At 46.3% G+C, this 144,179-nt stretch overlaps 1 protein-coding gene across 1 annotated transcript; it reads left to right on the forward strand.

The window, feature by feature from the left end:
• The first annotated feature begins 18,952 nt into the window (after positions 1 to 18,952).
• LOC144691449 (complement C3-like) lies at positions 18,953 to 107,961 on the forward strand. The gene is made up of 16 exons (XM_078559548.1): positions 18,953 to 19,048; positions 24,358 to 24,550; positions 40,642 to 40,819; positions 56,451 to 56,521; positions 68,186 to 68,274; positions 75,062 to 75,144; positions 79,304 to 79,404; positions 80,811 to 80,981; positions 81,635 to 81,826; positions 85,193 to 85,387; positions 86,003 to 86,149; positions 94,491 to 94,617; positions 96,034 to 96,084; positions 102,765 to 102,861; positions 105,036 to 105,103; positions 107,597 to 107,961. Exons 1-16 carry the CDS (start codon positions 18,984 to 18,986, stop codon positions 107,644 to 107,646), a joined length of 1,878 nt encoding a protein of 625 aa, XP_078415674.1. The 5' UTR covers positions 18,953 to 18,983; the 3' UTR covers positions 107,647 to 107,961.
• Positions 107,962 to 144,179: the final 36,218 nt, after the last annotated feature.

Genomic DNA, 144,179 nt, shown 5'->3' on the forward strand with positions numbered 1-144,179 from the left:
TTGGTGGGCTGCACTTTGCTCGGGACTTCAGGGTTTGTTTACCTACCCTGCTTCGGTCAGCACTCGCAATCATCAGCGCCAGGCTTCACAGACAGAAAGAACTACATCACTTTTAGGGGGCTCATGGTCAGGTCTCTACCTAGCAATACATGGTGATTTTCAATAGCTGCAGGGCTAGGGCTTGCTTGCGGGAGGGGGAGAAGTGGCCTCAGGAAAGGGAAGAGGCTGGGGCCTGTACTGGGGAAGGAGGGTTTCCCAGGACGTGTGTGGAGCACATGTTGCTGCCCCTCCTGTGGCTAGAGCAGGGGTACAGGACATCACAGTGGGCCTTCACGGCGTCCAAAAGGCGCCTATCGGGGCCATGTCTTCTTTGTTGCAGTCCTGGGCCGGAAGCACTGAATGCAGCTGTACTTTAAATGTGGTGCCTGGTGTGATGAAGCAGCGAGGTGATCTTGTGGCAGGCGAATCGGAGCCTGCCCGCCACCAAAATGGCGTGTACCCCAGGAATGCATAATTAAAGCACCGGGTTTGGGATGATATGGAGTGAAAAGCCGCCATTGCAGCCGTTAGGAAAAATTACATTTTTCCCGCCCACTACTGCACTTAGGGAAAATATGGGACAATTCCGCCAAATCCTGAAATCTACTACTATCCTCCTCACTGTTAGCTACGTTTCCAACTTTTGTGCTATCTGCAAACTTTGAAATATGTCCCCTATATGGATACAGATCATCAATACATATCAATAACAGCAGTGGTCCTAATACTTCTCTGAGTATATATTCCTTTATTTACTTCTAATTTATAAGAACCACAAATATAAGACAAATAAACATTCCCTTTACCACAATTAGAACTCTTTTTTCAATTTCAACAAGATACAAATTGGACAAACTGGACTCAGGGATAATGCTTCCTCTGGCTGGGGGGCTTAGACAAGGGATCACAATCTCAGGATACAGGGTAGACCTCTTAGGGCTGAGCTGAAGAGAAACCTCTTCACTCAGAGGGTGGTGAACCTGTGGAATTCTCTACCACAGAAGGCCAAGTCACTGAATATGTTTAAGAAGGAAATAGATAGATTTCTAGACTCTAAAGGCATCAAGGGGTATGGGGAGAGTGTTGGAGAATGGCGTTAAGGCCAGAGGATCAGCCATGCTAATATTGAATGGCAGAGCAGGCTTGAAGGGCTGAATGACCTGCTCCCGCTCCTATTTTCCTAATAACCTACTTCTAATCTTTATCTTGGCACTGACAAAATCAAAATCATACTTTGCTTCCATTTGGATAACGAGGTAACCTGAGTCCACATTTCCACCTCATTTACCCACTCCTCATATGATTCAGACTCTGAAAAAAAGGTGAATAATCAAAACTTGAGAATTTGCACCGAGCCTCAGCCATGTTGTACCAGAGGTTGCTGGGAGCAGCACTTTTGTCAGAAGATAGAGACAAAGTTCCTTATTCAGCTTCTAACCACTCGATGTTCATTTCTGCTCCCATGTTATAATTTGCTGCTCATTCACAGAGTAAAGGAGGAATCTGGAGCCAGTCTTTCCATTACATAGGTTTAGTCACAAAACTCAGAGAACACAGGCACTGACTCACATTTCCTTTCCCACCCCCGCCCCAGCCCCAGCCCCAGCCCCAGCCACCACCTCCCCCCCACAACAGGTGGAAACCGATTCTTAAATACACTTAAGAATAATACCCTGACCTTTCCCCAATTAGTAACTGTTGTTCCCACTAGAGCATGCACTGCGTTGTGACAGGATTGCAACATTAACACTTTCCAGTGTATACTTTATGTAATATGCACTCTATAATACTATAATAGTGAGTACTTTAAAATATATTGGGTGAACTTTATAATATCTATGTAGTGTGCATTTTCCTGTACCAAGCATTAAAGTACTAATGAGTTGTAGTATTAACCCCTGTCACACCTCCATCATACTCTACATTCATACCAAAAGACAGCATGAAATATTTATTTTTATTTTTAAAACAACAAGGGCTTTTAGGGTTTAAGTTAGGAGGACAAGTTGCATAAACTTGCTTTGTATTTCCTTGAGTTTAGAAGATAGAGGGATGATCTAATTGGGGTGTTTAAAATGACAAAAGGAATTGTTGGGAGAGAGAGAAACTATTCCTCTGGTTGAGGGTGGAGGGAGTCCAGGACAAGCGGGCACAATAAAATAACAGCTGGATTGTTGAGGGGAAAGCACTTCTTTGATGGGTAATGGGAATCTGGAACTCTCTCTCCCCTAAAAAAGGTCTAAATGTCGGGGGAGTCAATTGAAAATTCTAAGTCTGAGACTGATTGGTGCGGTAAGAGTATCTAGGGCGATGGCACAAAGGTGGAGTAAATGGAGTTAAGATACAGAGCAATTATCTAATTGAATGGTGTAACTGGTTCAAGGGGCTGATTGGTCTACATTGTAAGTTGTGACCAACTCAGGCCTAGTCTGGTGCAGCAATGTACTGGTTATGCAAAGAACTTCATTCGATTTAGATACTTGGATTTAACAGCACTGGGTTCAATGTCCACCCTCTCCACCAACTGACCGCGGCTGCAGTATGTGCAGAATGCACTCAGGAAGCCCAGTATGGTTACTTGAACAGCACCTCTCTCCCTATGACCCCCAACACCGGCAAGGTTAAAGGTAGCAGGTGTGTGGGAACACCACTACCTTCCAAGTGACACCCTTTCCTGAGTTGGACGTATATCACCGTTCCTTCATTGCCTCAGTAAAAATCCTGGAAATCCCTCCCTAACAGCACTGAAGGTGTACCTACACCACAGACCGCAGCGATTTTAAGAGAAAACAGCTCACCACCACATTCTCAAAGAAACTAGGAATGGGAACTGAAATGACAGACTTTGCCAATGAAGCCCACATCCTGAGAATGAAGATTAAACAAATCAATAAACTATCATTTAAAGCAACATGTTTTACAACACACTTCAACCCTTAACTAAATAAAATGATAAATGCAATAGAGAAAGAGATATTCATTTTTTATTCAAACTTAGAGGTTTCTTGCAAGATGAAATCTTATATCAAATACATTTTAAATAGGAAAATAATCCAAACTGTGTAACATATAAAATTCCTTAGATATTTGTGATCCTTAGATATACTTTTAAAATAATACTGAATAAATATTGAACATAGATGCATGTACACAGGGCAGCTGATAAACTGACTAACCCAACACCAGAAGCCGCAGTAAGCTGATTATGATATAATGGGGTTTGTTGTTTTGCTTAATAATAAAATCTCAGTGACACACTTGGCGTTCTCATCACAAAACTTTGGCCATTTTACAAGAATTGACTGAGACGGCTAAAAGTGAGATTCCACACCGTCAGACTCGCCAGCTTGATTGCTTTCCGCCCATTATAACCTATTTAAATATCCTGAATTTACCAAGCATCAGAGATCTCTGCTGCCTAGTTGACCTCTTGCTCAGTGCTTGAAGCAGCCACTTCCACTGAAACACTTGCCTTATTTGGGGGAATTAATCTCAACGTATTAGCATCAATTTTCTGAGAGCACAGAGACCATGAGAAACGTCAGCACCTGCCAGAGGCTCCCACATCAGCGCTGACAGAGATTTTATAAGATTACTTCCATCATCTGCCCATTTATCCTGAACAGTAAAAAGACCATCGTGAAAACTGGCTGATTACTTTGAAACATAATAGTTATTTGGGGAAACAAAGTGTGTGCTTACTGAGTGGGCAAAAACCCAACATCACACAATCCAGATAACTGCGGATGCTGGAAATCCAAAACAAAAACAGAATTACCTGGAAAAACTCAGCAGGTCTAGCAGCATTGGCGGAGAAGAAAAGAGTTGACGTTTCGAGTCTTGACTTGAAACGTCAACTCTTTTCTCCGCCGATGCTGCCAGACCTGCTGAGTTTTTCCAGGTAATTCTGTTTTTGTTTTATCACACAATCCAGCGCTGACAGAGATCCTCAATAGTTTTAGGCACTGCCATTTCTCCCATGGGCCTCTGTAACTTTGGCAGGAACCCTGTTTACTCAGGGGGCCTGGTGTCCAATCGGGGACCCCAGAGGAAATCCGCGTCACAAAAGCAGATTATTAATTGAAATATATGTGTGATCTTATTATATATAATGTAGACCAGCTAACCATTTAATACTGTATCAAAAATAGACATTTAACATTTGCATTTTTAGATAAGTTGAGAGTTTGTATGACTATCAAAGGGGAGTCAGAGGCTCCAAGAAACAAGTTTGCATTTTGCAGGAGTTTCATAGGTAAATAGTAGTGGGGACATTATATTTTATTGACCTGAGAGCAAAGACCAGATAGAGACATGAAAGATTTTAAATTTGGAAGGATTTGAGTTTCAAAGAGGTATGAGAACAATTGAACAGGAGATGAATGGGAAAAAAGGCATTTTAGAGTTACTGTGGAGAGCTTAGGATAGAGAGATAGTTGGAGGTGTTTGAGCTGTTGAGCTGTAGCTGGAGCTCTGGGCTGGGAGAGGATGTCATCTGAACCAGCCATCCAAAAAAGCCAGAAAAGACTTGGGCTGAAACAAGCAGTTTTATTTTGAAGTGGATTCCACCACAGAGTGGAAAAGAGTAGAGGTCATGTGGTATGCCTTTACTGAAGCTACAGCAGTTTGCCTTGTGTAATTTTATTGGATTTCATAGTTAGACATCTATAAGGGACTAAAAGCAAAATACTGCAGATGCTGGAAATCTGAAACAAAAACAAAAATTGCTGAAAAAGCTCAGCAGGTCTGACAGCATCTGTGGAGAGAAAGACAGAGTTAACATTTCGAGTCCGTATAGAGTAATACGGACTCAAAATGTTAACTCTGGTTTTCTCTCCACAGATGCTGTCAGACCTGCTGAGTTTTTTCCAACATTTTTTGTTTTGTATCTATTAGGGACTGTTGCCTAGAAGGTGTTTAACTGTGGGTTTGAACAAGTAGAGAGTTTTTAAAGGAATTTTTTCTAAGACTAACTTTAATTGTGTAGCTGTAATCTTGTGTGCTTTTGTTTTCTTTTATTCTTGTTAATAAAACTTCTACTTATCATTTTAAAAAATCTCAAAAGTGTTACTGGACCTCTTACTGCTGAGATCGGTATGTTCTCTTCTCGTTTTCAGAATACAAAAGAAAAGGGCATGGTCCATAAGCCAAGTTTCCCTCTGGGATTTGGTTTGCACAGCAATTAACACCGGCGGTTGTCATACACAGGTGACTTGTTCACACCAGATCAACTATAGGCTGAAATTTGCTCCAATTATCTAAAATAATCTGCTACTTTAATAATTTAAAATGTATGGTTGTCACAACCTTCAAGATAACATAGATAAAGCCATGACAGTGGTTTGTAGAAAGAGTCTCATTTCATACACACATATATATAAAACTTTGCATTCACAATGAGGTTACAATGATATGAAGTCACTTAAACCATGAACTGAGTATAACCTTCAGCTCCTGTCACAATGACATCCATCCAGATTCTCATGGTCTCAGGTGACCGTGCAACCATGTAGAAGATTTGGTCCCGTGTCTTTATGCTGAAGGTAATTAAGGGGTTAGGACTCTGAAAAAAACACAGCACAAATCTCAAAGCACGATGACTAACAGGACTATCATCCTGCACTGTTTCCACATTACACAGATCTATATTGAGCTAAAATCCCAAAGGAATTTCACTCTCTTCTTCCTCGACATGGCAGCCTGTTGCTTTGATCTTCATCCTGCAATTCAACACATTCCTAAACCCTGTAGCTAAGTGACCCTGCTCTTGCTGTCATCTGGCTGTTTTGTTTTCTGACAGTGATTTAAATTAAGAACTTTGAACAAATGTTTTTAAAGAGATGCTGGCTTAAAAGTGTGGGAGTTTGTACTCCAACCGGATAGACAAGAGCTCAGGGTCCTTTGCCTGAACCTGGCGGAAACACCGCCCGAAACCAGCGGAAACACCACCCGAAACAGGCGGAAACAACACCCAAATCCAGTGGGAACACCGTCCAAACCCAATGGGAACATCGCTCAAATCCAGTGGAAACACCGCCCAAATCCAGTGGGAACACCGCCCAAATCCAGTGGGAACACCGCCCGAACCCGGTGGAAACACCATCCGAACCCAATGGGAACACCGCCCAAAACCAGTGGGAATACCGCCCAAATCCAGTGGGAACACCGCCCGAACCCGGTGGAAACACCGTCCTAACCCAATGGGAACACCACCCAAATCCAGTGGGAACACCGCCCGAACCCGGTGGAAACACCGTCCTAACCCAATGGGAACACCGTCCAAATCCAGTGGGAACACTGCCCAAATCCAGTGGGAACACTGCCTAAATCCAGTGGGAACACCGCCCGAACCCGGTGAGAACACTGCCTGAGCCTGGTAGGAACACCGCCCGAACATGGTGGGAACGCCGTCCAAATGCATTGGGAACAGATCCATTTTCTGTGTGTTTACAATAACAACTACTTGTATTTATATAGTCTGTACAAAGCCAATGGAAATCTTATACTTACAGAAACAATCGAATTGATGTCCATTAATAGTAGCATTATCAAACATTACTTACTTGAGGAGATACCATATCACAGAGTCATAATGAAACAGGAGGAGGGCCTTCAGCCCATTGAGTCCATGCCAGAAGTGTTTGTCATTGGTGGCATTCAAGTGAAGAAGGCAGAGGGATTTCATTACCTCACATGAGGACATGTGAGGAAAAACCTTGCTCAAAGAGATAGGTTTATGGACCACTGCAAAGGAGGAGAGGGAGATCAAGATAGTCTGCAGAGGTTTAGGGAGGGAATTCCAGCATTTAGGGCCGGGGCAGCTGAATGCACGGTCACCATTAGTGAAGCGAAGGAAGTGGGAAGGCCAAGAGGCCAGAGTCGCAAGAGCTCAGATATCTCGGAGGGTTGTGGGGCTGGATGTGAATACAGAGGTGGGTGAGGCCATGGTGGGATTTGAAAACAAAAGGATGAGAATTTTAAATTGGAAGCATTGCCAGACTGAGAGCCAATGTAGGTCATTGAACACACAGGGATGGTGAGTGAGCAGGGCTTTGTGCGAGTTTGGAAATGAGCAGAGTATTGGATGAGCTCACATTTACCACAGGCAAAACGCTCCATTTTTACACAGGAGATTACAATGAAATGAATTTCATGATCCTAGAAACTTTCTCCCTGAGTTTTTAACCATGTGTAGGAAGAACAGACAGTCAGTGCTGGAAAGGGGCAGGCGCATTGGAGATGCGCTCTCACTGGGGAGTTATCTGCAGCAACCCAATGTAACAGCCTAGAACTCACTTTGCTTTCAATTAGCCATGCCTTTTCAGCCTGAGCTTCCTTTAACAACCGTTCCATCTCTTCAAGTTTGGCAATGTTAAACGTACTGGCACTGCACAAAAACACAAAAAGCAAAACAAGTGAATGGTGTTTCTTTTAAATAAAAAAGGCTGAAACATGTTGTCTGACTTTGCACTGAGTTAAATAAAGTTGTTTTGCAAAGTTACACAAACTCAGTGAGAGAATCTAACAGCGGTGGCTGTTTGGTGCAATGGTTATTGTTGATTACTCATGGAATGCACAGTACCGCAGCTTTTCTGAGTGAAATGAGGGGCTTCCAAGGAGCTTCTCTCAATGAAAATCCCACTTAGTCCACAGCTCACCCACAATCCACAGAACAAGACTTACTGCTGCTGTCAGTTGTCAGGCCTGGGAAGCAACCACACAGGTTGATATAAGAAAAGGCCTACAATGTTTTTTAAAATTTATTCTTTCATGGGATATGGGTGTCACTGGCAAGGCCAGCATTTGTTGCCCATCCCTAACTGCTTGAACTGAGTGGCTTGCTAGGTCATTTCAGAGGCAGTTAAGAGTCAGCCACGTTGTGTGGGTCTGGAGTGACATGTAGGCCAGATTGGGTCAGGATGGCAGATTTCCACTAATGGGACAATAGTGAACCAGTTGGGTTATTACAACAACCGATGATAGTTTCATGGTCACTATTACTGAGACTCTCTTTCAATTCCAGAATTTTTATTAAGTAAAATTAAATTCCACCAGATGCCTGTTATGACACGACAGATGATGTGTGCCAGGCGGATCAAATCCACGAGGGAAACTTGATCCCGCTATCATAACAGTTTTGCAATTTGTATTTATTTCGAGATGCGTGCACTGAATTCTGAAGTAATAAGACCGCCAAGACTATTAGAGATTTTTTTAAAACTAAATTAAAATATTTATTAACAAAAGAGATTTCAAGCATATACATAGGACTACAAATTACTACTGTAATAACTTCTAAAATTCCTTTTAACCTGACACCCAGTTAACACCCACTTTAAAGCAATGGTCCAAAAATAGTTTTAGGTTTAAAACAGATCCAGCAAATTAACACAATACCCTGGACAGTGGAATTCAAAGTGACTCTTCTCCAGCTCCAGTTTCTGTAGACAGCAGGCTTATGCACAAATGCTGGAGGCTTCATTAAGGCTACTTCACACATATCTGTTAGATCTCACAATGTCTTTGTCTGACACATAGCCTCATTCGCATTTATATATGTTTCTCTCTTTTTAATATGTAAATTCCATCGTTTCCACATGTCTTTGGAACTCTAAATTTCTCATAATATAAATCTTTTATGATGCCAATATTCTCATTAACCTCTTTGAAATTCAAAACTCCCTTCATCTATCTCAAAGTGAAAATTCCCTTCACACCTTATATGCTAAGCCCACAACATGTTTATCTAATTAGCATTTTAGAGACACTTCTACACCTTGCTTCTTTTGATAACTTCAACTTGCGGTCTGCATGACTACAAAGTGTAATTAAATCACACAGAGACAGAAAGACACAACCCCTATAAACTTACTTTACATTAAACCAGAAAAATATTATGAAAATTATTGTACTTTGGTAACAGCGCCAGGGTGGGATTTGAATCAAGAAAATTAGTGTGGGCCTCTGGGTTACAGGTCCAGTGGCATTACCGCTGTGCCATTGTCTTTCCCAAAATGTGTAAATGGACTTGACGAAAATATCTGATATAATTCAACAAGATAACTAAATGCAGAAGGACACAAAGTAAAGTGGATCAAACAATTGGTCCAAAGATAAATAAAAAACTTTAGATGGAAAGCTATCAATTAAGGAATACATTATTTTCTGTAGACATACTGAGGGCAGTATCCCTGGGACCAATGCTGGGCGAGGTACTGTGCGCAGTCTCCCAGGGATCGGTGCTGGGAGATGTGCTGAGTGCAGTGTCCCAGGGACCAATGCTGGGCGAGGTACTGTGCGCAGTGTCCCAGGGAGCAGTGCTGGGAGATGTGCTGAGTGAAGTGTCCCAGGGATCGATGCTATGAGATGTGCTGAGTGCACTGTAGCAGAGACCAGTGCTGGGAGATGTACTGAGCGCAGTGTCCCGGGGATCAGTGCGGGAAGATGTACTGAGTGCAGTGTCCGAGGGATCGGTGCTGGAAAATGTACTGAGTGCAGTGTCCCAGGGATTGGTGCTGGGAGATTTATTGAGTGCAGTGTCACAGGGATTGGTGCTGGGAGATGTACTGAGTGCAGTGTCCCAAGGATCGATGCTGGGAGATGTACTGAGGGCAGTGTCCCAGGGATCGGTGCTGGGAGATGTACTGAGTGCAGTGTCCCAGGGATCGGTGCTGGGAGATGAACTGAGTGCAGTGTCCCAGGGATCGGTGCTGGGAGATGTACTGAGTGCAGTGTCCCAGAGATCGGTGCTGGGAGATGTACTGAGTGCAGTGTCCCAGGGATCGGTGCTGGGAGATGTACTGAGTGCAGTGTCCCAGGGATCGGTGCTGGGAGATGTACTGAGTGCAGTGTTCCAGGGATCGGTGCTGGGAAATGTACTGAGTGCAGTGTCTCTGCCATCTGTACTCTGCAATGTGCTGTGTGCAGTGTCCCCGAGACCAGCGTGGGGAGATGTACCAATTGCAGTGTCCCAGGGATCAGTTCTGATACTTGTACTGAGAGCAAAATCCCAGGGGTCAATGCTGGAGATGTACTGCGTGCAATGTTGCAATGTCCCAGGGATCGGAGCTGGGAGATGTGCTGAGTGCAGTGTCTCTGCAAACTGTACACTGCAATGCGCTGTGTGCAGTGGCCCAGAGACCAGCTTGGGAGATGTACCAATTGCAGTGTCCCAAGGATCAGTTCTGATACATGTACTGAGAGCAATATCCCAGGGGTCAATGTTGGAGATGAACTGAGTGCAGTGTCCCAGCGATCGGTGCTGGGAGAAGTATTGAGTGCAGTGTCCCTCGGATCGATGTTGGGAGATGTACTGAGGGCAGTGTTCCTAGAATCGTTGCAGGGAGATGTATTGAGTGCAGTGTCCCGGGGATCGGTGCTGGGAGATGTATTGAGTGCAGTGTCCCAGGGATCGATGCTGGGAGATGTATTGAGTGCAGTGTCCCGGGGATCGGTGCTGGGAGATGTACTGAGTGCAGTTTTCCTTGAATCGGTGCTGGGGGATGTATTGAGTGCAGTGTTCCTAGAATCGGTGCTGGGAGATGTACTGAGTGCATTGTTCCAGGGATCAGTGCTGGGAGATGTACTGAGTGCAGTGTCTCTGCAATCTGTACTCTGCCACGCGCTGTGGGCAGTGTCCCAGAGACCAGCGTGGGGAGATGTACCAATTGCAGTGTCCCAGGGATCAGTTCTGATACATGTACTGAGAGCAATATCCCAGGTGTCAATGCTGGAGACATACTGAGTGCTGTGTCCCAGGGATCGATGCTGGGAGATGTACTGAGTGCAGTGTCCCAGGGATCGATGCTGGGAGATGTATTGAGTACAGTGTCCCAGGGATCGGTGCTGGGAGATGTACTGAGTGCAGTGTTCCTAGAATCGGAGCTGGGAGATGTACTGAGTTCAGTGTCCCAGGGATCGATCCTGGGAGATGTATTGAGTACAGTGTTCCAAGGATCAGTGCTGGGAGATGTACTGAGTACAGTGTCCCAGGGATCGGTGCTGGGAGATGTACTGAGTGCAGTGTCCCAGGGCTCGATACTGGGAGATGTACTGAGTGCAGTGTTCCTAGAATCGGTGCTGGGAGATGTACTGAGTGCAGTGTTCCTAGAATCGGTGCTGGGAGATGTACTGAGTGCAGTATTCCAGGGATCGATGCTGAGAGATGTACTGAGTGCAGTGTTCCTAGAATCGGAGCTGGGAGATGTACTGAGTGCAGTGTCTCTGCAATCTGCATTCTGCAATGCGCTGTGTGCAGTGTCCCAGAGACCAGCGTGGGGAGATGTACCAATTGCAGTGTCCCAGGGATCAGTTCTGATACATGTACTGAGAGCAATATCACAGGGGTCAATGCTGGAGATGAACTGAGTGCAGTGTCCTAGGGATCGATACTGGGAGATGTATTGAGTGCAGTGTTCCTAGAATCGGTGCTGGGAGATGTACTGAGTGCATTGTTCCAGGGATCAGTGCTGGGAGATGTACTGAGTGCAGTGTCTCTGCAACCTGTACTCTGTAATGCACTGTGTGCAGTGTCCCAGAGACCAGCGTGGGGAGATGTACCAATTGCAGTGTCCCAGGGATCAGTTCAGATACATGTACTGAGAGCAATATCCCAGGGGTCAATGCTGGAGATGTACTGAGTGCAGTGTCCTAGGGATCGATGCTGGGAGATGTATTGAGTGCCGTGTCCCAGGGATCGATGCTGGGAGATGTATTGAGTACAGTGTCCCAGGGATCGGTGCTGGGAGATGTACTGAGTGCAATGTCCCAGGGATCGATGCTGGGGGACGTACTCATTGCAGTCTCCCAGGGATCGGTGCTGGGAGATGCACTGAGTGCAGTGTCCCAGGGATTGGTGCTGGGAGTTGAACTGAGTTCAGTGTCCCAGAGATCACTGCTGGGAGATGTATTGAGTGCAGTGTCCCAGGGATCGGTGCTGGGAGAAGTACTGAGTGCAGTGTTCCAGGGATCAGTGCTGGGAAATGTACTGAGTGCAGTGTCTCTGCCATCTGTACTCTGCAATGCGCTGTGCGCAGTGTTCCAGAGACCAGCGTGGGGAGATGTACCAATTGCAGTGTCCCATGGATCAGTTCTGATACATGTACTGAGAGCAATATCCTAGGGGTAAATGCTGGAGACGTACTGAGTGCAGTGTTCCAGGGATCGGTGCTGGGGGATGTACTGAATGCTGTGTCCCTGGGATCGGTGCTGGGTGTTGCACTGAGTGCAGTGTCCCAGGGATCGTTGCTGGGAGATGTTCTGAGTGCAATGTCCCAGGGATCGGTGCTGGGAGATGTACTGAGTGCAGTGTCCCACGGATTGGTGCTGGGAGATGTATTGAGTGCAGTGTCCCAGGGATCGGTGCTGGGAGATGTATTGAGTACAGTGTCCCAGGGATTGGTGCTGGGAGATGTACTGAGTGCAGTGTTCCTAAAATCGGAGCTGGGAGATGTACTGAGTGCAGTGTCTCTGCAATCTGCATTCTGCAATGCGCTGTGTGCAGTGTCCTGGAGACCAGCGTGGGGAGATGTACCAATTGCAGTGTCCCAGGGATCAGTTCTGATACACGTACTGAGAGCAATATCACAGGGGTCAATGCTGGAGACGTACTGAGTACAATGTCCCAGGGATCGGTGCTGGGGGATGTACTGAGTGCAGTGTCCCAGGGATCAGTGCTGGGAGATGTATTGAGTGCAGTGTCCCGGGGATCGATGCTGGGAGATGTATTGAGTGCAGTGCCCCAGGGATCGATGCTGGGAGATGTATTGAGTGCAGTGTTCCAGGGATCATTGCTGAAAGATGTACTGGGTGCAGTGTCCCAGGGATCGGAGCTGGGAGATGTGTTGAGTGCAATGTCCCAGGGATCGGTGCTGGGAGATGTATTGAGTGCAGTTTTCCTTGAATCGGTGCTGGGGGATGTATTGAGTGCAGTGTTCCTAGAATCGGTGCTGGGAGATGTACTGAGTGCATTGTTCCAGGGATCAGTGCTGGGAGTTGAACTGAGTTCAGTATTCCAGGGATCGGTGCTGGGAGATGTATTGAGTGCAGTGTCCCAGGGATCGGTGCTGGGAGAAGTACTGAGTGCAGTGTTCCAGGGATCAGTGCTGGGAAATGTACTGAGTGCAGTGTCTCTGCCATCTGTACTCTGCAATGCGCTGTGCGCAGTGTTCCAGAGACCAGCGTGGGGAGATGTACCAATTGCAGTGTCCCAGGGATCAGTTCAGATACATGTACTGAGAGCAATATCCCAGGGGTCAATGCTGGAGATGTACTGAGTGCAGTGTCCCAGGGATCGTTGCTGGGAGATGTTCTGAGTGCAATGTCCCAGGGATCGGTGCTGGGAGATGTACTGAGTGCAGTGTCCCACGGATTGGTGCTGGGAGATGTATTGAGTGCAGTGTCCCAGGGATCGGTGCTGGGAGATGTATTGAGTACAGTGACCCAGGGATCGGTGCTGGGAGATGTACTGAGTGCAGTGTTCCTAAAATCGGAGCTGGGAGATGTACTGAGTGCAGTGTCTCTGCCATCTGTACTCTGCAATGCGCTGTGCGCAGTGTTCCAGAGACCAGCGTGGGGAGATGTACCAATTGCAGTGTCCCAGGGATCAGTTCAGATACATGTACTGAGAGCAATATCCCAGGGGTCAATGCTGGAGATGTACTGAGTGCAGTGTCCTAGGGATCGATGCTGGGAGATGTACTGAGTGCAGTGTCCCAGGGATCGGTGCTGGGAGATGTATTGAGTGCAGTGTCCCAGGGATCGATGCTGGGAGATGTATTGAGTGCAGTGTCCCAGGGATCGGTGCTGGGAGATGTATTGAGTGCAGTGTCCCAGGGATCGATGCTGGGAGATGTATTGAGTGCAGTGTTCCAGGGATCATTGCTGAAAGATGTACTGGGTGCAGTGTCCCAGGGATCGGAGCTGGGAGATGTATTGAGTGCCATGTCCCAGGGATCGGTGCTGGGAGATTTACTGAGTGAAGTGTCTCTGCAATCTGCATTCTGCAATGTGCTGTGTGCAGTGTCCCAGAGACCAGCGTGGGGAGATGTACCAATTGCAGTGTCCCAGGGATCAGTTCTGATACATGTACTGAGAGCAATATCCCAGGGGTCAATGCTGGAGATGTACTGAGTGCAGTGTCCCAGGGATCGATGCTGGGATATGTATTGAGTGCCGTCTCCCAGGGATCGATGTTGGGAGATGTATTGAGTGCAGTGTCCCAGGGATCGGTGCTGGCAGATGTACTGAGTGCAGTTTCCCAGGGATCAATGCTGGGAGATGTATTGAGTACAGTGCCCCAGGGATCGTTGCTGGGAGATGTACTGAGTGCAGTGTCCCAGGGATCGATGCTGGGAGATGTACTGAATGCAGTGTTCCTAGAATCGGTACTGGGAGATGTAGTGAGTGCAGTGTCTCTGCAATTTGCATTCTGCAATGCACTGTGTGCAGTGTCCCAGAGACCAGCGTGGGGAGATGTACCAATTGCAGTGTCCCAGGGATCAGTTCTGATACATGTACTGAGAGCAATACACAGGGGTCAATGCTGGAGACGTACTGAGTACAATGTCCCAGGGATCGGTGCTGGGGGATGTACTGAGTGCAGTTTCCCAGGCATCGATGCTGGGACATGTATTGAGTGCAGTATCCCAGGGATCGGTGCTGAGATGTACTGAGTCCAGTGTTCCTAGAATCAGTGCTGTGAGATGTACTGAGTGCAGTGTTCCTAGAATCGGTGCTGAAAGATGTACTGAGTGCTGTGTCCCAGGGATCGGTGCTGGGAGATGTATTGTGTGCAGTGTCCCAGAGATCGGTGCTGGGAGATGTATTGAGTGCGGTGTCCCAGGGATCGGTGCTGGGGGATGTACTGAGTGCAGTGTCTCTGCAATCTGTACTCTGCAATGCGCTGTTTGCAGTGTACTGAGTGCAGTTTCCCAGGGATCGGTGCAGGGAGGTGTACTGAGTGCAGTTTCCCAGGGATCGGTGCAGGGAGATGTACTGAGTGCAGTGTCCCAGGGATCGGTGCTGGGAGATGTACTGAGTGCAGTGTCCCAGGGATCGGTGCTGGGAGATGTCCTGAGTGCAGTGTCCAGGGATCGATGCTGGGAGATGTATTGAGTGCAGTGTCCCAGGGATCGGAGCTGGGAGGTATACTGAGTGGAATGTCCCAGGGATCGGTGCTGGGAGATGTATTGAGTGCAGTGTCCCAGGGATCGGTGCTGGGAGATGTACTGAGTGCAGTGTCCCAGGGATCGGTGCTGGGAGATGTATTGAGTGCAGTGTCCCAGGGATCGGTGCTGGGAGATGTACTGAGTGCAGTGTCCCAGGGATCGGTGCTGGGAGATGTCCTGAGTGCAGTGTCCCGGGGATCGATGCTGGGAGATGTATTGAGTGCAGTGTCCCAGGGATCGGAGCTGGGAGATATACTGAGTGGAATGTCCCAGGGATCGGTGCTGGGAGATGTATTGAGTGCAGTGTCCCGGGGATCGATGCTGGGAGATGTATTGAGTGCAGTGTCCCAGGGATCGGAGCTGGGAGATGTATTGAGTGCAATGTCCTAGGGATCGGTGCTGGGAGATGTATTGAGTGCAGTGTCCCAGAGATCGGTGCTGGGAGATGTACTGAGTGCAGTTTCCCAGGGATCGGTGCAGGGAGATGTACTGAGTGCAGTTTCCCAGGGATCGGTGCAGGGAGATGTACTGAGTGCAGTGTCCCAGGGATCGGAGCTGGGAGATGTATTGAGTGCAATGTCCTAGGGATCGGTGCTGGGAGATGTATTGAGTGCAGTGTCCCGGGGATCGGTGCTGGGAGATGTACTGAGTGCAGTGTCCCAGGGATCGATGCTGGGAGATGTATTGAGTGCAGTGCCCCAGGGATCGGTGCTGGGAGATGTACTGAGTGCAGTGCCCCAGGGATCGGTGCTGGGAGATGTACTGAGTGCAGTGTCCCAGGGATCGGTGCTGGGAGATGTATTGAGTGCAGTGTCCCTGGGATCGGTGCTGGGAGATGTACTGAGTGCAGTGTCCCAGGGATCGGTGCTGGGAGATGTACTGAGTGCAATGTCACAGGGATCGGTGCTGGGAGATGTACTGAGTGCAGTGTCCCAGGGATCGGTGCTGGGAGATATACTGAGTGCAATGTCACTGGGATCGGTGCTGGGAGATATGTTGACTGCACTGTCCCAGGTTTCACTCAATACGATGATTAAAAATTGCGATTTACTTTGAACAATGCAGCTATAAATGAAACATATGCTTGGATAAGGTCCAGGGGTAGTTGGAATTTGAACTGAATGTTTTGACCTCCCTGTGGAGCAAGTGCTGTGATGTCCTAGGGCTGACCAACATCTCTGCTTCAAGGTCTTAAGTCCTTTACAACAGCAATAGCAACACTAATGCTCAGTATAGGTTCTGCCAGGGCCACTCAGCTCCTGACCTCATTACCACTTTGGTCCAAACACGGACAAAAGAGCTGAACTCAAGAGGGAAGGTTGAGAGAAATGAAGGAAGCATTTGTCTGCATGTGACATCTAGGAGCCCTAGAAAAATTGAAGTCGTTGGGAATCAGGGGAAAACTCTCCACTGGTTAGAGTCATACCTCGTACAAAGGAAGATAGTTTTTGTTGTTGGACATCAATCATCTAAGGACATTGCTACAGGAGTCCCTCAGGGTAGTGTCCTTGGCCCAACCATCTTCAGCTGCTTCATCAATGACCTTCCTTCCATCATAAGGTCAGAAGTGGGGATGTTCGCTGATGATTGCACAATGTTCAGCACCATTCGTGACTCCTCAGATATTGAAACAGTTTGTGCCCAAATGCAGCAAGACCTGGACAACATTCAGGCTTGGGCTGATAAGTGGCAAGTTAAATTCGCTCCACACAAGTGCCAGGCAACGACCATCTCCAACACGAGGAAATCTAACCATCTCCCCTTTGATATTGAATGGCATTACCATCGCTGCATCCCCTACTCCCCTTCTATCAACATCCTGGGGGTTACCATTGACCAGAAATTGGACTAGCCATGTAAATACTGTGGCTACAAGAGCAGGTCAGAGACTAGGAATTCTGAAGTGAGTAACTCACCTCCTAACTCCCCAAATCCTGTTCACAGTCTACAAGGCACAAGTCACAAATGTGATGGAATACTTTCCACTTGCCTGGATGAGTGCAGCTCCAAGAACATTCAAGAAGCTTGACACCATCCAGCACAAAGCAGCCCGCTTGATTGTCACCCCTTCCACAAACATTCACTCCCTCCACCACCAACACACACTGGCAGCAGTGTGTACCATCTACAAGATGCACTGCAACAACTCACCAAGGCTCCTTCAACAGCATCTTCCAAACCTGCAAAATCTACCATCTAGAAGGACAAGGGCAGCAGACACATGGGAACATCATCAGCTGCAAGCTCCCCTCCAAGCCACTTACCATCCTGACTTGGAACTATATCGCCGTTCCTTCACTGTTGCTGGGTCGAAATCCTGGAACTCCTTTCCTAACAGCACTGTAGGTGTACCTACACCACAGGTACTGCAGTGGTTCAAGAAGGCAGCTCACCACCACCTTCTCAAGGGCAATTATGGATGAGAAATAAATACCAGCAATGCCCATGGAAGAAAAAACGACCTCTTTACTTTTCTTTTAATTGGTTTCTAACTGATCCTTGTGATAATGGTTGGCTATCAGTTTTGTGCCAACACCTTCTGTTAGGTGGATGTAGCACTTTAATGTAGTGAAACATCCCAAGGTGCTTGAGAGAAGTGTTATCAAACACTTAGCCACCTAGAGATATAAGCATAGCTTTTATGGACTCTGCTTGTTGATTTGAAATTTAACAAACTGATCTCATATCAGATTTGAAAAAGGAAAAATACTTCCTGGTGGTGTATGGTGGGCCAGGGAAAAGAGCTGAATGGTCTGAAAATGTTGCTGAGTGCAGTTGGACTGGATATCAGGTGCTGCTTCCATTCTGCCCCTTTTTTTATCACCACCTTGTCCAAGACAAACTTCTGTTCCCGGACCAGTCAGTGAATGGATGCCTGCCAAGAAATTTCTGAGCTGCTTAACAGATGAGAGGAAGCTACCCCAGTGAGTGGGCAAAGTGTTAGGGGAATGGTGGTGGTGGTGTATCATAGTTCATTCAGGGAGTGCAGGTTGTCATGGCAACATGCCTTTTGGCCTGCAATTCTGCATAGTGATTTAGAGGCTCCAAAGTTCTCCCATCACATATTTGACCAGGAATCTCTCCCAGTCTTACTGCCTGCCATCAGTCGGAAGGGTTTATAGATTTGCTGTATTACGAACATACTTTCTGTGGCCAACAAGTCCTGGGGATGGGACTTGAACCCAGAGCTCCTAGATCAGAGGCAGGGACACAACCCACTGCACCACAAGACCTCCTCTCTCAGGGGCATACCTGCAAAGAAATAAAACCCTCAGCACAGCACATAGGGTAAAAATACAGTTCGGGATGTGGAAGCAGATGGGCCATAAAATGGGCGAATCCGCCTGAAATCCAGTCTCAGTACAGTCCGTCATCCTGAATATTGGATGTGATAAAGACTGTATGATTCAGCCCCCAAGGTGAATTTCTGTCAGAAACACTCACTTGCTCAGCAAGTGAATGGAGATACTTGTTCCACTAATGCTGCAGTCTAAAGCTCTTGAAATAAATATACAAAAACTTTGAAACGCTGTTATTGGACCAAATCCAGACCTTTTTTTGTATGCATCAGAATCTGATATTGAGATCATTGTGTATCATTGCCTCTGAAGACTTCAGGATACACAGGAATGAAATAGTTAAAAACACTGTTTAATTGTGGAACAGGTTCAACATTTATCCGTAATTAGTAATCTAGTGTCAATATTGACCTCGAAGCTCTGTAAGGTTTTCCATTTGTCCAGTCAGTCAGTTTTGTCTGCCATTTTGTTGTCTGTTATGGAGCTGCGGATGATATTGCTTTGTGCCTCTTGGTGCATCTCAGTTACTGAACAAGCACCTTCGTAAGTAACAATTTTATTTAACACTTTATTACCAATGCTGAACACCTTCTGAAGCTTTAGGCATTGGCCTAGGTGAATTTCTTGGAGATACACGGAGCAAAATTACTCGTACCGGTGCCTGGGGGCAGCCAAAGAGGCAGATCAATTGATAGACGGGGTATATTCGAACAGCTCCCTTGTGAATCTCCCGTCCACTACAGCCGGATTTCTCCTATTCACTGCACCCAAACAAGGCAATAGCTGCAGGGCATTGAGTAGAGAAATCTGCCCCAATCTATTTAACCCCAAACAAACTCCATCCAGGGTTCAAATTTATCTGAATCATATTATTATACCATCAAGTTCTGTTACATTTCTTTTGAAAAGGGGCAGGGGGATGGGGGGGTGGAGCTACCTGCCAGAAAGACATTTTACTGACATGTTCTTTCCTATAAACGTTTGTCCTTACACAATAGCAAAGCTTCTACAACCCATAGTTAACACAAACAGGAGTATTAAGGGGAAATGAGATCGAATGTTTTGGCTGGCGATTTATGCACAACTTTTTGACCAGACTTTATTTACACTTTACTGACTCGAAGGATGAATTATTTTATTTTAAAGCAAAGCACCATTGGCAGGATTTTCCGCTTCAGGCCGGGACCCCAACATCGGGTTCAAACGCGAGTCCTGGACCTGCATCGCCTCAGGAACAGTAACCTGACCGATTTTAACTGACTCAACCAATTAGTGGCCAGAGAGCGAACTCGCTGTCCAATAAAGGAGGGTGGGCGGACTCTCAGAGTTGGAGGGCCATTAGGAGGCTCTCCAACAAGGAGGCTGATATTAAAGCAAATAGGTCGGGCTCCACTTCATCGACTGTACTCCCAACATTTTCTACACATCCAAAAGAGTTTTTTAAAAAAAGAAAATACAGCCACAGCAACAGCCAATAAAAAAGCCTGGATATAGACAGACATTTCTATAGCATAAACATTTGGGAGGCGATGGTGTAGTGGTATTGTCGCTGGGCTAATAATTCGGAGACCCAGGGTAATTCTTTGGGGGACCTGGGTTCGAATCCCGGCACGGCAGATGGTGGAATTTGAATTCAATTTAAAAAAACCTGGAAATAAAAGCCTAATGATAACTATGAGTAAAAACCCATCTGGTTTACTGATGCCCTTTAGGGAAGGAGATCTGCTGTCCTTACCTGACCTGGTCTGGTCTATATGTGACAGCAATGTGGTTAACTCTGAAATGGCCTCAGCGGTATCAAACAGCTACAAAGTCACAAAAAAAAGGAATGAAACCGGATGGACCACCCGACATCGATCTAGGCACCGGAAGTGACAAAGGCGCAATCTCAGCCCTGTCGACCCTGCAAAGTCCTCCTTACTAACATGTGGGGGCGAATGCCAAAATGGGGGGAGAGCTGTCTCACAGACTAGTCAAGCAACAGCCTGACAGTCATCCTCACGGAATCGTATCTTACAGATAATGTCCCAGACGCCACCATCGCCATCCCTAGGTATGTCCTGTCCCACTGGCAGGACAGACCCAGCAGAGGTGGCGGTACAGTGGTATACAGTCGGGATGGAGTTGCCCTGTGAGTCCGCAACGTTGACTCCAGACCACGGCATTCGAGAGTGACTCGGTAGCACCACTACTAGTCGAGTCCTAAAGGACATAGCTGCTAGGCTGGGTCTGTGGCAGGTGGTGAGGGAACCATACAAGAGGGGAAAAATATACTTGACCTAATCCTCACCAACCTGCCTGCCGCAGGTGCATCTGCCCATCACAGTATTGTTAGGAGTGACCACCCAACAGTGTTGTGGAGACGAAGTCCCACCTTCACATTGAGGATACCCTCCATCATGCTGTGTGGCACTACCACCGTGCTAAATAGGATAGATTTCGAGCAGATTTAGCAACTCAAGTCTGGGCATCAATGAGGCGCTGTGGGCCATCAGCAACAGCAGAATTGTACTCGAACACAATCTGTAACCTCATGGCCCGGCATATCCTCCACTCTACCATTAATATCAAGCCAGGGGATCAACCCTGATTCAATGAAGAGTGCAGGAGGGCATGCCAGGAGCAGCACCAGGCATACCTAAAAACAAGGTGTCAATCTGGTGAAGCTATAACACAGGACTACTTGTGTGCCAAACAACATAAGCAGCAAGTGGTAGACAGAGCTAAACGATCCCACGACCAGCAGATCAAATCTAAGCTTTGCAGTCCTGCCAAGCTGTTCCAGTGCAGCTACAACACTGGCATCTACCCAGCAATGTGGAAAATTGCCCAGGTGTGTTCTGTACACAAAAAGGACAAATCCCACCCTGCCAATTACCGCCCCATCAGTCTACTCTCGATCATCAGTAAAGTAATGGAAGGGAGGGAACAGTGCTACCAAGCGGCACTTGCTTAGCAATAACCTGGTGGTGGACAATTAAGCAACTCACTGGAGGAGGAGGAGGCTCCACAAATATCCCCATCCACATAATGGAGGAGCCCAGCACATCAGTGCAAAAGATAAGGCTGAAGCATTTGCTACAATCTTCAGCCAGAAGTGCCGAGTGGATGATCCATTTTGGCCTCCTCTGGAGGTCCACAGCATCACAGAGGTCAATCTCCAGCCAATTCGATTCACTCCACATGATATCAAGAAATGACTGAAGGCACTGGATACTGCAAAGGCTATGGGCCCTGACAGTATTCCGGCAATAGTACTGAAGACTTGTGCTCCAGAACTTGCCACGCCCCTAGTCAAGCTGTTCCAGTACAGCTACAACACTGGCATCTACTCAGCTATGTGGAAAATTGCCCAGGTATGTACACAAAAAGCAGGACAAATCCAACTTGGCCAATTATCGCATCATCACTCTACTCTCCATCATCAGTAAAGTGATGGAAGGGGTCATCAACAGTGCTATCAAGCGGCACTTGCTTAGCAATAACCTGCTCACTGATGCCCAGTTTGGGTTCTGCCAGGGCCACTCAGCTCCTGACCTCATTACAGCTTTGGTTCAAACATGGACAAAAGAGCTGAACTCCCGAGGTGAGGTGAGAGTGACTGCCCGTGACATCAAGGCAGCATTTGACAGAGTGTGACATCAAGGAGCCCTAGCAAAACTGGAGTCAACGGGAATCAGGGGGAAGCTCTCTGCTGGTTAGAGTCATGCCTAGCACTAAGGAAGATGGTTGTGGTTGTTGGAGGTCAGTCATCTCAGGTCCAGGACATCACTGCAGGATTTCCTCAGGGTATTGTCCTCGGCCCAACCATCTTCAGCTGCTTCATCAATGACCTTCCTTCAATCATAAGATCAGAAGTGGGGATGTTCGCTGATGATTGGACAATGTTCAAGACCATTTGCGACTCCTCAGATGCTGAAGCAGCCCATGTCCAAAAGCAGCAAGACCTGGACAATATCCAGGCTTCCCCTCATAATATTTTTTCTTCCTCTGCCCCAGATCTCCCTCTTTTAAACTTTACCCACAAAATAATTTATTGGACAAACTAAAGAGAAAGAAAGCCATCGGAAAACGTGGAAGAGACAGAAGCTCTGATTTGAAGAGTTGGAGAGACAGAAATTGTAATTGGAGGAGCCGGAGAGACAGAAGCTGTGATTGGAGGAGCCGGAGAGACAGAAGCTGTGATTGGAGGAGCCGGAGAGTCAGAAGCTGTGATTGGAGGAACCAGAGAGTCAGAAGCTGTGATTGGAGGAGCCGGAGAGACAGAAGCTGTGATTGGAGGAGCCGGAGAGACAGAAGCTGTGATTGGAGGAGCCGGAGAGACAGAAGCTGTGATTGGAGGAGCCGGAGAGACAGAAGCTGTGATTGGAGGAGCCGGAGAGACAGAAGCTGTGATTGGAGGAGCCGGAGAGTCAGAAGCTGTGATTGGAGGAGCCGGAGAGACAGAAGCTGTGATTGGAGGAGCCGGAGAGTCAGAAGCTGTGATTGGAGGAGCCGGAGAGACAGAAGCTGTGATTGGAGGAGCCGGAGAGACAGAAGCTGTGATTGGAGGAGCCGGAGAGACAGAAGCTGTGATTGGAGGAGCCGGAGAGTCAGAAGCTGTGATTGGAGGAGCCGGAGAGACAGAAGCTGTGATTGGAGGAGCCGGAGAGTCAGAAGCTGTGATTGGAGGAGCCGGAGAGTCAGAAGCTGTGATTGGAGGAGCCGGAGAGTCAGAAGCTGTGATTGGAGGAGCCGGAGAGACAGAAGCTGTGATTGGAGGAGCCGGAGAGACAGAAGCTGTGATTGGAGGAGCAGCTGCTCACAGATTCCGTCACTTGCTGCTTATCCAATCAAACCCTGGCTTGTTTTCCCGCTCTCAGGGGTGCCTGCACTGGCGTTCAGCTCTGGAACATGAAAGAGCCAAAATGCACAGTAATATTTTACATGGGCAGCTTTTCCTGAATTTTTCATTCCCATCTTTACTTTTTTATTTTTTTGTGGGTTACTTGTGAGGGCGAATTCAATTCTGCTGTGAAACAAAAACCAAAGGGAGAGATGTGATAATTGTGAAATGTGAAGCAAATGGATAGTAGCTGTCGATTGTACCGATTGAGGAACTTCTCCCCATGTTTTTTTTGTTTTCACATGACCTCCAATATTTTTTTCTAACTAATAAACAAGCCTGTTCGATGATGTAGTTTTGTTTCAATGTCCCTGTGATTTATTTTCACCGGGTCCAAGGAATGAATCCTCCTTTAATTCCTAGAACCCGGCAGAGCAGTCTGGGAGAGTTGGTGAGAAAGTGTTTGGTGATCTGTGCTGGAATGGCTGTAATAACACACAATATAAATAAAAACCAGAGAGAATTAAAGCCGGCAAATGGTCTCTAACCATCTTCCACTATCTCACACTCAACACTATCTTCAGTGGCTTTGGCAAAACGCTAAATGAACAACCTAAAGCCTTGATTACTTTAATTCCAGGGAGGATTGTACATCAGATCAGAACAAGTATCTGAGCCCATGAAACAAACAGGAACATAGGAACAGGCAGAGGCCATTCAACCCATCGAGTCTGTTCTTCCACCATTCAGTTAGATGATGGCTGTTCTGTACCTTAACTCCATCGGCCTGCCAAAGTTCAGAAACTCTAAATACCTTTGCCGAACAAACTCTATCAATCACAGTTTTGGCATTTTCAATTGACTCCCAGTCTCGACAACCTTTTAATCATCTTAAGCACCTCAAGGGGCTGCAAACCCAGTCTATGCAAACTGTCCTGTTAGTTAAACCCTATTAGCCTCAGAGGTGAAGCTGGAAGGCAAGTTAAAGACTGATTGACTAACTGTTGTTCCATCTGTATTTGCTTAGCTATTTGATCACTGCTCCAAAGATTGCTCGCATTGATGTGAAGGAAACCGTCACTGTCCAAGTATTTGAAGCTCGTGGGAATGTTGACGCCAATATTTACTTATTGAACCAAAAAAACACGGTGCAGTGCTCAGAGAAACACAGGGTCAATCTCAACCACACCAACAACTTCACTGAAGTAATTCTTGTACAGGTAACTGGTTTTTGTTCTTCCACAAGGACTGCTTGGAATTACTGAGCTTATTCTTGTTTTATATATTATCTCATTATTAGATTGAGCCCTTCATAAGTCAGGTCCTTTGTTCCCTCTTGGCTTGGCCATTCCAATGCTCCTCTAGCTGGCCTCCCACCTAAAATCATAGAATGACTACAGCAAAGAAGGAGGCCATTCAGCCCATCGTGCATGTGCTGGCTCTTTAACAGAGCTATTCAATTAGTCTCAATCCCTGACTTTTTCCCAAAGCCCTGCAAATCCTTCCCCTTCAAGTATTTATCCAATTCTTGTTTGCAAGCTACTAGTGAATCTGCTTCTATCACTCTTTCAGACAGTGTGTTCCACATCATCATAACTTGCTGTGTTAACATTATTTTTTTCATCACGTCTGGTTCTTTTACCAATTATCTTCAATCTGTGTCCGTGGTTACCAACCCTTCTTCCACTGGAAACACTTGATTAATCTTTGTTCTGTCAAATCCTTCATGATTTTAAACCCCTCTATCAAATCTCCCCTTAACCCTCTCTAATCCCCCCACATAACTGAACTGATTGACATTTTTCCTAAAGTGTGACACCCAGAACTGAACACAGTATTCCAGCTGATGCCTTTATTTTACAAATATTTAGCATCGCTTCCTTGTTTTGTACTCTATGCCTCTATTAACGAAGCCAAGGATCCCATTTGCTTTTTAAACAGCTTTCTGAACTTGCTCTGCTTCTTTCAAAGACTTGTGTGCATGGTCCCCCACCCCCCGCCGCCGGATCCATCAACTCCCATAACCCCTGTAAACTGTATGCTTTATTTTATATTGCCTCTCTTCTTCCTACCACACTTCTCTGCATTAAATTGTATCTGTCTTGTACATGCCCGCTTCACCAGTCTATCGATCTCCTCCTGAAGTCTGTTCCTATCCTCCTCATTCTTCACTATATTTCCTGTAATCTGCAAACTTCGAAGTTATGCCCTGTATATCCAAGTTCTTGTCATTAATATATATTGAAAGCAGTGGTCATCATACTTACCGACTCCTGGGTGACACTTTTTCCCCCCTACCGCCCCCAGCCTGAATTACATCTGCTCATCTCTGCTTCCTTTACTTTGTCAATTTTTTATACACCTAGCCATTCTCCTTTGATCTTGTGAGCTTCACTTTTGCAGGGTTTTTTCCAAGCACCTCTTGAGCATCCAAATAAACAATATCAATCTCACATCCTGCGTTAAAGACTAACTCTTGGGTTACGTTTTTGTCCATCTGTCATTTCCCCATGTGTGTCAAAGTGCCACATTTTATTTGGTAATGCCCCTTGGAAGCACTTTGAGATGTTTAACTACATTAAAGATGTTGCAGAAATGCAAATTGGTGTCATCAATATTAAGAAGTAAAATATAGACCGATTCAGGCACATAGGCAACTTACTGCCAGGGCGTGAACCTGGAGTTGGGGATCAGCCTCTCCTTCTAGGAAAATGCCTGAAGATTGGAGGACGCGCTAACATTGTAATGTTTTTGCCTTCCTCTGCTTTTCATGGTATATATCAATGATTTAGACCTAATATAAGGGATATGATGAAAAAGTTTGCAGATGATAGAAAAATAGCCTGTGAGTTTGATAGTGAGGAAGAAAGCTGTCGATTGCAGAAAGATATCAATGGACCACTCAGGTAGGTGGAATAGGGACAATTGGAATTTAATCCAGAGAATTGCGGGATAATGCAATTAGGGAGGGCAAACAAGACAAGAAAATACACAATAAATGGTAGGATACTGAGAAGTGTCGAGAAACAGAGGGACCTTGGAGCGGATGTCCAGAGGGAAGACCTCATTCTACATCATAAATTTCGATGATTCTATAAAATGAAGGAAATTAATTCCCTAAATATAAAATGGATTGGCTTTCTCCTCCATGCTTACAATGGAGGAGGAGTCCTTCTCTTCGTAAAAAATCAAGAGAGTATGTGTGTGTGTGTGTGTGTGTCCACGAATTTGTGTGTGTACGGACAAGGCTGCGAGCATGTATGTTTGGGGTGAGGGTTTGTGTATGCTGGCAATAGTTTGTGAGTGCAAGCGAGTGTCTGTGTGTGCACGGGCAAGGTGTGTGTGTGTGAGCGAGCATTTGTGTGTGTCAGCAAGGGTTTGTGTGTGTGTGTGTGTGTGCAGGCGATGGTTTGCATGTGCATGCGAGCGTTTGTGTGTGTGTGTGTTTGTGCTGGCGATGGTTTGTGTGTGCGGGTGAGGATTTTTGTGTGTGTGGGTGAGGGTTTTTGTGTGTGTGTGTGTTTGTGCTGGTGATGGTTTGCATGTGCATGCAAGGGTTTGTGTGTGTGTGTGTTTGTGCTGGTGATGGTTTGCATGTGCATGCAAGGGTTTGTGTGTGTGTGTGCAGGCGATGGTTTGCGTGTGCAGGCAATGGTTTGCGTGTGTGTGTGTGCAGGCGATGGTTTGCGTGTGCAGGCAATGGTTTGCATGTGTGTGTGTGCAGGCGATGGTTTGCATGTGCGTGCGAGGGTTTTTGTGTGTGTGTTTGTGCTGGTGATGGTTTGCATGTGCATGCAAGGGTTTGTGTGTGTGTGTGTGTGTGTGCAGGCAATGGTTTGCGTGTGCAGGCAATGGTTTGCGTGTGCATACGAGGGTTTTTGTGCGCATGTGTGTGTGCAGGCGACGGTTTGCATGTGCGTGCAAGGGTTTTTGTGTGTGTGTGTGTGCAGGCGATGGTTTGCATGTGCGTGTGAGTGTTTTTTTGTGTGTGTGTGCAGGCGATGGTTTGCGTGTGCGTGCGAGGGTTTGTGTGTGTGTGTGTGTGAGTGTGTGTGTGTGTGCAGGTGATGTTTTGCATGTGCGTGCGAGGGTTTGTGTGTGTGTGTTTGTGCTGGCGATGGTTTGCGTGTGTGGGTGAGGGTTTTTTGTGTGTGTGGGTGAAGGTTTTTGTGTGTGTGGGTGAGGGATTTTGTGTGTGTGGGTGAGGGATTTTGCGTGTGTGTGTGAGGGTTTTTGTGTGTGTGTGGGTGAGTATTTTTGCGTGTGTGGGTGAGGGTTTTTGCATGTATGGGTGAGGGTTTTTGCGTGTGTGGGTCAGGGTTTTTGCGTGTGTGGGTGAGGGTTTTTGCGTGTGTGGGTGAGGGTTTTTGCGTGTGTGGGTGAGGGTTTTTGTATGTGTGGGTGAGGGATTTTGCGTGTGTGTGTGAGGGTTTTTGTGTGTGTGTGGGTGAGTATTTTTGCGTGTGTGCGTGAGGGTTTTTGCATGTATGGGTAAGGGTTTTTGCGTGTGTGGGTGAGGGTTTTTGCGTGTGTGGGTGAGGGTTTTTGCATGTGTGGGTGAGGGTTTTTGCGTGTGTGGGTGAGGGTTTTTGCGTGTGTGGGTGAGGGTTTTTGTATGTGTGGGTGAGTATTTTTGTGTGTGTGGGTGAGGGTTTTTGTGTGTGTGGGTGAGGGTTTTTGCGTGTGTGTCTGTGAGGGTTTTTGTGTGTGTGGGTGAGAGTTTGATTTCTCTTTATTCTTTCATTGAATGTGGGTGTCATTGGTGCGGCCAGCATTTGATACCCATCCCTATTTGCCCTTGAACTGAGTGTCTTGCTTGGCCATTTCAGAGAGCAGTTAAGAGTCAACCACATTGCTGTGGGTCTGGAGTCACATGTAGGTCAGACCGGGTGATGATGGCAGATTTCAATCCCTAAAGGCCATTGGTGAACCAGATGGGTTTTTACACAATCGATGATAGTTTCATGGTCACCATTACCGAGACTAGCTTCATATTCCAGATTTATTAACTGAATTCAAATTTCACTAGCTGCTGTGGTGAGATTTGAACCCATGTCCTCAGAGCATTAGACTGGGCCTCTGGATTACTAGTCCAAACCCACGACCACTACCGCCTAGGACAAGGGCAACAGATAGATGGGAACGCCACCACCTGGAAGATCCCCTCCAAGTCACTCGCCATTCCGACTTGGGTCAAATTCCTGGAGCTCCCTTCCTAACAGCACTGTGGGTGTACCTACACCGCATGGACTGCAGCGGTTTGAGAAAGCAGCTCACCACCACCTTCTCAAGGGCAATTAGGGATGGGCATTAAATGCTGACCCAGCCAACGATGCCCACATCCCATGAAAGAATAACAAAAACACTGCCACCGTCTCCCCTGTGTATGTCTCCGGGCAAGTGTGTGTGTGTGTGTGTGTGTGTTTGTGTACGCAAGGGTATGTGTGCATTTGTGTGTGTGTTTGTGTGGGTTTGTTTGTGTGCGTGTATGTTTGTGTGTATGTGTGTGTGTGTGTGCAAGGATGTGTTTGTGTGTGTGTGTACGTGTGCAAAGGTGTGTGTGTGTGTGTATCTAGGCAAGGGTTTGTGTGTGTGTGTGTGTGTGTGTGGGGGGGGGCAAGGATGTGTGTGTGCGTGTGAGTGAGAGAGAGTGGGTGGGCAAGGGTTTGTGTGTGTGGGGGCAAGGGTTTGTGTGTGTGTGTGTGGGGGCAAGGGTTCGTGTGTGTGTGTGGGGGCAAGTGTCTGTGTGTGTGGGGAAGGGTGTGTGTGTGTGTGGGCAAGGGGTGTGTGGGCATGAGTTTGTGTGTGCATGCGATGGTTTATGTGTTTGGGCAAGGCTTTGCATGTGTGTGCAGGCGATAGTTCGTGTGTGTGGACAAGGGTGTGTGTATGTGTGTGTGTGCGTGCGCGTGCAGTGGTTTGTGTGTGTGTCTGTGTGCAAGGATTTGTATCTGTGGGCAAGGGTTAGTGTGTGTGTGGGCAAGGGTTAGTGTGTGTGTGTGTGTGTGGGCAAAGCTTTGTGTGTGTGGGTGTGGGCAAGAGTGTGTGTGTGTGTGATTGTGTGTGTGTGGGCAAGGGTGTGTGTGTGTGTATGTGTGTGTTTGTGTGTGGGCAAGGGTGTGTTTCTGTGTGTGTGGGCAAGTGTGGGTGTGTGTGGGCAAGGATGCGTGTGTGGGCAAGGGTGTTTGTGTGTGTGCGCAAGGGTGTGTGTGTGTGTATTTGTGTGTGTGGGCAAGGGTGTGTGTGTAAGGGTGTGTGTGTTTGTGTGTGTGGCAAGGGTTTGTGTGGGCAAAGGGTGTGTGGGCATGAGTTTGTGTGTGCATGCGATGGTTTATGTTTTTGGGCAAGGCTTTGTATGTGTGTGTGCAGGCGATAGTTTGTGTGTGTGTGTGCAAGGATGTGTTTGTGTGTGTGTGTGTGTACGTGTGCAAAGGTGTGTGTGTGGGCAAGGGTTTGCGTGTGTGTGTGTGTCTAGGCAAAGGTTTGTGTGTGTGTGTGCATGTGTGGGGGGCAAGGATGTGTGTGTGCGTGTGAGTGAGGGAGAGAGGGTGGGCAAGGGTTTGTGTGTATGTGTGGGGGCAAGGGTTTGTGTGTGTGTGGGGGCAAGTGTCTGTGTGTGGGGAAGGGGGTGTGTGTGTGTGTGTGGGCAAGGGATGTGGGCATGAGTTTGTGTGTGCATGCGATGGTTTATGTGTTTGGGCAAGACATTGCATGTGTGTGTGCAGGCGATAGTTTGTGTGTGTGGGCAAGGGTGTGTGTATGTGTGTGTGTGCGTGCACGTGCAGTGGTTTGTGTGTGTGTCTGTGGGCAAGGGTTAGTGTGTGTGTGGGCAAGGGTCAGTGTGTGTGTGTGGGCAAGGGTTTGTGTGTGTGGGTGTGGGCAGAGTGTGTGTGTGTGTGTGTGTGTGGCAAGGGTTTGTGTGGGCAAAGGTTTGTCTGTGTGTGTGGGCAAGGGTTTGTGTGTGTGTACGTGTATGTTTGTGTGTGGGCAAGTATGTGGTGTATGTGTGTGTGTGTGTGGGCAAGGGTGTGTTCCTGTGTGTGTGGGAAAGTGTGGGTGTGTGTGTGGGCAAGGGTGTGTTTCTGTGTGTGTGGGAAAGTGTGGGTGTGTGTGTGGGCAAGGATGCGTGTGTGGGCAAGGGTGTTTGTGTGTGTGTGGGCAAGGGTGTGTGTTTGTGTGTGTGTGAGCAAGGGTGTGTGTGTGTGTGTGGCAAGGGTTTGTGTGGGCAAAGGTTTGTCTGTGTGTGTGGGCAAGGGTTTGTGTGTGTGTATGTGTGGGGGGCAAGGATGTGTGTGTGTGTGTGTGAGCGAGAGAGAGAGAGTGGGCAAGGGTTTGTGTGTGTAAGAATTTGTGTGTATGGGGGGCAAGGGTTTGTGTGTGCGTGGGGGCAAGGGTTTGTGTGTGTGTGTGTGTGGTAAAGGGTGTGTATGTGTGTGTGGGCAAGGGGTGTGTGGGCATGAGTTTGTGTGTGCATGCGATGGTTTATGTTTTTGGGCAAGGCTTTGTATGTGTGTGTGCAGGCGATAGTTTGTGTGTGTGTGGGCAAGGGTGTGTGTGCATGTGGGCAAGGGAGTGTGTGTGGGCAAGGGTGTGTCTGTGTGTGTTTGTGTGTGTGTCTGTTTGTGTGTGTGGGATGGGGGTGTGTTTGGGCAAGGGTGTGTGTGTGGGCAAGGCTGTGTGCGTTTGAGTGTTTGTGTGTGTGTGTGTGTGTGTATGGGCAAAGGTTTGCGTGTGTGTGTGTGCGCATGTGTATGTGCAAGGGACTGTGTGTGTGTGTATCTGGGCAAGGGTTTGCATGTGTGTGTATGTGTGGGCAAGTGTGTGTGTGTGTGTTTGTCTGTGTGTGTGTGTTTGTGTGTGTGTGGGCAAGGGTGTGTATTTGTGTGTGTGATTGTGTGTGTGATTGTGTGTGTGTTTGTGCGTGTTTGTGTGTGTGATTTTGTGTGTGTGTGTGGGGGCAAGGGCGTGTGTGTGTTTGTGTGGGCAAGGGTGTGTACGTTTTTGTGTGTGTGTGTTTGTGTGAGCAAGGATGTGTGTGTGTGTGACAAGGTTGTGTGTTTATGTGTGTATGTGTGTGTGTGAGATTGTGTGTGTTTATGTGTGTGTGGGCAAGGGTATGTGTTTGTGTGTGTGTGGGCAAGGGTGTGTGAGTGTTTGTGTGTGGGTGTTTGTGTGGGCAAGGATGTGTGAGTGTTTGTGTGTGTGTGGGCAAGGGTGTGTGAGTGTGTGTGTGGGTGTTTGTGTGGGCAAGGATGTGTGTGTGATTGTGTGTGTTTGTGTGTATGTGTGTGTGCTTGCACATGAACAGGGGAGAGAGCTCATCGTGAGCGAGATACAGCCAGAGTGAGTGTGGGTATTGGCATTTTGGTGCACAGTGGGAATTCTGTGCACAGGGGAAGAGGTGCTCTTTGCATTTTTTTCTTGGTTATCCAACTTCTTAAATCTTCAGAATGGGGTCTTGCCCCGCTGCAGCAGTAGAGGCTACAAGGGCAAGGAATGACTGGTAAGTAGTGGGTCAGGTCGGGTAAGTATTTACTACTTTAATTGCTTATAGTTTAAGGTCTTTTTGTGGTTTATAGTTTGTATATTCTATAGTAATGAAGATCAGGAAAGAAGGGCCCTAGAGTAATTGATTTCAAAGGGATTCTATATCCCGGAATGTTGAGCTGCCAATCCTGCCCCTCCCTGAACCACGTCTCAGTGATGGCTACTATATCACAATTCCACGTGTCAATCCTCACCTTTAACTCATCCGTTTTACCTGTAATACTCCTGGCATTAAAGTTGAAGCCATCCAGCCTTGCCTTACTCCCTTGAAACCTAATGCAGCTGTACTCCCTCTGACTTGATTGTTTTACTGTATTATGATGTGTCCCTATTCTGCTAACTTTCTGTGTCCCCTCCCCCTGTTGAATTAGTTTAAACTCCTCCCAACAGCACTAGCAAACCCACCCGCAAGGATGTTAGTCCCGCTCCGGTTCAGATATGGACCGTCCCACTTGTACAGGTCCCATCTTCCCCAGAAATGGTCCCAGTGATGCAGGAATCTGAAACCCTCCCACCTGCACAACCTCTTAAGCTATGTATTCATCAATTTAAAGGGATAAGTCATGGCAGGAGCACGCAAAGCTGTGGTGTGCTCCTCATGCTCCATGTGGGAAGCCGGGGACATTTGCAGTGCCCGGGACCAGCATGTGTGCAGGAAATGTGTCCAGCTGCAGCTCCTGGAAGCTCGGGTTTCAGAGCTGGAATGGCGGCTGGGGACATTGTGGAGCATCCGTGAGTCTGAGAGCATCGTGGATGGCACGTTTAGAGAGGTGGTCACAGCGCAGCTGAAGGGACTTGAGGAAGGAAGGGAATGGGTGACCACCAGGCAGCCCAAGAGAAACAGGCAGTAGTTCAGGAGTCCCTTGGGGTCCCGCTCGCAAATCGGTATTCCATTTTGGAGGCTGATGAGGGCGCTGGTTCCTCCAGGGAGTGCAGACAGAGCCAAGCTTCTGGCACCACAAGCAGCCTGTCTGTACAGGAGGGGAGGAAGAGCAATAATAATAGGGGATTCTATAGTCAGGGGAACAGATAGGCGCTACTGTGGCCGTCAACGTGACTCCAGGATGGTATCTTGCCTCCCTGGTGCCAGGGTCCGGGATGTCACTGAATGGCTGCAGGGCATCCTGAAGGGGGAGGGTGATAAGGCAGAGGTCATGGTACATGTTGTTACCAATGACATAGGTAGAAAGAGGGATGAGGTCTTGCATCAAGAATTCAGGGAGTTAGGCAGTAGACTAAAAAGCAAGACCTCTTCGGTTGTAATCTCTGGATTACTCCCAGTGCCACGTGCTAGCGAGCTCAGAAATAGGAGAATAGCGCAGATGAATACATAGCTTCAGGCGAGACAGGGGAGGGGGTAAAAGAGGAGGAGGCATTGCGTTATTAGTTAAGGAGTCAGTTACTGCAGTAAGGAGATATCTTGGAGGGGCATCGAATGAAGCTTTGTGGGTAGAGTTTAGGAATAAAAAAGGGGCAGCCACATTGTTAGGTGTTTATTATAGACCCCCAGGTAGTCAGCGGGAAATTGAGGAGCAAATAATTGCACAATTTACGGAGGTGTGTAAAAACAATAATAATAGGGTAATTATATTCGGTGAATTCAACTTTCCCAACATTAATTGGGATAGACATAATGTTAAGGACTTGGATGGAGTGGATTTCTTGAAATGTGTACAGGAGAACTTTTTAGGTCAATATGTAGAGGGTCCAACAAGGGACGGTGCAGTGCTGGACCTAATTCTGGGGAATGAAGCTGGACAGGTGGCTGAGGTGGTGGTGGGGGAGCATTTTAGTGATAGCGACCACAACATGGTACAGTTTAAGTTTGTTACGGACAAAGAAATAGACAAGTTGCAAAAAAATGTTTTGGACTGGGGGAGAGTGGTTTCAGTAAAATAAGGCAGGATCTGGCCAAGGTAGACTAGGAACAGCTACTTGTGGGGAAATCTACAGAGGAGCAGTGGGGGGCGTTCAGAAAGGAAATGGGGAGGGTACAGGCTCAACATGTTCCCTCTAGGGAGATAGGAAGGAGTAACAAGCCCAGAGAACCATGGATGACCAGAGATATTCAGGTTACGATGAGAAGAAAAGAGATGCTTTTAGCAAGTACAAGGGAAGCAAATCAACGGAGGCATTACTGGAGTACAGAAAGTGCAGGGTGGAGCTTAAGGAAGCAATTAGGAGAGCAAAGAGGGGATATATGAAAGCTCTGGATGGTAAAAGCAGGGAAAATCCCAAGATATTCTATAAGTATATCAATGGGAAGAGGATAACCAGGGAAAGAGTCCAAGGGACCAAGGGGTGGAGCCAGATGACATCGCTAGAGTGTTGAATGAATACTTCACATCCGTCTTCACCCAACAGAATGAGGATGAAGGTATGGAACTTGGGGAGAGAGACTGCGAGGTTCTTAAGCAAATTGATATAGGGAGTGACAAGGTATTGGAGGTGTTGGCAGGCTTAAAAGTGGACAAATTTCCAGATCCAGATGATTTGTGTCCCAGACTGCTGAGGGAGGCAAGGGAGGAGATCGCAGGGGCTCTGACCCAAATTTTTAATTCCTCTCTGGCCACGGGGGAGGTGCCAGAGGACTGGAGAACAGCTAATGTGGTTCCGCTATTTAAGAAGGGTTGTAGAGATAAGCCAGGGAACTACAGGCCAGTGAGTCTCACGTCAGTGGTAGGGAAACTATTGGAGAAAGTTCTGAAGGAGAGAATCTATCTCCACTTGGAGAGGCAAGGTTTGATCAGGGATAGTCAGCATGTCAGAGGGAGGTCATGCCTAACAAGTTTGATTGAATTTTTTGAGGAGGTGACCAGGTATGTAGATGAGGGTAGCGCAGTTGATGTAGTTTATATGGATTTCAGCAAAGACTTTGACAAGGTCCCACACGGGAGACTTATAAAGAAGGCAAATGCACATGGAATACAGGGTAATTTGATAAGGTGAATTCAAAATTGGCTTAGTTGTAGGAGGCAGAGGGTGATGACAGAAGTCTGCTTTAGTAATTGGAAGCCAGTGTCCAGTGACGTACCACAGGGATCTGTGCTGGGTCCCCTATTATTTGTCATTTATATAAACGACATAGATGACTATGCGGGAGTAGGATTAGTAAGTTTGCGGATGACACAAAGATTGGCCGGGTGGTTAACAGTGAGATTGAGTGTCTTGGGCTACAGGAAGATATAGACGGGATGGTCAAGTGGGCAGATAAGTGGCAGATGGAAGTTAACCCTGAAAAGTGTGAGGTGATACACTTTGGAAGGAGTAATTTGACAAGGAAGTATTCAATGAACGGCCTGACACTAGGAAGTTCTGAGGAACAAAGGGACCTTGGCGTGTGTGTCCATAGATCTCTGAAGGCAGAGGGGCATGTAAGTGGGGTGGTGAAAAAGGCATATGGGACACTTGCCTTTATCAATCGAGGCATAGATGACAAAAGTAGGGAGGTCATGTTGGAGTTGTATAGAACCTTGGTGAGGCCACAGCTGGAGTACTGTGTGCAGTTCTGGTCGCCACATTATAGGAATGATGTGATTGCACTGGAGGGGATGCAGAGGAGATTCACCAGGATGTTGCCTAGGATGAAACATTTAAGTTATGAAGAGAGGTTGGATAGCCTTGGGTTGTTTTCGTTGAAGCAGAGAAGACTGAGGGGCGACCTGATCGAGGTGTACAAGATTATGAGGGGCATGGACAGGGTGGATAGGGAGCAGGTGTTCCCTTTGGTTGAAGGGTCAGTAACAAGGGGACATAAATTCAAGGTGAGGGGCAGGAGGTTTAGGGAGGATATGAGGAAAAACCTTTTTACCCAGAGGGTGGTGATGGTCTGGAATGTGCTGCCTAGGAGGGTGGTGGAGGCGGGTTGCCTCACATCCTTTAAAAAGTATCTGGATGAGCACTTGGCACATCATAACATTCAAGGCTATGTACCAAGTGCTGGTAAATGGGATTCAGTAGGTAGGTCAGGTGTTTCTCACGTGTCGGTGCAGACTCGATGGGCCGAAGGGCCTCTTCTGCACTGTGTGATTCTGTGTGCACGTGTGCGTGTGTGTGTGTGTGGGCAAGGTTGTGTGTGTGTGTTTGTGTGTGTGGGCAAAGATGTGTGTGTGTGTGTGTTTGTTTGTCTGTGTGTGGGCAAGAGTGGATGGGTGTATGTGTGTGTGGACAAGGGTGTGTGTGTGTGTTTGTGCGTGTATGGGCAAGTGTGTATGTGTTTGCGTGTGTATGCGTGTGTGTGTGTGTGTGTGTGTGGGCAAGGATTTGTGTGTGTGTTTGTTTGTGTGTGTTTGTTTATAGGTGTGTGTGTGTTTGTTTGTGTGTGTGGGCAAGGGTTTGTGTGTGTGGGCAAGGGTTTGCGTGTGTGTGTCTGTAGGCAAGGGTGTGTGTGTGCGTGGTGAGGGTTTGTGTGCGTGCGTGGCGAGGATTTGTGTGTGTGTGTGGCGAGGGTTTGTGTTTGTGTGTGTGGCAAATATATGTGTGTGTGGCAAGGGTTTGTGTGTGTGTGGCAAGGGTTTGTGTGTTAGTGGGCAAGGGTTTATGTGTGTGTGGGCAAGGGTTTGTGTGTGTGTGGGTAAGGGATTGCGTTTGTGTGTGGCAAGGGTTTGTGTGTGTGTTGCAAGGATTTGTGTGTGTGTGGACAAGGGTATGTGTGTGCGTTTGTGTGTGTGTGGGCAAGGGTGTGTGTATGTGTGTGTAAGGGTGTTTGTGTGTGTGGCAAGGGTTTGTGTGGGCAAAGGTTTGTGTGTGTGGCAAGAGTTTGTGTGGGCAAGAGTTTATGTGTATGTGAGCAAGGGTTTGTGTGTGCGTGGGCAAGGGTTTGTGTGTGTGGCAAGGGTTTGTCTGTGTGTGAGTTTGTGTGGGCAAGGGTTTGTGTGTGTGTGGGCAAGGGTTTGTGTGTGCATGGGCAAGGGTTTGTGTGTGTGGCAAGGGTTTGTCTGTGTGTGAGTTTGTGTGGGCAAGGGTTTGTGTGTGTGTGGGCAAGGGTTTGTCTGTGTGTGAGTTTGTGTGGGCAAGGGTTTGTGTGTGGGTGGGCAAGGGTTTGTGTGTGTGTGGGCATGGGTTTGTGTGTGGGTGGGCAAGGGTTTGTGTGTGTGGCAAGGGATTGTGTGGGCAAGGGTTTGTGCGGGCAAGAGTTTGTACGTGTGTGGGCAAGGGTTTGTGAGTGTGGGCAAGGATTTGTATGTGTGGGAAAGGGTTTTTGTGTGTGGGCAAGGGTTTGCATGTGTGTGGGCAAGGGTTTGCGTGTGTGGGCAAGGATTTGTGTGGGCAAGAGCTTGCGTGTATGTGGGCAAGGATTTGTGTGAGGGTGGGCAAGGGTTTGTGTGTGTGTCTGTGGGCAAGGGCTTGTGTGTGTGTGTATGTGGGCAAGGGTGTGTGTGGCAAGTGTGTGTGTGTGGCAAGGGTGTGTTTGTGTGTATGGCAAGTGTGTTTGTGTGTGGCAAGGGTTTGTGTGTGTGTGTCTGTGGGCAAGGGTGTGTGTGTGTCTGTGGGCAAAGGTGTGTGTGCATGTGTCTGTACATGGCGAGGATTTGTGTGTGTGGCGAGGGTGTGTGTGGCAAGGGTTTGTGTGTGTGTGTGGCGAGGGTGTGTGTGTTTGTGTGTGTGTGTGTGTGTGTGGCAAGTGTGTGTGTGTGGCAAGGGTTTGTGTGTGTGCGTGGCGAGGGTGTGTGTGTGTGGCAAGTGTGTGTGTGTGTGGCAAGGGTTTGTGTGTGTGTGTGGCAAGGGTTTGTGTGCATGTGTGAGTGGGCAAGGGTTTGTGTGTGAGTGGGCAATGGTTTGCGTTTGTGTGTGAGTGGCAAGGGTTTGTGTGTGAGTGGGCAACGGTTTGTGTGTGTTGCAAGGATTTGTGGGTGTGTGAGTGTGCAAGGGTTTGTGTGTGTTGCAAGGATTTGTGTGTGTACGCAAGGGTTTGTGTGTGTGTGGGCAAGGGTTTGTGTGTGAGTGGGCAAGGGTTTGCGTTTGTGTGTGTGTGGCAAGGGTTTGTGTGTGTGTGTGTGGCAAGGATTTGTGTGTGTGGGCAAGGGTTTGTGTGTGTGTGGCAAGGGTTTGTGTGTGTGCGTGGCGAGGGTGTGTGTTTGTGTGTGTGTGGGTAAGGGTGTGTGTGTTTGTGTGTGTTTGTGAGTGTTCGTGTGTGTGGCAAGGGTTTGTGTGGGCAAAGGTTTGTGTGTGTGTGGCAAAGGTTTGTGTGTGTGGGCAAGGGTTTGTCTGTGTGTGAGTTTGTGTGGGCAAGGGTTTGTGTGTGTGTGGACAAGGGTTTGTGTGTGTGTGTGTGGGCAAGGGTGTGTGTGTGCATGTGTGTGTGCGTTGCAAAGGTTTGTGCGTGTGTGTGTGTGTTAGTGTGAGTGGCAAGTGTGGTGTGTATGGCAAGGGTTTGTGTGTGAGTGGGCAAGGGCTTGTGTGTGTGGGCTAGGGTTTGTGTGTGTGTGGGCAAGGATTTGTGTGTGTGTGTTGCAAGGATTTGTGTGTGTGTGAGTGGGCAAGGATTTGTGTGTGTGTGAGTGGGCAAGGGTTTGTGTGTGTGTGTGGGCAAGGGTTTGTGTGTGTGTGTGTGTGAATGAGCGTTTTTGTGTGTGCAAGTGATGGTTTGTGTGTGTGCGGACGATGGTTTGTGTGCCTGGAGGCGAGGGATTGTGTGCTTGCGTGAGGGTCTGTGTGTGGAAAACAGTAAGTAAAGTGATCGTCGGTCCTCCGGAGAGAGAAAGAGTCGGGGGAATTAATAATGGAAGATAAGGAAATGGCGAAAAATTAAACAGATATTTTGTATAGTCTTCGCTGTAGAGGATACAAATAACATCCCAGAAATAATTGTGAATCACCAGGTGAAAGGGAGGGAGGAACTTAAAACAACTACAATCACCAGGGAAAGCGCACTGAGAAAATTATCAGAACTAAAAGCTGACAAGTCTCCAGGTCCTGGTGGACTTTATCCTAGGGTCTTAAAAGAAGTTGCTGCTGAGTCAGCAGATGCATTGGTTTTAATTTTCCAAAATTTTCGAGATTCTGGAAAGGTCCCATCAGATTGAAAAATAGCGAATGTGATTCCTCTAATCAAGAAAGGAGAGTGACTGAGAGCAAGAAACTACAGGCCAGTTGGCATAACATCCGGCATAGGGAAAATGCTGGAACCTATTATTAAGGAGGTTATAGCAGGTAATTTAGAAAATCTCAACGTAATAAGGCAGAGTCTACATGGTTTTGTGAAAGGGAAATTGTGTTTGACTCATTCACTAGAGTCTTTTCTGGAAGTAACAAGCAACATGGATAAATGGGAACCTGTGGATGTGGTGTACTTAGATTTCCTGAAGGCATTTGACAAGGTGCCAAAGAAAGAGCTCATACTGTAGGGCGTAACATATTAGCATGGATAGATGGTTAGCTAACAGGAAACAAAGAGTAGGCGTAAATGGGTAATTTTGGATTGGCAAGATGTAACAAGTGGAGTGCCACAGGGATCAGTGCTGGGGCCTTAACTATGTACAATCTATATCAATGACTTGGATGATAGGACCGAATGTATAGCTGCTAAATTTGCTGATGAAACAATGATTGATAGGAAAGAAAGTTGTGAAGAGGACACAAGGCTTCTGCAAAGGGATATAGATAGGTTAAGTGAGTGAGACAAAATTTGGTAGATGGAGTATAATGTGGGAAAATGTGAACTTGTCCACTTTGGCAGGAAGAACAGAAAAGCAGCAAATTATTTAAATGGAGAGAGATTGCACAACTCTTGAGGTACAGAGGGATCTGGGTGTCCTGGTACGTGAATCCCAAAAAGTTGGTGTGCAGGAACATCAAGTGATCAGGAAGGTGAATGGAATGTTGTTGTTTATTGCAAGGGGAATGGAATATAAAAGTAGGGAAATTTTGCTACAGTTGTACAGGGCGTTGGTGAGACCACATCTAGGGTACTGTGTACAGTTTTGCTCTCCTACTTAAGAAAGGATATAATTGCATTAGGAATTATTTGATGAAATTTAATGCAGAGAAATGTGAAGTGATTCATTTTGGTGGGAAGAACAAGGGGACAATTCTAAAGGGGATGCAGGAGCAGAGTGCAGTGGGGGTACGTGTGCATAAATCGTGGCAGCACAGGTTGAGAGCGCAGTTAATAAAGCAAATGGAATCCTGGGTTCTATTAATAGGGGCATAGAGTACAAGAACAAGAGAGTTACATTAAACCTGCATAAAACACCGGTTTGGGTTCAGCTGGAGTTTTGCATCCAGTTCTAAGCACTTTAGGAAGGATGTGAAGGCATTGGAGAGAGTACAGAAAAGATTTACAAGAATGGTTCCAGGGATGAGAAATTTCAGTTACGCGAATAGATTGGGGAAACTAAGGATGTTCTCTTTGGAGAAGAGAAGGCTTAGAGGAGATTTAATGGAGGTGTTCAAAATAATGAGGGGGCTGGACAGAGTAGATAGGGAGAAGCTGTTCCATTGGTGGAATGATCCAGAACCAGAGGAGACAGATTTAATGTGCTGACAAACCCCAAGGCCAATGAGGGAAAATCTGGATAATTCTTTTCTAATCCCTCAGGCAATCAAAACCAGTGAATCAGATGGGGAGGTGTTCCCTACAAAGACACTCACCTACTGTATAATGCACCCTCTGGTCTAGTGGGGAAAGTGTCCATTTAATTTTTAAAGGCCATACTGACAGTCAGATGCCAATGGACTCCAGAGCCTCACTACTCTCTAGGAAAGTCATGTGATGCTGTTTTGAATGTTATCCTGAGATTCTCTTGTGATCTCACTGTCACAGATCCTCCCAGAAAAGGCGATACCATGTGGATTAACCAGTAGGACATCGTATATTACACTGGCTGTGGAAATTCCCAAACTGTTTACAAAGAGGAGATTGGTTCACCTCCTCCTCCTGCCAAAACCATACTTCATTTTTATTGAAACTGACAAACCCACCTACAAACCCAATGATACAGGTAAATAATAGGATAACGCTGTGTTATTCTCCTTCATCAGCAAATAATAATCACTACAGATACAATTTAATTTGTAATGGCCCAGAAGTTACTCTGAGTGGTGATTGAACCATCAGCACGACCCTTGCTGGTTTAATTTCCATCAATCTTTGCACATGAAGTTGCTGTAAGTCTGAAATCTAAACTGCAGAGTGTTCTCTCCAGGGCACCTAGGAGCTGTGTAAACAGAGCAGGCAATTGTGTATCTCTTTAACCGATCAGCCTGAGGTTAATGACCAGTGTAGAGCCTGAAGTGTAAATTAGAATAGAAAATTCGGTGTACAGATCAGATGCCCTGCCCCCGAGTTCAAAGATTTTCTGTGTGGGTGGAATGTGGAGTTGAGGCCACAATCAGTTCAGTCATAATAAAAACAGAAAATACTGGAAAAACTCAGCAGGTCTGGCAGCATCTGTGGAGCGAGAAACAGCCAACATTTCGAGTCCTTATGACTCTTCTTCAGAGCTGCTTTTATCAGATCAGCCATGATCTTACTGAATGGCAGAGCAGGCTGGAGGGGCTGAATGGCCTACTCCTGCTCCTAATTCACATGTCCTTATGTTTGCAAGTGCTTTTTCAGTGATCCACCTGCCCAATCCCTTCTGACCTTATTTGCCTCAATCTTAAGTGTGAGCCACCTAGGATTTGCATTACTAAAGCAGCCTGGACAACTACAACTGAGAAGGATGGGGAGCTGTCAGGACTAGTCGCTGGATTGTGACTACAAATTTCTGCAGCTGGGAGGCACTTTTTCAAACTTCCTACACACTCCTGGGTTTTTTCTTGCTGCTTATCACAGGATCAGGTAAGTGGCAGATGTCTGGATCAACCAACAACAGTCAGGATTTGTCAGGAACACGGATGGCTGTCCCAAAATGATCCAGTCTCATTGGCTATATGAACGGAGAGATCTGAGGGCTTACGTACACAAATCTTCAAAAATGGCGGGACGAGTTGATATGACTGTTAAAAAGATACATGGGACCCTGGGTTTGATAAATAACGCCACCAGGGTGCACCCTAGGTCGGCGCGGCTGGAAGCAGATGTAAAACCTGCTCCCGGCCAAGATCGCGCTGTGAATGCGATCTTACGCTGGTTGTCCAGCCAGCATGAAACGTGCCCTGAGAAAGGCTCAGCACTGCGGGTGGCGGGGGAAGAGGGTGGGCACCCATGTCACCACGGGTGCAGGTGAGCACCTCTACTGACCTCCCTGAAGGCAGACAGCTGCCTCACATTAAAAAGATTAATACTCAAGATAAGATCACACGGAGTTAGGGGTAATATATTAGCTTGGATAGAGGATTGGCTAACCAACAGAAAGCAGAGAGACGGGATAAATGGGTCTTTATCTGGATGGCAAGCTGTAACTAGTGGGGTGCCACAGGGTTCTGTCCTTGGGCCCCAACTATTTACAATCTATATAAATGACTTGGATTCAGGGATAGGAGGTACTATATAGCTAAATTTGCAGATGACACCAAAATAGGTGGGAAAGTAAGTTGCAATGTAGAAATAAGAAATTTACAAATGGATATGGACAGGTTAGGTGAATGGGCCAAAATTTGGCAGATGGAGTTTAATGTGGATAAGTGTGAGGTTATCCATTTTGGTCGGAAGAATAAAAAGGCGACTTATTATTAAATGGAGAGAAACTTCAGAATGCTTCAGTGCAGAGGGATCTGGGTGTCCTCATGCATGAATCTCTGAAAGCTAGTATGCAGGTACAGCAAGTAATAAGGAAGGCAAATGGAATTTTGGCATTTATTGCTAAAGGAATAGAGTATAAAAATAAGGAAATGTTGCTGCAGCTGTACAAGGCATTGGTGAGACCGCACCTGGAGTACTGTGCACAGTTTTGGTCCCCTTACTTGAGGAAGGATGTAGTTGCAATGGAGGCGGTTCAGAGGAGGTTCACTAGATTGATTCCAGAGATGCGGGGCTTGTCTTATGAGGAGAGATTGAGCAGTTTAGGCCTATACTCGCTAGAGTTTAGAAGGATGAGAGGAGATCTAATTGAGGTATATAAGATGCTAAAGGGGATAGACAAAGTAGATGTGGAGCGGATGTTTCCCCTTGTGGGGCATTCTAGAACGAGAGGCCATAGTTTTAGGCTAAGGGGTGGTAGATTTAAATCAGAGATGAGGAGGAATTACTTTTCTCAAAGGGTTGTGAATCTATGGAATTCACTACCTCAGAGTGCAGTGGACGCTGAATAAATTTAAGGAGGAGATAGACAGGTTTTTAATTAGTAACGGGTTGAAAGGTTATGGGGAGAGGGCAGGAAATTGGAGTTGAGGCCGAAATGAGATCAGCCATGATCGTGATGAAAGGTGGGGCCGGCTCGAGGGTCTGAATTGCCTACTCCTGCTCCTAGTTCTTATGTTCAGGGAGCTGCAGACCTCCAAACAATAAAAGAAAGCACAAAAATGCTGCAATAAGTGTCCATGCAGCACAATCAAGCAACTGAAAGCAGACCTCGTAAAAAACACAGCCCCCAGATATTTTTTAATTTTAAATCCCAATGGAAATTTCATCCCGCCCTTGGATGAGGTTTCATCAAAAATGTAAAGCCGTCCTGGCCGATTAGCCCACCCGCCAACCGTAAGGTTGGACGTGCCACGGAGAATCGCTGACAATTGGGCCGTTAATGGGCTCAATTGCTCTCTCAATTGTCAGCGGGCTCCCTTCCGACTTCTGCACGCGCCTGCTGAGTGAAATATCACGCGAGTGAGCGATGACGTCGGGACGCTCGCCCAATGTCATCTTAGGCGATTTTACGCCCGTTCGAGTCAGGCATGCGCCCACCCACGGGACGTAAAATTCTGCCCATAGAAAACAAGGAAGTGAAGCTACATCTTTATAAATCACTAGCTAGCTTGAGTAGGTGTATTCAGTCCAATTCTGAGCCGCACACTGTCAGAAGGATGTCAAAGTTTTGGAGAAGATGGAGAGGAGATTTACTAGAATAATACCAGGACTTCAGTTAATGTGGAGAGACCGGAGAAGCTGGTATGTTGTCTTCAGAGCAGAGGAGGTTAAAAGGAGATTAAGTTGAATTTTGAGGGGTTTTGGTGAGTAAATAGGGATAGACTGTTTCCACTGACAGGAGAGTCAGTAACCAATTTAGGCATTTGGCAAAATAGCCAGAGGGACAATGCAGAGAATATGTTTTACTCAGCGAGTTATTGTGATCTGGAATTTACTGTCTGGTGAGGGAGGCAGAATCAATAGGAAAGATCAAAAAGGAGTTGGATAAATATTAAACATAAACATTAGCCGTGGGAAAGCGCAGCAGAGTGGGACTAATTGGATCCTTTTATTAAAGAGCCAGCATAGGAGTGAAATGCTGAATGGCCTTCATCTGTGCTATTTGATTGGATGATTCTCTCTGGGTATACTGTGAAATGCAATTATCATGGAGGGTGAAAAGAAGTAGAGGATAGAGAAAAGGAGATTCTGGCAGTGTTATTATTAGCTCCCACTGAACGGGAGCTCCTGTCAACCAATGCCTATCTTTGACACCATGGCTGTATTTCCTTCTGTGGAGGCTGAAGCATCGACTGGTCCCTGGCTGTTTCTTAGCTGGAGGTTTGCTGCAGATTTTAAAGAAGCTGCCATTAACTGTACTGGTCCCTATAAAGGAGAGCGAGCTTCCACAAAGTGAAGCTGTAGACTTGAGAATGGCAACTGTGATTTGCCTCAGGGCCTCCGAGGTTGATCTCAGAGCCTACACATAGGCACCTTGTTCCTGAAACATCCTTCATTCAGGCATAGACCCATGAGTTCCATGTCCCATCATTCTGAAATCTGCTTCTTCTCAGCCTTAGCTGGGAATACGCCATTCCCTGGACCACTTCCACTATGGGTACAATGTGAGGAACCAGTACCACTATCTCAGTCCAATGATCCAATCCCTGCTCTCCCTCTCTGATAATCTCGAGCAGCTGTTTGAGAAAGTTCAAAGATTGTGGTCAGTTGGAGTTGGTTGGGACAGGGGGAGATGGGGGTATGGTGACCCAGCTGCCATTGCTAGGCGGCTGTATAGGAACATGGGAGCAGGAGTAGGCCATTCAGCCCTCGAGCCTACTCCACCATTTAACTGATCATGGCTGATCTTCTATCTCAATGTCATCTTCGCGTATTCCCGTATCCCTTGATGTCACTAGTGTCTAGAAATCTATCGATATCTGTCTTGAACATACTCAGTGACAGCCTCCACAGCCCTTTGGGGTAGAGAATTCCAAACATTTACCACTCTTTGAAGAAATTCCTCCTTATTTCGACCCTAAATGGCCTGGCCCTTATTCTGAGACTGTATCCCCTGGTTCTTCACTAGTGAGCCTATTGCTAGCAAATGCAGGAGTGAAATTGTCTGTGATTGGAGGAGCATTGAGCGTGGAAAGGTGAGTGGCAGCACTCAGCCTGAGGCCTGCATTGGAGCGGCAGCGGTGAGTCTGCAGTGATGGGAGGAGGAGAGGCTGTCTGCTGGTGGGGAGAGAGGCTGTGAGGGAGAGGCTGTGTGCTGGGGAGTGGGGGCAGTCAGGAAGTTGATAATGCCCTCTGTGATGTTGTGTATAGATAGTGAATAGTGACACAGTATTCTGTCATCGAGAATCTTGCAGCCGAGTCCAATCCTGTCCTTTACCATGCACTTTCCAGCAAAGGTCACTGAATAGTGATCAAGAGCAGAATGATTTCTTCTTTCACTTCACTAAGTGAGGAGTAACTTAGCTGATTATTGCACACTTGTTTCCTGCTGAACTAAGGTTATTCAATCAGCATTGAATGTGGAATCTCCCTGGTTTACTTGGGTTGGCTCCATGTGTTGCAGTGCTTTTAGCTTTGAGGCTTCACTGAAGTGTTTTTTGTCCTACATTGGGAATATATGCATGGTATGGGGTCATAAAATGGACGGGTTCTCCAGCGAACAACATATAACAGTATGATAAAAGTCTAGGTAACATTTTACTGACATTGGTTAGGCGATATCTGGATGCTTGCTCTTTGTGGTTGCACTGAGTGCCAGAATTTCCTCTGTCTCTGATTTCAAAGTGGCAGAGGAGTATCGTCTGTCTGTGCACACCTTTAAAACCCTAGTGACTAATGCTCGGGGAAGGATGGAGAAGTCACTTGTTATTAACAGGGAACTGTTTCAATACATTTTTACTCTGAAACTTATCATTGGGCAGAATCGTCCCAGGTTTGCCTGAAGTGCGGCAGCGGGCAGGAGAAAGGACGTTTTACCCGCTGGCCACAATGTCGGCTTTTTGTGCCGTATTGTCCCATTCCTGGCACATCCCACCTCATTAATAATGCATTCCCAGGAAACACGTCAGGCCGCTGATTGATCCTCTCCACCATCACCTCAGGCCTCAGTCATCTGGGCACCATATTTAAAGGGTGCCCCTGCACAGAGCTAGCTATCTCTAAGGGATCAGAAGCTGCTGCAAAGGCATGGCTGCCCCCAGATTTAGTGACGTCTCCTTCGGGCACCTACTGGATGCAGTGGAGGCCCTGTGTGAACTCCTCTACCTCCGCTCTGGGCAAGACTGGCAAGCAAGGGCAGCAATCCAGCATGGGAGGTCAATGTTGGTCAGTGCCAACGCCCTGCAAAAGACGCTAGCCGCCCAGTGCCAAAAGGAGGATGAATGATCTCTGTCCCGCCAGGGTAAGTCGCTCTTCTCCTCACTCTCAACTCACACACTCACAAACCCATCGCACATCCACAGGGATCTCACTCACTGCCAGTTCAAGGGCCATCATCATTCACTCTCTCAAACATACCTTCATCTGCCCTGCGGATCATGTCCTCATCCCATCCAGGGCACCGCTTACCAACCCACACAGGCCAGGCATCCTTCTCATCTGGCCTGGCAGGCATCCTGCTTACATTCTCTCCATCTCTATTCATGCAGGACAAGCTGGCACACAACAAGAGGGAAATGCTGCAGACCAGTGGAGGAATGCCTGAAATCAAGGTCCTCACGGACTTTGAGAACAGAGCCTCCAGCTGGCTGACGATGGTCTGGATCAGTCCTGTGCTGACGGTGAGGTCAGCAATACTCAACCAAGTGAGGATCCAGCAATGCAACATCCATCAGATGCATCACAACCACGCTGTGAGTCAGTTCTCCTGCTCTGCAGTCCCCTGCCATGCATTAATTTACCTCTCCTCGCTTTCACAGGCACATCTGGGAAGCAGCCAAGGGGGACCACGACCCAGGTCCTCGACTCAAGCCCCAAAGGTACCTCGGAAAAAGAATCCGATGACGCCCTAATTGAAGACCTGTCACAGCGCTCACCCACACCCTCCACCAGTGCAGAGACACACACCTTGGTGGGACCTAGCTTTAGAGTAGCCTTGGGATCACAATCTGGTGAGCACATCACACTGTCTGATCCACAGCAGGCAGAGGCAGGGACTTCCCATATTTCCGGCACTTGGAGGACTGCTGGAGACCAGAAATTTGCTGAGTCTGAGTCAGATGACAAGCCCCTGGACTCGGTCACACCTCAGTTGCTGGAGCTGCAAAGGCAAGCTCAGGAACATCAGAAAGGGACGTCCGCTGCACTCCTCGGATTGCAAGACACGATGGAGCAGTCTCTCTGCCTTCAGTCTGAGGTGATAGTGCCGTCATGCCAATGCACCGAAGTCAACACTGGTAGGACGGCGGCTGCCATGGAGACCTTCGTCCAGGACATAGGTCGTGCATTGTTGCACGGGCTGAACTCCATCACTGACACCATAGTTGGCCTTCAACAGTATCAATGTCAGATGGGTGCGGGGCAGGTCGATCTCACACCAGCTTCCCCTTCTCCTCAAGGAGTCAGCCAGGGGCCCTCAGGCACCCATCAGGAGGAGGATCGGCAGATGCACACCTCAGGGCCATCAATCCAGATGACTTCGGGAGCATCTGGCCCATCCGAATCCCCTCTTCCTGTGACCCTAGCAGCTCCAGCTCCACAGGCTGAGGAGGGTGCCACTGCCACACAGCAGGACCCTGAAAGCAGGCCTGGGCCCTCCAAGTCTCGGCCCTCCAGAGGACGCCCATCAAGGTCATTACAGACAGGGTGTAGCAGTCAGCAGGCTGTCTCCACCTCCACTGTGGGTTCTGGGGGAGCACCAAGACATAGCAGCAGGGTTAGGAAGGATAAGAAGATGTAACTCTTTCGAGTTATCAACAGATCGCATGTAACTCTTTCGAGTACATTCACAGTTCTTGGTTTCCGGGAGTGGGACATGAACCCACAACCTTCTGACTCAAAGGCGAGGGTGCTATGGACTGAGCCACAGCTGAGTTGCACAGCCTGGGCACGGATGTTAATCACTTGTACTTAATGTTCACTATTGTAAATAAACTTCCAAGAATGTCTCCCAGCCTATGGCTCCTTGTTCTGATGAGCAATGTTTGTGTCACTCAGATATGAAACCTTGGCTCCTGCACAAGATAAAGGCAGGTGTCTCGGTGCAGGGCCTCTTCCCTGTTCAGTGTGTAACCTTCAGACCAAAGTGATGGTCCAGCTTCACACTCACTGAACACATTACTGATGCCTGCACCTCGGGGGTGCTGGCCATTGCTGCCAGAATGTCGTGGGCAGGCAGCACAGAGTTCCGTCATTCTCTCTGTGTGCTCTCAGCACCTTTGAGGTGGGGCTGGCCCCCATCTCTTCAGCATCTGTGACTGGTGATGCTGTGCTCCTGAAGGGCTCAGGTGCTGAAGGCTGGCAAAGGATCAGATGCGTTTAAAGTTTCATGGCTGTGTCTTCATGATATGACCCTGATCACAGAGCACAAGCGAGCTGCCCTCAGCCAGACAGGAGCCAGACATTCACAGAGCCAATGTGAAGTTCTATGGAGTGTTCTCACTGCATGTCATCATCATCCTCCTGGAAGCTAGGGACTATTAGGGCCTCTGTTGCGTCTCCATGACATGAGCCTGAGCACTGAGAATATGTGCGCTGCCATCAGCCACACAGGAGTCAAACGTTCACAGATGTGTTATGACACAGCAGTTGTTAAAAGCTGAGTTATTTAAAATCCCATGAGGGAAACTTTAAACAACTGTCATAACCTATATTTTCAATTGGTATGTTTTGAGTTGCAGCTCTAAATTCAGGAATAAGACCACCAGTTCTCGAGAGGTTCTTATATCAAACTAAATGAGACATTTATTAATTTTCAACAAGGTATTAAGCACATACATGTGGCTACAAATTACTGCTATCATGACTTTTTAACACATTCCCGAATTAACCTCCACTAAGGCAAGAACAACCCTTAGACTTTAAGCAGACACCAGGCAAAGCATAGTCATAGAGTCATAGATGTCTACAGCACAGAAAAAGGCCCTTCGGCCCATCGAGTCTGCCCTGGTCAAATAAGTATCTAACTATTCTCATCCCATTTTCCAGCATTAGGCCCAAGGCCTTGTATGTCATGGCATCGCAAGTGCACATCCAAATACTTCTTAAATGTTATGAGGGTTTCTGCCTCTACTACCCTTTCAGGCAGTGAGCTCCAGATTCCCACCACCCTTTTGGTGAAAAAATTCTTCCTCACATCCTCTATAAATCCCCTGCCCCTTACCTTAAATCTATGCCCCCTGCTTATTGATCCCTCCACCAAGAGGAAAAGTTCCTTCCTGTCTACCCTATCTATGCCCCTCATAACTTTATACACCTCAATCATATTCCCCCCTCAATCTTCTCTGCTGCAGGGAAAATAACCCCAGTCTATCTAATCTCTCCTCGTAACTAAAACTCTCCAGCCCAGGCAACACCCTGGTAAATCTCCTCTGCACTCTCTCTAGTGCAATCACATCCTTCCGATAAAGCAGATTCCAGAACTGCACGCAATACTCTAGCTGTGGCCTAACCAGTGTTTTATACAGTTCCAGCATAACCTCCCTGCTCTTATATTCTGTGCCTTGGCTAATAAAGGCAAGTATCCCATAATGCCTTCTTAACCACCTTATCTACCTATCCCGCTGCCTTAAGGGACTGGTGGACATGCATATCAAGTTCCCTCTGATCCCTCTGGTCCTCCCATTCATCGTGTATTCCTGTGCCTTGTTTGTCCTGCCCCAGCACATGACCTCACACTTATCCGGATTAAATTCCATTTGCCACTGATCAGCCCATCTGACCAGCTGTCTGTATCCTCCTGTAATCTAAGGCTATCCTCCTCACTATTTACCGCCCCAATTTTCATGTCATCCACGAACTTACTGATCATCTCTTCTACATTCAAGCCTAAATTGTTTATATATACCACAAACAGCAAGGGACCCAACACCGATCCCTATGGGACTCCACTGGACACAAGCATCCAGTCACAAAAACACCCCTTGACCATCACCCTCTGCTTCCTGCCACTCAGCCAATTCTGGATCCAATTTGCCAAATTGCCTTGAATCCCATTGGCTCTTACCTTTGTTATCAGTCTCCCATGCGGGACCTTATCAAAAGCCTTGCTAAAGTCCAAGTAGACTATGCATTTTCACCGTCCAAATTCAAAATGAAGTTCCTTTCAATTTGGTTCCTTTGCAGACAGTTGTAGGCTTACAGCTGCTATGATGTTACATGCCTCTACCCTGCACACACAAAACGGCTCTCAGGTTATACCCAGCACTTCTCTTTGAATATAAATTTTCATTGTGTCACCAGGTCCTTTGAACTCCACCTCTTCCAATAATAAAACCCCTTTCATAGTACCAATTTTCTTATTAATATAAATATATTGCTTGGTGTCTCCTAGCTAGTTGCAAGATTTCACTCCCACTCTTGAATGCTCTATTCAACAAAATGCAAATGTACCTCTACCTCTGTTTACATCTCAAAACTACTATACATCAAAGCACCCAGACTAGCTGGCTTTAATCCAATTAAAACCCACAGACACATCCACAGACTAAACATCTATTTACAAAAAATATTTTCCACTAACATTATATGCATTAATAACTTCATGATAGATGCAAAGTGAGGATGTCAGGACTGTCCTCACTGCAACTCGCCATCATCCTCCATGAGTCTTGTGGATAGGTTAAAGATAATATACTTAAAGAAAAAGTATATAATTGTGCAAAGATAGGTGGAAGACCAGAAGATTGGACAGAATATAGGAACAGCAAAGGATCACTAAAAGACTAATAAAGAGGGACTTATGGCACATCTGATGGTAAATGCTGAGTTGTTCAAATCCCAAAGGAAAACTTGAAACAACTGCCACAACCTGTTTTGCAATTTGTATAAATTTTGAGATGCGTGCCCTGTATTTATAGTACATAAGCCCATTAAGTTTTATAGATTTTTACAAAACTGGATTAAACATTTATTAATAGAACAAATGACTTTAAATACATACATAGGTCTACAAATTACTACTGTGATAATTTCTAAAACCCCTAATCAATCCAACTCCCAGTTACGCTTCCATTAAGGCAACAGTAAGATACATAGACTTTAAAAGACCCAGGCAAAGAAACATGAACAAGTCGACTTCCAAGTGAGCTTTCTTAACTTCAGACCTTTGAAGACAGCAGCTTGAGGCATACATTACACACTTGTAAGAGCTTAAAAATGCCTTCCCTTGCTCCTTGTTTATACATATATTTCTCTTTGAATGCAATTACCCATTGTTTCACTATGTTTTTGGACTTTATCTCCTCTCATAGCACTAAGTTTTACCAGTAATCTTTGGGAAAAATAAACACACTGTTTCTAAACTTCACCTGGTTCGGTGACACATTTCACCCCCCCCTTTGAAAACAATCTAGTCTGGTCTATCTCAAAATGCAAGTGTTCCCTTGACACCCATGTTTCTAAACTTCCCAATGTTTATCTAATAAACATTTCAAACCTAACCTCTCTTCTTAGATAAAAGCACTCAGACTAGCTGCCTCTAATTCAATTAAATCTCACACACGCACACAGACACAAACAGACATCCCACTATTAATCTACTTTACAATAAATTCCAATAACATTATGAGAATTATTATAACCTCTTGACAAAGGGAAAAGTTAGAGTATGAGAGAAAGCTAGCCAGAAATATAAAAACAGAAAGTAAGAGTTTTTAAAAATATTTTAAAAAGTAATGAGGTAACAAAGTGAGCATTGATCCTATAGAAAGTGAGTCTGGAGAATTAATAATGGAAAACAAGAAAATGGCAGATTAATTGAACAGGTATTTTTCATCAGTCTTCATTATAGACGATACAAGTAACATCCCAGAGCAACTATAAGTTAGTAAATGGAAGGGAGGGAGGAACTCCGGAAAATTACAATCACCAGAGAAGTGGCACTGAGCAAATTGTTAGAACTGCAGGCTGACAAGTGCCCAGGTCCTGATGGACTTCATCCTAGGGTCTTTAGCAAAGTGGTTAGTGAGATAGTTGATGCACTGGTTTTAATTTTCCGAAACTCCCCAGATTTACTGTACTTAGGCTTCCAGAAGGCATTTGATAAAGTGCCACATCAAAGGTTATTGCGGAAAATAAAAGCTCATAGTACAGGGGTAACATATGGACATGGATAGAAGATTGGCTGGCTGACAGAAAGCATAGAGTAGGCATAAGTGGGCCTTTTTCAGGTTGGCAAGATATAACAAGTGGTGTGCCACAGGGATCAGTGCTGGGACCTCAACTGTTTACAATTTATATAAATGACTTGGATGAAGGGACGGATGGGATGGTTGTCAAATTTGCTGATGACGCAAAAATAGGTAGGAAAGTAAGTTGTGAAGAGGACATAAAGAGGCAACAAAAAGGGATACAGATAGGTTAATTGAGTGAACAAAGATCTGGCAAATGGAGTATAATGTGTGAAAATGTGAAATTGTCCATTTTGTCAGGAATAATAAAAGAGAAGCATATTATCTAACTAGTGAGAGATTTCAGAGCTCTGAGATGCAGAAGGATCTGGGTGTCTTAGTGCATGAATCACAAAAGGCTATTATGCAGGTAAAGCAAATAATTGGGAAAATTAATAGAATGTTATCATTTATTGCAAGGGGATTGAATACAAAAGTAGGGAGGTTGTTCTTCAGTTATACAGAGCGCTAGTGAGACCACATCTGGAGTACTGTGTACAGTATTGGTCTCCTTATTTAAGGAAGGATGTAAATGCGTTGGAAGCAGTTCAGAGAAGGTTTACCAGACTAATACCTGGAATGGGTGGACTGTCTTATGAGGAAAGGTTGGGCAGACTAGTCTTGTATCCACTGGAGTTTAGAAGAGTAAGAGGCGACTTGATTAAAACATATAAGATCATGAGGGGTCTTGACAGGGTGGATGTGGAGAGGATGTTTCCTCTTATGGGAGAATCTAGAACTAGGGGTCACTGTTTAAAAATAAGGGGTCATTCATGTAAAGCGGAGATGAGGTGAAATATTTTCTCTCTGAGTGTTGTGCATCTTTGGAACTCTCTTCCTCAAAAGGTGGTGGAAGCAGAGTCTTTGAATATTTTTAAGGCAGAGGTGGATAGATTCTTGGTAAGCAAGGGGGTGATGGGTTATCGGGGGTAGGCGGAATGCAGATTTGAGGTCATTATCAGATCAGCCATGACCTTATTAAATGGTGGAGCAGGGTCGAGGTGCCGAATGGCCTAATTCTGCTCCTTGCTTGTATGTATTTTCATATGAGGGCCTCTTGAGCACACCTGCCTCCTCTGGTCAGTGCGATGTCCTCAGTGCCGGCATTCTCACATTTGAGGATCTCATCACAGTCATCCCCTTCGATGTCCTTCTCATTGGAGTTTCCATACAGATCCTACATCTCCTCCTCAGCCAGGTCCTTCCCCCTTTGCAGTGCCAGGTTGTGAAGTGCGCAGCAAATGACAGTGATGCATAACACCCTCTGGGGACTGCATTGCAGGGCTCCACTGGACCTGTTGAGGCACCGGAACCTCATTTTCAAAATGCCTGTGGTTTGCTCCACCAAAGTCTGGGTTGCAGTATGAGCCTCATAATACCTTCACTCTGCTGCAGCCTGAGGCTGCCGCATGGGCGTCATCATCTGTGGGTAGTCCTTGTCCCCGAAGAACCAACACTGCAACCTCTCTGGGCCCTGGAAGATGTCAGGGAGCTAAGACCTGCTAAGGATGTAGGAGTCGCTGACACACCCCGGGAATCGTGCACAGACCTGCAGAATGCGTATGTGGTGGTTGCACAGCAGCTGAACATTCAGTGAGTGGAAGCCCTTGTGGTAGATGTTTTTGACTGCTTGTTGCCACAGAGGTCTAAGCGCCACGTGAATGTGGTTGATGGCACCCTGCACCTGTGGAAAACCTGAGATCTGGGCAAATCCCAGCACTCTTGCTTCCTGACTTTCCTGATCCTGGACAAACTGCACAAAGGTCTGTGCCTTTGCGAAGATGGCGTCCGTGACCTCCTGGATACATGTGTACATGGAGGCTTGCGAGACTCTGCACAGGTCATCTGTGGAGCCGTGGGAGGAGCCACTGGCATAAAAATTGAGCGCCGTGGTCACTTTCACGGCCACTGGCAGCGGATGCCCTCCATGACCCCATGGTGTGAAATCCTGCAGCAGGTGACATATGTGACCGACCAGTTCCCTGGACATGCACAGTCTTCAGTTCTCAGTCATCTGCAGGAATGACAGGCGCTGACTATAGACCCTGGGTGCCTCCGAGCGACGGCTCTTTGTGGATCTCCAGCTGCGTGCGCAGCAGACCCTGCTGCTCCTTCATCTTGAAGGAGGTGCTCCTCCCTTTGCTGAGCCAGGAGCAACCGCCGCTCTCTTCTTCTTCTCTGCTCCCTGTAAGCCATGAGGCATCCTGTTAAATCACCAGAGTCCATGATCCTGATGTTCTCCTGTGGGATGAAAGAGAGAGACGTGTGGGTCATCATGGGTGTACTAAGAACCTCTCTTGGTGACGCCTGAAGGCCCCTTCACGGATGTGGAAGAGTGCTGGCCACCACTTGAATGGCCAGTATGTATTGTGCTCATTGGCTGTCTGAAATCCCACTCCGCCCCACTCCACTTGACCGATTGGCAGCAGCTTTGCCCATTGGACTGCCTGCTGTGCTCTCAGCTCAGGCACAGGCATTCTGCTAACCCGCACTGCAAGGCTGCACTGTTAGCTTGAACCATGGGGAAGACTGGTCCAAATCTGAATGATGACATTGCAAGGGGCTGTGAGCACCTCCACCAGTGACTGCTCCATGAACACCTTTCACAAGGGGATTGTACAACTTGCCCAGTCGGCCAATTGTTCTGCTGCCCCCTAAACCGCACATTAATTTGCAGCCTGCACCGGAGGGGTAAAAGGTTCTGGAGTATTTGGTGACACTTTCATGCTTTTGTGATGCTTGAGTGGGCAGAAAAGCTTCAGAAGCCCAACTCCAGGCATCTCAATGGAGCTGCAGCTGAACGGTCTCAGCTGCCGAAGAATGCTCACTTTTCACAAGCCCCCTCCCCCCCCCCCCCCACCCCCCGCAACCCCCGGTATGTGCTTAAGCATTTCCTTCAGTCTGTCTGTGCTGCCCTGACACCCACTCCATCACCACCAGCCCCCCTGCCCCACCCCAGTCTGAACTGCACTGGAGCCCTTGCCCTGGCACTGTACTGAAAGCCAGTCAGGAAGAAGTCATAAATGCATAGCGCCTCTTTCCTGATGTCCTATAGGTGTGCACTCGCCTCCAAGTTCCCCTTGAAGTTCATGCCCTTAAAGGCAGTTGTGAAGTACACGGTTCTGAAGTCACGTCGACATGGGCGGTAAATTTGATGTGGGGGGATGATTCCAGCGAGCTGGGCTTATAATTAGATGTAAATGCATTAAAATGATGTTCCCGACATTCGACGATGAGAACTTGCAGCCTGCCATTGACGGGTGGAGCAGACAATCGCAAACTGGTTTCGCAACAGTGTAAAACCGAATTTTGGCATCGGGTATCATGGCTATATTGTTCCACCCCGCCCGTCATGACGTCCGATGCCAACGGGGCCAGACAATTCCACCCAGAGTTTGGGTTCCTGTGACCGTTTATTTATTTATTTCCTGATTAACACCTAGATTTACTGTATTAAAAGAGGCAGTGGAGGGAATTCCGAAGTCTCAGTGTGCGTTTCGGGGAGGAGTTGATCTCGCCTGTCCCCTGAAAGCCACCATGTTGGGTTGTGCATGCACAGGTAAATGAGAGGTGATTCAAATGCATGATGGGCAATCCTTTTAGCAACGTGGGGTCATTTAGGAATCGCCTAGCACCGAGGTGTAACGGCTACATTGCCAGATAGCTCACTAAGTCGGTGTTCAATGTAGTGATGAAAAAGTAACCTAATAAATGGGTCCTCTCATTTGAAGCTTGTTCATAAAAAGGTACATTTTTTTGTGTTCTGATTGATAACAAGATAAATTTCTGATGCCTTGTCTTTCTGAAATTTGTGAGTGAGAAAAAAATTGAAACATGGCCCCCCACACGAGAAGGTTGGAGAGCCCTGGTTTAGACTGAATGAATTATGATACACTGATTCCACTGAGCCTATTGAATTAGTGACAAAAATGTGGGTATTGTTAATTGAAATACACTTTACACATTTTCTCACATTGTAACTATTAAATCTGCTTCCAGTGCGATTTCAAACTTTTTCCCTTGACTATGAGATGAAGCTCTCAAACTGCGATATTGAAATGCAGATCTGGGTAAGTGATTGTCTTCTTATTTCAGCACTGCTTATCATGTACATGCTGCCACAAACACTATTACATTCCAGTATTTATTGTACAGCCCGTGGTGTTGGTACATGATCCCTTTACTGTAAGGATTTTGGTACCAATCCAGTTCAGAGAAAGTTTCTTTCCAAATGAAACAGTGATTTGCTTGTGCTTCTTTCGATTTAGTATCCTGTGCTTGTTGCTCACAGTGTGGCCCCCGCCACGTCGAGGAGACCAGATGCAGATTGGGTGACTGCTTTGCGGAACACCTCTCTTCGGTTCACACACATGACCCTGAGCTCCTGGTCGCCTGTCATTTTAATCCTACACCCTGATCCCACTCTGACCTTCCTGTCCTCGGCTTGCTGCAGTGTTCCAGTGAAGCTGAACAGAAGCTCGAGCAACAGCGCCTCATTTTCCATTTAGGCACTTCACAGCCTTCTGGGCTCAACCTTGAGTTCAACAAAACTAAAACAAAATGCTGCAGATGCTGGAAATCTGCTCCCCTCAATCACTCTAACCTGTCTCCCTCTGAGCTGAGAGCACTCTGTTCTCTCAGGTCCAACCCTGCCATTGTCATCAAACCTGCTGACAAGGGCGGTGCTGTTGTTGTCAGACATACCGACCTCTACTTTGCAGAGGCTGAGCACCAGCTGTCAGACACTTCCTCCTACTCCTTGGACCATGACCCCATCACCAAGCATTAAGCCATTGCATCTAGGACTGTCACTGACCTCATCTCCTCTGGGGATCTTCCCTCCACAGTCTCCAAACACATAGTCCTACAACCCTGAACAGCCCACTTCTACCTCCTTCCCAAAACTCACAAACAGGACGGCAACAAAAGCAGAATGCTGCAGATGCTGGAAATCTGAAATAAAATCAAAAATTGCTGGGAATACTCAGCAGGTCAGGCAGCATCTGTGGGGAGAGAAACAGAGTTAACGTTTCAGATTGTTATGACCTTTCATCAGGACTGAAGAAAGGTAGAAATGTAAGAGTTTTTAAACCAGTGGAAGGGGGAAGGGGTAGGAAGAACAGGCAGGGATCTCCACTGTGTCTGAGCTGTTCCCCACACTTCTGCTCTCATCCCTTCTCCTCCTTCCCAGAACCATGATGGTTCTTGTCCTCACCTTCCACCCCACCAATCTCCGTATTCAATTGATCATCCTCCGCCATTTCCACCATCTCTGGCATGATGGCACCACCAAACATATTTTCCTCTCCCCGCCTCCACCCTTCCCCCCATCCACCCCCCACCACCCCTAGCCCCCCTGACCAGCTTTCAGCATTCCAAAGGGCCTGGTCTCCCTGTGATACCTTGGTCCACTTCTCAGTCATCCCAACATCCCATCCCCTCCCCATGGCATCTTTCCATGCAAGCGCAGGAGATCCAATACATGTCCCTTTACCTCCTCCCTTCTCACAATCTAAGTGAGCTCAGTGTCAGAGACTTGTGCCAGATAGGTCAGACTTAACTATATACTTACCCTGGGAATGTTAATACAATGGTCTAACTCAATGATTGGCCAGTGCAACTGAACTGGGCACCACAACTGACCCCTCCAATCACACCACCAAACATCTGCCTAGACCCCAACCACCCAACTACTTCCCAAGCACCCCTCGACCTCCCGACTCCTCCCTCGACCCAACCCAACTACCCCTCCACCAAACCTGACTATGCCACAACCACATGACTACTCGCTGACCATCCAAATGCACCCCCCCCCAAGCAGACCTTACTACACCCCCCAAACACCCAACTACCCCCCAATAACCCAACTACTATCCGACCCAACCCGAGTACCCTCCCAATCATCCGATAACCTGCCAACCGCAGGACTACACCTCCAACCAACATGACAACTCCACCTGACTTCCCGACTGGCCCATCGACCCAACCCAACTACCCCTCCACCAAACCTGACTATGCCACAACCACATGACTACTCGCTGACCATCCAAATGCACCCCCCCCAAGCAGACCTTACTACACCCCCCAAACACCCAACTACCCCCCAATAACCCAACTACTATCCGACCCAACCCGAGTACCCTCCCAATCATCCGATAACCTGCCAACCGCAGGACTACACCTCCAACCAACATGACAACTCCACCTGACTTCCCGACTGGCCCATCGACCCAACCCAACTACCCCCCACCACCAAACCTGACTCTGCGCTGATTACCCGACTACCTCACCAACCACCCAACTACACCCTCCGATCAGACCTGACTACCCCCTCAACCACCTGACTATGCCCCCAACCAACCAACTAAGCCCCACCTAATCACCAACTACATTCATTCACTAACCCACAATACCATTCACTAACCTATTTCACCCATTTACTAACACATTCACTCATCCATTCACTAACCCATTTACCACTCTCTAATCTACACACCCATCCACTAACACAGACATTCATTCACGAACATGGTCGCCCATTCACTAACCCACTTACCCATTCACTAATCCACTCATTAACCCAAACACCCATTCACTAACCCAAACACCCATTCACTAACCCACACACCCATTCACTGATGCACACACCCATTAAATGACCCACACTTGTTCAATAAACCACACACCCATTCACTCAGCCATGCACCCGTTCACTAAACCACACACCCTTTCACTGACTCACACACCCATTCACTAATCCCATACACCCATCCACTAACCCACATGCCCATTCATTAATCCCACAGAACCATTTACTAACCCAGGCCCCCATTCACTCATCCACACTCCTATTGACTTACCCACTCACCCATTCAGTATCGCACACACCCATACATTATCCCACACACCCGTTCACCAATCCCACACACCCATTCACTAAACCACACAGCCATTTACGAACCCACACACCCATTCACTATCCCACACACCCATTCACTATCCCACACACCTATTCATCAACCCAGTCACCCATTCAGTAACGCACTCACCATTCACTAACCCACAAACCCATTCATTGACCCACACACCCATTCATTAACCCAAACACACGTTGACTACCCACCCACGATTCACTGACCCACACACCTGTTCACTAACCCACACACACCCATTCATTAACCCACACACCTATTCACTAACCCATGCACCCATTCACTAGCCCATGCACCCATTCACTAACCCACACACCCATTCACTAACCAACACATCCATTCATTAACCCACACACTTATTCACTAATCCACACACCCATTCAGTAAGGCACACACTCATTCAGTCACCCACACTCCCTCTCACTAACCCACACTCTCATTCACTAACAATAACACCCATTCACTGCCCCACGCTCCCATTACTAACCCACCCATCCATTCAGTAACCCACCAATCCATTCACTAACCTCTCCACCCATTCACCAACCAACACACCCATTCACTAACCCACACATCCATTCACTGACCCACTCACCCATTCACTAACCCACACATCCATTCATTGACCCACACACCCATTTAGTATGCCACAAACCCATTCACTACTCACCCATTCACTTACCCACTCACCCATTCACTATCCCGCACTCCCATTCACTCAACTACACACCCATTCACTATCGCACACACCGTTTTACTAAGCCATATACCTATTTTCTCATCCACACACCCTTTCACTAACCCACACACCCATTCACTAACTCATGCACCCATTCACTAATCCACACACCTATTGACTGACTCACTCACCCTTTCACTAACCCACACACCCATTCATTAACCCACACACCCATTCACTAACCCTCACACCCATTCACTAACCCACACACCCATTCACTAACCCTCACACCCATTCACTAACCCACTCACCCATTCACTAATTGCACACACTCATTCACTATCCCACACAACCATTCAGTATGCCACAAACCCATTCACTACACACCTACTCACTAACTCACTCACCCATTCACAATCCCGCACACCCATTCACTCAACCACACTCCCATTCACTCAACCACACACCCATTCTCTATCCCACACACCTTTTTATTGAGCCACACACACAATCACTAATCCCATGCGCCCATTCCCTATCCCACACATCCAATCGCTAGCCCATACAATCATTCACTAGTCGACACACTCATTCACAAATCCGCACACCTATTTTCTCACCCGCACAACCACCCACTAACCCACGCACCCATTCACTTACCCACACACCCATTCACTAACCCACACAACCATTCAGTATGCCACAAACCCATTCACTACACACTTATTCACTAACTCACTCACCCATTCACAATCACACACACCCATTCACTCAACCTCACTCCCATTCACTTAAACACACACCCATTCACCATCCCACACACCCATTCACTCAACCACACTCCCATTCACTCAACCATACACCCATTCACTATCCCACACTCCAATTCACTAAACTACACACCCATTCACTATCGCACACAACCATTCACTAAGCCACACACCTATTTTCTCACACACCACACCCATTCACTAACCCACACACCCATTCACTGGCCCACTCACCCATTCACTACCCACTCATCCATTCACTAATCACTCACCCATTCACTAATTGCACACACTCATTCGCCCTCCCACGAACCCATTCACTAACTCAGTCACCCATTCAGCAATGCACTCACCATTCACGAACGCACTCATCCATTCACTAACCCACACCCCCATTCATTGACCCACACACCCATTCAGTAACCCAAACACACATTGACTACCCCACTCACGATTCACTAACCCACACACCCATTCACTATCCCACTCACCCATTCAGTATGCCACAAACCCATTCACTACACACCCATTAACTAAACCACACACCCATTCGCTATTGCACACACCATTTTACTAAGCCACACAACTATTCACTATCCCACACACCCATTAACTAAACCACACACCCATTCACTGATGCACTCATCCATTCAGTAACCCACACACTCATTCATTAACTCACACACTTATTCACTAACCCATAGACTTGTTTACTAACCCAGGCGCCCTTCACTAACCCATACACTGATTCACTAACCCATGGTCCCATTTGCTAACCCACTCACCCTTTCACTAACCCACACACCCATTCACTAACTCACGCACCCATTCACTAACCCACACACTTATTCATTAACCCACACACCCATTCACTAATCCACACATCCATTCATTAAGCCACACACTCATTAAATCGACCATACTACCTTTCACTAACCCACACCTCCCATTCACTAACATTGATACCTATTCACCACCCCAAACTCCCGCTCACTAACCCGCCCTTCCATTCTCTAACCCACCCATTCGCTAAACCACACACCTGTTCACTAACGCATGCACCCATTCACTAACCCACACACCCATTCACTAATCCACACATCCATTCATTAAGCCACACACTCATTCACTCACGCACTCTTCCTTTCACTAACCAACACTAACATCCATTCACTACCCCGCACCTCCCATTCATTAACCCACCCATCCATTCACTAACCCACCCATTCACTAACCCACACCCATTCGCTAACCCACACAACAGCACAGTAGCGCATACACCTGTTCACTAATCCATCCATCCATTCACGAACTTCTCCACCTATTCACCAACCCACACACCTATTTTCTCACGCACGCACCCTTTCACTAATCCACACACCTATTTTCTCACCCACACACCCATTCACTAGCCCACATACCCATTCACTAACCCACACACCCATTCACTAACTCACGCACCCATTCACTAACCCACACACTTATTCATTAACCCACACACCCATTCACTAATCCACACATCCATTCATTAAGCCACACACTCATTAAATCGACCATACTACCTTTCACTAACCCACACCTCCCATTCACTAACATTGATACCTATTCACCACCCCAAACTCCCGCTCACTAACCCGCCCTTCCATTCTCTAACCCACCCATTCGCTAAACCACACACCTGTTCACTAACGCATGCACCCATTCACTAACCCACACACCCATTCACTAATCCACACATCCATTCATTAAGCCACACACTCATTCACTCACGCACTCTTCCTTTCACTAACCAACACTAACATCCATTCACTACCCCGCACCTCCCATTCATTAACCCACCCATCCATTCACTAACCCACCCATTCACTAACCCACACCCATTCGCTAACCCACACAACAGCACAGTAGCGCATACACCTGTTCACTAATCCATCCATCCATTCACGAACTTCTCCACCTATTCACCAACCCACACACCTATTTTCTCACGCACGCACCCTTTCACTAATCCACACACCTATTTTCTCACCCACACACCCATTCACTAGCCCACATACCCATTCACTAACCCACACACCCATTCACTAATCCCACACACTCATTCACTAACCCACACACTTATTTACTAACCCATGCCCATTCACTAATCCACTCAGCCGTTCACTAACCAACGCCGCCATTCACTAAGCCACACACCCATTCACTAACCCAACCACACACCTATTCACTCACCCACACTCCCATTCACTAATCCCTATATACATTCATTATCCCACACACCCATACACTATCCCACACATCTATTCACTAAAGAACACACCCATTCACTAAATCACACACCCACTTGCTAACCCACACACCCACTCACTAACACACTCACCATTCACTTACCCACAGACCCCTTCACTGTTCCTCACACCCATTCACTAACTCACACATCCATTCATTGACCCACTCACCCATCCAGCAACCCAAACACCCGTTCACTAACCCAAACACATGTTTTCTCTCCCAGACTCCCTTTCACTAACTCCCCCATCCATTCACAATCCCACACTCCCATTCACTAAACTACACATCCATTCACTATCGCACATAACCATTCACTAAGCCACACACCTATTTTCTCACCCACCACACCCATTCACTAACCCACTCACCCATTGACTACCGACTCACCCATTCACTTATTGCACACACCCATTCACTAATCACTCACCCATTCACTAATTGCACACACTCATTCGCTCTCCCACGAACCCATTCACCAACCCAGTCACCCATTCAGCAATGCACTCACCATTCACGAACGCACTCATCCATTCACTAACCCACACCCCCATTCATTGGCCCACACACCCATTCACTAATCCCATGCACCCATTCCCTATCCCACACACCCAATCGATAGCCCATACACTCATTCACTAGTCCACACACTCATTCACCAATCCGCACACCTATTTTCTCACCCGCACAACCACCCACTAACCCACACACCTATTTCTCACCCCCACACCCATTCACTAACCCCCACACCCATTCACTAACCCACACACCCATTCACTAACCCACTCACCCATTCACTAATCACACACACTCATTCACTGTCCCACACAACCATTCACTAACCCACACACCCATTCACTACACACTTATTCACTAACTCACCCACCCATTCACCGTCCCACACACCCATTCATTCAACCACGCTCCCATTCACTCAACCATACACCCATTCACTATCCCACACTCCCATTCACTAAACTACACACCCATTCACTATCGCACACAACCATTCACTAAGCCACACATATATTTTTTCACCCACCACACCCATTCACTAACCCACACACCCATTCACTGGCCCACTCACCCATTCACTACCCACTCACCCATTCACTAATCACTCACCCATTCACTAATTGCACACACTCATTCACTCTCCCACGAACCCATTCACCAACCAAGTCACCAATTCAGCAATGCACTCACTATTCACGAACGCACTCATCCATTCACTAACCCACACCCCCATTCATTGGCCCACACACCCATTCAGTAACCCAAACACACATTGACTACCCCACTCACGATTCACTATCCCACTCACCCATTCAGTATGCCACAAACCCATTCACTACACACCCATTAACTAAACCACACACCCATTCACTACTGCACACACCATTTTACTAAGCCACACACCCATTCACTATCCCACACTCCCAGTCAGTAAGCCATACACCCATTCACTGACGCACTCATCCATTCAGTAACCCACACACTCATTCATTAACTCACACACTTATTCACTGACCCATAGACTTGTTTACTAACCCAGGCGCCCTTCACTAACCCATACACTGATTCACTAACCCATGGTCCCATTTGCTAACCCACTCACCCTTTCACTAACCCACACACCCATTCACTAACTCACGCACCCATTCACTAACCCACACATACATTCATTGACCCACTCAGCCATCCAGCAACCCAAACACCCGTTCACTAACCCAAACACAAGTTCTCTCTCCCACACTCCCTTTCACTAACTCACCCATCCATTCACAATCCCACACTCCCATTCACTCAACCACACACCCATTCAGTATCGCATACACCCTTTTACTAAGCCACACAGCCATTCACTATCCTACACTCCCATTCACTAAACTACACATCCATTCACTATCACACACAACCATTCACTAAGCCACACATCTATTTTCTCACCCACCACACGCATTCACTAACCCACTCACCCATTCACTACCCACTCACCCATTCACTTATTGCACACACCCATTCGCTCTCCCACGAACCCATTCACCAACTCAGTCACCCATTCAGTAATGCACTCACCATTCACGAACGCACTCATCCATTCACTAACCCACATACCCATTCATTGGCCCACAGACCCATTCATTAACCCAAACACACATTGACTACCCCATTCACGATTCACTAACCCACACACCCATTCACTATCCCACTCACCCATTCAGTATGCCACAAACCCATTCACTACACACCCATTCACTAACCCATTCACCCATTCACTATCCCACACTCCCATTTACTAAACCACACACCCATTCACTATTACACACACCCTTTTACTAAGCCGCACTCCCATTCACTATCCCACACTCCCATTCACTAAACCACACACCCATTCACTATTGCACACACCATTTTACTAAGCCACACACCCATTCACTATCCCACACTCCCATTTAGTAACCCACACACTCATTCATTAACTCACACACTTATTCACTAACCCACAGACTTGTTTACTAACCCAGACGCCCTTCACTAACCCACACTGATTCACTCACCCACAATCCCATTTGCTAACCCACACAAACATTCATTAACCCACACACCCATTCACTAACCCACACACCCATTCACTAACCCTCACACCCATTCAATAACTCACGCTCCTATTCACTAAACCTCACATCCATTCATTAAGCCTCACACTCATTAACTCGCCCACACTCCCTTTCACTAACCCACACCTCCCATTCGCTAACATTGACACCTATTCACCACCCCAAACTCCTACTCACTAACCCACCCTTCCATTCTCTAACCTACCCATTCGCTAAACCACACACCTGTTCACTAACGCATGCACCCATTCACTAACCCACACACCCATTCACTAATCCACACATCCATTCATTAAGCCACACACTTATTCACTCACACACTCTTCCTTTCACTAACCCACACTGACATCCATTCACTACCCCACATCTCCCATTCATTAACCCACCCGTCCATTCATTAACCCACACCCATCCGCTAACCCACACAACAGCACAGTAGCAAATGCACCCATTTACTAACCCACCCATCCATTCACTAACTTCTCCACCCATTCACCCACCCACACACCTATTTTCTCACCCACACACCCTTTCACTAATCCACACACCTATTTTCTCACCCACACACCCATTCACTAGCCCACACACTTATTTACTAACCCACACCCATTCACTAATCCACTCAGCCGTTCACTAACCAACGCCGCCATTCACTAAGCCACACACCCATTCACTAACCCAACCACACGCCTATTCACTAACTAAACACTCGTTCACTAACCTGCATACTCATTCACTAACCTAGACATCCATTCACTATCCCACCCACGCATTCACTAGCCCACAGACCCATTCTTTAAACACCTATTCACTAACTCACACACCTATTCACTTACCCACACTCCCATTCACTAATCCCTATATGCATTCATTATCCCACACACCCATACGCTATCCCATACGCTATCTCACTAACCCATACACCCATTGTTTAACCCACCCATCCATTCACTAACCCACATACCCATTCACTAAACCACCCATCCAGTCACTAACCCACCCATCCATTCACTAACCCACCCACCCATTCACTAACCCACCCACCCATTCACTAACCCACCCACCCATTCACTAACCCACACACCCATTCACTAACCCACCCACCCATTCACTAAACCACCCATGCAGTCACTATCCTACCCATCCATTCACTAACCCATCCATCCATTCACTAACCCACCCACCCATTCACTAACCCACCCTCCCATTCACTAACCCACCCATCCATTCACTAACCCACTCACACATTCACTAACCCACCCACCCATTCACTAACCCACCCACCCATTCACTAACCCACCCTCCCATTCACTAACCCACCCACCCATTCACTAACCCACCCTCCCATTCACTAACCCACCCTCCCATTCACTAACCCACCCTCCCATTCACTAACCCACCCACCCATTCACTAACCCACTCACACATTCACTAACCCACCCACCCTTTTACTAACCCAGTCACCCTTCTATAACCCATGCTCCAATTCACTAACCCATCCATCCATTCACTAACCCACTCACACATTCACTAACCCACTCACACATTCACTAACCCACCCACCCATTCACTAACCCACCCTCCCATTCACTAACCCACCCACCCATTCACTAACCCACCCTCCCATTCACTAACCCACCCTCCCATTCACTAACCCACCCTCCCATTCACTAACCCACCCACCCATTCACTAACCCACTCACACATTCACTAACCCACCCACCCTTTCACTAACCCAGTCACCCTTCTATAACCCATGCTCCAATTCACTAACCCATCCATCCATTCACTAACCCACTCACACATTCACTAACCCACTCACACATTCACTAACCCACCCACCCATTCACTAACCCACCCATCCATTCACTAACCCAGTCACCCCTTCTATAACCCATGCTCCAATTCACTAACCCACCCATCCATTCACTAGCCCACCCACCCATTCACTAACCCACCCTCCCATTCACTAAATAGAGACCTACTGCTGTAAGAGGAAGCATGTGCTCTCCTTCCACCCTCCACTCTCCTACGTTCCCCGGTCTTGCACATGAGAGGCTTTGCTGCTCCTTTTCCTCTTCAGCTGTGACCGGCAGTCCTGGCTGTTATGGGCCATATCATCAGGTCAAGAGGACACTGTGCGGCAGTAACCATGTGTGCCATTATCTGGCCATTATCACATTGCTGTTTGTGGGAGCTTGCTTTGCGCAAATTGGCTGCCATGTTTCCTACAACAGTGACTGCACTCTAGAAGGACTTCATTGACTGTAAAGTCCTTTGGACATCCAGTAACCGTGAAAGGCTCTATATAAATGCAAGTCTTGCTTCCTTTCAGTTCCCGGATGATACAAGTTAAAGTGGCTCCCTTGACACAAATTGACATTTCTAATCAGACTGAGGTTACTGATCATAACTAACCAGGATTTGTCTTGTTACATTCTAGCACTCCGGCCAGGTTGTTACGGAAACAAGGAGCCATCAACAAGGCTCCGATGCAGTCTGCAGGGGCGAAGTAAAGGTTCCTTCCTCGCTGTGAGTCTCTGATTTTGTTTAAAACACTCTTCTGTGTGCAGGTACCTATATTGTTGAATTCCTTCAGCTCCAAGTTCCCCACAGACAGCAATGCACGAAATTTGATAAAAACTTGAAAGGGGTTAAATTTTAATGGTTATGGGGTAAATACAAAAAAGTGGATTTTGGAGAGCTCTTTGAAAATGCCAACACAGACATGAATCAGTAAATGTAAAGGCAGAATATTGTGGGGCAGGACCCACCTCCTATTGTTGTCCATTGACATGCCAATTTTTTTATTCATGTAAATATTTTCAGAAAATAGTTCAGGTTGATGAAACTGGGAAATTCTTTACAATATTGTAAACAAGTGTAGAATTAGGTTATTGAATTTCATACTGTTTGGTTGGCCTAGAAATACTGAAGCCCTTCAATACCTTTTTTCTCAGATATCTAGTCATTCTTGCCATGTAAAGGGTTAATGTTAAATATTTTAATAGACAGTCTACACCATCAGTGCCATAAGATCACATGACAACAGTTTATGCTGAGAGATAGTTCTATGTAGAGCTTCGTGTTAAACCTTGTACTGTACATGATAGAATGTTCAATAAAAGTTAAAGTTTACCAGCAGCCTTGTCTCCAGCAGTCTCTGTCGATCCTAATCAAGGATAACCAAAGCTAAGACCCACAACAATGATAATAGAACTCTTTAATTTTCTGTTTGACCAGACTCAGCTGGCTACCTGCTCAGCCCCTTTCCCATTTTCTACACTCCTGCAGAATCAAAAATAAACTGTCCGCATCTTTCAGCTTCTGGGTTCTAGAGTTTGTGACAAATAGGTGCACATCATCAAGACGCAGTGTATCTGCTCCTTCACAAATTCTTCGAATACTTGGCCAGAATTTTCTCCTTCCCCAACAAACTGATTCAAGAATGTCTTTGTCCTCTCCTCATGGTGGAGGTGCTGTAAACTTGGTATTAAATTTCATATTCTTTTACATTTAGCTGCCTAGCTAACCTTTCTGTGTGACAACAACCAGAGCTGTACACTGGCCTCCATGTGTGGTTGTGACAGTGTCTCATGAAGATTCATAACTCCTGGGCCATGGGCTCGCCCCATCTGTCTCCCCTCCTGTTGCACATACTGATGCCACTCATTCTGCTGATTGTTTCAGTGTACAATTCACCAACTCTGTTATCATCGTTGTGGGTCTTAGATGGGGTTGTCCATGGTGTAGATTTACATAGAATGCTGGAGACAAGGCTGTTGGTGAACTTTACCTTTTATTGAACATTGTACTAATTATGTACAGTACAAGGCTTAACACGAGGTTTCACTGGAACTATTTCTCCATTTGCTTGTGGGTACCTGGGTGAACTAGTTGTATGGACAAATCCATAGTCATCAGTAAATTTCTTAAAACATTCATTTGCAAACTAAGAGCCCTCGTTTGAAATGACTAAATTCAGCTTACCAGTGAACATTCTTGGTTGTGGATCAAATGCAAAGTTTCTGTGATTTCTCTTCCTTTGCACTGGAGTACAGCAGTCAACTGCCCCTTGACCTTCAGTTGAATGCCCCCTGGACCGTAGAGTTACATGTTCGATAACTGGAGGAAGTCTTGCTTTAGCCACTGTTCTGAAAGGATTGGAACTCCTGTTTCAGTGTCTAATTTGAAGTTTGTTTTATGTCCATTGACCATAACATCTGTGCTCCAATAGTTCCTGTTTTATCCCGTAATTTCTCCCAAGAATGGTACTTCATTATCTTTTTTGTCTTCAACTTCTTGAATGATAGATGATTTTTAGTTATTCCTTCTTTAATTTTTTTTACTGTGGCGTACCGATTTAAAATGGCCTCTCTTCTTACAGAAACAGCAATCCACATTTTTGGCGGGGTGTTCTTCACACTAGTACAGCATTTTCCATCACAGCAAGAACACTGAATAATAACGGCTACTGAGCCCTCTTCACCCTTTCCCCGTTTTGGATTAGATGCGCTGCTACCTCTATGTCCTACAAACTGCACTGCATCAGCTGTTTTTCTCCACGAGATTACTTTGTTGCCTTGAATAAAAATCTCATTTTGTTTCCTGACTTCTGCCTGCCTTGTTAACTGCACAGCCTTTGATAGGGTCAAATCCTCCCTTGACTGCAGAAAGATCTGATAAAGTCTCCTCTAAGACTCCTACAAGAATACAATCCAGAATTAATTCATCTTTCAGGGCTCCATATTCACACTCCCCATCCAGTTGATATAAATCGTTAATGAAGGAATCTATGTTCTCTTCCGGTTTTTGGATGTGTCTGTTGAACTTCACCCTTTCTACCATGGTGTTTTCTCTAAGACTAAAATAAGTATCAAAGGCTTTGATAACTTCTTCATTTATGCCCTGTCTGACCATTATGTCGTCTGCACTGCTGCCTATGGCGTAGAGAAGAGTACTGACCTGCTTCTTCCTAGTCTTCTCTGCTAGTCCTCATGCTGTTCTGTACCTGGTAATGTCAGTCCTGCCACTTCTTGGCTTGATCCAGGACTTCCATGTGGTCAAAGCACTCTGGTAAGGGTAAGATTTTCTCCATGGCTTTTCTTCACTCTAGCCTTTCTTTGAGTTTCATTGGTGATTTTCCCAAGCTGTTCTTGTCCCGCTGTCCTCTCTTTTGCTGCTTCTTCCAGTCACTGGGCCCTTAACCTGGTGCTTTTTCCTTCATGTTTTCTGCTACCACCATCTGTTCTCATCGTTGTAGGTCTTAGATGGGGTTGTCTATGGTGTGGATTAACAGATACTGCTGGAGGCAAGGCTGTTGGTAAACTTTACGTTTTATTGAACATTCTACTAACTATGTACAATACAAGGCTTAGCATGAGGCTATACATAGAACTATCTCTCAGCAGGCTCTGGTGTCATGTGATCTTACTTCACTGATGATGTAGACTATCTATTTACATATTTAGCATTGACCTTTTATACAACACCAATAACAGAAGATTCCCTTCCTCTGTTGTGTAGGGTTGTTGAAAATCATTAAACTGACAATCTCACAGCTTAATATCCTCCCTAACAAGTGGTTCATATGCATTATCATCAAGTTCCTTTTTAAATAAAATACTATGCATCCTCCTAGTTTCTGTCTATTCTCTCTGCCAAGGAATTTGTAACCTTGTCCGTTCATCCAAGACTTATCATCGTCGAACAGGATCACTACAAGCCTCTTGGGCAAGGTGCTTTGGGTCTCCCAGTTTACTTGTAAGACTCTCAGCATTCAAATGTGGACATTTGAGTCATTAATTTTTTCAATTTGCTCAGCTCCTACTTTCAACACTGATATCATAGAGTCATAATGGTACAGAAGGAGGCCATTCAGCCCATCGAGCCCAGGCCGACTCTCTGTAGAACAATCCACTCTGCCCCATTTCATTGTTTCTACCCCCATTGCCCTGCAAGTTTATTTTCCTCAAGTGCCCATTCTATTTCCCTTTGAAATCATTGATTGTCTCCATTTCCACCACCCTCATGAGCAGCGGGTTCCTGGGCATTACCACTTGCTGTGTAAAAACGTTCTTCCTTACATTCCCCACTGTGTCTCTTATCTAAAATCTGAAACCTATGTCCCCTAGTCCTTGTGCGATCAGTTAATGGGAACAGCTTTTCTTTGTCTATCTTATCTAAACTGTCATAATCTTGTACACATCTATCAAATCTCCCCTCAATCTCCTTTGCTCCAAGGAGAACAACCCCAGCTTCTCCAACCTAACCTTGTACCAAATATCCCCTCATCCCTTGAACCATTCTGGTAAATCTCCTCTGCACCCTCACATCCTTGCTAAAGTGTGGTGACTAGAACTGGACACAATACTCTAGTTGTGATATAACCAGAGCTTCATACAGATTCAGCTTAACTTCCCTGCTTTTGTACTCAATGCCTTTATTTCTGAAGTCCAAGCTCCCATGTGCTTTGCTAACCATTCTCTCAATATGTCCTGCCACCTTCACCTGAACCCTGGGTCCTCCTGTCCCTGTACGCTCTTTAAAACTGTGCCATTAAGTCTATATGGCTTTTCCCTATCCCTTCTGCCAAAATGCACCAACTCACACTTCTCTGTATTAAATTCAATGTACCCCTTGTCTGCCCATTCTGCTAGCTTATCCATGTCCTGTCTCAGTTGATTGGCATCATTCTTACTCTCTGCGACACCTTCAAATTTGGTATCAAAATAGTAAATTTTGAAATGTTATTTTGTATGCCAGCATCCAAGTTTTTTTCTCTTACAGGATATGGGCATCACTGGCTGGGCTAGCATTTATTGCCCATCACCAATTGCCCTTGAGAGGGTCACCAGTGAGCCACCTACAAACATACAAATTATGAGCAGGAGTAGGCCAGTCGGCGCCTCGAGCATGCTCCACCATTCAATAAGGTCATGGCTGATCTGATTGTGGCCTTAACTCCACATTCCTGCCTACCCCCAATTACCTTTCACCTCCTTGCTTATCAAGAATCTATCTACCAATGTCAACTGCTTACTTTTAAACAGTGGACCCCTAGTTCTAGATTCTCCCACAAGAGGTAAGATCCTCTCCACGTCCATCCTGTCACGACCCCTCAGGATCTTATATGTTTCAATCAAGTCACCTCTTACTCTTCTAAATTCCAGCAGATACAAGCCTAGCCTGTCCAAACTTTCCTCATAAGATAACCAACCCATCTCAAGTCTAGTAAACCCTCTCTGAACTACTTCCAACGCATTTACATTTTTCCTTAAATAAGGTGACCAATTCAGTACCCTGTACCCCAGATGTGGTCTCACCAATGCCCCATATAACTGAAGCAAAACCCCTGTACTTTTGCATTCAATTCCCCTAGCAATAAACAATAACATTCAATTAGCTTTCCTAATTACTTGCTGTACCTGCATACTAGCCTATTATGAATCATATGCCAGGACACCCAGATCCCTCTGCATCTCAGAGCTCTGCAATCTCTCACCATTTAGATAAAATGCTTCTTTTTTATTTTCCTGCTAAAATGGACAATTTCACATTTTCCCACATTATACTCAATTTGCCAGATCTTTGCCCACTCACTTAACCTATCTATATCCCATTGCAGCCTCTTTATGCCCTCTTTACAATGTACTTTCCTCCTATCTTTGCGTCATCAACAAATTTAGCCACCCTACCTTCGGTCCCTTCATCCAAGTCATTTATATAAATTGTAAAAAAGTTGAGGCCCCAGCACTGATTCCTGTGGCACACCACTTATTACATCTTGCCAACCATAAAAAGACCCATTTATGCCAACTCTCTGTTTCCTGTCAGCCAGCCGATCTTCTCTCCATGCCAATATGTTAACCCTATACCATGAGCTTTTGTTTGCTACAATAGCCTTTGATATGGCAAGTTATCAAATGCTTTTTGGAAATCTAAGTACAGTACATCCACCAGTTCCCCTTTATCCACAGCACCTGTTATTTGTTCAAAGAATGTCATGATTAAACATGATTTCCCTTTCACAAAACCATGTTGACTCTTCCTGATTACCTTGAATTTTTCCAGTTGCCCTGCCATAATGGCTTTAATAATAGCTTCTAAAACATGGAAACTGGCCTATAGTTTCCTGCTTTCTGTCTCCCTTCCTTTTGAGTAAAGAAGTTACATTTACTATTTTCCAATCTAATGGAACCTTCCCTGAACCTTCTTGAAGTGCTGCAGTCCATGTGGTGTAGGTACACCCACAGTGCTGTTAGGAAGGGAGTTCCAGGATTTTGACTCAGCGACAGTGAAAGTTGTGAGTGACTTGGAAGGGAACTTGGAGGTTGTGGTGTTCTCGTGTACCTGCTGCCCTTATCCTTCTAAGTGGTAGAGTTTGCAGGTTTGGAAGGTGCTTTCGAAGGAGCCTTGGTGAGTTCCTGCAGTGCATCTTGTGGATGGTTCACACGCTGCCACTGTGCATCGGTGGTGGAGGGAGTGAATGTTTGTGAATCAAGTGGGCTTCTTTGTCCTGGATAGTGTCAAGCTTCTTGAGTGTTGTTGGAGCTGCACTCATCCAGACAAGTGGGAAGTATTCCATCACAGTTCTGACTTGTGCCTTTTAGATGGTGGACAGACTTTGGGGAGTCAGGAGGTGAGTTACTTGCCGCAGAATTCCCAGCCTCTGACCTGCTCTCGTAGGCACAATATTTATATGGCTGGTTCAGTTCAGTTTCTGGTCAATGATAACCCCCAGGATGGGGGATTTAGCGATGGTAATGCTATTGAATGGGGAGCTACTAAGATTCTCTCTTGTTGGAGATGGTCATTACCTGACACTTGTGTGGCATGAATGTTACTTGCAACTTATCAGCCCAAGCCTGAATATTGTCCAGGTCTTGCTGCATTGGGTGCGGACTGCTTCAGTATCTGAGGAGTCGCAAATGGAGCTGAACATTGTGAAATCATCAGCAAATACACCCACTTCTGACCTTATGATGAAAGGAAGGTCATTGATGAAGCAGCTGAAGATGGCCTTACCAAAGCAAAAACAAAAAGCATTTAATTTGTAGGTGGGCCAGAGTAGGTGAGAAAGGATTTGATTACTTGATGCTGTGGCTTTATATAGATATAAAAAGACCCTTCCCAGTGTCTACTCTCAGGAGTCATTATACAAACGAACCATCTGACTGTCACAAGAAAGATCTGGGACTTGAATTTCCATTTCCTCCTTGGTTGAAGAATCACATGTTTATATGCAGGAATATTATTTTGTGAAAAGTATTTGAATTGCTTTCAAATTTACTGACAAAGCACATCTGTTTAACTAAAGGGTTGGAGACTTTAAGATACAGGGAGCCCCTACATCATATTCTGTGTACCAGGGCTACAGAAACTTTCAAATTAAGGAGCAAGGTAAGTTTTAATTTAATACTTCCATTCATTGTTAACCGGGATCAGCTATATCGAGAGAGAAAAGACATTTTGCTGGAAATGTCATGGGTTTATTTTGCATTTTCTGTTGAAGTTGGAATCTTAATTCAGCTGTGGATTTATGTGGAACTTATACCCACGACATGAATAAGATCAGGAGGATGAGTCAGCTGTTGTATGAAGGTAGTTTGCCAGCCATCATTATGGTGAACAATTGCAGACTTGAAGAAACCTTAAATGTCTTGATGAAAACTGGTTTTATGCTTTATCTATACTCTGCCCTATTGTCACTTTTTTCCAAACATCCTCCTATTATCACCGGGATTTTTGGGAAAGGTATGTTTGGACATCCGATAAGTCCGCATGGTGAAGTTATTGCATGACATTGTCAAAGTTATGTCTAATTAACTGTTGACATACAGTCAGTATTGTCATTTTCAATCAATGCCTGCCATGCACTTCACACCCAAAAAATAAAGCAGAGACATCAGAACTGCCAAGAGATGGTCCAGTTGATTTGCTGACCTGCTGTTGGTGTCCTATTTTAACCTGCATGCTGGTGTCTAATAATTTGAGGTTTTATTCACCTTGAAACCCGAGAGGTCTTCTGCAACCGGTACCTGATCTATCCCTTTTCCAATTCAGAAATTATGTTGTCAGTGGCACTTAGGAAAACAAAAACTTAATTCTGATGAAAGGTCATTGACTTGAAATATTAACTCTGTTTCTCTCTCCACAGATGCTGCCTGACCTGCTGAGTATTTCTAGCATTTTTTGTCTTTATTTCAGACTTACAGCATCCACGGTATTTTGCTTTTGAACAAACTTATTTATTCCCAATGATATTGAGCAGTGAACATTTCCACTGGGCAGGAGGTGGGTAGAGCAAACCCAGACCCTCATGAGCATGCTTGGAGGCCTGAATGGTCAGGGTGGAACCTCGGGGAGGTAACCATGCTAGATGAGCAGAGATTGGCCCCCACGTTGGGCAGATATGGCTTCTCCCCAGTTGGCTTGACAAGTGAAAACGAGCTGAGCAGTGGGGGGCAGAGGGTAGTGCGGGGGAGGGTGGAGAGGTGCATAAAGTTGGGCATGAGGTGGTCCAATCGAATACCTGTGCGGTTTTAGGAATCACCAGTGGTCCCCTAAAATTTCCATGGCTGACCTTCATTTGCATATGGTTTGCCAAATATCTTAAATGGATCCCAGCCAGATGGTGAACTATGAAACTAGACACAAATCCTTTTTCTTGATGGTAGGTTTATTCACAGAATTACCTATCTCGGTCGCTAACCTACCATCGCCCAGTGTTCCAGAAGTTTTTCTTTATACTCTGTTGAGTAAAAAAAATCAAATAAACAAATTAACTAACAAAGAAATTAACTAATTAACAGTCCCTAAAGGAGCACTGTAACTAAAACAAAAATATTAGAAGAAACTTAAATTAAATTAAAATGTCATTTGGGGCGAGATAATGCACTTCAGCCCCTTCAGCACCCCCTGGTCATAGACATTGCGCACTCCCTCTCCAGGGAAACCCAGGCGTGGAGGTCACCACAGAAGAAAGCCAGGCAGTTGGGTCAAATGACCCCTTCAATTGCCTGGTGCCTGGACCTGTTGATAGCTACCTTGGCCAGGCCCAGGAGCAGGCTAACAAGGAGGTTATCTGCTCTGCCCACCTCTCTCCTCATTGGGTGTCCAAAGAGCAGGAGCATGGGGCTGAAATGCAAACAAAACTCGAGGAGCAGCCCCTTCAGACAATGAAATAGGGGATGTGACCTTGGGTAACCTATATACACGTGTAACACAGACTACTGGAGGCTGTAGAAAGGGCAGGCAGCCTGAGAGTCCGTGGACCATCTTAAGCTTCAATTACACAGGCTGCTGCATCCTCTCTGCCAAATCCATGATGGTAAAGGGGAGGACTCCAACATAGAGAGCCTCACACTGGGGCCCCCCACCCCATCTCCAGATGGCAGGACGGGACTCCATGGTATGTCTGGATGGTTGATGAGAATGAGGATGTGGAGGGTGCGCAGCAGCCCATACAGGAAACCCCTCTGTGCAGAGTGGAATGGCATGATAGGGAGTTTTGCAAAACAGCTCAAACTGTGGGGCCGAGGTTCCTGAGGGAGGTTTCAGGATCTGCCCAATGTGAAATTCCATCCAAATGGGGGTCAGTTCAGGTGGGAGTCCACCGCACGTTTGAGCTGCCTCGATGCCTCATGTGCAGTCGAGATCGAGCACCACATTTTAAAGGGCCTGGATGGCTTTGGCCACGAGCTGAACATCAATAGACATACAACATGCAAGTCCTGTTAGCGACATCCAGCCCACTCCTCCACCATCCAGCACGCCCCGGACTGGTCACCCTACCCCAGCCTGAGCCCTCTTCCACCAGCCACATGAACCCACATTGATGAAGGTGCAGATTCCTGAGCAGCGGCTCTGGGGTGATAGCTGCTACTCCTGACGGGAGAGAGCTCCAGCCTGAGGTAACCATGTTCCAGAATTTGATCAGTAAAAGACAGGCAACTTCTGCAAGGAAGTACTAAGACCTTCCAGGTCTATAAACAGAAGAAATTTCTATCAATTGTCTAATTTTAGTGTTCCCTTAAGCCTTTGACTAACAAACCCAGAAAATAGAACTGTTGAGATTGCAATGAGTTAAGAACAAAGACTTAGAAGGCTTTCCACATCTAAAGATGCATGAGGCAGACAGAGTACATCTTACATCTGTTTTCCATAGCTCATTTTGTTTGGAACAGGTCTCTAGCCTGAAGCCAGAGCCTATAGCTTGAGCAGTGCCAATCTGCATCAAGCATGGCTGACCAGGATTCTCTCCTGCTCTTACTGCCTGTGAAAGGCATGGTGGAAGGATTTACAGGTTGGTAAGCAACCTGTTTGGCCACATTATGAATGCACCTTCTGCCACCATCAAGTCCTGGAGTGGGACTTGAACTCAGAACTTCTGGCTCAGAGGCAGAGACGCTACACTGTGCCACAGGAGCTCCCTTAGGGATATAAGAACATAAGAAATAAGAGCAGGAGTAGGCCATTTGGTCTCTCCAGCCTGTTCCACCATTCAATAATATCATAGCTGATCTGATTGTGACCTCAACTCCACTTTTCTGCATGCCCCTCCTGTTCATTCTGATATTTAAGGCTACTGTCCTCATGTTGTTGAGTTCTCCAGAATCTCCCAGAGAGACAGTGGATAGTGTATTAAAAGTCTGAAAGTGTATAAATATGAACAAGGCTTTTGCCCCACCAGCTACTTGTAGCACCTGAAATTCACTGTACGGGCTGCACTTTCTTTTTATTTGTTCATGGAAACAGCATTTATTGCCCATCCCTAATTGCCCTTGAGAGGGCTGAATGGCTTGCTACAGTCAATCACATTATTGTAGGTCAGACCAGGCAAGGATGGCAGATTTCCTTCCCTAGTGAAGCAGATGGGCTTTTACAACAAAAGACAATGGTTTCATGGTCATCATTAGACTTTTAATTCCAGATTTTTCATTGAATTCAAATTTCACCATTTGCCATAGTGTGATTCAAACCCAGGTCTCCAGAGAATTACCATGGGTATCTGGGGTCCAGTGACTAGTCCACTACACCACCGCCTCCCCTGATTTTGATTCATGAAGATGTTTGGTTCTTGGTTTTGTAATTATGTTCGCTTGTGTTTTGGGTTTGACTTTGTTGCCATTTATATAGAATTGCTCAGTGCTTACGGCACAGAAACTGCCCATTCGGCCCACCCAGCCCATGCTAGTGTTTGAGCCTCTTCCAGGTTTCCGCTTTTCATTTGACCCCATCAACATATCTTTCTATTCTTTTCTTCCTCATGGGTTTCTCTGGTTTCCCCTTACATGTATCTATACCATTCACCTTACATAGGATTATATGGGTTATATACATGTTCCACTTTTCGGTTCGCTGCTGGTTACCTTATAAGAACTTTTAGTCTTTGTCTTGTTTCGTCTTGCTGAGGCAGGTTGAACAGGCCCAAGTACTCGTGCCCACAGACTGTGCTAGGCCTACTTGGGTACACCAGGAAATCTTGGGAAAAGTCCATTGTTAGCGCTCTCTGTTTTAATTAATCAACAAGTGAAAACTTTTGTGTTTCACTATGTAGCTTACGAGGAAGAAAAGGAAAGGAATGAGGCTCTAACTTATACGATTAACCTGACAAAGATAAAACGCTTCTTTATACCTGGAGCTCCTTTTCGGATTCTGGTACGTATTAATTCTCAGTGAAATTGCCGGGGGTGGGGGGAGGAAACTTGACACAGACAGTGACATCAAACAGGTGATATTGCAGAGGGTGCCTTTGGCAGGCCAACCTCAAAATTCAGTTCCACTGTGTTCAGTTAAACTAAATATCAGACATGTGGTACAACAAAAGTGATTTCACCAATTTTACACCCCAGGCCAAGGTGTCTTTCACACCCATCGTGTTTGTGTCTGTGTGTTTGCGTTTCTGTGCATGAGAAAGAGATAGATAGAGAAATAGATAGCTAAAGAAGAATAGAGAGAGATAGAAATAGAGTTGCATTGGTTAAAGGCCTACTTAGATTGAATGAATGGTTTTGGAGAAAGCATCCAGTCCCATACATTCCTAGCTGATTATTCCACGAACAGCCCATTTATTAAATGGAGAATAGAAATGTGCCTCCCCGTGGCTTTGACCTGCTGTGCATCTGAGATATGTACGGAACATCATGATTTTAGAACTGTCCAGGCAACACAAATAACCATCAGTCTGGTCAATTCACTTTCTTCCTTGTGTGACTGTGATTGGGGCAGCATGTATTTGAGTCCCAGCAGCATTATTTCCAAGAATATCTTTCAACATCAATGCACCCTGATGCTATCTTTATACCACTATTAGCACCTTCTTTAGTCTTTAACATTACCATTAGCCTTGTGTCCAGGATATCTTTGTCAATCTCTTCTGAGCTCCCACCTATCCCTGACCTTCTGTTTTGCACCACCTGCTCCACCACCTCATAAACAGTATAAATTCCATCACGTTTCTACTTCTCTTCAGCTCTGAAGAGTCATACGGGTTCGAAACATTAACTCTGTTTCTCTCTGCACAGATGCTGCCAGATCTGCTGAGATTTTCCAGCATTTTATGATTTTATTATAGGAGAAACTGGGTGTTATCATATCAAGCAGCTGACTTTAACAAGTATAAAAAAGATTTGCATTTATATAGCACTTTTCATAACTTGACAATGTCTCAAAGTGCTTTTCAACCAGTGAAGTACTGTTGAAGTGTAATCACTGTTGGAATGTAAGACTCACAATTTGCACACAGCAAGATCCCACAAACAGCAATGTAATAATGACCAGGTAATCGGTTTCAGTGCTGTTGGTTGAAAGGTCAATATTGGCCACAACACTGGGCAGGTCTCCTCTGCACTTCTTCAAAATAGTACCATGAGATCTTTTTAACATTCACCTAAGAGGGCAGACGGGACTTCATTTAAATAAAGGCCAAGGCAAAATCACCAGTTTAATGCTACCATCCTGGACTAATTTCTACCCCATAAACTTGTTTTTAATGGAAGGAAGAATGCTTTTCATGTTAATGGAAAAAGAAGCTAACTCGTCATTGTTGCCATGCTATTTTACAGGCATCACTAACCTATCCAAATGGTGTTCCTGTCACTGAAGCACCGTTCGAAATTACAATTCTCTCAAGCGATAAAAAGATACAAGCTACACAGAAAGCATTTACTGACAGTATTGGTGAACTGAGTCTCTCCTTCAATGTTCCTGAAGATGCAAACGGCATATATATTAAGGTGAGAATATATTTTCAAAAATATTTTATTGTTGACTGTGCCTGCTGACCTATATTGGCTCCTGGTTAAGCAACGCCTCGAGTTTAAAATTTGCATCCTTGGGTTTTAAAATCTTTCCATAGCCTCTCCCCTCCCTATCTCTGTAACCTCATCCTCACCCACATTCCTCGAAGGTATCTGCACTCCTCTAATTCCAACCTCTCGAGGATCTTTATTTTTTATCACTCCACCATTGGCGGCCATGTTTTCAGCTGCCTAGGCCCTAAGATCTGGAATTCCCTCCCTAAATCGCTCCACTTCTCTACTTTGCTTTTTCCTTTAAGACCTTAAAACCTACCTCATTAACCAAACTCTTGTTCATCTGCCCTGTTATCTCCTTGCGTGGATTGTTGTCATAGTTTGCTTTGTAATATCCCTGTCCAGTGCTTCGGGACTTTGTTATGCTATGGACCCTAGATAAATGCAATTTGTTGTTGTTGATTCTCAGTTCATCAGTGTATAATGATTCTGATGAGCTAAAGGAGTCGGGTGCAATTAAACTCCGCTGAGGGTTGGGGTGCGCAGAAGGCAAAATAGGTATAATTGTTTTAGCAGCCTATTATAGCACACATACGATGTTCTGTTCTATCTAACTGTCTATTTTGTCTCCCCAGGCCACCGCTGGAAATAAAGCCAGTGGTACCGAAGTAAGCAGTGAAATTGAAATTAAGTGCCATAACAGCAACAAGATGTACCTACATATAAATGTGCCAAATGTTCTGCTGTACCCTGGAGATACCATATATGTGAAATTGTCAGCTTTCAGTCAGTTAGATATCAGCAGTGTCAACTACTATTACTATATGGTAAGTTAATGAAGTTTAATCTTCCTCCATTCAGATATGAATCTAGATTGAAGTGCATTGTGATGTGGTTTTGCTGCACTGATTGGTCTCTGGGAACCAGACAATTGCACACAGTATTATGATAACTATTTCAATGGCCAGGCCTACTTTATACTATTTCGAGTTATCAACAGTCACAGATTGCAACTCTTTGAGTACAATCACAGTTCTTGGTTTTCTGGGAGTGGGACATGAACCCACAACCCTCTGATTCAAAGGCGAGGGTGCTATGAACTGAGCTTTATACAGGCCATGTACCTTTCTTTCAGTGAGGTAATTAGCCAAAGTTCACAAAGGATTCTATACATTGGAGAGAGAGACAATTGGTGATATTGATTGAGGAGCACCACTCAACAAGCATGGGGTAAGGTAGGGAGGCAGGCCTCCATGGAACACCATAGTCATTATGGGGATTGAACCTATGCCATTGGTGTTATTCTGTACCACACTGTAGCCATCTAGCCAACTGAGCTGTGTCAATTGTGACCAAACTTGAGGGATGAGAAACACATGAAATGCAGTTTTACAGCTCCCCCCTACCCCCTAGTATTACTCTGCAGTAACTTCACTGGAAAGAGGTGGAAAACCAATGTTACACCTGATTCCTAAGATTAAAAAAATATATTGCTGATGCTGGAAATCTGAAATAAAAACAGAAATTGCTGGAAAAGCTCAGCAGGTCCAGCAGCATCTGTGCAGAGAGAAACAGAGTTAAAGGGCAGAATTTTATGGCAGTGGGATTTTACATTCCCGTCGATAGAGCTTCTAGAAGAATCATACGGACTTGAAACACTTGCTCGCCACATGTTACCCCCCACCCCACTGTAATAGGGTGTAAAATTCCAGTCAGTGTTTCAAGTCCATATGATTCTTCTTCAGAGCTGAAGAGAAGTAGAAATGTGATGGATTTTATGCTCTTTGCTCCACCCCCTCTTGAACAGTATAAAATCCATCGCATTTCTACTTCTCTTTAGCTCTGATGAGTCATACTGACTCCAAATGTTAACTCTGTTTCTCTCTCCACAGATGCTTCCAGACCTGTTGAGTTTTTCCAGGATTTTCTGTTTTTACTTCATCTGATTGCATCAGTTTCCAAATGGGCACGTGTAATTTGCATAAATTACAATGGTTTCAAATAAGCAGGTCGCTATTGTGCTTTCTTTAGGGAACAAACAATTTATATACAATTTTCACCATGATAATGACACATCAAGCTGACCTATAATGACTATGCACTGATTTCCTGACTCGTTTGATGTTGATTTCCTGACCTGCTGCGTGTTAGAAACACTACCAGAGAAAACACACCTTTACAAAACTGAAGCCTACTAATAATCTGACGATAGCTTGAGACCAAATAAAGTGTATTGCCAGCGTAATGAAAAATGTAATGTGACCATGGTGAGGTTAAGGCTGGCATCAACAAGAGGTTTAAAATTCTGCTTCCCGGATTAGAATACTCTGACGTAAATACAAGAGTAAAGAATAAAAGAGGAGAGGAATCAAACATTTCATAGTGCATTTGGATTATAGAAAGTATAAATAAAATCTGAAAGGCTACTATAAAGATATCATTAACAAATGAAGCTGTCTGTCTAAAAGAAGTGTAGGAACATGTCATAGCTAATGGCAAAGGAACTACATCCCTGATTATATCCTAAATTATATCCTTGATTGTCGGTGGACATGTGCCCGCCGACAATCAAGTAGCCAATTAGTGTAATTAAAGTTGCAATTGTCCCTGATTTTTCGTGGTCTGTCCCCACCTTACTGTTGGCGGACAGGTGAATTGGCCAGGTGGACTTTGCATTTTTCATGAGACCTCATCCAAGGGCGGGATGAGGTTTCCGTTATTAAATAAAAAAAGAATGGACAGCATTTTTATTATGCATACATTCAGGTGACTAGTTGTGACGCTCGGACATTTTTTCCTGATTTTAAAATCTTTATTTAATTATCTTGAAGTCTTCAGCTCCCCTGAGTCAGCTCTCTGCCTTTAGGGAGCTGGCATTCAGCGCCCGCCCTCCTCCCGCCCCCACTCTGGCAGCGCTGAGCATTTCAGCCCGTCCTTCATGCCGGCTGGCTGTTAATTGGCCAGTCAGCGTGAAACTGGGGTCGGGAGCTGATCGGGGTCATCGGTCCATTCCCCGGCCGTTCCCAGGCCTGCCGCTTGCACCCGTCTGCCAACCTAAAAATCTTGCCCAATGTTTCCTTCAGTTTGCCGCTGTGTCTGAAATGAATTTTTCAGAGGTGCTCCTGAAATTGGCCATTGTTGTTCTGCTTTCCTTTTGTCTCATTAGCATTGTTAGTATTTGGCAGAAAGAAACACGTGGTTGCAGTGTCCAGTCTGCTTATTGGCCCTTCCTTGGTTTTATTTGGCATGATCTTATGATCATGGACATGTGAAACAATCAAGGAAAGAAATACAAAACATGTAAGATAGATCAGATTTTTTTATTCATTCACAGAATGTGGGCATCATTGATGTACCAGCATTTATTACTCACCCCTAACTGCCTTTGAGAAGGTGGTGGTAGATACATCTGAACGGCTTGCTAGGTCTTTTGAGAGGTTAGTTAAGAGTCGACCACATTACTGTGGGTCTGGAGTCACATATAGGCCAGACTGGGTAAGGACAGCAGCTTACCTTCCCTACAGAACGTGAATGAGATGAGTTTTCACAACAAGCCAATGGTTTCATGGTCATCATTACTGCTACCTGACTTTTTAACTCCAGATTTATTTAACTCAATTTAAATTCCTCAGCTGCCAAGGTGGCATTTGGACCAATGTTTTTGGGATCATTAGCCTTGGCTTCTAGATTACTAGAACAGAAACCTAACTACTATGCTACCATAGTTGCTGTAGGTAGACTATAGATAGGTATTTATATATAGAGAGAAACAGAAAGGTGAATAAACAAGTAAATAAATATAGGTGTATGCACGGGTGTAAATGAAATGATGGCTCCATCAGAGTTAGTGACAGACAGGACACACATTTATTGAAGTGGTTCTGAAAGTTTCTGCTGGAAGGAGTTTCTTTTAGTGATGCACCATTTAGAAATGGTTCAGTTAGATTCACTCTCCTGTTTTATATAAACGGCTGATTCAATCTCAGACTGAAGGCTGAAAACTCAGTTAAAAATAAAAAAGATATCACGTAGAAGAAGTAACTGAAAATTCAATTAAATCAAATAAAAATATATTCTTATAAGTTGCAGCCTCTTTAAAATAATATTGTGACAAACTTTGTCATGTTTTTCCATTTGAAAAATGCATTTAGTTTGTGACAGTGCCCTGATATCACAAATATTTAATATTCTAGCTACTCAACAAAGGAAAGTTGCTGCATTTCGAGAGAATTAGGAGGTCTGACAACACTTCATTTCCAATCATGATCACAAAGGATATGGTGCCTTATTTCCGCATTGTTGCCTATTACATTGCAAATATTCATGGTAACAAAAGCATTGTCTCAGACTCAGTACGTGTGGAGGTGGAGGACCTTTGCAGTTTAGAGGTTTGTGATGCATTTTGCCTGTTTTGGGGTTTGTAAGTCCTTTGGTGATGTGTGTTCTTATCAGGAGTAGTGGAAAATGTTGAACTTTGTAATCTCCAATCATCAACAGATGTTTTAAGACAGGTGACAATCGCTCTTTGAGCAATGGCAAGTTATATCGGTTGATGTGCAAATCTAGCAGTCCACCCAATTCCTGTCAGCCATGTTATGTTAAAATACTCCCATATCATGTGAGTTCTGTCCTTTAGAGAGATGTTAAGCTAAGGGCCTGTCTGCCCTCTCAGATGACCTTTAAAAATCCAACTGCATTATTTGGAAGAAGAGCAGGGGAGATCTCCCAATGCACTGGCCAATATTTACCCTCCAACCAATCACCAGAACAGATTACCTGGTCATTAGCACATTATTGTGCTTGTGGGAGCTTGATGTGCACAAATTGGCTGTAGCATTTCGTACATTACAGCAGTGATTAAACTTCAAAAGTACTTCATTGAGATCAGTGGGGATTCATTTGGACAGAGTATGTAACCAGTGTTTCCCCCAATACCTGCAGTTTAGTTTAGGCTTGCGCTATATATGGTACATTGAGGCTGAAGGTCTGATTGTCATTCACAGTTTCAGATACAACCTGCCTTGTATACAGATAACGAAGAAAGCGATTTACTGTTGTCAGTTTTCTCTGACAGTGTATCAGATGTCTTTGTCCAAGCAGTGGACACTCAGCTTTATGGACCCAATAAGGACATAAATACACTTCAGAAGGTGAGAGATTCATTGGGCACTTTCAGTGCTGACTACACAGCTGCTTGGGTTGTTGTAACTTCTTAACTGTACAATAGCTGAACACCAACTGTAATTCACGTGGATTTTCTGCACCACTCACTCTGTGGTCGATAGCAGCTGTGCTTATTAAGTGCAAATTGTAGATAAATACATAATTTCAGTAATTTTATTCCAGTAATTTATAACATGCAGACACGAGGAAGAAATAGTAAGTGTTGAATGCAATGGTTGAATAAGTATGATTAAACTGAGATTTCGTACAACTAGAAATGACCGGTCTCTGTGGAAAGATATGGCTGGGAATATGTCAGACTTAACTTTCAGGTGAGTAAACTCCAATAGGTTGATTGTCCTGATACTCTGTTGTGCCTTCTTACAGGTGGGTTCGTCATGGGCCTTTTGCCACTGACAGGGCCTTGCCTGCAGATAGGCAGCTTATTGGAAAACCATTAAAAACTTTAATGCAGGGAAGCGCGAGGTGAAGCGTTTCGGGAAGCACGAGGTGAAGCGTTTCGGGAAGCACGAGGTGAAGCGTTTTGGGAAGCGCGAGGTGAAGCGTTTCGGGAAGTGCGAGGTGAAGCGTTTCGGGAGGCGCGGGGTGAAGCGTTTCGGGAAGCGCGAGGTGAAGCGTTTCGGGAAGCGCGAGGTGAAGCGTTTCGGGAAGCGCGAGGTGAAGCGTTTCGGGGAGCGCGAGGTGAAGCGTTTCGGGAAGCGCGAGGTGAAGCGTTTCGGGAAGCGCGGGGTGAAGCGTTTCGGGAAGCGCGAGGTGAGGCGTTTCGGGAAGCGCGAGGTGAAGCGTTTCGGGAAGCGCGAGGTGAAGCGTTTCGGGAAGCACGGGGTGAAGCGTTTCGGGGAGCGCGAGGTGAAGCAGTTTGGGAAGCGCGGGGTGAAGCGTTTCGGGAAGCGCGAGGTGAAGCGTTTCGGGAAGCGCGAGGTGAAGCGTTTCGGGAAGCGCGGGGTGAAGCGTTTCGGGAAGCGCGAGGTGAGGCGTTTCGGGAAGCGCGAGGTGAAGCGTTTCGGGAAGCGCGAGGTGAAGCGTTTCGGGAAGCACGAGGTGAAGCGTTTCGGGAAGCGCGAGGTGAAGCCGTTTCGGGAAGCGCGAGGTGAAGCGTTTCGGGAAGCACGAGGTGAAGCGTTTCGGGAAGCGCGAGGTGAAGCAGTTTGGGAAGCGCGAGGTGAAGCGTTTCGGGAAGCGCGAGGTGAAGCAGTTTGGGAAGCGCGAGGTGAAGCGTTTCGGGAAGCGCGAGGTGAAGCGTTTCGGGGAGCGCGAGGTGAAGCGTTTCGGGAAGCGCGAGGTGAAGCGTTTCGGGAAGCACGGGGTGAAGCGTTTCGGGGAGCGCGAGGTGAAGCAGTTTGGGAAGCGCGGGGTGAAGCGTTTCGGGAAGCGCGAGGTGAGGCGTTTCAGGAAGCGTGGGGTGAAGCGTTTCGGGAAGCGCGAGGTGAAGCGTTTCGGGAAGCGCGAGGTGAAGCGTTTCGGGAGGCGTGGGGTGAAGCGTTTCGGGAAGCGCGAGGTGAAGCGTTTCGGGAAGCGCGAGGTGAAGCGTTTCGGGAAGCGCGAGGTGAAGCGTTTCGGGAAGCGCGAGGTGAAGCGTTTCGGGAGGCGCGGGGTGAAGCGTTTCGGGAAGCGCGAGGTGAAGCGTTTCGGGAAGCGCGAGGTGAAGCGTTTCGGGAAGCGCGAGGTGAAGCGTTTCGGGAAGCGCGAGGTGAAGCGTTTCGGGAAGCGCGGGGTGAAGCGTTTCGGGAAGCGCGGGGTGAAGCGTTTCGGGAGGCGCGGGGTGAAGCGTTTCGGGAAGCGCGAGGTGAAGCGTTTCGGGAAGCGCGAGGTGAAGCGTTTCGGGAAGCGCGAGGTGAAGCGTTTCGGGAAGCGCGAGGTGAAGCGTTTCGGGAAGCGCGAGGTGAAGCAGTTTGGGAAGCGCGAGGTGAAGCGTTTCGGGGAGCGCGAGGTGAAGCGTTTCGGGAAGCGCGAGGTGAAGCGTTTCGGGAAGCGCGAGGTGAAGCGTTTCGGGAAGTGATCCACTACCTTGAAGAAGAGCATGGAAATTATCCCACTATCCTGGCCAATATTTATCCCTCAATCAATACCACAACAATAGATTATTTGGCCATTATCACATTACTGTTTGTGGGAGCTTGCTGTGCACAGATTGGCTGCCGCATTTCCTACATTACAATAGAGTACTTTAAAAGAGTACTACATTGACTGTAGAGCACTTTGAGATATCCAGTGAAATATGATATGTAAATGTAAATCATTTTTCCTTTTTATATTTTGATTGGCAGAACCAGGAGAGGCAATAATAACTAAAGGTTACAATTTTAAAGGGGGTTATTGATTGAGAAGAGGGACCTGGGGATACATGTCTACAAGTAATTGAAGACGGAGGACAGATTGAGAGAGCAGCTAATATGGATTTCGGGAATCTGGGCTTTATAAGTACAACAGCAAGAAAGTTATAATGAATCTGTACAAAACACTGGTTCAGCCTCAATTGGATTATTGTGTCCAATTCTGGACACCACACTTCAGGAAGGATGTGAAGGCATTGGAAGGAGTTCAGAAAAGATTCACGAGATTGGTTACAGAGAAGAGGGTAGCCCAGTCCATTGATAGATTGGAGAAGCTGGGACTGTTCTCCATGGAGAAAGAAGATTGAGAGGAGATTTGATAGAAGTCTTCAAAATCATGAGGAGTTTGGGCATTGATGGAAGAATTGAAAACCAGAGGACACAGACTTAGGGCAATTTTTAAAATTAATTCATGGGAAGTGGGCTTGGCTGGCTAGGCCAGCATTTATTGCCCATTCCTAATTGCCCTTGTTCAGAGGGCATTTTAAGAGTCAACCACATTGCTGTGGATCTGGAGTCACATGTAGGCCAGACCAGGTAAGGCCGAACAATTTCCTTCCCTAAAGAGCATTACTGAACCAGATGGGTTTTCACGACAATCGACAATGGTTTCATGATATCATCAGACTTTTAATTCCAGATTTTTTACTGAATTCAAATTTCACCACCTGCCGTGGTGGGATTCGTACCCGGGATCCCACAGCATGACCCTTGGTCTCTGGATTACTTGTCCAGTGACAAAATCACTATGTCACTGCCGCACCCCCCCACCCCCCCAGCAATGGGGATACAAGGGAAAATTCTACACAGCAAGTTATTAGGATCTGGAATTCATTGGAGGAGAGTGTGGTGGAGCCGGATTCAATCAGGGCTTCAAAAGGGAATTGAATAACTATATAAAGAGAAAAAATTAGCATCTACAGGGAAAAGGCAGGGGAAGGCGTTTAGCTGAGTTGGTCCTTGCAGAGAGCTGGCATGGATATGATGGACCTAATGGCCTCCTTCTGTGCTGTAACCATCTATGATTCAACAATTGCTGATGAAAATTGCAGGCAATGAATCCACAATTTCCCTTAAAGCAAACGAGTCTGTGATCCCCCTCAACCCTTTTTACCCAGTCACAAGGGATCTCAGATCTTCCTGGCCAAAGATAACAAGAATCAGTGACCTTACCTTTCCAAAATATCCAGTGGAACATTCTTAGATCCAAATAGTGTAGTATAAGGTAATGGCACATAAACATGGAACTGATTACAGCACTGCCCACACAATGATGTAAGAGAACACATGACCCACACCTAGGGGTGAGTATAGCGTAGGACAGAGCCATGTGTAGAAGCAAGCATGGAGACAGCTTCTAGCTTGGACCTTTACTGTACCTATGTGTATAGTTTATAGTAATAAGTAATTACTGTTGAACTATCCAAGACTACAAATACCTTAATAAGACCTACTAAAGTACACTCAACATCTTTCAACATGGTGGCAGTGAATGGAACAACTCAAAACCTTGAAGAGACCGCAGAAGGAAATTAAAACCTTGGAAAACTGAAGGAAAAATTAAAGAAGCATTCTGACCTGAAGAAAAGCTCAAGAAGCAAAGGCACGGAAGGAAATTGCCAGAGGAAAGCTCCAAAGAAAGGCTTGGAAGCTGAAGACAGAAATTAAATCACTCAATGCAGCAGAAGACTCCATCAAACCACGTGGAAGTCCAGCTTCAATACCCAGAGTGTGCAGTCAGAAGACCTAGCAGGGTTGAGGTAAAAATTTAAAATTCCCAGACAACACAAGTCCAGGAAAAGGTAAATACGGCACTGGTCAGAAATTGCTGTTTAAATCACAGTCCGTGAAAACCAATTCCTAAACCGATGCCTGAACACGTGACAGCTGAGTTTGCTCCAAACAAAAAGACAAAGAAATTAATTAAAAATTAATCAAGACTGAGTAGGCAGCTTAAGAAAACCCAGCAAAAACCAGGGTTCAACGCTTCCAAGACCCAAGAAAATTGCACTAAAGCAGAGAAGACTCTAACCAGTCAGCCCAGGCAGTGATTGTTGAAAAAGTTTAAACGCTGAGATGAAGAATGCCATGACTGCAGGAGCCTGCCAAAACCAGCAAGCTCACGAAAACCCTTTGTGAAGAAGCGCACAGCGGCAGCATCTTGGATTTTCGGAAACCTCTTAATGCTGAACTTGCAATTTAAAAAAAAATTAACCATGGATCAGAAATCCACTCTTCCAGATCAATTTGGATTGATCCGAGTCCCAGAACAAACTCAAAATTGGGGAGGAAGAGATTCCTTAAATACATGATTGCTCCAGGTCTGGATAAAAAGACAGAAGCTGAACAAGTTAACACACTGCTTTATTTGGTAGGACCAATATCTGACTATATAATAGCTAGACAAGGAATCAACAAAATATCTGCAAAATCTGATGAGATTTTAAAATCATTTGATGTTTATTTTAAGCTCTGAAATAACAAAGTCCTTGAAAGGGCTAAATTTAATAAACATGTCCAGCAGCCAGGAGAAGCTGTCGACTCCTTCATTAATGAACTGTACAGAATGGCCAAAGGCTGTAATTACGGTGACCTGAAATCTGAGCTAATCAGGGATAGAATAGTTGTAGGAGTGGCGGACGATGCACTCTCAGACATGCTTCAAACACAGGAAGATTTGAGAAAACCATCCAGATTGTCAGGCAATCTGAAATCTGTTTGCAGCACAGATCCATATAAAGGGGAGAAAGCAAACTGAGGTACAAGGCAAACCCTACTGTCCAGAAACAGGGACACTCCAGGCCAAGGGAAGCAATGCCCTAACTGACCAGTAGAGGGACCATGCCAGCACTGGGGAGCAAAGCGCCCCACAGACATGATCAATTTCAGTCCAATGTTTTCAACGTCACTGAATAGGACACTTTGGGAAGCTGTGCAAAGCCTAAATATCAAAATCCACAGAAGATTCCAAAAGGATTTTTGAGGTTAAGACAGCACACCAAGAGGACACACAACCATGCTTCTTGGGTGAGGTCAAAGATCCTGGGTTTTCATTCTGGAATGTGGATGCCTTGGTAAATGGACAGGGAAGCCAGTGTTACAGTCCTATCAGACAAAGAACCGTGGCTGAGAGACCTCTGGCTACTAACAATAGAAACGCTTTATGGGCCCGGAGGAATCTGACTTCCGGTCATAGGCATGACTCTGGAACCATTAAGGTGTGGCGGGAAACAAATCTTTGAGCTGATGTACATCATCCTTTACCAGTCTTTCTCTCTCTTGAACAGGGATGCCTGCATGGCCCTGAATCTCCTCAAAATGGCAGATGTCAAGACAACCACTATTGTTAATCATACAGAACTGCAAGTTCCACAGAGCTCCAACAAGTCAGATTGTCTTGACTGGGACTTCAGCTCTGAATTGTCTTTTCTTTTTGCACAGCTGGTTTGTCCACTTTCGCTACAGGTGCCAGGAGCCCCTCATTGGTCAGACTAGCCAACCATTCAGATGGTTACCATGACACCGTGAGTAAATGTCAGTCAAGGGAGGAACTAGCAATGAGAAGAGTCTCAACATCTGGCTCTGATGCCAATTGGAGAGATAAACCCTAGGACCAGAGAGCTGATACTGCAATCCCCAGCCACCATGACAGTGCCACAAACGATGCTGGAACTGAGTAGCAGCCATCCATTGATGGCAGCACAGCACACAGGCAAATGCAAAGGTGAGCCTACTTCCAAATCACACCTTCACAACATGAAGCACTATCTTCCACCCCAGTGTTTGTCGTGGTGAGCCACACGAAGGAAAAAGAGAAAAATGCCATAGAGATGAGCCCAGCCCTGTAAAGGGAGAGATAAACCAACTGCCATCTATCACTACAATTGCGGAAGCGACAAAGAGTGATTCAGTGCCAAAGAACAGAAAAAGAGGATGAAAAGACACCTAGATAACAAAACAACCTCCAACTGAATAAAGTTTACCTGCAGCGACAGAGCCTATCATTCCTCCGAATAAGATATGGAAGAATTATAAGGCCCCCAGACTGCCTGAACCTATGAGCTCAGAAACTTGAGGGGGAAGATGGGGTAGTAATAATGATGTAATACATGGGGTAAACTGGAATAACTTGTAAATACATTGGCTAAAGAGTTGGGGGGAGGTGTAGTGTAAGGGCCTGGCACATAAAGTTTTACCGCGGGACTGAGTACAGTACTGCCCTCACAGTGATGTAAAATGACATATGGCCCACACCTAGAGGTCAGTGTAGCGTTGGACAGAGCCGTGTGTTGAAGCAAGCATGGAAATAATTCCTAGCTTGGACCTCTATTCAACCTCTGTATATAGTTTCTAGTAGTTGATAAATTCTTACCATTGAACTGCCTCAGACTACGAATGCCTTAATAAGACCCATTGAACTACATCCAACACCTTACAACAAATAGTAGTGCAAGTCATGATGTATCAAGACTTTAGACAAAAGGTTTGTTATATTAAACCTTTATAAATCTTTAGTTGGACCTCAGTTGGGGTATTGTGTCCAATTCTGTTCACAAACTTTAAGAAACGTTAGAAAGTACAGCAAGGCCTTGGAAAGGGCACAGGGGAGATTTACTGGAATGGTACCCGGCTGAGGGGTTTCAGTTATTCCCTGATAGCAGAGGAGGTGAAGATTTAATTCAGGTATTCAGAATTCTGAGCAGTTCTGATAGAGCAGATAGGGAAAAACTTTCATATGGCAGCAGAGTTTTTAATCAAAGGGCATGGATTTAAAATTATTGGAAAAGAAGCTATGGTAAGATTGAAGCAACATTTTTTGCACAGCAAGTTATGATCTGGAATTGCTTCAATATTGAATACAGGCCTAGTCTAACAACATGTAATCATTCAAGCCTAAGTGGTATCTTTATCATGTTTGTTCAAAAATAAATGTGTTATCACCTCCAGTGGGAACAGTAACTTTTAAAAAGAAATTTGAACTCCCTGTTATTAACTGAAATCATTGCGCCACAAGGTTTCATATTTTAAGCAAAAAGTTTTATTGTACAAGATTTAAACAAAGCAAGTACTACCAACTTAACACTATATGTTTTATGAACACTTATATTTAAAACCAATTATCTCAACAGACCACTTTCTGTTCTACTTTCATTTCTATTCAAGAGTTCCCCTAAACTTTATAGGATTATGAGGGTTTATTCACTTCTCCTGGGATCAAACCAAGGTGTGCCACAGCTCTCATGAATTCACTTTGATTCTCCTCAGTGTTTCTGCTATTCTCTGAGGTATGAGATTTCTTGGGGTTCTTTCATTAGCATCTGCCTATCTGACCATCCAATTTTCATGAAGCACTTCATGATTGTGGACACCCTAGATCAAGCATGGGCCTCGCTGCTTTCTTGCTCAGTGACTCCAAAACCAGACAACACTTTGGTTTCTGATAAGCCTTTGCTCCTGGTCTACAGTTCCTGGCAGATTCCTCTCTCTGCTTCTCAAAGTTGCTTCCAGGCTCCAGCTCCCTGTTTCTGTGAGAAATCCCACAGATAAAACCCAAAATCAAGAAAATCACCCCCTGCAGTCTATTCCCATGTCCCAGGGATGTCCCAGATAGAGATTCAATCTCAATATCTCCCATTCCCAAATATTCCTTTATTCTGGGAAACCATAAGAATGATTTAAACCCCTTATGAAAGTAAATGTAGATATCTCATCTCCACCAAGAAACTCAAGGGCACACCCATTGTTCAGTGTTTTCCTACTTCCAACTGTGACCTTATTAAATAAACACAGGCCACCCTTTGAATTTCAATCACTTTTGGTTTTTTCACCAACTTCCCACCAGGAGTTTTCATTTATCCTACATTTTAAAAATTACAATCCCCAAGTTAAAAGTTACACTCTCAAAACATATGAATTATGAAATTAGACAATTTTGCAACAAGGACTACACGTATGTTTTCTCTGCCTTGAGCAGGCTTTTTACAGAAAAGACTTTTATGACTTTGGATCTTCATACGGTGGTGGACGAAACACTGTTGGTGTCTTTGAGGATGCTGGGCTGCGTTTCATCTCTGATCTCATGGATGTAACAGAATTAAGAGGTAGAAATGCTTTTTCATATCATTTAAAAGAAATGAATATGGGGACTAATACATTTCTGAAAAGCACCTTTTATCAATAGGCCACCCCAAACAGAAAGTACTGCACAGTCTGTACGGGCTTCCGCTAGGTCATGTGTTACCACTGATGTGACGGTTTGCCAGATGTGTTCCCTTAGGAACATTGAAACATTAAGAACCAGAGGAGGTCATTCTGCCCCTCAAGCCTCCTCCACCATTCACTTAGATCATAGCTGATCTGCACCTCAACTCCATTTCCCTGCCTTTGCCCCATATCCTCCACACCCTCACCGAGTAAAAATCCACCTCAGTCATGAAAGCTGTAACTGAGCCCTGCCCCCGCCTCACACAACATCCACTGTCTTTTGGTGGAGAGAGTTCCAAATTTCTCCAAGCTTTTGTGTGATAGTGCATTCTGCTTTTGATCCTGAATAGGTCTAATGTTAATGGCTTAGCTCTAATTTTAAGATGCCTTTACATGACAAAGTATGGTTGCATTGCTCCACAAATGCCCCTTTTCAATTCTATTGTGTATGATTGTGTACTAGGAGCAGTAAGTACTGTAGAAATGAACAGTGAGTAATGGTACTGAACAGTTTAGCAACATTTAGCTATTTAACTCAAGGAGCAGGCTAGACTAAATTTTACTTTTCAGCTGTTATCTGTGGCTCAGTGGCAGCATTGCCGCCTCTAAGTGAACAATTTTCCGTCACTTACTTCTTCCCTATTATATACTTTTTGCCCATGTTGTTCCTAATTCTTTGATGTCCATTTGTGTCCATTTTTTCCTTAGGGACTTAACCACACTCCATACAAAATACAGCCCAAGATGCTAACGTTTCTGCTAAAATAGTGAAGGGAGGCGGTGTAGATCACAGCAAATGCCTTCTTATGGAAGGATTACTTCAGGACACTGCCTTACCAGGGAAGACTAACAAAGTGGGATGGTACAATATTCATAATAAGATGTTAGCAGTAAGAACTATGCAGCCATAAAGGGTGAAATTGAACACAGGAAGGGGTGCAAAAGAGTTGAATAGCTTTGCTCCAGTCATTCCTCATCCTGATATGCAGTGCTTTATTGAAGTCACTGGAACTAAATATCCGGTGTGTCTAAAACAAGCGACTCATGTTTAACTTCATGAATTTTAGAGTTCTGGTTGTGGGCCGGATCCATGACACCCAGAAACCACATTAAGAATTGTGGAATACTTCATCTGTAATATAGCGATCAGGACAACATCACTGATACTTCTAATATATGCTAGCAGAGAGATGGCCAGGCCCATCAAGTGGGCTTGTTAAATCACACCTCACACAGTTTGCAGAGAAAATTGTCAGAACTAAAGCAACAACATGGAGCAAAGTAATTGTTTGAAATAATCTGATTAATTTCAGAAACATCAACCATTCCATGGATAAGAGGGCCATTACCATCACACCGAAATGGTAAGGATTGTTCTATACAAGTGTGTTAGAAATCAAATGTCAGCTTCTTTGTTTAGAGTTAGGTTTCAGTTATGAACACAAATCTCACCTTTTCAGTGTTAGTTCACAGATGATGAAAATTTTAAACTCATCTGCAGTTTTACAAAGATCCTCTCACCAAGAATAAAAAAGCCGACAGTGTTTCCACTGACTAAATTCAACAATCTGGAGGAAAGACAGTTAACACATAACTAGTGTATAACGCTTCTACTGTGAAGTAACACTTTGTAGACTCCAGTGACAAACACGTTTATTCTGAACCCTGCCAAAGTTATGTATGACCTGTGGATGTTGGGAACTAAAAGAGAAACAAAAATTGGGGAATTTTGTTTTTCATTTTCAACCAGTCACCTGGTCACTTTGAAAAAGGTATAAAGTACAAAAGTCTATTTGTCGGGCATCTTAGTCTAGAATCATTGCACTGGTTTGAAATTTTCAAGATATTTTTGCTAAATAATAATATAAACATGACCAGAGCCTTGGAAGCTTTTAAAATTTCCATTTTCAAAGATTTTACTCAGGTCAGACCAAGAATGGGATGAATTCAGGGTCTATCTATTTCCTACTGCATCCTAAGTAAAACATGTTGACAGTACATTTACATCAATACTCCCTATGGATTAGTGGTGTTTTAAAATGGAACTCCAGTATTACTGGTGCCAGTATTACTGATTTTTACTGGGTTTTGAAAATTTTGAACTGTTTTTTCCTTCTGGGGATGTGAACGTTACTGGCATGGCCAACATTTATTGCCCATCCCTAATTGCCCTTGAGAAGGTGGTGATGAGCCACCTTCTTGAACTGCTGTAGTTCATGAGGTTAAGGTACACCTACAGTGCTGTTAGGGAGGGAGTTCCAGGATTTAAACCCAGTGATGGCATGTCAGTGTGGCTCAGTTAGTCACATCTCACCTCTGAATCAAGAGATTCTGGATTCCTGTCCCACTTCAGGACTTGAGCACAAAAAGCAAGAATGACACTCCATTGCAGCTGAGGGAGTGCTGCACTGTCAGAAGTCTTGTCTTTTGGAAGAAACATTAAACTGGGGCCCTGTCTGCCCTATCAGGTGGATGTAAAATAGCACTATCAAAGAAGATCAGGGGAATTCTTTCTCCTTGGTGTCTTGGCCAATATTAATCCCTCAATTAACATCACAAAAAACACATGACCTGGTCATCATCACATTGCTGGTTGAGGGAGCTTGCTGTGCGCAAATTAACTCCTAAAGTACTTCATTGCTATAAAGTATTCTGAGACATCCTATGATCATAAGTCTTGTTTTTTTTCTTTATGATGAGGGAACAATGATATATTTCCAAGTGAGGATGGTGTTGACTTGGGGTGGGAACTTGGTGGTGGTGTTCCTATGAACCTGCTGCCCTTGTTCTTCTAGGTGCCGGTGGTGGAATGTGCTGTTGTAGGAGCTTTGGAGAATTGCTGCAGTATATATTAAATATCCATTTGTATTGGTTAACAGGTCTAGACCAGTAATATGCACCCATCTAAACACCATGGTAATGATATTTAGATCTTTATTAATATTGATCAAATATTGATCAAGCCAGAAATTTAGTGCTCCTCGTTGATTGACATGTAACCTGGACAGCATACAAGACATTTTAATGGTTAGGGTGAGTCTGTCAGGAGGTGATGGAAATGACCAAAAAAATTATGGAGGTGCCAACTCATGATTTGGTGCAGTTTCTTCATTATTTGATGGATTTTTAAGGTTTAAAAAATGATGCATGCTAATAATATGTCATTATTATGGTACCACATACTGGAAATTAAGTTTTCATGATGCTACTTATGTTTGGAAGTAACAAATCATAGCTGTAATTGTATGTTCTGTATTGTGATTGTCTCTCATTAATGCCTATGGGCTGGAAGTTGAAGCAATGTACTTGTGATTTTCCGATAAGTTGCTGATTGACAGCAGAGTCCTGCTGGTGACTCGCAGCTGAGGAAATTCTGCCCATAAAATCTGACTCTTCTCCATTTCTCATGGACTCTGGAAGTTTTCTTTTGTAGTTGGAACTCTTCATTTTCCAAAAGGCAATGGAAGTTACAGCTATGTCACCAGTAAAACATAACAAGGTACAAATTGAGACAGAGTCAAAGCACACAGGAAGCTTGATGTAGCTATCCTAAAAGACTGGGCCAAGGGACAGGAACTGGAACAAAAATTAGCTACAGACATGGACATTGAAGATTCTCGGAAGAAGTTAAGGGATATCATTCACAGCAGGGCACCTGATACCCTTGGATTCATCAAATGGATGCACCAAGATGGGTTCGACAAGAATGACCAAGATATGACCAAGAACTACTCGAGAATCTACACAATGCTCACAGATCTTATATATCTGACCAAAAATCACCAATAATAAAAGCCAAATACCATCAAGCAAAACACCCGCTGCAGGCCAAATTAAGTGAGATGAAGACCCCATGATGGGAGAACGAGGCAGCAGGGCTTCAGGAAGCTGTCGGTAAGCATGACCTGAAGACTCTCCATGAAGGTCTCTGATCTGTCAGTACAACACGTAACCTCTCAGCCGATGACAAGGAACAGGCATGAGATTCTCTCTTGTTGGACAGATTAACCATCTCCTGAACCAAGAATCCACATTGTGCAACGACACCATTGAATCACTTTCATAGCATTGGGTTCTGGACGAGGTTGCCCTCGATCCACCTCAATCCTAAGTCACCAAGGCCATAAAGCAACTGTCTGTGGGTAAGTCTCCAGGGGCCAATGGCATTCCGCCTGCAATATTTAAGGATGGAGGAACTCACATGGTTAGAAAATTCACCAGCCTCTTCTGCTTAATCTGGAACCAGGGCATAGTGCCCCAAGATTACAAGGATGTTTCCATGACTCACCTGTACAAACTGAAGGGAAGTAAGTTCTTCTGTGACAATCATCGTGGTATTTTGCTTCTCTCCACATCGGGAAAAATTTTAGCTAGAGTTATTCTCAACAGTGTTGTCACTCACCTAACAGACCCAGTGTACCCAGAATCACAGTGTGGTTTACGTGCTGGATGCGGAACTGCCAATGTGATCTTTGCAGGGTGTCAAATTCAAGAAAAGCCCCGTAAACAGAACAAGGACCTGTACATGGTGTTCATTGACCTGACCAAGGCCTTTGACACAATAAATCGGGAAGGCCTGTGGAAGGTGCTGTGCGAATATGGCTGTCCTGAAAAGATGATCAGAGTCACCCACTCATTTCACTAAAGTATGATGGCCAGTGTGATGCAGAATGGTGCCTCATCAGATGCCTTTCCTGTCATCAATGGCATCAAGCAAGGCTGTGTAATGGCTACAGTTCTGTTTGCCATCTACTTTATGGCCATGCTCTTGTATGCACTTGTTGGAGTGCACATTGAGTTCAGGACAGACAGCAATCCCTTCAATCTGTAAAAGCTCAAGACTCACACAATCAAAGAACTAAGTGAACTCTTGTTTGCCAATGGCTGTGCCCTCATAACGCACACTCTGGAGGACATCCAGCTGCTTGTTGACCACTTTGTCCAAGCCTCAGAACATTTTGGCCTTACAATAAGCCTGTAAAAGACAGAGATTTTGTATCAACCTGACCCCTGGCCTCATATTCACAATCAACACCACATTCCTCAACTCAGTTCTTCTGCCTTGGGAGTATGCTGTCCAACAACACCATGTTAGGCGATGAAATCACCTATTGCTCAGCAAAAACAAGCTCCACATTCAGCAAGTTCACACTCAGGCTTTGGAGAGTTTGTTCAAAATAAAGATCAAAGTCTACCAGCCAGCGGTTCTCACATCACTATTGGTGTCACATAAAGAAACTAGATGCATTCAACCTTCATTGCCTAAGACCTACCTGCTACACCAAGTGGCAGGGCAAAATCCCTAACACCGAGCTCCTTGCAAGGTGCCGTATACCTGGGATCGAGAGCATGCTCATTGGAGCTCAGCTTTGCTCTGAAGAAGAGCCATACGGACTCAAAACTTTAACTCTGTTTCTCTCTCCACAGATGCTGCCAGACCTGCTGAGTTTTTCCAGCATTTTCTGTTTTTATTTCAGCTTTGGTGGGTTAGCCACGTGGTGCATATGGACGATTCACGCATTTTTTTTTTATTATTCATTCATGGCATGTGGGCATCCCTGGCTAGGCCAGCATTTGTTGCCCATCCCTAATTGCATTTGAGAAGGTGGTGGTGAGCTGCCATGGACCACTGCAGTCCCTGTGGTGTGGGTACACCCATAGTGCTGATAGGGAGGGAGTTCCAGGATTTTGACCCAGCGACAGTGAAGGATACCACAATACCACATACCAAAAAGTGGTACTCTACAACAAGTTGAGCATGGGAACCCACACCACAGGACATCTCAAACTCAGACACAAATGTTACAACCTCCACAGAGATCAATAATGATTTAAAGAAAATTTCCACTTAGTTATTAGCTAAAAGGGTGACACATCAAGATCTTACCTTTTAAAAGAACTTTTACTGCATTGATGACTAAAGGCAAAATACTATTAATTAAAAACTATTAGCTTTTATAGGCAATGCATATTTTGAATTACCAAACAGTCTGGCACTATTATGTTTAATATCAATCAAAAACCTCAATTTTGTTATGTTACTCAGTCTCTTAAGTGGGTATCCAATCTCCTGGAACCAATCCAAAGACTTTGGCAGCTCCCAAGGGTTGACTTCTGTTCTTTTTCTTTTCCAATAGTATCCTCCACCATGAGTGTTTTCCTTTGGGATTCTCTCTCTAAATTCAGCTAGACATACCCTCCAGCCATATTTTAACTCCTCACAAACTAAGCTTTCAAACTGGGCAGGAGCTCACACCTGCATTCCACATGGTGAATAATAGAGTCAGTATTTTCTCTGCTTAAGATACAGGCCTGGCTAATATTTATTTTCTTGCTCTTCCCCTCCCAGTCAGCTGCAGATCAACCCAAGGTCAAAAATGCAACTTTCTTCTGTCTGTGATATCGCTGGGTTTATAGGGAAGCCTGTGATCTGATCTCAGAATGACTTCCTCTACCCCCGTCTCCTGGGAAACACACTGGCCCTGTGTCCAAGTAGAAATATTAAGCAACTATCTCTAATTACCATTGCTTTTCATCTCAGAATCAAAGGAGCAGTTTCCAGAGCAACTACTTATGACTTAATCAATAACACCTTTCAGGGTTTTAGGAGACTTAGGGTCTTCTTGTTGTGGATTTAGAAAGATCTGTCATTGTCCCCAGATGTTAACATTCGGCACATCCCTTTCACTGACACAATGGGCAGAATTTTGCCCTTGATGGGTGGGCGGGCTCCACCAGCTCTGTGGCGGGCGGGCAGCCGATCGCAGTCACCGAAACGGGGCCCTGCCGCCATTTTAAGTGGGCGGGCCAATTAAGGCGCTATGCGCTTCCTGTGCGGGGGGGGGGTGGTGGGGGGGGTGGGGGGAGGGATTCCCCAACTGTCAGAGTGCGCTCTTTTGCGCATGCACGCGAAAGAGTGCACATCTCCCTGAGACTAAGTGCTGCCTCAGGGAGATCACTGACAGTGCTTCAAACTTCAAAAATAGAATAATAAAAAAATTATTAACATGTCTCCCTCATGTGACAATGTCTTTATTAAACTTTTTTAAAACAGACATGAAACCTTATCCCGCCAGTGGATGAGGTTTCATGTTTTTTCAGAAGCCCGCTGGGGCTCCTGGCCTGCCCGCCAGCCTTAAGGTTGGATGGGCAGGGCCTTTAATTGGCTTAATGATCCTGTCAATGACCTCAATTGGCCATTGACAGGTCAGCGGGCGGACAACTGATGGCGCTGTCATCCCGCGTCATTTTCGCGTCAGCGAGCAGGCCCCGCCCCCAGCTCACCGACAGAAAAATTCTGCCCAATGTTTATAATCTAACAACTAAATCACCCAGTTTTGCTGTCAGACAGCATCAAAGTTGGGTCACGTGATTCCTTTCACTTCACCTACATTTAACGATATAGTTCCAAACCATGATAACCTTTTAAACCAAACAATATTAGTCCTAAAGTAGAATAATCATGTAAACCTCACACTTGTAACACAAGGACATTCTGAAAGACAATCAAAGGGCCTGTTAGTTGGACCCGACTATATAGGTGAAAACAGCTCTGGACAGATTCAAATGGAGAAGCCTCTGTCATCAACCAATCTCGACATCTGAGGAGAATGGAGTCAGATTTCACTGCAAAGCCCATGCATTCAGCCACCTCTCCAACAATGTCTTCAAATGTAATGTTGGCACTCGGATCTGCAAATCAAGATTTGGTTTAACATCACAAATGAGACAACACCAACTTGGTCTCCTTGATGAACACACATCCATTAAAGCAGTGGGAGATCCCATCAACATTTCAATAATCGTTTCAATAATCATTTATGAGTACAGCATGTTAAAATGAATGAATTTCATGCCTAAAATGAATGGCTTGATGATTGTGTCAAAATAACGCACCTTGCAAATTTAACGAGGACCCATTAGCTAAATTGTTATGAATTGTGGCAAAGGAGACTTCTTTCGCAAGATTTCCCAAGTTGCTTATAATGACAAGTAATAATTGATTCATTTCTGAATTAACGTTATGCTCCCTCCCCCTGTTCAGCTATTGGGATCGCGAATACACACCAGACTATATATCCCATATATGACCACGCTTGGATGTGGGAGATACAGAAAACCTCTGGAAATAAAACATACAGGTATGGTAGACTGGTGCTGCATGCCATATTTTAATTAGGGAGCGCCTATGATTGTGAACAAAAGTGATTGATAGAAACATGTACTGAAGTTATTTGACAATGGGGAATGTGCAAAACAAAAAGATTTACATGGACGACACCATATCTTTCTATTCCTCTCTCCTTGTGTGTTTATCCACCTTTCCCTTAAAAGCATTGATGTTATTTTTCTACACCGCATGGCAAAAATATTTCAACAAATCTGGGTAAAGCAGTTTCTCCTGAATTCCCTTTTAAGTTTATTAGTGACTATCTTATATTAATCATCGCTGGTTCGGAGCTACCCCACAAGTGAAAACATCATCTTTCTGTTTATCCTATCAAATCCCTTCATAATTTTAAAGTTCTCTAATATGTCCTTACATAATATTGTCCCAACACATAATAACCAGAACAATTCTTCCTGCCACAAAGTGCCAGGGTGCAGGGCAAGAAAAATGGGAGAAAAAGATCATTTGCCTTCAGAGAGAGACCAGGAGGGGCAAAGTTAGCAACACACAGCTCACTGACCTTAGGATTTTTATTGAATTGGTTTAAATTACACTTTGGAGAGTCTCAATTTTCTCAACTCTCTGATCCCCTTCCTTTGGCTCCTCTTGCAATGTAATGTAAATCAGGGATAGACCCAGCAAATGAACCAGTTTTATTTCTGAAATCGACTATAAAATGTCGAGGACAGAGGACAGCAAATCTGGTCACCATTTGAAGGGAGCCTCTGACAATCACAATTGCAGGGAACTCTCGTTCACAACTTGGGGCAGGATTTTTCATATGGTGGGCGGGCTCAGCGGGAGCGGGAGCAGGCAGGGGCGGGCTCAGAGTAATACACGACTGGTAGCACTCAGCGCTCCCTGTGCGGGCGGGGGGAGGAGGGAGAGTCGGGCCAGCACTCTTTCACGCATGCGCCTCAGGGAGATTGAATCAATGTTCAAAAAATTAAATAAAAGTTTATAAATTGATTTAAACATGTCCCATCATGTGACTATGTCATATGAGTTGGGACATGTTTTTATATTAATGAAAGTTTTTTTTAATTTAATAAAAGCGTTAGGAAACCTCATCCTGCTTGTGGATGAGGTTTCCTAAAAAATGTGAAGGCCGCTTGGGCTTTTCGCCTGCCCGCCAACCGTATGGTTGGACAAGCAGCGTTTATAATAATCTTAATTAGATTCTTAATGGCTTTAATAGGTTGTTTAGATATCGGCGGGTGCGCAGCTGACTCCAGTGCACGCCCGCCGACCGAAACATCGATACTCAGTGCGATGCCGTCGGGACGCATGCCCGACTTCATCGCGCGTCATTTAACATGGCGGCAGGTCGGGCCCGCCCCCGCACACCAACAGCAATATCCTGCCCTTGGGAGTCAGGGGGGGAGATGGTGGCGTAGTGGTATTGTCGCTGGATTAATATTCCAGATGCCCAGGATAATGCTCTGGGACCTGGGTTCAAATCCCACCATGGCAGCTGGTGAAATTTGAATTCAGTAAAAAATCTGGAATTATAAGTTTAATAATGACCATGAAACCATTGTCAATTGTTGTTAAAAATCCATCTGGTTCATTAATGTCCTTTAGGGAAGGAAATATGAAATCTGCCATCCTTGCCTGGCCTACATGTGACTCCAAACCCACAGCAATCTGGTTAACTCTTAAATGGCCTAGCTAAGCCATTCAGTTCTCAAGAGCAATTGGGATGGGCAATAAATGCTGGCCTAGCTAGTGATGTCCCCATTCCATGAATTGCAAATCAACAGTGTAAGGGATCAATTTGAACCTAAACCTGTCATTCGGAAAACTGAGGGAACTGGGAGCAGTGCTGGGTTTACAGCCACCAAGTTTGATTCTCTGTTGAAGTGAATGGAGAGTGATGTTGACATTCCACTTGATCCTGTGATTTCCTTGCCAAGGTGATAGGTTTAAATTATCCTCTTGGGTTGACACTGAAGAGTTCCTCTGGCCACACATTTGAGTTGGACCCCGATTGTGCATGGATCTGGCCACAAGTAGGCAGGAAATTTTAAAGTTATCGTTTACATAATTATGGGTAAATATATATCGAAACATTTAACTAAAATATCCTTTTGGAAAGGCAATATGAGGAATGAGCAATCCATTATGATGTTTCTTTTCTCACAGGTTAACATCAGATGTCGATCCTCCAAAATCCTGGGAAATTAGTGCTTTTCGTATCTCGGAAGAAGGTGGTAAGCGGTCTTGAGTTTAAATGCAGTTTTTGAGAAGCCAATAGATCCTGTTCAGTCTCTCAATTCAGTTAATAATTGAAATTGAAGGCCATCCATGTTTGGGTTCCATGAACTTCACCCAAATTCATCTTCTCTGCTGCTTGGATTCCACAGTCTCCGTCATGTCCATTTCCTGGGGACTCTGTTCCTGTTATTTCAGCACAAATAAATTCACATCTTAAAAAAAAAACACTACCGAGCAGCAACCCAAATTCCAATGAAAGTGTTGTAAATTTCAAACATTAATAATCATCACTACATTGTTGATTGGATGAGATTAGAATAATTAAATTAGATTAGACTAGAATGGATTCAGCTAAATTAATTTAGATTAGAAAAGTACATTTTGGTTCGGTGACAGTGAACTAGGTCAGATTGGAATATATTCGATAGATTAGGTTGGTGTAGTTTAGAGATGAGAGTAAATTATATTAGATCAGAGTTGAACAGATTAGATTGAAACATATTTGATTGAATTAGGTTAGAGTGGATTAAATGAGATTCGAGTGGACTGGACCAGGTCAGATTTGAATAAAGGAGGAGATTAGGTGATTGGATTAGATTAAATTAGAGTAGATCAGATTGTTTTTTGACAAGCAATTGAGAACTTTGAAATTACATGCTTAGTGAACAACAACAATTTATATTTATATAGCACCTTTAATGTAATATAACACCCCAAGGTGCTTCATAGGAGCCTTATAAAATCTGACACTGAGCCACATCAGGATATATTAGAAAAGAAACACAAACAAATAGGAGCAGGAGTAGACTACACAGCCCATCGAGCCTGCTCCGCCATTTAATATGATCATTGCTGATCTTGGGCTTCCAATCCATTTTCCCATCTGCTCCCCATATCCCATACTTAGGCTGTTGCCCAAAAACTTGGTCAAAGAGGCAGGTTTTAAGGAGTATCTTCAAGGAGGAAAGTTGGATAGTGAGGGGGAGAGGTGTAGGGAGGGAATTCTGAGCTTAGTGCATGAGCAACTGAAGGCATGACTACCAGTGTTGGAATGATTAAAATTGGGGATGCACAAGAGGCCAGAATGAGATGAGCACCAATGTCTTGGAGGATTGTGAGACTGGAGGATGTTTCAGAGATAGGGAAGGGTGAAGCCACAGAGGGATTTCAAAGCAAGAATGAGAATTTTAGCATCAAGATTTTGACCAGGAATCAATATAAATCAGAGCACAGGTGTGACCAGGGAATCGGACTTAATGCGAGTTAAGAAATGGTCAGCGGAGCTCTGGATGGCCTCAAGTTTACGGAGGGTAGAATGTGGGTAACTGTCTAAGAGTGCATTGTTAGTCAAATCTAACAAAGGTATGGATGAGAATTTCAGCAGCTGATGAGTTGAGACTGAAGTCAGGCAATGTTATGGAGATGGACATAGGCAGCCTTAATGATGGCACAAATAAGAGGCTGGATTTAATAGAGGCCACTCAGGCATTTAAATAGACAACTGTGGGTCTTCTCCGGGATCAAGGGCCCTGGGGGACAGAAGTCCCGCCCACTGAGAGCAGTCGGCCAATCAGAAGCTCCACTGAATGGCCACCAGAGCTTTGGTGGCTGCTGCTGGAACTACACCCACCTGAGGCCGAGGTATCGTCACTTGATCCCAGGCCACAGGTGAGTGATGGCAGAAGAAGTGGGGGTGATGGGGGAGAAGGTATTGGCAGCAAGGGCAGTGGGCTGGCTCTTAGTGCTACCCCCTACTTTCCCAATATGGGTCCCTTGAACAGACACTGAGTGCCTTTGAACGAGGGAACCCCATGGGAGTCCACAAGCAACCCTGAAAGGGTTTGCTTCTTGTGCTCCTCACATGGCGAGGCCACCCCCTCCCTGCCAACCGCTGGGTTGGGTGGGCATTATGGGTCTCAGTTGGCAGGGGCATGGGAAGGCTACTCACAGGCCTACACTCCACAGACTTAGTCAGGTAGAAGCGGGAAGGTGGCAGGGTCCCCATCTGCCACCATGCTGCCTGATTAAATGCACCTATGCCACCAAACCCATCACTGGGGAGGGTATTAACTTCCGTACATATGGTCGGAAGCTCATCTTGGGGTCAAGAATGATACTTAATGGTTTAGTCTCAGATTGTTGCCTGGGAGAAGGATGGAGTCAGTAGCTGGGGAATGGAGTTGGAGCAGGGAGTGAAAATAATGGCTTCAGTCTTCCCAATATTTAATTGGAGGAAATTTCTGCTCATCCTGTACTGGATGTTGGATAAGCAATCTGATAATTTAGCAACAGTGGAGGAGTCGAGAGGTGGTGGTGAGGTAGAGCTGGGTGTCGTCAGCGTACATGTGAAAACTAACACCGTGTCTTCAGATGATGTTGCTGAGGGGCATCGTGCAGATGAGAAATAGGAGGGTCTATACAGATCCTCGGGGGATCTAAAGGGCCAGTACGTTTTGATAACTAATTTATATATCCTTTTATATTTCAAGAAGTATGTATTGCAAAACCACTGACGATGAAGATTGACGACAGCATTTAGAATTCAACAATATGACCAACTGTGTGCAGACTGAGAACTCTGATGTTGAATTCCATTGAAGTGGAAAGTTTTACATGCGAATGTTCAGAACTAAAGATGTTGCGATGCAGAACTTCAAGATATCATATAACTATCTTCACAATGTAACTGTCTCTCCTATTTCATTGTCCTAATAACAGAAACAGGCCAGATGAGCAGTTGGTGAATGTGGTCTTTGCAATCTCCCATGTGACCTATTCCCTCTGAATGAAGTGACTCGTCGGCAGAGATCAATAAATTTCAGTCAACCTTTGGCTTTGTTTGATTTAGAGAAAAGCTGTCATTCTGGTGGCATGAAATTGATACATAAACCATTACTCTGTTATACAGTTGATGAAATAGTCCCTCTGTTACTCACTGAATAGAGCAGGATTTTAATTCTGGACCTCTTTTTAGATCAAGGGGAACCATCATTAATTGTTAGCAGAATATTGTGTGAAACTTGTTTTTAATTATAATGTACAGAATCTATCCATCTAATTGGGTCAGTCATGATCTCACAATGACAGAACAGGCTGGAGGGGTTGAATGGCCTTCTGCTGTTCTTATGTTTCTGTGTGTCCTCTACAAAGGAAGTAAGTAAGGCTGGAAAAGATGAACAACATAATGTGAAATGCAAGCACGTGAATCCCAAGTGGGTTCCTTATAGAATTAACAATACTGCTAGATGAAGAGTGACGCATTAAGTTGCAATGAAGAAATAAGAAATTTACAAATGGATATGGACAGGTGAGGTGAATGGGCCAAAATTTGGCAGATGGAGTTTAACGTGGATAAGTGTGAGGTTATCCATTTTGGTCGGAAGAATAAAAAGGCGACATTATTTTAATGGAGAGAAACTTCAGAATGCTTCAGTGCAGAGGGATCTGGGTGTCCTCGTGCATGAATCGCTGAAAGCTAGTATGCAGGTACAACAGGTAATAAGGAAGGCAAATGGAATTTTGGCATTTATTGCTAAAGGAATATAGTATAAAAATAGGGAAGTGTTGCAACTATACAAGGCATTGGTGAGACTGCGCCTGGAGTACTGTGCACAGTTTTGGTCCCCTTACTGGAGGAAGGATGTAGTTGCACTGGAGGCGGTTCAGAGGAGGTTCACTAGATTGATTCCAGAGATGCGGGACTTGTCTTATGAGGAGAGATTGAGAAGTTTAGGCCTATACTCGCTAGAGTTTAGAAGGATGAGAGGAGATCTAATTGAGGTATATAAGATGCTAAAGGGGATAGACAAAGTAGACGTGGAACAGATGTTTCCCCTTGTGGGGCATTCTAGAAGGAGAGGCCATAGTTTTAGGCTAAGGGGTGGTAGATTTAAATCAGAGATGAGGAGGAATTACTTTTCTCAAAGGGTCGTGAATCTATGGAATTCACTACCTCAGAGTGCAGTAGATGCTGGGACGCTGAATAAATTTAAGGAGGAGATAGACAGATTTTTAATTAGTAATGGGTTGAGAGATTATGGGGAGAGGGTGGGAAATTAGAGTTGAGGCCGAAATGAGATCAATCATGATTGCAATGAATGATGGGGCAGGCTCGAGGGTCTGAATTGCCTACTCCTGCTCCTAGTTCTTATGTTCTTATGTTATTGGGCTGGATTTCCCAGCCCCATGGAGGTGGTATTGGAGGTGGAGGGGGCCAGGAAATTGCGGGGAGGGGTCCCTGATACATTCCTGCCTTCGGGGGCCTTTAACAGGGACAGACTGGGAACCGGCTTCATGGAGGCAGGCAGCCATAGTCCAATTAAGACCGCATGTAGGGACCATTTTACACTGGCAGTGGTATTTTACCAACATTGGCACAGTCCTCACTGTGTGAGGAGGCACCTCCATTACTAGTCCTGCGGAGGGGTTTCCCCACCAATCCCACATCCCGACCAGCTTCAGACTCGAATTGACCACCGCCATGCAGGCAGCTGAGGGAGCCTCCTGAGGCCTCCTCATACATGCCTACCAGCCTCTGCTGGACCCACCTCTCCTGGCAGGGCTGCCAACCTGACATTGCTGTGAGCTCTGATTGGGTGGGACCCCAAGGCTTCAGACCCACTCTCCTTAATAGGATGGTGAGGGCAGTGGCAGGCAATAAGGAGGTCATCTCCTGGAAGGTTGCACTGGTGAGCGCAATGACATGTGTGGGCACAGAACCCCCATGTCAGCCCGACATCAGCGTCTCAAATCCCACTGGAAAATCCAGCTCATTAATTTGGAAAATTAATCTGAGGCAGTGACTGTTTATCAGGACTTAAATTAATTATCTTTCTTAATCATCACTAAAACAAAGATGGAGCAGAATAATTACTGATTTCCATGCTTCAAGCATGACGTGCTATAGATAAAGTAGACTATAGAGTGATTACACACAAAGGCATATCAATCTAAAGAAAAGCCTTCATTAATTCACAGGATTATGAAAAGATAGATGTGGAGAAGGAGTTTCCATGTGTGAAGGAGACTGAAACTAAGGGGCATAAATATAAAATGGTCAATAATAAATCTAATAGGGAGTTCAGGAGACATCTTTCCCCCCAGAATGGGATTTTCAATGTGGAACTTGCTACCACAAGGAGTTCCATTTAAGGGATAACTCGGTAAGTAGATGGAATTAAAATACAAATCAGCAATTACCAAGTTTGAGGGGTTAATACCTGCTCCTACGTACACAGATAAAGTTGGGTTGCTTACACAATTATCCGAATGGTCCTCTTTTCCAGGACCATTTAGTGCAGGGATAAGTTGACCATTCAGTGAACGGTCCTGCTTTTCTTCTTTCTGTAACAAAATGATAATTACAGATTATTAAACAGTGCTAGAGTTTAGTGTGATTGACCCTCAGCCTTAATCTGTATTTGCCCCACTTTGTTCTGTGTGGTGTAAATTGACTGGAGTCTCTTGGTCGCTAGCTTGCAAGCTCTTTTTCCATGGAGATTAGTCACTTGTAGGACTGGTCCAGTCTGATCAGCAGTAAAAATAACAACAGCTTGTCTTTAATATAGGAAAATGTACTAAAGGTGCTTCACAAGAGTGGCTTCAAACAAAATTTGACATTGAGCTACATAAATAATAGGAGCAGGAGTAGGTCATTCAACTAATGCAGCCTGCTCCACCATTCAGTAAGCTCATGGCTGTCCATTGTCATGAACTCCACTTTCCATCCTATCCCAATATGCCTCAATCCCCTCAGTGCCCAAAAATCTATCGCTTTCAGCCTTGAATGTACTCCATGTCAGAGTGTAATGTATCTGAGTTTGATGATAATACAAAGCTAGGTGTGAAAGTAAACTGTGAGGAGGACACAGAGGCTACAAAGCAATAAGGACAGATAAGAAACTGATAGATGGAATATAATGTGAAAAAATGTGGGACTATTCAGTTTAGTAAAATGACAAAAAAGAGAATACTTTTTTTGAATGGCAAGAAACCACTAAATGTAGTTTGTTTATATGATGCGTTGTACAGAATATTACTTGATAATGTCATTTGAATGGCAAGAAACCACTAAATGTAGTTTGTTTATATGATGCGTTGTACAGAATATTACTTGATAATGTCATTGGCTGGATGTATATATACAAATATATATATCTATAAAATATATTTATATATATAGAACTTTTTAAAAAGAACACTTTTGCTAAGATAAAGACAGTGGCCTACTGTAAAGGACACAAGCTGTTTTATGGAGACAGAGTCTACAGAGCTCTCAGCGACAGTGGCTAAGATAAGCCCCAGGTTGAAACCAGAGAGAGGGCCATGTGACCCAGATCTTGGTTGTAAAAGATACTGGATTTGAACTTATAGTCAGATATAGGCTGCCATGGGGATAGAAGGGTCAACAGCCTTACCACCCTCTCTCTCTCTGAAACCTCTCTCATCAAAGCTGAGCTGTTTGTGATTTGAAAATATACCAGAAGAATTCATTGCTGCAAACAAACAGTTCTTAAAGGAGAATTCCAAATCAACACCACTGTCTTCAAGAAGAATCAACCAACCACCGTTGTTCCAGTGAGAAACCCAAGTACCAGCAGCTACTGTGGAAAGTGACCCTTCAGCTGTAAACAAGCACCTGGACAATTCGTTAATAATTATTTTCTCTTGACTAATTTTTATTTGGCCAAGTTTTAAGCCCTGATACTCTGCAGAGTTTTATTTCTTTTGTGCATGCTGTGGTGTGGGTTTGAGAGGGGTGGAGGGGTGTTGTGTGCATGTTGCTTTTGCATTAGTGGGTAATTGGACATATTTGTACATTTTAAACCTTTAGTTAACAATTTCTGCATCTTTCCCTGAGTGAGTTTTAGCAATAAAACTAACTCTTTACTTGTTAATTTAAGGTACCTGGCTGTCTTATTTTTTACGCTGAGCTACACAGTTAAGTATATATCTTGAATTGGCAACATCATCTCCTTTTTATATTCAGGCTCTGTTACAACAAACCCAGGAGTGGGTCAAAGAGATCAAGTCAGTTCACCCTCCTAACCTGGTTGTAATAAGGTGTTCAGAGGGGTTTGGATGTCCTTGTACACAAATCAGAGAAAGTTAACACACAGGTGCAGGCAACAATTGGGAGAGCAAATGGTATAGTGACCATTTTTGCAATGGGATTGGAGTACAGGTGTAAGGAAGTCTTGCTGCAGTTATACAGGACTTTGGTAGGATCAGACCCGGAGTTCCATGTACAGTTTTGGTCTCATACCTAAGGATCGATGTATTTGCTTTACAGGTGGTGGTGGTGGAACACTAGATCATGGCGGGACAGGCTTGAGGGGCCATATGGCTCTTCCTGTTTCTACTACTTCATGACAGGGAGGGACAGAAGGACAAAGAGTCTTGAAAGAGACAGAGGGACAGAGAGAGCGAGGTGATTGAGACAGAGAGAGAGTATGGGAAAGACAGAGTGAGTGGGAGGGACAGAAAGAGAAACAGAGAGGTAGAAATGGGAGGGTTCCTACAGCTGAATAGCTTGCTGGGTGTCTGCACAGAATTGAGAGCCAAGGCTTGCTCTACAGTCATTGAGACAGTGTGGAGATGGATTTGAACATCGTATCCACTGATTCACAGCTGATGCAAAAAAACTCCTTCCTGGCCATTGGGCCAATGTATTGATTGTTTTAAAAAAACAACTCTGTCGCATTTCTGTCTGGGCTCCAGTCCCCCAAAGCATCCTGCCAGCCTTGTAATGAATCACTATTCATGTCTAAGAGAACCAGCCAATGTTTCAGGTATAAACTAAAGGGTGGAATCATCTCTTCCCGCTATCAGCGTGATTCGTGACGGGCAGGGGCGGAAGATATGGCGGGAAGTGAAAAGTTGGTTTCCAATCGGGAAACCAGGTCGGGATCGTCCCTCCCCACAGACATGGTGGGTTGGTGGCGGGTCAGATCTCCCACTGAGCTCAGCGGGAACCCATTTTGTATCTCATGCATGCTCATGAAAACTCTAACAGACTGGAATCATGTGCCCCTGTCAAACCTCCTGCACTGCCAGCAGAAATTCGCGCCGTTCTGTAACCCGCTCAGACATTTGTGGCATGCGCCCAGCTTCTTGAGGTCAAAGCTGGCTGCAGCTATAGTGCCTGTGGAAGGCACAAAGGTGGGGTGGTCTTGGGTGCAAGACATGAAGGTGGGGGTCCAGAGGAGAAGAAAGGGGGACACAGGAGAAGAAGGGTGGACAGAGGAGGGGAAAAGTGGACCAGGTGAGAACAAGGGGAGAGTGTGGATGGAGTGAGGGAGGAAGGAAGGCATGAAAGGAAAGGGGGGGAAGGAAAGCATGAAGGGGAGGAAGGAGGGAGGGGAAGTGGGGTGGGGCCAGAGTGCTTCAGAAGGAGGGGTCAGTCGAATCGACACTGAGGTCCTGGGGGGAGAGCTTGGGGTGCTGTTGATATGAGGGGATGGTAACTGTGAGAGGGGGAAGTGGGATGCAGTAGGGTGGGAGGGTCAGGATCCAGGTGAGGAGGTATAGTCTTCATCCGGGGGCTGTCACTGAGGGGGACAAGGATGGTGACACAGTGGGAGGATCAGGGTGGACATAGGAACAGTGATTGGGGGGGCCCAGCAGGGAGGTAAGGCATGTGCAGATTAACTGTGTTAGGGTCGAGGGTGTTGGGGGGAGGTTTAAGGGCAACTGAGGGAAGAGTGAAGATGACATCAGGGAGATCGATGGTGATGAGGGGAAGTTGGTGGGAGACAGGGGGAGGGTAAAAGGTGTTGGAGACAGCGTTGTACTCTGCTGATAGCGCTGATACCCCACCACTGCCAACCATGTTGTAATATGGTGCGTGGTGTTGTCTTAATGATGAGATCTTGGGACTTGTATATTTAAACATGAACCATTTATTGTTAACCCTTAACTATTTACAGATCCAAGGTATTGTCATCCTTGGTGCTGTTACCTCCATGCAGGCTGGTTCCACAGTGTTCTCTCTAGACTGTTCGCTCAGTCTATTACCATGTGACTCTATACATCATACTGTGGGTGATAAAATTCTCCAGTCCCACGTTAACCCTTTCTCTGCCGAGTACCTTTACATTACAATGGCATGAAGGCACATATAACATCTTACAATATCCCTCCTTCTCCTCCAGAGAAAACTTTCCTTTCCAATGGCGTGTAACTTTTTTGTAATACAATCTTTACTCACTATCCTTGCTACCCCATCTCAAGTTTCTGACTTTATAAATTCAGATGGCTTTGGGGCTTGACATTTCTTCCATCATGTCTCAGTCTATCATGTCTGAGGGATGGTAGTAGTAATCTGGTTTCTGGTACTTGGCCATCTCCATTTGATTCACTTTTTGTGCTCATTCAAGTTGCGTTTCTCTTCATTAATAACTCGTCTGCTTTTCTTGGACACTAAGTTTGTCCCGTTCCTTCCGCAGGGAATGTGCACTCCATTCATTCCTAGAGTGGACTCAAATTTTCCTTTTCTGTGGTGTCCGCCATGTTCTTGCTGGACGTAGAAGTTTCGCAAATGGAACCTTCATTTCCACTTGTTCCACAATCCCATCCAAACATTTGTTTTCTGTTTTATTTTCAAATCATTTTGCAAGCCTAGGAATCTTCTCATTCAGCCGTGTTTTCTTCATCTAGTTCCTTGGGCTTCAGTGTCGAATTTACATTTTCTGTTCTTATTTCTGTCTTTTGCTTCTCTGGCCACAGTAGAACATGTCCTTGTCCTTCATTTTGGATTCACTGTTGGCCAGGTCTCCAATGAAATCTTAACTCGCTTCAGTTCTAGAATTGTGCTACTCATGGCTTCATTATCCACTCGCAGCTTGGAAAGTTCCATGGCTTTCCTTTTGGTGCCTCTTCTTTTCCATTCAGCTGCTTCTTCAGCTCTTCAGTCTGTTTCTTGTAGTTTTCGGCTTCCTCCTGGAATATTGAACATTGCTGAGTCTGCTCTGCGAATTGGTTCTTCAGTTTGTTCAGAGTGACGTTAAAGTCAGTTTCCTTTTCTTTGTAATTTTCCAGAAGAACAAACTTTGAGCTAAGGGTTTCTTGTAGATTCTTGAAGATTTTTCAACGGGTTTTCCTTTTCTTTGTGAAGCTCGCTTGCTTCATCTTGAGTTTTCCTGTAATTCAGTAGAGTCTCCTCGAGTTTCTTCTGCTGGGCTTCCGTTCTGCTGTTTAAGACAGTCTTCATTTCTTCATGTTGCTGAATAGTTATGCATTCTTTTTGCATTTGATCTTGAAGGACAATCAACTGTTCTTTCAACTGTCCATTTTCTTGCTGACCTCTTGCCAAATCACTCCGGGCTTCAGTGCATCATTTTGTTGCTATTGATAATTCCAACGCAGCTTTTTCTGAGGTAATATTTAACATCTTGTTCTCTCCGCCTATTACCATGTGACTCATTACATCATACCATGGTTGGTGCTGTTCTCCAGTCCTTTGCTCTGCTGAGCACCTTTACATTACAATGGCATGCAGGCACATCATACAACAGACAATTTGAAATGAAACACGCACAGATCCAGCTCTAGACCAAGGAAATGCCTCAATGCCTGAGTGCAAATTATCACTGGTGGGAGGGTCTGCTCAGGTAGGTGGAGTTCAAGGTCAGCACAACTGGACAACTAAAGGGAAATCCTAATAAAGACATGGAGACTGTATGACAGTTTCTCATTTGCTATTCCTTACTGTCTGGTGAAGGCCACATGCCAGCAGGTCTGGCCCAGAGGGTTCTCATGACAACAAGATCCCAGCAAGATCTGGCTGCTGTTCACTCTGAGCCATTGGCTATTGGCTCCAGGCAGAGTTAAGGAAGAAGGGGGAATGGAGGGAAGGGAGTTGCCTACAACGTGCATGCAGGTGAATGGCAGCCAACTTGCAACTGCAAGCCTCCATCCCCCTGGGGCAATGAACTTGCCTGACAAGGGCTTATGTGGTTAGTCTTTCCATTCTGACAAGATCTACCCATAGACTCTCGAGGGCAGTGGAGGCAAGTGGAATTGTGTGAGTGGGAAGCCTCTCGCACATGGCAGGCAAAGAGCGATGTCTCCATGCACAGCCAGGTATTACAGGGAGGAAGACCCATCCTTGGCCCCCCCCACCATGAAAGGGGTGGAGTGCCCACAACCACTAAAACAATCAGCAGCAAGAATGAATCCAGAAGATTTCTAGACAGTGCAACAGAACATATATTTGGGAGTGCAGAAATTATTTACAATGACTGTATACCCGTGTCACCAGTGCTCATTCAGTACTTTTTAATGTTCCTAACTCTGCTGCTATGCCTAGGTGCTCCCCCAACATCTGCAGCAGAAGTGGAGGCAGCCTGCTGATATCATGTCTCTGATGACCTTGGCGGACGTCCTCTGGAGGTCAGAGGCCTGGGGGACCCCGACCTGCTTTGGATCTCCTGCTCAGGGGCAGGTGCACCCTCTTCGATCTGAGCTGATAGGGTCACAGGCAGACGGGATTGGGAATGCCTAAACATCCTCGGAGTTTCCTGAGTGGATGCCTCCGAGGCATCCACCTGATGCTCCTCCTCCTTCTGAGCACCCAAGGGCCCCTCCCTGACACCTTGAGGAGAAGGAGCAATGACCTCGAGGGAGGTCAACTTGCCCTGTACCCCTCTTGTGTAGCCACTGCTAAAGTTCACCCATGGCTACAGCGATGGAGTGCAGATCTGTGCACATCTGGAGCAGAAAGTGGGTGTTCTGCTGGACCAGGTCCTCCATGGTGTCCGCCACCACCCCCCCCCCCCCCACCTCCATGGGGACTTCGATGCACTCACATGTCAGAGTCACAACATCAGAGAGCACGCGGTGCACTCCTCGGGTGTCACTCTGTTGTGGGCCTCTGACACTTCTGCCTGATGTTCCCCTGCATCTTGCTGCATCTCCAGCATCTTCTTCATGGCTGCTTCCAGAAGCTTATCATCTGACTCAGAGTTAGCAGAGGCTTCTTCTCCAGCAGTCCTCCGAGTGCCAGAGAGCTTGGCTGTCACTGGCCCCTCCTGCTGTGGACATGCGTTTGTGCAGTGACCACCAGAGTGTGAACCCGAACCTAAACTGGATATCTGACCCACTGAGGTGTGTGTCTCTGGGTTGGCGGAAGGTACAGGCAAATGTTGTGATGCCTCCACAGGTGTGAAGTCATCCTCCTCCTTTTCTGGGGTCTCCTGTTGGCTGGGACTGAGTCCAGGGTCAGGGTCTGGTCTCACCTTCTCACCACTGGCACCTAGAATGGAGAGAGGAGACTCTGAATAACTGCCTAGCTGGCTCAAACTTGGCACTCATCAATCACCTTGGTTTTCCGAGGGTGTCTGGTTTATGCATGCTTCCTCACTAGATGCTTGGGGGAATGCTGACCTCGCCATTGGCACAGGCACACGGTCATGGTCCTCCCCCATCAGCCTGGCAGCCAGCTTACCAAATTGTGCGAGGGGCTGGAGCTCCTGCACATCCCCTCACCGCCCTCCCCCATTCCCTTCTCCTCACTGTCCCTCCTGTTGTGGGCTGCCTTCTCCTATATAAAGGCAGACAGATGGATTGTGAGCACATATGATGAAAGAGCAGGTTGCTAATTCCGTGGCTGATAACTGATCTCATAACTCCCCAAATCCTGACCCCCATGTGCATGGCACAAGTGAGGAGTGAGATGGAATAGCCTCCAGTCGCAGTTCCCAGAACACACAGGAAGCTGGACACTGTCCAGGGCAATGCAGCCCGCTTGATTGACACCCCATCCAAAACCCTCAACAGTCAGCCCCTCCACCACCTGTGCATAGTGGCAGCAGTGTGTGTCATCTACAAGATGCGCTGCAGCAACTCACCAAGGCTCCTGGAGCTGCACCCTCCACTCCCACGAGCTCTACCAGCTAGAAAGACAAGGGCAGCAGGCGCTTGGGAGCAGCAGCACCTTCAGTTGCCCGCTGTGCCTTCACTGTGGCTGGGTGAAGACCCTACAGATCTCTTGCAAATAGCCCAGCACATGGACTGCAGGGGTTCAGTAATGCAGCAGCTCACCACCTTGTAAAGGCCATTTAGGGATGGGCAAGAGAAATGCTGGCCTTGCCACTGACACCCAGGACCCATGAGAGAAATGAGATGCGGTAAGGTGGGTTGGAAGGGGTGAAGCTTCACTTACCCTAGCAGCACAGTTTAAATCACTGACCCTTTCCCTGAATGGCAGGACAATCCTCCTCTGCACCCATGGGTGCTGAGCACCCTGGTGACCTCATCTCAGGCCGCATCCCTGGGGAAGGGGACATCCCTTTCTTGCATGGCCTCCAGGAGATGCTCCAGGGACACATCGCTAGACCGGGGTACCACGTCTCACTGCTTTCTCTGACTCATCTTTCCTTCTTCCTGTTAGTGAAGGCCTGTCCAGGTGCCTTTTAAATATGGTGCCCGAGTGTGACAGCAGGGCGCCCAGCTCCCTGCCCGCTCCACCACGAGACTCGACGTGGAACACGTGGGTGCATAACTAATGAGGCAGGGAACGCATGATTGGGTGTTAAAAGCCAACTCTGTTCCGCGGCACAAATTATTCTCGCTTTCTCATCCCACCATGGAACTAATGGCAGGAGGAGGCGATTCCACCTGAAATGTCCTCCCTCCCTGGAGTATTTAGAGCAAGCAAATATATCTCAGATTATGGCGATTTACCAGGGAGTCAGAGAGGCGGCAGACCTGCAAGGAAGCAACCCGGAGCGAGGGAGTATAAATCGGGACCGAGGCTTGAGGCCTACACCAGTTACCTGGGAGTCAGAGAGGTGGTGGGGCCAGTCAGCTGCTCAGAACCAGCCCGTGCTGAGTTCAAAAGGAGATAGAGAAAAACAAATAGGGACATCACAGGAAAACCATAAGCTCATTGGTTGGTGAGAAACTGCTGTCACAGACTGTCTTTAAATTGCTGTACAATAGAATAGTGCATTACCTTTAAAGAAGTATCTATACTTGGATTGAAGTGAGAAACACCAGGAATAAGAAAAAGTCAGGGCCAACATATGAAATAATATAAATAAACCAAAGTAAAATAAAGCTAAGACATGGCAGGGCAACTTGGCCGAGTGAGATCTGTCCTGTAATATGTCATAAGTTGTGGATGCTACCGGTGTCCTGGATGACTGCATGTGCAGGAAGTGTCACCAGCTACAGAACCTGGAGTTCCGGGTTTTGGAGCTCGAGCAGTGGATGGAGTCACTGTAGCACATCTGCGAGGCTGAGAGCTACGAGGATAGCACATCAGAGAGGTGGTCACACCTCAGCTTAGGAGCCTGGAGACAGAGAGAATGGGTGACCACCAGGCAGTCCAAGAGAATTAGGTAGGTAGTACAGGAGTCCCATGAGGTCCCACTTACAAATTGTTTTTCCATTTTGGAAGCTGGTGAGGCCATTGGCTCCTCAGAGGAGTGCAGTCAGAGCCAGTGGCACCACCAGAGACTCGGCTGTACAGGAGGGGAGGAAGAAGAAGGGAAGAGCAGTAATGATAGGGGATTCATTAATTAGGGGAACAGACAGGCATTTCCACGGCCGTAGATGTGACTCCAGGATGGCATGTTGTCTCCCTGGTGCCAGGGTAAAGGGTGTCACTGAGCGGCTGCAGGACATTGTTCTGGGGGAGGGTGATCAGCCAGAGGCCATGGTCTACTTGGTACCAATGACATAGGTAGGAAGGGCGATGTGGCCCTTGTCAAGAATATATAATAATGTTATTGGAAATTAGTTTAAAACAGAGTTCTGGTAGAGTCTGTGTCTATGTGTGTGTCTGTGTGTGTCTTAATTGACTTAAAGTCAGCTAGTCTGGGTGCTTTGATGTATAGTAGTTTTGAGATGTTAATTAGGTAAACGTAAGGAGGGTAGAAAGTGCAAATTTGTAATTGTTAAAAGAAACCATTCAAGACTGCAGATGAAATCTTACAACTAGCTAGAAGACGCCAAGCAATGTATTTATTTTTTTTCACCTAATAAAATTGGTGGGATGAAAGGATGTTATTGCTAGAAGAGGTAAAGTTAAAAGCCCAGTGATACAATGGAAAATTTACATTTAAAGAGAAAGATATGTATAAAAGGAGAAAGGAGATGTGTGAAAGGTAGAGGCATTTTAAGACCCAACAAGTGTGAGAAGCCTCCAGCCTGTCAAGCCTCAAGGACCCAGAGCTGAAAGAAACTAATTTTGAATGCAACTGTCCAGGGAGGTCTGTTAAATCTATGAGTTTACTGTTGCCTTAACAGGGGTGTAACTGAGAGTCAGGTTAATTAGGGGATCTTTGTAGTTATTGCAGTAGTAATTTTGTAAATGTATGTATGTGTTTACAATCTTTCTTGTATTAATGTTTAATTTAGGTTTATAAAAAACCTCTTGAGATTTGGTGGTCTTATTACTACTGAATTCAAAGCCTGCATCTGGAAACATACAAATTGCAAAAATGGGTTATGACAGTTGTTTCAAGTTTCGCTCTGGGATCTGAACAACTCAGCCTTTACCATCAGCTGTGTAATAACAATTGGGGGCTCTTTGCGGGATATATTTGTAATTCCTTGGTGTTTTTTGGAATTGGTGAATCTTAAGGTTACGAGTACGAGAAGCACTTTGAATTCAGGAGTGGGTGTGAGGTATTTTAGAAGTGGTGAGACTGCAAGATGGCTTTGGTAATTGCTAAGACTTGTCTGGGAGTAGAAGATATAACTCTGATTGGGTTACAGAAAGTATCCAAGGGTAAGTTAACATAGTTTGCAGATAAATTACACTGGGGGTTACCTGTGGGGGCTGGGAAATCAGACATAATTGAAATGATAGAAGAACATTTGAAATTGGAAGGAATAACTGAGAGACAGAGTTCTCCAAGTGGTGGTTCAATAGAATGGGCTCAAGTTCAGTTGCAAATGAAATCGATTGAATTGGAAGAAAAGGAAAGAGAAAAGGCATTCCAAAGGGAACAGGCAAAAAGGCAGGAGAGAGAAAGAAAACAGGAAAGGGAGTTAGAAATTGTGAAGATAGAAAAAGGAGGAAAGAGAAAAAAAGCGAGAGAGAGAATTCCAACTGAAAATATTCGCAGTTAAAAAAGAGATGCCAGGTGGTGAGGAAGGATCTCCAGAGTAAAACCCATGTTTTATGAGATGTTTAAATTTGTACAAGCTCTTCCAAAGTTTGAGGAAGGGGATGTTGAACCATTCTTTATTTCATTTGAGAAGATAGCTAAACAAATGAAATGGCCACAGGAGAACTGAACATTATTGTTGTAGGTTGATGGGTAGAGCGCATGAGGTATATGCTTCACTAACAGAAGAAGTATTGGTGAATTATGATATGGTGAAAAAGGTTATTTTGAGTGCATATGAGTTGGTTCCTGAAGACTACAGGCAGAAATTTAGGAATATGAGAAAACAGCCTGGACAAACTTATATTGAGTTTGAAAGAGTAAAACAAAGTAATTTTGATCAGTGGATACAGGCATTAAAAATAGAGACAACATATGCAGCTCTTAGGGAAGTAATTCTTTTGGAAGAATTAAAAGATTCAATTCCTTCGGTAATGAGAACTCATGTGGAGGAACAGAGGGTTGATTCTGTAAGACAAGCAGCAGAGATAGTTGACGATTATGAGTTAGTGCATAGAGCTAAACCTTTTTCGTCACCCTTTTAAATCCAAAAAGAGTAGATAGAAAGTGGGAAGGTGAAAGAAAGGTGGGTAGTCAGGGAAGAGAAGGAATAGCTGGAAATTCCCAGGAAGTTTTTCTCAGAATAAAAAGGAAGATGCTGAAGGTAGAAGTGACATTCGAAAATTGAGGTGTTTTCATTGTAATAAATTGGGGTACGAAGTCAGTGTGCTGGAGACTGCAGGAAAACCTGTTGGAATTATTGGGGTACAGAAAAGTTATTTAAGTAAAAGTACTGTGGGTACTGAGGTTCAGGCACAGGAGAAACCAGTGGTTTGTGTACAGGTGAAACAGGGAGAATCAGTGATAGGTAAAGATGTGGGAATGTGTTCACAGTTTACTCAAGAGAATTCTGAGGAGCAGGTTGTAGAAATGTTTAAAGATTTTGTGTATGTGAAGGGAAAGTCTTTCCATGTGTACAGGGTGGAGTAGGTAAAGATGTTGAAATTTTAAGAGACACAGGGGCTAGCCAACCCTTAATGTTGTAGGATAGTAATATTTGTTGTTCAGGGGGAGTGTTGCAGGAACAGGTGATAATAAATGGGGTTCATGGAGATGCTAAATCTATTCCCTTATCGAAGGTAAATTTAGGGGTAAGTGGAAAACTGGAGAAGTGACTATTGGGATGGTGGAAATATTGCCCATTGCAGGGGTTTAATTTATTCTGAGTAATGATATAGCTGGATCATGTGGGTGGTGCCTATTGTTGAGCAGTCTGTAGAAGCATTTTCAACAGAGGTGTTACAAAAGGTGCATCCTGGATTGTGTGATAATGAGATCATAGGCACACAGGTTGAAGCAAGGAAAACAAGAAAGCCAGGCAGCTCAAAGGCAGGGAGAAGGTATTGAAATCCAATTAGGAGGCACAGTGTTTGATAACATTGCTCAGATAGACACCGGAGAGGACCATTCAGCTGAAGTGTTTAACTCAAGGCAGCTAACTGAGTTGCAGCAGAAGGATTTGCAATTAAAACAATTATATCAGACAGCTGACTCAGAAAAAGAGGCAAAATGTATCCCAGAATGTTATTACCTTAAGGGTGATATTTTAATGAGAAAATGGTGGCCGGATCATGTCTCAGCAAATTAAAGCTAGAGGAGGGTACATCAGATTGTTATCCATTAAGGCATAGAAATGAGATTTTGGGGATTGTTCATGGAATTCCAATGGGGGGACATTCAAGAATTAGAAAGATACAGGCAAAAATACAGAAACATTTTTATTGGCCAGGATTGCATAGGGATGTAGTCAAATTCTGTAGAACATGTTACACATGTCAGGTGATCGGGAAACCACAAGCAGTGATTAAGCCAGCACCTTTAATCCCAATACCAGCATTTGAAGAACCTTTTACTAGGGTCATGATTGATTGTGTTGTGCTATGTTGAGGACTTTTGGGTCACTCATGTGGTGATGCTGAAATTAACAACAAGGACAGTGCATCAGTTAGCATACATTCAGTTCAACCTTTCATCCCTTTCCCCCTCAGCCTCATAAGTCACTCACCCTTCAAGACCCTAAGGAGACGGACATTGGAGAGTTGGGAAAGAGTCAAGAGGAGCCCCAACCATTAAACGCATATGCAGACAGGCTGGTCAGATGGCCTCAGGAATGCCACATGGCATGTTATGAACCATAGGAGTGGGGAGAGTACAGAGGTACCTGACCTGGATGCATTCTGGCCTGGATAGTTGCGGGGCTGAGGAAACATTGCAAACAGTTGCGAAATTTGCCGTGGATCACAGGAGATTGAGAGGTCACATTATTGGCCTTCATTCCGTTAGGAGGGGCATAGACCAGGTGTGCAGGAGGCAACATTTCCCCTTGGTGCAGGGATGAATAACATGGTGGCATTCATCTAAGTTGAGTGCCATGAGGTTCACAGCTGAGGAGCTGAGGACCTTTTGGACAAAGTAATGTGGGGTGCACTGGCTGAAAGGGTGCTGGAGGTCCCAAACCCCCTCAGATGAAATAAGTCTTTGGCTGTGCAGCAGCGATCCAATGGCATGTTAGGCCATGGTGATAGTGTTCACAAATCGGATAAGGTGACTTTGGAAGGTGGTGGAGAAGCGAATCCTCAAGGGGACGAGGGTCCCTTCTGTATGACCCACACGTCAGAATGTCTCAGTCTGTGAATGAGCATTGTTTCAGCATTAACGATTGCAGCAACCATCAGTGGTTTGGATGGTGGGCAGACAGAGTGGATCGGACTGTGGATCTCAAATACCTGCCCGCCGGACCCCAGCTTTGCCACCCCCCGGCCGCCCTGGCCTCCTGACTGCTGCCAGGATCCATGGTCTGCTCTTCAAAGGGTGTGAGGCGCTGGAGGAGGGCGCGCCCACCTCCAGTCCTCTGGCGCGCCCACCTCCAGTCCTCTGGCGCTCCCGGGCATTGTGGTGACTTCTTGCCTGCAAAACATAGAAGAGCATTTATTGGGGCTGATCGCTCATGTACTCTGCACGCGCATGCTGCACCCCAACCACAGTGGCCCATCTGAGGCCTCCAGCAGCTCCTGTCCACACGACTGGTGATCAGTCCCCAGAAGATAGTATGGCTGCTCCCAACCCCCTCCCCCAACGGCCACCTTGGACACATTCGGCGTCCATCACTTTGAATAACACACGGGTCTTAGCGTCCATGGCAAGGAGGCGCAACTAGGTGCGGCGCAGATGGCACTTGCCCAAAACACCTTGAGGCTCCCCTTCCACCATCTCATTACCATCAATATGATATGTGTTGGAGTTCTGAGTGTGTCGTGCGGCCTCCCCTGCAGGTTGCCCCCAGACTACTCAAATGCCACAAACACCAACATATGCTGCGGGGAGAACCCTTCTTCACCTCAACCACTAAGGCTGGTATAAGCATGGTCAGTACCCGTTTGCCCACCCAGCGTGTGACAGATGTCCTCTGCAGTAACGACAGCAAGACATGGTGTAGCGGGGGGGGGAGTCAAAGGCTAAGGCTGCCGTCTGGGTCAAATGGCGAAGACAGACATGGTACTCACCCATCCAGAGCCCAGCAAATCATTGAATCTTTTCCTGCACTGGGTGCCAGTGCGCCGCACATCATCATGGGCACTCACAGCATCACCCACCTCCTCCCACGCCTGGCTGGTGACATGGGGGGGCCCTCCTCCTCCCATCCTCCGGATACAGCAGGTGCCGACGGATAGACACCTCTTGGAGTAAGACAGCAAGGCAGGCAGGCCCGCTGGCCTCTCCTGCAGCCTGCCCCCCCTCCTCCTGCTCATGCTGCTGTCCAATTGGTCCTCCCTCCCTCTCTCTACGAGTGGCCATGGTGAACTGCCTCAAGCAGGCTGCCTGGCCACTCTTTATACAGGCTACCAGCTCCCCACTGGAACCGGCAGTCTGAGGCCGTCCGCCCCGCGACTATTTTCCCATTCTCCACGGGAGTCGCTTACCTGCTGGGCAGGCCTTAATTGTCCCACCCACAGGAAATGGTGGCGCAGCCCGTTTCTCCAGAGGCATTTGGCCGCCCGCCCAACAAACGGAAAATTCTGCCCATGAAGTATAAATCAGGGTTACTGTGCATGTATGTGAATGCACGGAGTATAGTAAATAAAATTGGGGAGCTACAGGTGCAGATTGCCATGTGGAAATATGATGTTGTGGTGATAACAGAGACCTGGCTCAAGAAAGGGCAGAACTGGATGTTAAATATTCCTGGATACAAGGTGTTCAGAAAAGATAGGAAAGGAAGGAAAGGATGGGAGTGGCGGTATTGGTTAAGGAGAGCATTGCAGTGTTGGAGAAAGAGAATGTCCCAGAGGGTTCAAGGACAGAATCAATTTGGCTTGAGCTAAGGAACAAAAAGAGTGCAGTTACATCGCTCAGTGTAGTCCATAGACCACCAAATAGTGAGAAGGATGTAGAAGAACAAATCTGCAGGGAAATTACAGAGAGATGCAGGCAATATAGCGTAGTTATAATGGCGGACTATAATTACCCAAATGTGGACTTGATAGTGTAAAGGGTAGAGAGGGGAAAGAGTTCCTAGTTTGTGTGCAGGTAAATTTTCTATAGCAGTATGTGTCCAGCCCAACAAGAAAAGATGCACTCTTGAACCTGGTTCTTGGAAATGAGGTGGGCCAAGTAGATGAAGTGTCGGTGGGGGAATATTTAGGAGACAGTGATCATTGTAAGGTTTAGGATGACGGTAGAAAAGGACAATGCACAATCCAGAGTGAGAATAATTAACTGGGGGAGAGCTGACTTCAATGGGGCAAGAACAGAGCTGGGCCAGACAGACTGGAACCAAAGGTTGGCAGGAAATACAGCAGCTGAACAATGGGCTACCTTCAAAGAAGAGATGGTTCGGGCACAGTCAAGGTATATTCCCTCAAAAGGGAAAGGTAGGGCACACAAATCCAGATCTCCATGGATGAAAAAGGAGATAGAAATTAAGATAAAGACTAAAAAGTGTGCTTATGTCAGGTAGAAAACACAATTGAGAACCAAGAGGGTTCAGAGGGGAGGTGAAAAAGCAAATAAGAGAAGCAAAGAGGGATTATGAGAAAAGACTGGCAGCCAACATAAAAGGGAATCCCAAAGTCTTCTATTGGCACACAAATAGTAAGAGGGTGGTAAAAGGAGTAGGGCCGATTAGGGACCTGAAGGGAAATTTACACATGGAGGCAGGAAGCACGGCTGAGTTGTTAAATGAATACTTTGCACCCGTCTTTACCAAGGAAGCAGCTGCTACTGAGGTCACGGTGACAGAGGAGGAAGATCTGTCACTAGGAAGTTCAAAATTGATAAGGAGGACGTGTTGGATAAACTGTTGGCACTTAAAGTTGACAAGCTGCCGGGGCTGGATGAGATGCATCCAAGGATTTTGAAGGAATTAAGAGTGGAAATTGTAGGCGCACTGGCCATAATCTTTCAGTATTCCCTAGGCTCAGGGGAGTTGCCAGAGGACTGGAATCATTACGCCCTTGTTCAAAAAAGGGTATAAGGATAAGCCCAGCAATTACTGACCAGTCACTTTAAATTCAGTGGTGGGGAAGCTTCTAGAGAAAATTATTCGGGATAGAATTAGTAGTCACATGGAAAAATATGGGTTGATTAGGAAGAGCCTACACTGCTTTCTAAAGGGGAAATCATGTTTAACTACTTACTGGAGTTTTTTGAAGAGGTAACAGAGAGGGTAGATGAGGGTAATACTGTTGATGTGGTGTACATGGACTTCAAAAGGCATTCAATACAGTGCCACACAACAGACTTGTGAGAAAAGTTATAGCTCATGGAATAAAAGGGACAGTAGCAACATGGGTACAAAATTGCCTGAGTGACAGGAAACAGAGAGTAATGGTCAATGGGTATTTTTTGGGCTGGAATAAGGTTTGTTTGTAGTGGGATTTCCCAGGGGTCAGTATTGGGATTCTTGCTTTTCTTGATCTGCATTAATATCTAGATCATGGCGTGCAGGGGACAGTTTCAAAGTTTGCAGATGATATGAAACTTGGAAGCATTGTAAATTATGAGGAGGACAGTACAGAACTTGAAAAAGGACACAGTTGGTGGAGTGGACAGATAGGTTGCAAATGAAATTCAATGCAGAGAAGTGTAAGGTGATTCATTATGGTAGGAAGCAAATGGAGAGGCAATATAAAATAAGGGGCACAATTCTTAGGGATGTGCAGGAGCAGAGGGACTTGGGTATATAGGTAGCAGGACGGGTGAAAATGGCAGTTAATAAAGCAAAAAGTATCCTGGGCTTTATTAATAGGGGCATAGAGTACAAGAGCACAAAGGTCATGATGAATTTATATAAGACACTGGTTAGACCTCAGCTGGAATCTTGTGTACAGTTCTGGGCACCTCACTATAGGAAGCACGTGAACACATTGGAGAGAGTGCAGAAGAGGTTTACAAGAACGGTTCCAGGGATGAGAAACTTCAGTTACGAAGATAAATTGGAGAGATTGGAACTGTTCTCCTTGGAGAGGAGAAGGCTAAGAGGAGTTTTGATAGAGATGTTCAAAATCATGAGGGGGTTGGACAGAGTAGATAGGGAGAAACTGTTCCCGCTCGAGGGCACAGATTTAAAGTGATTTGCAAAAGAAGCAAATGTGACGTGTGAAAAAACTTTTTCACACAATGAGTGGGTTCGGGTCTGGAATGCACTGCCTGGAAGTGTGGTGGAGGCAGGTTCAATCAAGGCATTTGAATAGGAACAATACATAGGGGTACGGGGGAAAGGCAGGAGATTGGCACTGAGTCATAATGCTCATTTGGAGAGCTGGTGCAGTCACGATGGGCCGAAAGGCCTCCTTCTGCATCGGTAACAGTTCTGTGATTCTGTGATTCTCTGGTCCCGTTCACAGCAGGCATAATGGCGGGTGGGAGGGGAAGATATCATGATGGGGAAAACGTCAGTTTACCGTTGGTGTAAAAACAGGCTGCGATCGTCTGACCCCACCCTCAATGGCGACGCGTTTTTCTCCGCAGCTCCACCCCGGGAACGGCATTTCAATACATGAGGATACCATGAATAGTCATTATGAAGCCAGCCGGCCTGAATCACACCCCCTCGCTGGTGTCCAATTAGGCCGGCCTCATTCACAACCACATTTAAACAACGTGCACCTGGCGACCTGCATCTCACTCGTGACTTCCAGGTTTGTTCACCTACCTACCATCGTGCAGCACTCACAGTTCCTCGCACTGCCTGCGGGCAGCACCACATCACTTTCAAGGGGGGGTTACAGAGGCCAGGCTCATACCAGCGATAAGGCGGGGTGGGTTGTAATGTGCTTCAGGGTAAGGGCTCGACTAGGGGGGTGGGTGGGGGGAAGACAAGACAGAGGCAAGGGAGGGGACTGGAGGGCAAGGGCTCGGTGGGGGTTGGGGGAGTGGGAAGACTGGGGAAGATTAGACCATAAGACCATAAGACATAGGAGCAGAAATTAGGCCATTCGGCCCATCGTGTCTGCTCCGCCATTCAATCATGGCTGATAAGTTTCTCAACCCCGTTCTCCCGCCTTCTCCCCGTAACCTTTGATCCCCTTACCAATCAAGATCCTATCTATCTCGGTCTTAAATACACTCAATGACCTGGCTTCCACAGCCTTCTGTGGCAATGAATTCCATAGATTCACCACTCTCCGGCTAAGGAAGTTTCTCCTCATCTCTATTCTAAAAGGTCTTCCCTTTACTCTGAGGCTGTGCCCTCGGGTCCTAGTCTCTCCTACCTAATGGAAACATCTTCCCCACGTCCACTCTATCCAGGCCTTTCAGTATTCTGTAAGTTTCAATCAGATCCCCCCTCATCCTTCTAAACTCCATTGAGTATGGACACCGAGTCCTCAAACGTTCCTCGTATGTTAAGCCTTTCATTCCTGGGATCGTTCTCGTGAACCTCCTCTGGACCCTCTCCAGGGCCAGAACATCCTTCCTGAGGAACGGGGCCCAAAATTGCTCACAATGCAAAGATTACACTCAGACACATGACTGGGGGGCGGTGGGGGCGGGGGGGCAAGTGTCCTCTGGGCCAGAATTGGGAGAGAGTCTCTTACAGAATGACATGTCGGGGCCAGAGTTGGAAGAAGTCCTTCAACTTACATTGCTGAGCTTCCAAAGACAGTCCTTGTCCCAGTCCATGGGAGGGGAGGACATGTCAGCCCACTGGCAGTCATGCCATATTCACTGTGTTCATATATTCACATATATTCCATAGTGTGCGCCGTATGTGGTGATCACCTCACGCACAGCGGACTGGGGGGGTTTCTGGCAGAGTACTCAGCCGCAGATGGTAGTCACAATCAGGAGAGGCATCTGCAGCTTGTAGATTGGGAACAGGTAGTGTAGGGGTGGGCACTTGACAATCTCATGGGGGGTTGGGGGTCCCTATATGTGACCATACAGTAGGCCTCAAGATGGGGAGGGGTAAGGCCTACATGGGACATGGGCACATCCACCTCAATCGACTCAGGGTAACACAGGGATATCAACCACAATGACAATGGGATCAAAGGTTACAGGGGGAGGACTGAGAGTCATCAGAGGGGGGGAAACCTGAACGCTCTACTCCTCCAGGATGATGGGAGGGAATTCCACAGTCACACACGGAGGGGGGAGGTCGGAGCTGGTGTGGAAATAAAACCTGAGGACCACCATCTTGGAACCTCAAGCAATGGCGCAGCAGAAAGCGAAACTAAGAAAAAACGCTGATGGGAGTGCTGTCAGGACATCTGAGAGGAGTGGATCACAGCACTGGGGAGTCGATTAAAGGTGCATCCATCTGGAATCTGTATTACCAAATGAGGAGGAATGTACAGCTGAGTCATGTTAGGAGCATCTCAAACAAGTGGGCACCTGGGTAAACAGGAGGAGCCTCTTGGAGACACCTCAGAAGCTTGGAGCTGCCAGGTTCAGAGACGGGAACTCCCAGGCCCCCCACAAAGAATCTCATCCCCTCACAGAGCGTGTGCCCTCGTGTGTATTCCAAAGGATGTGGAGAGAGACTGAATTTATCGCCTCGAATTAACGCAGGAGATCCAAGTGCCTGGCCAAATCTATCTCATAGCAGTAGGTCTGTTAAAATGGGGCTGGGCGGGTGGGGAGGGGAAGCACACTGTGACACTGAGAGTTGTCATTGCGATAGTCAGGATTGTATTAGTTAATAGGTGCCTAGAGTGTAACCAAGCCTTTGAACCCATAGTCCCTCACGAGTCAGCGATAGAAAGAGAGACTTTGGAGGCTGATGCTCAGTCATGTCTTTCTTTCAATGTTCCTTTAGAAGATGGAGGGTGATGTCGCTTCCATCATCGCATACAGGCAGGAGGAAAGGTGGAGAAGGGTGCCAGGGTGCGCTGGGCTTGCCAAAGGGAGGAGCTTCACCCTGATGAGCGAGGGGCAGCAGGGCCCCCTCCAGACCCAGAGGAAGAAACTCACAGAAACGGTGCGCGTAGGCGCCTCTCAGGACCAAAGGTGTACAGAATGTGCATGTCTTTTCTGCAGATGAGCAACAATCAGTGTCATCGACGCCTCCGCATGTCCAGGGATCTGGTGGCTCACGCCTGCCACATTCTGCAGGGGTCGACACCACAGGCTCTGCAAGGACATCGATTGCCAGTGGCTCTGAAGGTCACCGCTGCTCTTCTACACTAATGGTTCCTTCCAGGGCTCTACTGGGGATCTCTGTGAGGTCTCTCAAGCTTCCACCCACAAGTGCACACAGGAGGTGATGGATGCCTTCTTTGCCAAGGCCCACAATGACACGCACCTTGTTAGAGATGAAGCCAGCCAGGCAGCCCGAGCACTGGGCTTTGCTGTTGTTTCAGGATTCCCACAGGTGCAGGGGGCCATTGACTGCACTCATGTGGCTATAAAAGCTCCCTGGCAACAGGCACTCCAATACATCAACAGGAAAGGCTTCCTCTCGCTCAATGTGCAGCTGATCTGTGACTACCAGAAACACATGGTGCAAGTGTGCGCGAGATACCCAGGAAGCTGCCTTGACCCCCAAGCCTTGAATAGATCGCAGATTCCAGACATCTTCGAGAGCCCACACCATATCCAGGGTTGGCTGCTCATTGACAGGGGCTACCCGCAAAGGAGGTGGCTGATGGTGCCCGTCCGACAGCCACAGACACCAGCCGAGGGAAGGTACAATAATGCTCATCCCACCAGCCGAACATTGGTAGAGCAACATTGGCATCTTGAAGATGTGATTCTGATGCCTCAATAGATCTGGTGGAGCACTCCAGTACGCCCCCCAGAGGGTCTCACAGATCACCCTGGTTTGCTGTGCCCTACACAACCTGGCACTGGAAAGGGGGAAGCACTTGCCAGATGCCAAGATGGAGGAGCTGCACGTCGCCTCCGATAAGAAGGACATTGAGAGGGATGAGGGTAATGAGGTCGAGGAAGTCAAGGCTGCAGGGGAAGAAGCCATAACATGGGCCAGACGAGGCAGGCATACATTTGAGGCGCTCATAACCACCAGATTCCAGGGGGATGATGACGAGTAGCAGTGCTTATCCTGTTGGACCAGTGTCGTCCATGATGGGCCCAACAAGGCTGGCCTTCTCAACCATCCTCTTCATTCTAAGATTGAGTATTTACATTCTGCTCACCATGTCCTCATCCTTTGTAGGATGATTAAGCCTCGGGGCATGTGAGATGAGGTACCAACGCCAGGAAGTCGTTCATATAATGTAAGAAATAGGAACAGGAGTGGACCATTCGGCCCCTCAAGCCTGCCCCGCCATTCAACAAGATCATGGCTGACCCTCTTGTGTTTTGATTTCCACATTCTCATCTAACCCTGATAACGCTTGATTTGGGCATCACCCGACAGAAGACGCTGCCTCTTCAAGCGTCTCTCCAGCATCCCAGCCACTAAGGAAGCCTACAAGAGGCAGGAGTTGCACTGCAGCCCTCAGTGGACTCATGGCAGTACACCTTCAGTCTGACAAAGCACCTCAAGGAAATCCATCTCCAGCAACAGAAAAATACCTCATGTGTCACTTCGATGGTGATACTGCGAGGCTAGACTTGGGCCAAGGGAGGTGAGGACGTTGAACAGATGTTAACGCTTGTTCAAAGCACTCAGTCCTCAGTTACCTTAATCCCCATTACATTGAGACCCTCCACTCTCAGTTAGGGATGTGAGGCTCAAATTAGCCTGACCTTTCAATGGACAAAGATCACCACATGATGACCATCCTCACACATTTGCTTGACAGACATGAAAAAAATCTCCTTTTTGACACCATTAGTTTCCCATAATGCTCAGCCCTGGCCCTTGCGATCATGAAAATGCAGACACACCATGAAGCCCTCAAGGTCCCGCTTTGTGGCAAGAAAGAGCACACATCAGCTGCATTCCATCCTAGCTCCTAGCCCATTTCTGCCCTCAGCATTGTCTTCCCATCAAGCAAACGCTTCAGCACCAAAAACATGCCCAGTTGTTCCACTGACCTCAGCACATCTCCATATGGGTGTAGCATCACTGAGCTCGATGAGTGTTTAAGGGAGGCTAAGCAAGATGAGTGGGCCACCGGTCTGGGCGAGCTTGTCCTGCGTAAAGACAGATGGAGAGGGTGTGATCAAGAAGCATGTCAAGGCAGATGATAAGGATGCCTGATTTGTGTGGGTGCTGAGTGGAGCCGTGTATGGGATGAGGGTGTAAACTGTGAGCCCAGGTGGAGGCGTCAGGGTGTGTGTAGAGAGTGAGTGGTGATGATCCTTGTGCTGGTCGTGTGTGAGATCCCTGTGAACTGTCATCCTGTGAATGTGTGAGGGGCGTGTGAGAGTGTGAACTGAAAGGGATGAGAAGGTTGACTTATCCTGGCTTTGCGAATAAGTCATTCATCCATTTGCAGCACTGTATCTCTGTTCCCCTGTGGGCTGAGTTGGCGCTCACTGCCACAGACACCTGCTCCCAAACCGGGTTGGTGACCTTGTTGGACCTCCACTGGCCAGCCCCAGGATAGAGAAGGTCATGGCGGGCCTCGACAGCGTCCAGAAGGTGACCCAGCGAGGTGTCACTAAACTTGGGGCTGCACTCTTCCTGCTTTTGGGGGCCATCTCTTGCCTGGAGCATTCCTGGACTGCAGACATTGAAAGACCTGTATGCGGGTGTGGTTTAAATATAGTGCTGGGAGCGGGGATCCATTGAGGTCACAGTGGGGCGGGCGAATCACAAGCCACCCACCGGTGAAACGGCATGTTCCCAGCTGATACATATTTAATTAGGCAAGAGTTGGACATTTGGGCATGAAAATGCACCATTGTGGCCAGTGGAAAAAAACCGCTTTTCTTGCCTGTAGAGGAGAAACTCCTGCCTTAGGTGTATTATAGCAGAAATAATTCTTCTGAGTTAACCTCTCTCAGTGCATAGAATTCCCCATCTAATAATTCTGGAGAAATTAGGGTCCTGGGGTATACAAAGTGAGTCTACAACTTTTTATAATGGTTACTTATTATTTTATTTTATTACAGGCTTAAATCTTAGATTACATTATAGTAACAATTGAAAATTGTAAAATGTAAAGTAAGTAAGATAAACTAATCTATCTGAAGTATAAATGCAAAATAAACTAATCCACATAGAAGTAAGTGAAAGATAGAAATCCACCTAAAAATCAATGTAGGATATTCAGACAAATAACATACTGACTTTATACTCACAATCAAAGTATAAAGCATAGTTTCTGTCTTGTTTCAGCTATGAGAAGGCCTTATCTATACATCATCTACTTTCTGTCAGCTGTGCAGATATGAGTTAGATATTTACCCAATAGCCTAATTTAAAGAAAATATTTTGTTTGAAGAATAACATAACCATTGTCTATCATACCCATAGGGTTCTTTGTTTTAAAATTCTTGGAGGATCGATTAATGTGTTTTGTGTGTGTAGGTGGCCTCAGCTTGTTGGAAATTCTTTGCTCTGAAGAGTCATATTGGACTCAAAATGTTGTTTCTCTCTTTACAGATACTGCCAGACCTGTTGAGGTTTTCCAGCATTTTCTGTTTTATTCCTTCTGCTGTATCTGGCTATCTCAAGTTTTGTATATTGTTCCTTTCTCTTCTTCTATGCGTCTGAAGACTTTGAAATTAATCAGACATTGGTTAAACATTTCATTCTCTCTGGATATTTACTGTAAACAGCTTCAATCCTGAGTATTTGCAAGGAACATAACTAATTCCCACCTTATTTAATCAACCACAACCGCAGCATCTCCATTCAACAATCCCACCTCGTATCTCGACAGAGATAGCCCACAGTCCCACATTGCAGCAATATCTGAACAGGAACAGTTTGATCCAATTCCCAAGATGATTTTTAATACTTTTCAGGATGAGAAACTAAACTTCCTTGAGGCTTTCCAAGTCCCTATTTGAATCTTTAATATATAAAAAATGCCACAGCAGTGTGATTTGTTGTTATTTTAAACAATGAGATTGAAATATTTCAGCTGTTATTCAATCAAGAAGAACTGAGAGAGAAGTCGGGATACAGGTTGAGAGAGACAGAGTGCGGGAAAGAGAGGGAGAGAGAGAGAGTGGGGGAGACGCAGTGATACTGTCAGCTTCTGTATGTCTACAGTACACAGTTGGTAAAACTTCAAGTCTCTTTGTTCCTGCACCCATTTTAACATTGTTCCATTTAGTTTATATTGCTTCTCCTCAGTCTTCCTTCTAAAATGCATCACTTCATGCTTGTCAGCATTTAAGTTAATGTGTCATGTGTGCCCATATCATCAGACCGCCTAAATCCTCCTGCAGTCTGGTGCTACTCTCTTCACTACTTTGAAATTATGTCATGTATACCCAAGTCTAGGTCGTGAATATATATCAGAAAGAGCAGTGGTCTGAGTACAAACGCTTGGGTGACACCACTGTACACCCCCTCCAGCCTGAAAAACAACCATTCCCAGCTGCTTTCTGCCCCTTAGCTAATGTATTATCCACTCTGCCACTGCTGCTTTAATCTCAGGGCATGATGATTGTTCACTAATCAATTATAAGGCAACATTCTGTCGCCTCCAAATGGACATTGGTCCCAGACATCTCTGTTTACACTGTCCTATCAAAATTCTTCTGTCTATAGGGGCAATGCTTGATTTTCTACATCAGGCTATTGCTTATACTTTTCACCTGGAATTTACATCTTTGTGTAACCTGCACACATAAAACAAATTAATCGATCCTCCAAGAATTTTAAAACAAAGAACCCTATGGGTATGATAGACAATGGTTACGTTATTCTTCAAACAAAAGATTTTCTTTAAATTAGGCTCTTAGATAAATATCTAACTCATATCTGCACAGCTGGCAGAAAGTAGAAGATGTATGGATCTTTGGGGGGTTTGGTGTGAGTAACATTCGCATCACATTAGAGCCAGACAATGACCATCTCCAACCATCGCCCCTTAACATTCGATGACATTACCATCACTGAATCCCCCACCATCAACATCTTGGGGGTTACTAGAGACAAAAGCAGAACTGGACCAGCCATATAAATACTGTGGCTACAAGAGCAGGTCAGAGGCTAGGAATCCTGTGACAAGTATCTCACCTCCTGACTCCCCAAAGCCTGCCCGCCATCTACAAGGTACAAGAAGGGAGTGTGATGGAATACTCTCCACTTGCCTGGATGAGTGCAGCTCCCACAACACTGAAGAAGCTCAACACTATCCAGAACAAAGCAGCCCATTTGATTAACACCGCGTCCACTGTCTTAAACATTCCTTCCACCACCGACGCACAGTAGCAGCAGTGTGTACCATATACAAGATGCACTGCAGCAACTAATCAAGGCTCCTTAGGCAGCACCTTCCAAACCCACAACCTCTACCATCTAGAAGGACAAGTGCAGCAGACACATGGGAATACTCCCACCCGGAGGTTGTACCTACACCACATGGACTGCAGCAGTTCAAGAAGGCAGCTCACCACCACTTTCTCAAGGGTGACTAGGGATGGGCAATAAATGCTGGTGTTTCCTGCGATACATCCCATGAAAGAATAAAAAAGGGTGAGCATTCTCACGGTTATGCAGAGGGATTCAATCGATCATCCCCTGAAATTATGCCTGGAGTTCAGGGACCACCTACTTCCAACCCGAAGGAACCCCTTTCAGAGTAAACTTCAATTAACATTGCTCCAGAATCGCCCCATACTCTACGATAACAAAACACCCCCATTTCATTTTCAAAACACTATTGACCAGCAATTTTGTATGAAATGGAAGAGTTTCTCACGTTACCAAACTTAGGTATGAAAATAGAATTGGCCAGTGAACGAACATGTTCCCGATGAACCGGGAGTGTGGCCCACGTGTAACTTCCTTATTCGAGCAGTTAAAGTACAAAGATGGTCATAGCTCAATTCCTTGCGCCGTCCATAAAGTTAAGCACATCTAAAACTCTGCTGCCAGCATTCTCGCTCGCACCAGCTCTCACTCACCAGTCACCCGTGTTCAACGGCTCAGTTTTAAAATCAACATTCATGTTTTCAAACCCCTCCGGGGTGCCACAGGGTGGTGAAGCTGGAGTGGGTGTGTGAGCAGAGCCGTGGGAGACTGGTGGTGTGGAATGGGGAATGGAGACAGGCTGTGAACAGAGCCTGAGGGGGGAGTGGGGGGGGTGCTGCCCAGGCTGGGGAGGCAGGGCAGAGCACTTACCATTGTCCACCTGGAGATCAGACTCATCCTCATGAACATGGGGGAAACTTCTGGCTTCCTTCAAGTGGTTGAAGTTGCTGTAATCCACTATGCTGCTGAAGGTGGATTCAAACTGACTGATAGAACACAAACCAATCCCAATGGTCACACCCTCTCTCTCAGATACTCCCTTGTACGGAGCACTCTAGCATTTGTTGAATCTCGTTCTGTATGTCTACACTATCTGAATGATGTAGCAGCATCCCAAGACATTTGTACAGAAGCCTCTCCTGTTGCCGATAACTGAGGGAGATTGTGATCTGTTGGTTTAAGTTATTTGTCAACTGGCAAGTCCATCGCTCATCATCAATTGCTTTCAGAGTGTCAGATGAAAAGAGAATCACTTTCTCCTCCCATTCTTGCTGGCACAAGGTTTTCATTGAACTTTCCATCAATTCATTAAGTAGCAACGGAATCTTCTCTTCCCACGTCTCCATGGTTGCTGTATGGACATTTCTGATCATGACCTGAAGTAACCTCAGTTCAGCAGGGCCTCAGAGGGACAACAAGCTAGAAACAGGAGCTGGGTCAGCAGCAGTGCCTGAGGTGTAGGTGCATTTCCATTCTCTCCGTGAATGAGGAAATATTTCTCATCTCCAGCTTGCAGCTGCTTCTTTGCAAGTTGGAGGAGCTTTAACCATTTGGTGAATTGAGACAAGTCATGAATTGCTGGAATGGCCAGAGTATATCCTCCATCCTGTCCTGAGCGAAATACCATGGCCCAGATCTTGTGGTCAGCACGGCCGGCTCTGACCCACCCCCGGCTCTGCCCCCCATCCCGGCTCTGCCCCCACCCCAGGCTCTGCCCCCCTCCCCAGCTCTGCTCCTCACCTTGGCACCACCAGCTCTGCTCCCTCAACCCCATCCCGGCACCCCCGGCCCTGCTCCCCAAACCCCACCCCGACTCCCCAAACCCCACCCCAACTCCCCCGGCCCTGCTCACTAAACCCCACCCCGACTCCCCCGGCCCTGCTCCAAAACCCAACCACGACTCCCCCGGCCCTGCTCCCCAAACCCCACCCCGACTCCCCCAGCCCTGCTCCCCAAACCCCACCCCGACTCCCCCAGCCCTGCTCCCCAAACCCCACCCCGACTCCCCCAGCCCTGCTCCCCAAACCCCACCCCGACTCCCCCAGCCCTGCTCCCCAAACCCCACCCCGACTCCCCCAGCCCTGCTCCCCAAACCTCACCCCAACTCCCCCGGCCCTGCTCCCCAAACCCCACCCCGACTCCCCCGGCCCTGCTCCCCAAACCTCACCCCGACTCCCCCAGCCCTGCTCCCCAAACCTCACCCCGACTCCCCCGGCCCTGCTCACTAAACCCCACCCCGACTCCCCTGGCCCTGCTCCCCAAACCCCACCCCGACTCCCCCGGCCCTGCTCCCCAAACCCCACCCCGACTCCTCTGGCCCTGCTCCCCAAACCCCACCCCGACTCCCCCGGCCCTGCTCCCCAAACCCCACCCCGACTCCTCTGGCCCTGCTCCCCAAACCCCACCCCGACTCCCCCGGCCCTGCTCCCCAAACCCCACCCCGACTCCCCAAACCCCACCCCGACTCCCCCGGCCCTGCTCCAAAACCCAACCACGACTCCCCCGGCCCTGCTCACCAAACCTCACCCCGACTCCCCCGGCCCTGCTCACTAAACCCCACCCCGACTCCCCCAGCCCTGCTCCCCAAACCCCACCCCGACTCCCCCAGCACTGCTCCCCAAACCTCACCCCGACTCCCCCAGCCCTGCTCCCCAAACCTCACCCCGACTCCCCCAGCCCTGCTCACTAAACCCCACCCCGACTCCCCCAGCCCTGCTCCCCAAACCCCACCCCGACTCCCCCAGCACTGCTCCCCAAACCTCACCCCGACTCCCCCAGCCCTGCTCCCCAAACCTCACCCCGACTCCCCCAGCCCTGCTCCCCAAACCCCACCCCGACTCCCCTGGCCCTGCTCCCCAAACCCCACCCCGACTCCTCTGGCCCTGCTCCCCAAACCCCACCCCGACTCCTCTGGCCCTGCTCCCCAAACCTCACCCCGACTCCCCCGGCCCTGCTCACTAAACCCCACCCCGACTCCCCCGGCCCTGCTCCCCAAACCCCACCCCGACTCCTCTGGCCCTGCTCCCCAAACCCCACCCCGACTCCCCCGGCCCTGCTCCCCAAACCCCACCCCGACTCCCCAAACCCCACCCCGACTCCCCCGGCCCTGCTCCAAAACCCAACCACGACTCCCCCGGCCCTGCTCACCAAACCTCACCCCGACTCCCCCGGCCCTGCTCACTAAACCCCACCCCGACTCCCCCAGCCCTGCTCCCCAAACCCCACCCCGACTCCCCCGGCCCTGCTCCCCAAACCCCACCCCGACTCCCCTGGCTCTGCTTGCACACCACCTGGGCACTGGCTTCCTTCCTAGTAGGCCTCGGATCCCCCCGCCCACATTTCCTGGCTGCCCCCCGACATCAACCATCACATCCACCTTCAGTTCCATTAATTCAACTGGGGGCAGAGCCAGCTGTCGGGGTGCTGGCGGGCGTGCCGAGGTTTGGTGTGCGGCAGAGCTGGAGCCTGGGGTACCCGGGAGGTTGATTGTGGGCAGAACCAGATGGTGAAATGGGAGCAGAGCTGAGGTTGTGCCGGGTGTTGTTGGGGCGGGGCTGGAAGTGGGGATGTGAGTAGAGTCAGGGGTGCTCAGTGTGCTAGGTATGGGGCTGGAGTGTGGCAGAGCTGGAGGGTGTGGGGGGCTTGGGCAGAGCTGGAGGGTGTGGGGGGCTGGGGCAGAGCTGGAGGGTGTGGGGGGCTGGGGCAGAGCTGGAGGATGTGGGGGGGGGGGTGGGGCAGAGCTGGAGGGTGTGGGGGGCTTGGGCAGAGCTGGAGGGTGTGGGGGGTGGGGCAGAGCTGGAGGGTGTGGGGGGCTTGGGCAGAGCTGGAGGGTGTGGGGGGGTGGGGCAGAGCTGGAGGGTGTGGGGGGTGGGGCAGAGCTGGAGGGTGTGGGGGGCTTGGGCAGAGCTGGAGGGTGTGGGGGGCTGGGGCAGAGCTGGAGGGTGTGGGGGGTGGGGCAGAGCTGGAGGGTGTGGGGGGTGGGGCAGAGCTGGAGGGTGTGGGGGGTGGGGCAGAGCTGGAGGGTGTGGGGGGCTGGGATGGGGCAGAGCTGGAGGGTGTGGGGGGGTGGGGCAGAGCTGGAGGGTGTGGGGGGTGGGGCAGAGCTGGAGGGTGTGGCGGGGGTAGGGCAGAGCTGGAGGGTGTGGGGGGCTTGGGCAGAGCTGGAGGGTGTGGGGGGCTTGGGCAGAGCTGGAGGGTGTGGGGGGTGGGGCAGAGCTGGAGGGTGTGGGGGGCTTGGGCAGAGCTGGAGGGTGTGGGGGGTGGGGCAGAGCTGGAGGGTGTGGGGGGTGGGGCAGAGCTGGAGGGTGTGGGGGGCTGGGGCAGAGCTGGAGGGTGTGGGGGGGTGGGGCAGAGCTGGAGGGTGTGGGGGGGTGGGGCAGAGCTGGAGGGTGTGCGGGGCTTGGGCAGAGCTGGAGGGTGTGGGGGGCTTGGGCAGAGCTGGAGGGTGCTGGGGGGTGGGGCAGAGCTGGAGGGTGTGGCGGGGGTAGGGCAGAGCTGGAGGGTGTGGGGGGCTGGGATGGGGCAGAGCTGGAGGGTGCTGGGTGGTGGGTGGTGGGGTGTGGGCAGAGTGAGAAGGGAAGTCTGAGCAGAGCCAAGCGCCTGGGTCTACGTGGGGGCCTGCAGTGCTACAAGGGGGACGATGTGAGCAGAGCCGAGGGACACTGAGGTTTTGAGAATGCCAGCAGTGCCAGAGCGTTTTGACACTCCTACCAAGTTAAAGGATAGCACCCCTAACTGGCTCCACATCTGATGGGAGCAGCCCTAAATTGATCCATGTAAATCAAGTAACATTGACAGCACACAAATATCAGGCAATGACCATCTCCAACAAGAGAGAATCCAACCATCACCCCATGATGTTCATTGGCATCACTGAATCCCCCACTATCAACATCCTGGCAGGGTTACCATTGATCAGAAACTGAACTGGACTAGCCATATAAATACTGTGGCTACAAGAGAAGGTCAGAGGCTAGGAATCCTGTGGCGAGTAACTCACTTCCTGACTTCCAAATCCTGTCCACCATCTGCAAGGCTCAAGGCAGGAGTTTGATGGAATACTCTCCACTTGCCTGGATGAGTGCAGCTCCCACAACATTCAAGAAGCTCGACACCGTCCACGACAAAGCAGCCCGCTTGATTGGCACCACATCCACAAACATTCACTCTCTTTACCACCGATGCACAGTAGCAGCAGTGTGTACCATCTACAAGATGCTCTGCAGGAATTCACCAAGGCTCCTTAGTCAGCACCTTCCAAACCCACGACCACTACCACCTAGAAGGACATGGGCAGCAGGTAGATGGGAACACCACCACCTGGAAATTCCCCTCCAAGTCACTCACCATCCTGACTTGGAAATATATCACCGTTCCTTCACTGTCGCTGGGTCAAAATCCTGGAACTCCCTTCCTAACAGCACCGTGGGTGTACCTACACCACATGGACTGCAGCAGTTCAAGAAGGCAGCTCACCACCACCTTCTCAAGGACAACTAGGGATGGGCAATAAATGCTGGCCTTGCTAGCGGCGCTCACACCCCTTCAATGATTAAAAAAAATAGCTGAGTAAGTGTGGGGCAAACAGGCAGTGCGATAAATGAGTGTGGTCTCCCACGGAGCCATTTCTAGTGAACCACAATTTCTGGCTTTGATGGTAAGTCATCTCCATCATAGCCCTAAACATCCCAATGTGCACCGCTATTGAGAACACAAGTTCCACACCCATGACATCACATATTGCACTCAAATCGTCATGGGTGACCTGATCTATATCGTTATCCAATGGCACTGAGGTTGCTGAGTCTGTGCAGAGAACACACAGCTCTATGATAAACTCCACCATTCATCGTCCTCCTTCTAGATCGGGATATCCCCTTTGGCCATGACGCTAACTGTCTCCACAATCAGCTTCTTGACATTCTTGTTATTGTCTTTCAAACCAGCCACAATCTGGACCTTGCTCCTCTCTAGCTGGGAAGGGACAACACTGATAACGCTTGAGGACACTTAGTATTCAGTCTAGTTTGGGAATTGTTGGTCACCAGGTGAAGGAGGGGGGATTCCAGGAGCGAGTCGGCATGACCTTGGGCTAGAACGGTGAAACAGCCAAGGATCTGATTTGGATTCTCTACAGCAAGCCATTTGTAACAAATCACTGGGACCCAGCTCTTCATGCAAACTCCTCAGTAAACCCTCCATCTCAAACCTTGACTCCCCATATTGATGGCAGTAACAAGAATAAGACACAAACTCTGAATGAGAGCAAGGTGTTCAGATTGAACTTGATACAGAGCCAGGATTCCAGCAGTTAATTTTGGCAGTTTTTCCTTTAGGCTGTCTTTGGTCATCAGAAAGGAGGTGTAGCCCAAAGCTTCCTCTATTTTGATATTTAATGGAGACTCCTCTTTCTCAAGCCACTTGTTGAAGAGCAGGTTAGAGGCCATGTTCATCTCAGTGGTGAAGGATTCTTTTATCACTGTCGACTGTGGCTGGTTCACATTATCAATATAGGGTAGGACATTCTTGCCGAACGCCCCCAGTGCTTCTGCAGACACAGATTTATTGTGATCTGACATATCTTCCATCAATATAGGAATCACACTGCTTAAGATGTTCTCCATGAAAGGTACTATACCATGGACATTGGCTGTTGACATCCTTACTAATGTTCTTAACACACAATGGAAATGCGAATGGGATAGAAATCCTTTCTTCATCTCTTCCAGTGTCACTGCCAGGACTTCTTTGAAATACCTTAATGCAATGATCACCATGAGTTTACAGGCAGACTCCTTGCTTTGTTGATGTTCCTCGATTAATGTGGTCATTCTGAGGGAAGCTGAAGTGATGAGAGACTCGGCCAGGGACGGCCCAATGAGGCTGAGATTGGTGTTCAGAATGATAGTCATCTGATCATCTGGGAGCCGGACATGTTGCTGGAGGTAGTAACAGCAAGTGGGGAGGACATATTTTGGCCACTTTTGGCCCAGTGTCTATGGTCTGGGATATTTCGCATTGAGTGCTATCATCATCATTAATCAGCCTCTTGAACAGTCAAAATCATTTTTGGAATTGGCCTGCCATTTTGGGATTGTAGTAAATTGCTCAGTGCCCGTGAAACTGCAGCTATGTGGCCAAATTCCACAGCCATAATCTTCTAGAATGAAGAGTTAAAGTTGGGAACATTGACTTCAACTCTGGAAAACCAGCTCCCCCAGTTTAGCTACCAGCTGGATGATGAACTCCTCCAATGCCTTGTACTCTCTCCTTACCTGGTGGGTCATTCCTAATATCCATCGCTCTTTGAGTAATGACATTTTCTCCTCCCCCTCCACCATTTTCCCTCTCTTTCCTGTAGGTGTTATAAGCTGGTAGATTTAGTCCACAGCCCTAACCATCTTGCAGCCAAGCCTTCCCTTCCCTCAGCACCTTGTAGTTAGGAATATTAATTTCCCAATTCTCCCTTGCTTTGAGCCAGGTCCCTGATATTGCCAATTAATCATAATCCTATGTGGTGGTGTGTGGCATCACCTTATCAAGCATCCTTACCACACTCAGTGCATTCATGTATGCACGCTGCAAACACTCTTACACTTTACCAAAGGCTTTACCTTTGCCTGTCTGGGGAATGTGTTGTGTCTGAGAGTACAGGAGTGGTGTATGAGATTGGAGATGATGTGTGATGGAGAATGCATTGTGTCTGAGAGTAGGGGAGTGGTGAGCGTGATTGGAGAGGATGTGAGATGGGGTGTGTGTTGTGTTTGAGAATATGGGAGTGGTGTGTGAGATTGGAGATGATATGTGATGAAGAATGTGTTGTGTTTGAGGGTATGGAAGTGGTGTGTGAGATTGGAGATGATGTGAGATGGGGTATGTGTTATGTTTGAGAGTATGGGAGTAGTGTGTGAGATTGGGGATGATGTGTGATGGAGAATGTGTTGTGTTTGTGGGTACGGGAGTAGTGTGTGAGATTGGGGATGATGTATGATGGAGAATGTGTTGTGTCTGAGGGTGTGGGAATGGCGTGTGAGATTGGAGATGATGTGTGATGGAGAATGAGTTGTGTTTGAGGGTATGGGAGTGGTGTGTGAGATTGGGGTTGAT

The sequence above is a fragment of the Cetorhinus maximus genome, chromosome 16 (genome assembly GCF_964194155.1).
Source record: "Cetorhinus maximus chromosome 16, sCetMax3.hap1.1, whole genome shotgun sequence".
NCBI classification, from domain to species: domain Eukaryota; kingdom Metazoa; phylum Chordata; class Chondrichthyes; order Lamniformes; family Cetorhinidae; genus Cetorhinus; species Cetorhinus maximus.

Excerpts from the sequence above, each read along its gene's own strand:
- LOC144691449 (XM_078559548.1), top strand. The coding sequence starts at position 18,984 with ATGGAGCTGCGGATGATATTGCTTTGTGCCTCTTGGTGCATCTCAGTT. Across the intron at positions 24,551-40,641 it reads CTGAAGTAATTCTTGTACAG|ATCCTCCCAGAAAAGGCGAT; the intron begins GTAACTGGTTTT and ends TCACTGTCACAG. Across the intron at positions 79,405-80,810 it reads GAGCTCCTTTTCGGATTCTG|GCATCACTAACCTATCCAAA; the intron begins GTACGTATTAAT and ends GCTATTTTACAG.